Source organism: Homo sapiens, chromosome 9 (genome assembly GCF_000001405.40).
Source record: "Homo sapiens chromosome 9, GRCh38.p14 Primary Assembly".
In the NCBI taxonomy this organism is placed as follows: domain Eukaryota; kingdom Metazoa; phylum Chordata; class Mammalia; order Primates; family Hominidae; genus Homo; species Homo sapiens.
The window spans coordinates 7,613,345-7,740,059 of NC_000009.12; the positions used below are offsets into that span (position 1 = coordinate 7,613,345).

At 39.1% G+C, this 126,715-nt stretch overlaps 1 long non-coding RNA gene across 1 annotated transcript, besides 2 other annotated features; it reads left to right on the forward strand.

Annotated features, from left to right (window-relative positions):
* Positions 1 to 43,612: 43,612 nt before the first annotated feature.
* Positions 43,613 to 108,756, forward strand: LOC124902118 (uncharacterized). Its single transcript, XR_007061415.1, has 3 exons — positions 43,613 to 43,964; positions 44,171 to 44,416; positions 108,660 to 108,756. It is a non-coding gene; the product is annotated as an uncharacterized LOC124902118 (long non-coding RNA).
* Positions 52,312 to 52,965: an enhancer, noted in NCBI's record as "NANOG hESC enhancer chr9:7665656-7666309 (GRCh37/hg19 assembly coordinates)". NCBI's record gives its function as "activates a minimal SCP1, AML or CMV promoter by ChIP-STARR-seq in naive H9 embryonic stem cells {active_cell/tissue: H9 hESC(naive)}" and the evidence as "EXISTENCE:reporter gene assay evidence [ECO:0000049][PMID:30033119]".
* Positions 99,460 to 100,659: an enhancer, noted in NCBI's record as "BRD4-independent group 4 enhancer chr9:7712804-7714003 (GRCh37/hg19 assembly coordinates)". NCBI's record gives its function as "activates an origin of replication core promoter dependent on BRD2, P300/CBP, MED14 and CDK7 cofactors, and independent of BRD4, by STARR-seq in HCT116 cells {active_cell/tissue: HCT116}" and the evidence as "EXISTENCE:reporter gene assay evidence [ECO:0000049][PMID:35650434]".
* Positions 108,757 to 126,715: the final 17,959 nt, after the last annotated feature.

The window sequence follows — 126,715 nt, forward strand, 5'->3', positions numbered from 1 at the left end:
TGACTTCATATGCCCCTGGACAACAAATCCACTATTGTGACTGTATTTGCATTCATCTACTCTACCTTCCCCACTGGTAAAGTGAATCATATGCCTTGTAAGGTAAGCCCCTCTTTATGTATACTGGGTTCCATTTTCTTTTGCCTACTTAAAGACTTCACTCCTTCAATTTGAAATGATCCAAACACAAATAAATGACAAATGTGTGTGGTGACAGAGATTCTAATTACCCTGATTTGATCATTATACATTTTATGCATGTATCAAAATGTCACATGTACCCTATAAATATATACAACTATTATGTGTTAATAAAAAAGAATACATGGAAAAAGACTTTATTCCTTCACTTGTCCCTTGCTGTCTTTCTCTTGCATCATTGATTCTTGCCTCTATACTTAATCAACATCCGAAGATACTTTAATAGTTCCCATCTTTATAAACAAAACAAAATCTTCCTTGATCTAGAGCAACTCTCTACTACCACTGAATTTCTCTATGACGTTTTATAGAAAATTTCCCTGCAATAATTGTTCATTCTCCTGTCTCCAGTTTTTTTCCCTTTATACCAGTACCTTCAAGCTTTCATTACCAGCTTCACTCCATTCACCTAAAGGTCAACAATAATGTCCATGTTCTTAAATGTTATGATCAGCTCCAAAATCTCATTTTCTTTCGCCTTTAGTCTGCGTTTGGCAGAACCAATGACTCTTTCTTAAGGCATTTTCTGAATGTGTTGTCTGAGAAACCACACCCTCTTGGTTTTCCTGTTTTCTTACTGTTCTCTTAGCCTCCTCTGTTGGCTCCCCCTCCAACTGCACTCCGTATTTTATTCACCTTTGTATCACTATTTTGATGCCGGATTGTTCTATTGTTAACTTAGTTAAGTTAGTAGCCACATTTCTCTAGGACCCTCTTCCCACTATGGCTCCAGGTTAACGTTTTTCAAAAGAAGAACTTGTATGAGATTTGGGAGGTGGAACTAATGCAAAATTATTTCTTTCTGAAGAACTTCAGGACAAAATATGGTGATGAAAAGATAAAGAAGTGCCTGTCAGGTTCCAGCTTGTTTTTGTTTTCTTCCACTCCAAGTCCAGTTCTTTCTCCTGACTTCTGGTTTTGTTAACCAGCAGTAGTCCCAGGAATACTGATAGATGCACAGAAGTGGTAGCTACATAGATACAGCAACTGCTATGCTCTTTGCAAGCAATTTGTCACTGGGGGCCCCCACTTCAGTGATTGAATGAGCCTAGTTTCTAAGATTTCCTTGGAAGCTCTGACTTGTCCACCTATGCCAGTGCTTAAAAAAGACTGGTTATTGATGTCTTCAAATCTTCCGCTTCCTCCCCCAGGCCTTCCCTGCTCTGGCTTCTCCCACAATCATGTAAATTCTATTATTTCCTATAATAAATGCTTAGTGTATATCATTTTAAATTGAATAGTCACTGAAACAATTATGGTACCACTAGAAGTGGTTCTAGAAGAATACATCATTAAGGATAACAATATAACATTCAGACTCTGATCTGCCTAGATTTAAAAGCACTGATTAATCTGTTGTCAGTGGTAAATGGGAGACTGGTAGTCTATGTCAAGCAATAGTTATTTTCTCACTTATAAAATGCATAGCTGAAATAGACAACTGGACAACTGATAGAATCCCCATATTGTTCCCTGGTCTATGGAATGAGGCCATTTATGATAGGAAAGACCAAATGGAAACATGTAGAACTTCCTCATCCTCCCAAAAATTTGGTGTTAAGTAGTCAGAAGGTGATATGTAAATAGACCTCTCCAAAATCACTGAAGAGATAAATGCCATCATCTAGGACTTGAAAGAAGCAGGGTTGTTGATTCTTACCACATCCCTATACAGCTTGCCTCTTTTACTGTGTAGACAACAGGTGAATCTTTGTTATATACTCAATCAGGTGGTGGGGGACAGCATTTGTAGCCTATTACAGATATTGTTTCTCTACTGGATCTAGTCAACACATCCCCTGGCACCTGGTATGCAGCTGGAGACCTGGCAAATGTTTTTATATCTGTTAGTAAAGACACCAAAACAAATTTGCTTTCAGTTGGCAGCTGGAAGTACATTGCCCTTCTCAGGAATTTATTAACTATTCACCCCTTTATTATAACCTTTTCCTTGGGAACCTACCTGCTTGCCCATTCCAAAGGACTTAGGGTGATTCATCATGTTAGTAACATAGCACTAAACAGGAAGTAGACACTCCTTGGGACATATGTGTGCCAGAATTTAGGAAATGTTTCTCATAAAAATGCAGTAGCATGCTGATATGGTGAAGCTTTTAGGCTTCCAGTGGCTTGGGGCATCTCAAGATATTTGCAATGAAAGGGACTATATTAGTCAGGGTTCTCTGGAGCGACAGAACTAATAGGATGTATATATGAAGGGAATTTATTAGTATTGACTGGGCTGGACACGATGGCTCATGCCTGTAATCCCAGCACTTTGGGAGGCTTAGGTGGGCTGATCACCTGAGGTCAGGCGTTTGAGACCAGCCTGGCCAACATGGTGAAACCCCATCTCTACTAAAAATACAAAAATTAGCTGTGCATGAGGGTGGGTGCCTGTAATCCCAGCTACTTGGGGGGCTGAGGCAGGAGAATTGCTTGAACCCGGGAGGCGGAGGTTGCAGTGAGCTGAGATGGCGCCATTGCACTCCAGCCTGGGTAACAAGAGTGAAACTCCATCTCAAAATGACAACAACAACAACAAAAAGTATTGACTCATACAATCACATGCTGAAGTCCCATAATAGGCTGTCTGCAAGCTGAGGAACAAGGAAGCCAGTCTGAGTCCCAAAACCTCAAAAGTAGGGTAGCTGACAGTGCAGCCTTCAGTCTGTGGCCAAAGGCCCAAGAGCCCCTGGCAAACCACAGGTGCAATTCCAAGAGTTCAAAAGCTGAAGAACTTGGAGTGTGATGTTGGAGAGCAGGAAGCATCCAGCATGGGAGATAGATGAAGGCTCAGCAAGTCTCCTCATTCCACTTTCTTCTGCCCACTTTATTCTAGCCACGCTGGCAGCTGATTAGATTGTGCCCACCCAGATTGAGGGTGGGTCTCTCTCTCCCAGTACACTGGCTCAAATGTTAATCTCCTTTGGCAACACCCTCACAGACACACCCAGGAACAATACTTTGCACCCTTCAATCTAATCAACTTGACACTCAATATCAACCATCACAGGGGCCATGGACACTCAGCATGGTACCAGGGGTTGCAGTTATAACACAGAGTTTAATGGGTGGCAGTGGGGGATGGGAGTTTACAATCAGAGAAGTAGTAGAGTTTACATAATCTCCCAAATTCTCATTACTCTATCACAGAATGGACATCGATGACCTATATGTATCATGACCAAAAGTCCTACAGAGGCTTGCTTCATTCAGAAAGCTGGTTGTATAAAAAAAGCACTCCTATTCCCTTACCCAGTTATAAAGTTAGTGTAAAAGAAGGAGGAAGTGCTTGGTTTCCTGTAGTTAAAAAAATAAATAAAAATAAATAAATAAACTAAAACAGATCTCTGGGTCCAAGAACATGCTAGGCAAGATGCATATCAGAGACAAAGGTCTGCATACCAAAGGCTCAGGGAACAAATTTGCCTGTTAGCAGTGCTGAAATCAGCAAAAGGGCCTATCTTTTGCAGGCTGGCTCCGTGCAGCTAAGGCAGCTCTCTGCTAAGTTTTCAAAAGGGGAAGGAGATGAGCCCCCAAGACTATTCAGATTTGTCTCCCATCAATATTTCTTCCAAGGAAAAGCAAAAGTTCCAGAATCAGTTCCTCCCCCTGTTTTAAAGTAGTACACTTTGTTGTTTATTTTGCATAGGTAAAATGGCCAGGTTTATAGATCTGCGTGATATATGGGTAGTGGCTAATGGTTTGAATGGAGTCAGAAACTTGGAAGGAACACAATGCAAAAATTTGATGATGAGTCAAGAAGTGGTATATGAACAGACCTCTCCAAAATGGGCACAAAATGTAAAGATATTTGTGTGCTATATGACTGTTTCCCAAAGAGCACCCTCAGTTCCCTTTGAGGTGGATATTAATAATTAGGTAGATAAGATAACTCAGGCTGTGGGTGTTAGCCTCTTTCCCCAGCCATACCCGTACTTGTCTTATTATCAAGGTGGCTGTGGTGGGAGGAATGGAGGTTATACATGGGTCAGTAACATGGACCTCCACTTTGCTTACTTCTTGTAGGCAAAGACCAATTAGGCATTAGTCACTAATGAGTGTCCAGTCTGCCAGCAGCAGAGAACATTAAACCATCAATATGTCACCACTCCCAAGCGATCGGAGAAGGTTAATTAAATTATACTACTTTTATCATGGAATAAATAGCTCTTTGTTCTCAGTGGAAAAGACACATATTTTGGGTATGAATTTGTCTTTGAAGATTCTGTCAAAACTATTCATAGATTTCCAAAATGTCCTATTTAGTGTTTCAGTTAAACGTTCGGTGTTAGTGTTGTCCATGAAAGTTATTTAACATGGAATTTACTAGTCATATTATGATGCTCACCCTGAATAACTTGACCTGATAGGATAGTAGAATATTTTTCTGAAGACTACGTTATGGTACCAAATGTACAGAACTATTTTGCAGGGCTGGAGTAAAACACTTCACGATGCAGTATATGCTTTGAATCAGTGACCAATACATGGTCCTTTTTCTCTCACAGACAAGCTTTATAGGTCCAGGAACCAGGGGTAGAAATGGGAATAGTTGCTCTCTGTTAGCCCTGTAAACCAAAATAAATTCTAAGGCCCCTCAACTATCTGAATGTCCTTTCGGCCAAGGACATTCCAGAGTTAATGTAAAAAACTAGTTTAGGCCATGATGGAAGAGGGGATCAAACATGCCTCATTGTACCCCCCTCCCTTTTGGAATTCAAGAAAAGTTGACCAGCGTTTAACATCAAAATACACTTAAGTCTAATAAATATTCAGAGTCTATTCACTCTGAAGCCTGCTATATGGAGGCTTCATCTGTGTGATAAAATTTTGGTCTTTACAACTCCTTATTGTAACCCAGAAATTCCTTTCTATAGATAATAACTCCCTCAACCAGTTGCCAGTCAGAAAATTTTTAAATTTACCTATGCCCAGGAAGCCCCCTGCTTCAAGTTGTTCCACCCTTCCAGATGGAACCAATGTAAATCTTATGTGTATTGATTGACTTATTATGTGTCCCTAAAATGTATAAAAACAAGCTGCAGCCAGACCACCTTGGGCACATGTCGTCAGAACCCCCTGAATCTGTGTCACAAATGCATCCTTAATGTTGACAAAATCAACTTTCTAAATTGACGGAGACCTGTCTCAGATAGTTTTGGGTTTATACCCTTAATAATCCTCTGGCAAAGTTTGTCCCCACCACTTTTAACGTACAGTTCTTACATGACAAAATAAGACATATCATAGGACACAACAGTGATTCACTAAACTGGAAGTTGACACTATTAACTGGCCATTATGGGCTCTTCATGCCAATGAACCAACAGGCAAAGAAAAGGGTCATTTTTATAGAAGAGGATTAATCCTATCAAGGGAAAATTGGATTGTTCCTACACAAGGGTAGGAAGGTGTATGTCTGGAAAACAGGAGATTTTTTGAGTGTCTCTTAGTATTTTCCCATGTCTTGTGTTAAAGGTAATGTGAAATTGTAACAATCTAAATAGGCATGATCACTAATGCCACAGGCCTAAAAGGAATAAATATTTAGGTCATACTGCCTTTGGTACAGTAGGTAGATAGCCAGGCACCAGCAGGGCAGGAGAGGGTCCCCTCAGCCTCACCAGGAATGTCAGTTGACATCAGGTGATGGTCAGGCAGTTGTCACACTGCCCCTCTAAAATAATAATTGGTTGCAGCCAGGGCCAGGAAAAGACAGTTTGCCAATGGATAAAAATACCTGTAGCTGGTGATCAGCAGCTTCCCAATAAGATCTCAGGAACTAAGTGAGTGGCCTTGAGCATGCAAATTAAGAGGCAAAATGGTGGAGTTTAACTGGTATATGACCTTCCCGGGGCATTTCACTGGAAAAGGGAAAAATGCCTCAGATAAGCATGTGTACAACATCAGTAAACACACTGTGCATGCTCACCTCCCAAGTGCTAGCAGGCCACCGTACACACAGGCAGTCCACCCTAAGGGAAGAATGAAGGGAAAGGGGACTCTTGATGCTGGAAGTAGGCCAGCATACAAAAACTGAAGTCCAAGATCAAATGGGGCACTTGATCTCCAAGATGCCCACTTGGGCCTCTTCCAAGTATACTTTATTTTCTTTTCATTCCTGCTCTAAAGCTTTTTAATAAACTTCTTCTCCTGCTCTAAAACTTGCCTTGGTCTCTTCTGCCTTATGGCTCTCAAATTCTTTCTTCTGAGGAGGAAAGAATGGAGCTTGCTGCAGACCTGTGTGGATTTGCCACAGGTATGTCGGTGAAAAGAGTCAAACTCTGTAAAATATTTGAAGAAATTTATTCTGAGCCAAATATGAGTAACCATGGTCCATGACACAGCCATCAGGAGGTCCTGAGAACATGCACCCAAGGTGGTCAGGGCACAACTTGGTTTTTACATTTTAGGGAGACATGAGACATTAATCAAACACATTTAAGAAATACATTGGTTTGGTCCAGAAAGGTGGGAAAACTCAAAGTGGAGGTTTCCAGGCTGTGGGTAAATGTAAACATTTTCTGACTGACAATTGGTTGAGTTTATGTAAACACCTGGGATGATAGAAAGGAAATCTTCAGCTTAAGATAAAGATTGTGGAGACCAAGGTTCTTCTGAAGTTTTATAGTGGCTACCCTAAGAGACAATAGATGACAAATGCTAGACTTTTAATCTCTTTAGGACTGGAAGGGCCTGGAAGAAAAAGATCTAGCTATGTTAACAGAGTTTCTTTACAGATGCAAATTTTCCCCCACAGAGGACAGCTTTGCAGGGCCATTTCAAGATATGGCAAAGAAATATAATTTGGGGTAAATTTTTTTTTTGACATGGAATCTTGCTCTTGTCGCCCAGGCTGGAGTGCAATGGCACTTGGCTCACTGCAACCTCCACCTCCTGGGTTCAAGTGATCCTCCTGCCTCAGCCTCCCAAGTAGCTGGGATTACAGGCGCGTGCCACCACGCCCAGCTAATTTTTGTATTTTTAGTAGAGACGGGGTTTCACCATGTTGGCCAGGATGGTCTTGATCTCTTGACCTCATGATCTGCCTGCCTCAGCCTCCCAAAGTGCTGGGATTATAGGCATGAAGCACTGTGCCCGGCCGGGATAAAATATTTTGACTTTCTTCTTTATCACATAATGTTATGCCAGAGTCAAACTGGAAAGTAAGTCATGATATATATGGTTAAATTAAACCCATCTGATGAGAATTTATGGTTTGTAGGGCATGACTCTCCAGACCTTTCAGATAGGAATTTGGGCAAGATAAAAATATCAGAGCTTAGTTCTCAGGTAACACCATCAAATCAGTGTGATGTTTTGTGTTTTGACTCGACTGGGCCATGGAGTGAAAAGATGTTTGGCCAAACACTATTCTGGGTGTGTTCGTGAGGGTGTTTCTGGATGAGATTACCATTTGAATTGGTAGGCTGAGTGAAGTTGATTGCCTTTTCTAATGTCGGTGGGCATCATTCAATCAACTAAAGACCAGAATAGAACAAAAAGCCTATTTAAGAGGAAACTCCTGCCTGACTTCTTGAGCTGGACATTGGTCTTTTCCAGCCTTTAGACTTGGACTGAAACATTGGTTCTTCTTGGGTCTTGAGCATGTTATTGTTCAGCCTAGAACTTACAACATTTGCTCTCCTGGGTCTCCAGTGTGCCCACTGCAGATTGTAAATTTTGTCAGCCTCCATAATCATATGAACCAATTCTGTATAATAAATCTCTGTCACACTCTTTCTCTCCCCCTACACAAAGACACACATGAGTATACACGTATGTGTGTATGTGTTTGTGTATATTTATATATATAGAGAGAGTATCTATCTATCTATCTATCTATCTATCTATCTATCTATCTATCCGTTAGTTCTACTTTTTTGAAGAATACTCAGAGTAAGAAACCATGACCAGTTAAGGTGCTTGCTGAAGGAAAATATAATAACTAATTAAACATTATTCTTTTACTTCAGAGCATCCTAGGAGAGGAAAAGCCTAACTTCTCATGACTTTTCTTTGTTCCACATTGCCCACCAATAACATTCAAGGCTGCCTTCTTAGTTAATAAATTTATTTGTAAGGGACAGAATCCCACATGGAGAGGCCTAGGTGAAAAGGAATTTATTCCAGCAGTTTCCAATGGAAAACAATTATAAAAAGTATGGCTAGTCCTTGGGGGAACAGCAAAGCCACTTTGAATCATCTGTGCTTGGTTTGGGGTTAGATGGTTTCTTATCCTTTTTCATCTTCACACATCTGCTTTATCCTCTCTGCAACCAAGATTTTCTCCTTTTCTCAGGCTTTTCCATGATGCTATCACAGCTGACACAAAGGATTTCTTAGGATAAATGAACTTTTTGCTCATGCCTATGTGTCCCAAGTCCCAATTCTCAGAAAAGGGAATATTATTGGTTGGATCCATTAGCTGTGGTGTGGTTTGGGGTCACTTGATTCCCAGGACTTCCCAGTTTGGTGGTGTGAGTAGATCAGGGAATGTGAGTAGAAGTGAAATAGTGGTTATCTTTAACACCGTATTACTCTATTATGTTTTTTAAATCAATAATTGAATAGCTGGCCTGCCTCTCTATGGCCCAACGTTCAAGCTCTTCCTCCTTAGAGCACCTTCCAATATGGGCGTGTACCCAGCCTCATTTTCCCTTTATACCCTTAGTGGTCCCCCTCTTTTGGTGATGGGACTCCTTTACTCATCTACTTTGGGGGTTCATATTTAACAGAGCAGTTCCCTCATGGTGCTGTATTAAACATAGTCCTTGGCACAAGTGAGATGAGCCCAGTGCATGCAACAGAATAATGGTTGCAATGAGGAAATGGTGATGGTGGCACAGGTAGTGACAGACCAAGGCCAGCACTCAGAAGGTTAGCCAAGGAGCTACACCCCATCCCATCAAAGAAAGTTTTAGGGTACTGATGGGTGAGCACTTCAGAAAGAATGGCCCACTGATAGCAAAACTGAATGACCCTGATGCCATATTTATTATTATATAATTTTTATCCACAGATTCCAAGTGATTGTTTTTCTCTCCTAGGCTGCTCTTCCATATGTGTGTGTGTGTGAATATTCTTAATGTTAACAGCTGCTGAGTGTGTGTAGGCGGCATGCAGAGAAGGAGTCAGATGAGGCCAGCTTAGCTGGCAGTGCATCACCAGGGGGATTCTGATGAAGCCAGAGCCCTACTGTATGTCATATTGGAATCAAACCTCCTATTGCTGAAAATCACAGTGTCTCTGATCTCAGAGTTATCAGATAAGCTGCCAGAGAGTAACATCTTAGATATTCATTTAATAGGAGGCAGGGACGTTGATAGCACTGTCTTGCTTTGAAAATTTCTACAAGAAGGCAGAGCTGAACACATGAATGACAAAACTATGGTAGGAGCACCAGAGAGTTAGAAGCTAAAAGTATGGTGGAAACAAAGGATGAGAGGCTCTTTGAAGTGTATTCTCTTTTAAGAGCATTAAACAAACACCTGGCAGGACTGCAGACCCCTAATTATTTTCTGGCTCTGTGCTCACAAACAAGTACCATGTGAAAAGCAAAGCATCTTCAGCATGAGAAAACAGAAAAGAATGATTACAAGAAAGCACAGAAATATTCTAGAAATTATTCTGACTGCCACTTGCCCCAAGCACCAGGCACTGTGCTTGTTCTTGGGATACAAAGATGAATGATGTGAGGCCTGCCCTCCAGAAGCTATGACAATACTAATCATGACAGTATTCCATCCTTAGTCTCAACAGTTGTGGTTTCCCTCTTCACTCCCACTGCCATCCTCCCAGGCCTGTTTCCATCATCTCATACATGAGTCACTGAAAAATCTTCAGGGGTCACCTTTCCATCCTTTACATTGAATACTGTGCTACTGTTATCTCTTCCCATATTGGTCACGTTATTCTTCGGCTCAAGAACCACCACAGATCTTCCTACTACATACTGGATAAAATCTGAATACTTTAGCCTTGTGTTCAAGACCCTGCTTAATAGAGCGTTTCCCAACACATCCACATAAACAGCCTCACCTTCTTTCCATACCAACCTCCTGCTTCACTGAGGGGACTCTTTTATTGTCCTACCCGAATAATGCTGTTACCATTAAAAGTAGGACATTGACATCCATATCTTCAAATACTGAAGAATTTTTCTCTGGCCTTTCTTTGACTGAATTCCCTTTTTACTCTCCTATTCTCCTTGGCTTGTGAAATGTATGTTTGTAGTAATAAAGACACCTGAATGGCAGGATATTTAATTACTGGAATCAATGTTGGCCAATTTTAATATGACCTAAATGTGTTGATATGTTGTACAGGCAAACACTGTCTCAAAAACATATTGCTTCTATTTCTATGTGCACTTTCTAACTTCTATGCCTTTATATATAATATTACATTTGCTTAAAAATATTCCTGACATCTCTTTGGCCTATTCATCCCAATTCCACCAACTGACAATTGTATTCAGTCAATTGGCTAATATGTATTTGTAACCTGTGCCTACTTAGGTCACATTTGCCTAGAATTTGAAATTAGATCAAACTGACATTAAACATGTGTGTTTTCATGGTGTCTTGTATCACCAGTTAATGCAGGACTTTCAGGTCCGTAGACAACCCCCTTTTTTTCTTTCAAAGGGGCCTTGTCTTTGTTTGGACTGCTATAACAAAACGCTATCAACTAGATAGCTTATAAACAACAAAAATTAGGTTGGTGCAAATGTAATTGCAGTTTTCGACATTACTTTTAATGGCAAAAACCACAGTAACTTTTGCACCAACCTAACACTTCTGAACTGTGGTTCTAGAGCCTGGGAAGTCCAAGATCAAGGAGCAAGAAGATTCTGTGTCTGGTAAGAACCTGATTATGGCTTATGGATGGTACCTTCTCACTGTGTTCTCACATGGTGGAAGAGGCTAAGTAGTCCTCTAGGGTATCTTTTATAAGGGCTCTAAAATCCCATTCATGAGGGCTCTATCCTCATGACCTAATCACCTCCCAAAGGTTCTTATTTCCTATTACCATTGTATTTATGATTAGGTTTCAACATACGATTTTAAGGGGGACACAAACATTTAGGCCACAGAAGTTCTCACTAATGTTCTCAAAAACAACTTTTGTCAGTTATAATTCCCCTTTCCTGGTTCTGGACCCACTTTGCTAGATGCTGCCATTTCCTCCTGGCACTGCCCACCTCCCCTGAAAACTGCTGCTCTAAACAGGCATTGCTGCCTAAAGTTGGAACGTTGCTGCTTCCTTCAGGTTCTCCTGCTGACTCTGATCAGCATTGCCCTCCTTTTCTGGGCTCTACCCCCCTTGCCACTGTCGTTGCTCTGGAGATCTGGATGTGCCAGAGCCACAAGTTGTCTTTTGGCACAGACGTAGAAAATGCCTCAGTCACTTGCCATGTTGTTATCTTCTCTTAGGATAATACCAAAGCAATGTGGCTTTTATTCCAAAGTCTTTCTGGTTGAACTAATTGCATAAACTGCCAGCCAAGTCAACCATACCTCAGGAGTCTGGATGCAGGGTAAATTTGGGTAAATAATCACACCATAACATGAAACAAGTCCTGCCTGTCTTCTAAGGAAGTTCTCAAATTCTTCATGAGAACGGTATCTCAGTGGCCTGCTCCACCAGTTCACCCCCATTAACCAGAGAGATCACAGTGCTATTTGGGGAACATCATACGCTAAAACATGAACCAAGTCATACATTTATTTAATGGCTTCGATCACTGAGTAGCTATGTGACTTCAGTCACAGCACTTGATCTCCCTGGGTCTAAATTTGATCACTGAGATGACATCTAAAGTCTTTTTGAGTGCTAAAATTCTATGCTTTAAACATTTGGCTGGTTTTCACTTCTGGGTGTGATGGGTGTGATGGACTAAAACCCTATGAAATGATTGCTTCATGCAGAAAACACTTACACAACTTGGTCATAAAAAGTGCCTACATGAAGTCACTATGTGAAGAATGAACAGAAGCAGACAGACTTTCATAGGGAGTGTACACTGTCTTGGAGAAAGAGAGATGGAGTCCTATACAGTTGTCCCATCTCCATTGCATTTAGACTACAGCTAAGTGTCACATTTGTGAGGCACAAAACTAGTAGGATACAAGTGGGAAAATCCGCCATCTTTCAAGTGTGAAGTACAAGAAAAGCAAAGCTGTGGAGATGAATGCTGAGGAGAGTGGGAGCAGGAAAGAGACAGCGAAGTCATTCTTACATTCTATTTACTCGTGTCTTTGACCTTAAACTACACATGTATGGAATAGACTAAGAAGTTTAGCCAAAAACAAGAAAAATCTGAACTGAGACCAAGGCTGAAACTCTGAAGGTACTGAAGAGAGAACGGAAGCAGACAGGCCCTGGTGGAAATTGTAAACTGATGTAGGGGAGAGAAGGTAGAAACTGGACATGTAGGTTCCATCTCTGCAGCCCTTAGACCATGTCTAAATCCATTTCATGGTGGTGAGCACAACAGAGGCAAAAACATACATACAGTTGGACATGGTGGCTCATGCCTGTAATTCCAGCACTTTGGGAGGCTGAGGTGGGCGGATCACCTGGGGTTGGGAGTTCAAGGCCAGACTGGCCAACATAGTGAAACCCCATCTCTACTCAAAATACAAGAATGAGTCGGGTGTGGAGGCGCACGCCTGTAATCCCAGCTACTCAGGTGGCTGAGGCATGAGTATCACTTGAACCCAGGAGGCGGAAGTTGCAGTGAGCCGAGATCATGGCACTGCACTCTAGCCTGGGAAACAGAGTGAGAACCTCTCTGAAAAAGAGAGAAAACACAAACAAACATAGGATAACCTGCAACCTTGTGGCCTGGGAATGCTAAAAAGAGAAGCCAAGAAGCCACGAATGATTAAGAGATTTGGGGTATACCACAAAGCAAAGAGCCAGAGAAGGGATCCCCAAAGTCTGTTTACTCACATCTTTACTTGAACCTTCAACTACTTATGTGTAAAACAGATTCAAAGCAGCCCATCTGAAGACACTGAGCTAGCGGCAGGAGTTTTTTTTTTTTTTTTTTGTTTTCTATACCCCAGTGGTGCCTGAAACGCCAGTGAGACAGAACCGTTCACTCCCCTGGAAGGGGGTGCTGAGCCAGGGAACCAAGTGGTTTTGCTCAGCGGATTCTACCCCTGTGGAGCCCAGCAAGCTAAGATCCACTGGCTTGAAATTCTCGCTGCCAGCACAGCAGTCTGAAGTCTACCTGGGATGCTTGAGCTTGGTAGGGGGAGGGGCTTCTGCCATTACTGAGGCTTGAGTAGGTGGTTTTCCCCTCACAGTGTAAAAAAAGCTGCCAGGAAGTTCAAACTGGGAGGAGCCCACCGCAGCTCGGCAAAGCTGCTGTAGCCAGACTGCATCTCTAAATTCCTCCTCTCTGGGCAGGGCATCACTGAAAGAAAGGCAGCAGCCCCAGTCAGGAGCTTATAGATAAAACTGCCATCTCCCTGGGACAGAGCATCTGGGGGAAGGGGCAGCTGTGGGTGCAGCTTCAGTAGACTTAAATGTTCCTGCCTGCCAGCTCTGAAGAGAGCAGCAGAACTCCCAGCACAGTGCTTGAGCTCTGCTAAGGGTCAGACTGCCTCCTCAAGAGGGTCCCTAACCCACGTGCCTCCTGACTGGGAGACACCTCATACAGGAGAGCTCCGGCTGGCATCTGGCAGGTGCCCCTCTGGGACAAAGCTTCCAGAGGAAGAAACAGGCAGCAATCTTTGCCATTCTGCAGCCTCTGCTGGTGATACCCAGGCAAACAGAATCTGGAGTGGACCTCCAGCAAACACCAGCAGACCTGTAGCAGAGGGGCCTGACTGTTAGAAGGAAAACTAACAAACAGAAAGGAATAGCATCAACATCAACAAAAAGGACATCCACACGGGAACCCCATCTGAAGGTCACCAACATCAAAGACCAAAGGTAGATAAATCCAGGAAGATGAGGAAAAACCATCGCCTAAAGTTTGAAAATTCCAAAAACCAGAACTCCTCTTCTCCTCCAAAGGATCACAACCCCTCGTCAGCAAGGGAACAAAACTGGACAGAGAATGAGTTTGACAAATTGACAGAAGTAGGCTTCAGAAGGTGGGTAATAACAAACTCCTCCAAGCTAAAGGAACATGTTCTAACCCAATGTGAGGAAGCTAAGAACCTTGAAAAAAGGTTAGAGGAATTGCTAACTAGAATAACCAGTTTAGAGAAGAACATAAATGACCTGAGGGAGCTGAAAAACATAGCACAAGAACCTCATGAAGCATACACAAGTATCAATAGCCAAATCGATCAAGTGGAAGAAAGGATATCAGAGATTGAAGATCAACTTAATGAAATAAAGCATGAAGACAAGATTAGAGAAAAAAGAATGAAAAGGAACAAACAAAGCCTCCAAGAAATGTGGGACTATATGAATAGGCCAAACCTGAGTTTGATTGGTGAACCTGAAAAGGATGGGGAGAATGGAACCAAGTTGGAAAACACTCTTCAGGATATTATCCAGGAGAACATCCCCAACCTAGCAAGACAGGCCAACACTCAAATTCAGGAAATACAAAGAACACCATAAAGATACTCCTCTAGAAGAGCAACCCCAAGACACATAATTATCAGATTCACCAAAGCTGAAATGAAGGAAAAAATGTTAAGGGCAGCCAGAGAGAAAGGGCAGGTTACTCAGAAAGGAAAGCCCATCAGACTAACAGCAGGTCTCTGCAGAAACCCTACAAGCCAGAAGAGAGTGAGGGCCAATATTCAACATTCTTAAAGAGAAGAATTTTCAACCCAGAATTTCATATCCAGCCAAACTAAGCTTCATAAAGGAAGGAGAAATAAAATCCTTTACAGGCAAGCAAACACTGAGAGATTTTGTGACCACCAGGCCTGCCTTACAAGAGCTCCTGAAGGAAGCACTAAATATGGAAAGGAAAAACCGGTACCAGCCACTGCAAAAACATACCAAATTGTAAAAGCTATTGACACTATGAAGAAGCTGCATCAACTAACAGGCAGAATAACCAGCTAGCCTCATAATGGCAGGATCAAATTCACACATAAAAATATTAACCTTTAATGTAAACGGGCTAAATGCCACAATTAAAAGGCACACACTGGCAAATTAGAAGGAGTCAAGACTCATTGGTGTGCTGTATTCAGGAGACTGGTCTCATGTGCAAAGACACACATAGGCTTGAAATAAAGGAATGGAGGAAGATTCACCAAGCAAATGGAAAGCAAAAAAAAAAAAAAAAAAAAAAAAGCAGGGCTTGCAATCCTAGTCTCTGATAAAACAGACTGTAAACCAACAAAGATCAAAAAAGACAAAGAAGGACATTACATAATGGTAAAGGGATTAATGCAACAAGAAGAGCTAACAATCCTAAATATATATGCACCCAATACAGGAGCACCCAGATTCATAAAGCAAGTTCTTAGAGACCTACAAAGAGACTTAGACTCCCACACAATAATAATGGGAGACTTTAACACCCCATTGTCAATATTAGATCAACGAGACAAAAAATTAACAAAGATGTTCAGGACTTGAACTCAGCTCTGGACCAAGTGGACCGAATAGACATCTACAGAACTCTCCACCCCAAATAAACAGAATATATTCTTCTCAGTACCACATCGCACTTATTCTAAAATTGGCCACATAATTGGAAGTACAACACTCTTCAGCAAATGCCAAAAAACAAAAATCATAACAAATAGTTTCTCAGACCACAGTGCAATCAAGTTAGAACTCAGGATTAAGAAACTCACTCAAAAGCGCACAACTACATGGATACTGAACAGCCTGCTCTTGAATGACTACTGGGTAAATAATGAAATCAAGGCAGAAATAAATAAGTTATTTGAAACCAATGAGAACAAAGACACAACGTACCAGAATCTCTGGGACACAGCTAAAGCAGTGTTTAGAGAGAAATTTATAGCACTTAATGCCCACAAGAGAAACCTGGAAAGATCTAAAATCGACACCCTAACATCACAATTAAAAGGACTAGAGAAGCAAGAGTAAACAAATTCAAAAGCTATCAGAAGGCAAGAAATAACCAAGGTCAGGCAGAACTGAAGGAGATAGAGACACAAAAATCCTGTCAAAAAAAATCCATGAATCCGGGAGCTGGTTTTTTGAATAAATTAACAAAACAGACTGCTAGCCAGACTAATAAAGAAGAAAATGAGAGAAGAATCAAATAGACACAATAAAAAATGATAAAAGGGATATCAACACCGATCCCACAGAAATACAAACTACCATCACAGAATACTATAAACACCTCTGCGCAAATAACCAAGAAAATCTAGAAGAAATAGATAAATTCCTGGATACATACACCCTCCCAAAACTAAACCAGGAAGAAGTCGAAACCCTGAGTAGACCAATAACAGTTCTGAAATTGAGGCATTAATTAATAGCCTACCAACCCAAAAAAGCCCAGGATGAGATGGATTCACAGCCAAATCGTAACAGAGGTACAAAGAGGAGCTGGTACCATTCCTTCTGAAACAATTCCAAACAATAGAAAAAGAGGGACTCCTCCCTAACTCATTTTATGAGGCCAGCATCATCCTGATACCAAAACCTGGCAGAGATGCAACAACAACAAAATTATTTCAGGCCAATATCCCTGATGAACATCGATGCAAAAATCTTCAATAAAATACTGGCAAACCAAATCCAGTAGCTCATCCAAAAGCTTATCCACCAGGATCAAGTGGGCTTCTTCCCTGGGATGCAAGGCTGGTTCAACATACTCAAATCAATAAAGGTAATCCATCACATAAACAGAACCAATGACAAAAACCACATGATTATTTTAATAGATGCAGAAAAGGCCTTTGATAAAATTCAACATTTCTTTATGCTAAAAACTATCAATAAACTAGGTATTGATGGAATGTATCTCAAAATAATAAGAGCTATTTATGGCACACCCATAGCCAATATCATACTGAATGGGCAAAAGCTGAAAGACTTCCCTTTGAAAACGGGCATAAGACAAGGATGCCCTCTCTCGCCACTCTCACCACTCTCATCACTCTCATACTCCTATTCAACACAGTGTTGGAAATCCTGGCCAGGGCAATCAGACAAGAGAAATAAATACAGGGTATTCAAGTAGGAAGAGAGAAAGTCAAATTGTCTCTGTTTGGAGATGACATGATTGTATACCTAAAAAACCCCATTGTTTCAGCCCCCAAACTCCTTAAGTTGATAAATAACTTCAGCAAAGTCTCAAGATACAAATCTGTGTGGAGAAATCACAAGCATTCCTATACACCAATAATAGACAAGCAGAGAGCCAAATCATGAGTGAACTCCCATTCACAAGTGTTGCAGGGAGAATAAAACACCTAGGAATACAACTTACAAGTGACATGAAGGACCTCTTCAAGGAGAACTACAAACCAGTGCTCAAGGAAATAAGAGAGGGCACAAACAAATGGAAAAACATTCCATGCTCATTGTAGGAAGAATCAGTATCATGAAAATGGCCATACTGCCCAAAGTAATTTATAAATTCAATGCTATTTCCATTGAGCTACCATTGACTTTCTTCACAGAACTAGAAAAAAACTACTTTAAATTTCATATGGAACCAAAAAAGAGCCCTTATAGCCAATACAATCCTAAGCAAAAAGAACAAAGCTGGAGGCATCATGCTACCTGACTTCAAACTATATTACAATGCTACAGTAACCAAAACAACATGGTACTGGTACCAAAACAGATATATAGACCAATGAAACAGAACAGAGGTCTCAGAAATAACACCACACATCTACAACCATCTGATCTTTGACAAACCTCACAAAAACAAGCAATGGAGTAAAGAATTCCCTATTTAATAAATGGTCTTAGGAAAACTGGCTAGCCATATGCAGAAAACAGAAACTGGACCCCTTCCTTACACCTTATACAAAAATTAACTCAAGATGGATTAAATACTTAATTGTAAGACCTAAAATCATAGAAACCCTAGAAGAAAACCTAGGCAATATCATTCAGGACATAGACATGGGCAAAGACTTCATGACTAAAACACCAAAAGCAATGGCAACAAAAGCAAAAATTGACAAATGACGTCTGATTAAAGAGCTTCTGCACAGCAAAAGGAACTATCATCAGAGTGAACAGGCAACCTACAGAATGGAGAAAATTTTTACAGTCTATCCATCTGACAAAGGGCTAATATCCAGAATCTACAAGGAACTTAAACAACTTTACAAGAAAAAAAAAACCGTCAAAAAGTGGGTGAAGGATATAAACAGACACTTCTCAAAGGAAGACATTTATGCAGCCAATAAACATATAAAAAAAAAGCTCATTATCACTGGTCATTAGAGAAATGCAGATCAAAACCACAGTGAGATACCATCTCACGCCAGTTAGAATGGCAATCATTAAAAAGTCAGGGAACAACAGATGCTGGAGAGGATGTGGAGAAATAGTAATTCTTTTACATTGTTGGTGGGAGTACAAATTAGTTCAACCGTTGTGGAAGACAGTGTGGCAATTCCTCAAGGATCTAGAACCAGAAATACCATTTGACCCAGCAATCCCATTACTGGTTACATACCCAGAGGAATATAAATCATTCTACTATAAAGACACCTGTACATGTATGTTTATTGTGGTACTGTTCACAATAGCAAAGACTTGGAACCAACTCAAATGCCCATCAATGATGGATAAAGAAAATGTGGCACATATACACTATGGAATACTATACAGCCATAAACAGGATGACTTCGTGTCTTTTGTAGCGATATGGATGAATCTGGAAATCATTATTCTCAGCAAACTAACACAGGAACAGAAAACCAAACACTGCATGTTCTCACTCATAAGTGGGAGCCAAACAATGAGAACACATGGACATAGGGAGTGGAACATCACACGCCGGGGTCTGTTGGGGGATAGAGGGCTAGGGGAGGATAGCATTAGGAGAAATACCTAACGTAGATGTCGGGTTGATGGGTGCAGCAAACCACCGTGGTGTGTGTATACCTATGTAACAAACTTGCATCTTCTGCATATGTGTCCCAGAACTTAAAGTATAATAAGAAAAGAAAAGAAAAAGAAAGTAAATTGCTGAAAAAAAGATATACCATACAAACGTATGCATAGAAAAGATACAGTGGTTATATTAATATCACATAAAATATATTGCAAAATAAAATGTGCTAACTGAGAATAAATGGAACACTTTACAATGACAAAAATCATTTCAAAGGGGTATATAACAAATTCTTATACACCATTAATAAAGTTTCAAAAGAAAAGAAGCAAAACTTGATGGAATTAAAGGGGGAAACAGACTATTCTAAAATCACAGATGAAGAATTTAACACTACTCTTTCAGCAATTGATAGAATAACTAGAAAAAAATCAAAAAGATCTAAACACCTCGACTAACCTTTTTGATGTTTGATATTCATATAAGACTACACTCAACAATGGCAGAAGGTACATTTGTTTTCAGATGCACGAAGTACATTTACTAGGATAGACCATATAGTGAGCTTTAAACAAAAGTCTCAAATATAAAAATATTGAACTCATACATATTATGTTCTTTCATCATAGTAGAATTAAGCTAGAAATCAACATTGAGAGAGTAGAAAAATATAAATACCTGGAAATTAAACTGTACTCTTTTGAATAATTTTTGAGTCAAAAAATTACAGGAGGGGTTGAAAGTATTTTGAACTGACTTATAATGACAATCCAACAATAAAAGTTTGTGGGGTGCAGCTAATAGTACTAGAAAAATTCAGAACTTTAATGCTTGCAGTAGGAAAGAAAGGTCTTAAAACAATGGTCTAATCTTTTATCTAAGAATCTAGAAAAAGAAGCAAAAATTAAATCCAAAGAGCACAGAAGGGAAGTGTAGAAATCAATGAAATAAAAGTAGAAAAATATTAGATAATAGTCAATGAAACCAAAAGCTGATTCTTTGGGGGAAAAAATAATAAAATAGATACACTTTTAGCTGTACTGATCATGACAAAAATAAAAAAAATGCAGAAATTACAAATATCAAGATAAAAACAGAGGACATTCCTGCAGCTCCTTCAGACATTGGAAGCAGAATAATGAAATATTACCATGTTATGTTAATGCATTTGGCAATCTAGATAATATAAACAAATTATTTGAAAGGCACAAATAACCAAACTGACTCTAGAATAAATAAAAAAATTGAACAATCTATATCAACTAAATAAACTGATTTATAATTGAAAAGCCTCCCTCACATAAAACTCCTGAGTTAGATGGCTTCATTGGTGAATTATATTAAACATGTATGGAAAAAAGTCCCAATCTTATACAAATTGCTTTCAGGAAACAAAGGAAGAGGGAACGCTTCCCAACATAATTTGTAAGTATAGTATTACTCTTATTTCAAAACCAAATAAAGACATCACAAAAAAATAGACCTAAAACTAGTATCTCTCATAAACATAGAAGTATTTGCAAATAAAACCCAACAAGATATAAAAAGATAATATATCATGACCAAGTGGAGCTAATCTTGCAAGTTTGATAAAACATATGAAAATCAGTTATTATAATTTTACCATTCTAATAGAATGAAGGAGTGAAACTATATAATATTTCAATAGATGAAAAAAATTTTAAAAACTTGGACTAATTTTACACACTTTTGTAATACAAACTTTCAGCAAACTTGGAATAAAGGGAACATAGTCTGATTTATGACATCTGTGAAAAATCTACCACTAACATCACACTCACTGGTAAAAGCCTTAATGAGTTCTGTCAAAGATCAGGAAGATTACTTTTATTTAATACAGTAGTGGAAGTCTTAGCCAGCTCGGTGAAGTAAGTAAAAGAGATAAAAGGCATACCATTTGGAAAAGAGGAAATATAAGTGTTTTAATTTGCAGATGACATAATCATGCGTGTAGAAAGACATAGAGAATCCACAAAAAACTACTAACATAAAAATACTTAGGTATAAATTTTACAAATGATATGCAAGAATTGAATACTGAAACACTGTGAAGGGAAATTAGAGAGGACCTTAAAAATGGACACACACAGACACACACACACACACACGTATCTGTATATCCATGGATCATGTTCACAGACTGAAAGACTCAATATATTAAGATAGCAATCCTGCCCAAATTTACCAAGATATTTAATGCAATCCCAAGATACTTTTTTAAAACAAATAAATTGGGATACTGATTTAAAAGTTTATATGCAAAGATAAAGAACTAGAATAGCTTAGTTTTTTGAAAAAGAACAAAATTGGAGAACTTATACTATTGAATTTCAAAATTTTCTATAAAGCTAAAGTAATCAAAAACTGGTATTGGCATACAAATTGATATGTAGATCATGGAGCAATATAGAGTCTGAAAATAGATGCATACTTATATGGCAAATTGATTTTCAACAGATGTGCCAAGCTATTTTGAACACTTAAATTATTATATGTATTAAGCTAGAGTAGGTTAGAATGCAGTAACAAATGAACTGCCAACTTCAGTGGCTTAAACAAGAATTACATTTCTTGTCTGAGATGGGTATTTGGATTTGTAAGGTAGCTCTCCTCCACAGGAAAATTCAGGGACCCAGGCCAATGGTGGCTCTGAAATTTTCAACATACTGCTTCCAAGATCCCTCTGAACATTACTGTAGACTTCATATGAAAGGGGAAAGACCATGTATATGAGGGGCCAGATGTGTATGTTCTTTATAAGCCAGAGCTAGACCTCAGTTACATGGTTATACTCAGCTCCAGTGGAGGCTAGGATATGTAGTTAAGCTGTATGCCTAGGATGAATAAAAAGCATATTTTGGTGAAGAGCTAATAGTCTTTGGTACAGTATTGAAGAGTATGCAATATAAGTAAATGGACAGTGTAAATTGAAGAAATATATAAATGACAAATGAATAACAGCTATGTCAATAATTGCAACAGTCTTCATTGGACGTATGCCAATATAATTCTGGAGACATTGCTACCAAGGGAGATGATTACCAACCTAGTGAAGATGAGAATGATAGAATACAGTATTACCCAATGAACCTGCATCTAATGCAATATTCCTTTTATTTTCTTCCTAGGTCCTAATCCTAGAAGGTGTATGTCATATGCAATACACATAGGCAGCGTAACTGATTATGAAGATGTGATCATGGTATCTTGAAGGAAACTGTCAGGCTACAAGTTATATAGCCATCAGTTATGCAATTGACTCCTGAATAGATACTGTCTTTGATGACCTGTTTGTGGAGGGCCTAATATTACCATGTATCTGAATGTATCAAGTACTACTTCTAAAGCATGGTTAGTGCTAATTTCAGTTAGTGCTTGTGAATGAATAAATCAGACAGACATTGCTATTAGTACTCTTGTTATTTTTTTCCCAAATTCGCAAAGTGAGAAATTACTTTACATGAGGAGAACCTACTTTCTGTTTTACTACTTCTGTTTGTAAGAGGAAAAGAAATTAAGTTCTGAAAAATCCCAAAATATTATGAAAATACAAAGGCAAAATAAATCCTGGAGACCTGGTAATAATTAATGATGTCATGTATCTTCTGAGTGTGTGTGTGTGTGTGTGTGTGTGTGTGTGTGTGTGTGTGTGTATAGATGGCCAAGTGAGAAAAAACAGAGAAATTCCAGGTTATGTCAAGGGAGACATTAGATCATAAATTCTTATTGTTGCAAAATGATATCATCAATTCTTATTGAAAAATGAAAAATGGTAACAGAGCACCTTCTAATGCCTGATTTCTATTCAAATCTCAGGTGTAATACTTGGAAAAAAATCTTGAAGAGGCTGCAAAAATCTAAGAAAGCACTGCCTGAGTTGTCCTAGTTTACAGATGGCATGGTTGAGATAAAGCAGTCTCGTTTCTAAAATCTTCAAAGGGCCATGGATATAAAGAAGGTAATACAGGAGTCTGCTATGACTCACTTTCCTAATATGGGAAGTTCAAGAAAAAAAATTTTATCAAGCATCTATGTGTGTCAGAAAATGTGCTTGCAGCTTTGTGTGTATTTTTACTTAGTACCCTTCAAACCAACATGCAAATGAGAAATTACCTCTCATTTTAAAGCGCAAACATTAAGGCTCAGACAAGCCTAAATAATTTGATTGCTGGGATTCTATTTGCAGATTTGCCTGATTCCAAATCCCAGTTTATTCTATCAAAATCTCAATAGAATAAAAAACAGTTGGTTATTTGTATCTACTTTCCCATGGAATAGGGACAAGCCTTCCCTTTCTATGAGGCTAGCTCCAACTTAAATAGAAAGCTTTTCCACTCCTGCCTAGCCGTTCCTTAACTTTCCCTTTGTTCTTAACCATGGCTGCTTTCACACAGGCTTTGCCTCCACAGAAGTTGACAAGAGTTGGGTAGAAGCTGTTCTCTTTAGCTGTGACAGAAACTCTTCAGATGCCAGAGTCTCCACTCCTCCCTATTACTTTTTGCCATGGTTGCTGAGTGCTTATGGCTCTTAATCAGCCTGCTTCTACCATTGCTTCTCTCATAAAAGAGTTAAGAGAGCTCTGAGATATTTATTGTTCCCTTGTTCCTATCAGAAGTAGGAAATAAAATGCAGGCTGAGGGAGCCAACCATTCCACTGAGCTGGCCTCACTCATTTATGATATCTGCCTGCCCTGGAGGCATTTGAGTTTTGGATTCCTGGAATAGAGATATTCTGTGAGCCTTTCAAAGTGACAACTAGCTTTGTCTGATAAACTTATCTCTATTAATATGATGAGGCGGGGAATCCTCTCTGCCATGTTTTATCTGAGTGTCTTCTTTTTCTCTACATTTCGTGTTTGTTTTCTAAAGTAGTAGTCTCCAAATAGTGGATCAGCTAGACTGACTGCATCCAGACATCTGGAAAACTGGTTAAAAATTTAGATGGATTCCCTAAGCCCTGGCTATAGAGATTCTGATTCAGTAGGTCTAGGATAGGGTCTGGGAAAACGTTTCTTAAAAAACTTTCCAGGCAAATCCGATGGGCAGTCATGTTTCGGAAGAACAGACAAAGGAACAACTCTTCACGGAAGTGTACTTCAGGACAGGTAGAAGATGAGCGTGGAAGAACATTTAGGGGAGGCCAGGAGTCACAGTTGCCACAGGAATTCCATTTGCCCGAACTGCCAGACATGTGGAATGAACACTAATGATCAGTTCCATATGATAGAAATCATGGTTATTCTACCTTGCCATCCCACACACACTCTGGGCTAGTTAAGGCTCTGTTTCTACAAACTCTAAGAAAACACAGATTCTGGTGGCTTACAGAGAAATAACAGCTTCCAAAAGCACTCATCTTATAGACAGGGACTACTCTCTCTCTCTTTCTTTCTTTTCTTTTCTTTCTTTCTTTTTTTGAAACAGAGTCTCGCTCTGTTGTTCAGGCAATCTCAGCTCACTGCAACATTCGCCTCCCCGGTTCCAGTGATTCTCATACCTCAGCCTCCCGAGTAGCTAGGATTACAGGTGTGGGCCACTACACCCGGCTAATTTTTTGTATTTTTGTTATGTGGGCTAGGCTGGTCTCAAACTCCTGGCCTCAAGTGATCAGCCTGCCTTGGCTTCCCAAAGTGCTGGGATTACAGGAGTGAACCACTGGGCCTGGCCCTCTTTTTTTATAATTATTTTTCTTTTTTACTATATTTGCTTTAACAAACTACACATATAGAGACAGTAGATAGTAGATAAATTCATATTAATGCATAATTTCTGAAGATTTTGCTTTGTATTTTTCAACTGCAGTTGGCATTCATTTAGTACTGAATTTTAGATATGTATGATCTTGGTAGTGTTCTAGATTAGATACAGTAACTATAAATAAAGTTTAACTGAGACTATAATTAAGATATTTAGTTAATATTTAGAGTTAATTATATCCACTTAAGATTTTCACATTCCCCCAGTTAATATGTTATATATAGCTAAAAATACAAAACACTCATTTGAACTTGTACTTCACTGCCAGATCCAGCAGCAACAATAAAAAATAAATTATATGAGCTACCTGGGAAAGGGATTTGGCTGAGGTTGAGTTGAAAAGGTAAAGCTCTAGGTATTAATTTTCACCCTGAGTGAATACTTGACTGATGGTTGGCATGCAGGACATCTGTATGAGTAAAGCTTTTGAACAAAGAATTTCATTTGGTTAGGTTGAGATGGTCACGGTTTTGGTGTTGCCTCTTTTTTTTTTTTTTTTTTTTTTTTGAGCCAATGGTACCCAGGAGAAAAAAGCACAGTAGTTAAAAGGAATGGAGGTTTTAAGTCGTCACTTTCAAGTGTGGACTATTCCATTCTGATCCAAGGTGTACCTCTCTTTCATCTTGGGGTAAATCCCAGTGAATTGAAAAGAAAGACAGCCACATCAGATCTAGGCCAGGCTCCCTCAAGAAGCAGTCATTCAAAGCTCACTTTCAGGTCCAAGGTTGTGACTTTCCTGGCTTTTGCCCTGTAGTGTTGCCTTTCTGTGTCTTGCAAAATGGCTTACCACAGAGTACATTTATCACATAAGAGAGACAAATTGCAGAGCCAGGGAAGTGAATTTCATTAAGCTGAAAAGCTTTCTCTATATTATGACTTTGACTACTGGTTTACAGTAACTCATCCACCTAAAATAATTTGAGACTCAGAATTCACCCATGGAACGGCTTTACTTATTTCCTTATATACTCCCCCAACTCAATTTCTTACCCTACTTTCTGACACATTTTGAATCACCTCTGTCAACTGTATCACCAAATTTCTTAGCGAGTAGATATTTAAATAATTCTATTTTAGTAGCTCTCAGAATACACCTGAAGTGGATGATGAGGTAGAACCTCGTGGCCATACAGGGCACCAAATGCATGAGAAATGTGAGGAAAGTTGTCCCAGGGTCAAATCCTGGCCAGAGGTGAAAATGTGCTTAGCTTATACAAAGAATAGTACCAATTTATCATCCTTTGATGGGTGTCATGGGAATAAACATGAGTGAGTTTGTATTGTGCCGATGTGCATGGCCTCAGCCAGGAATGTTGTCCATTTGCAATAGGGATATTTACAGACTCATTCCAAGACACAGGAGTGTTGACAGAGAGCTCTGGGTGAAGTATAGTGTAAAAGACCATTGGGAAGTTTTCTGTCACCATAGTTAGGGGATTTCATCTACAACCCAAGAGTCCATTTCTTCAGATGAGTATAAGCAATGAATGTTGCTTATACCCTCTGGCCCATTTCATTCTTCTTTGCTGTTTTTGTTGCCTGTTCAGGTATGCTTCCCCAGACATATGTGAGTATTACATAGACATATGTCTTGATACCAACATCCATCTAGAAAGTTATACTTTGATAACTCTAAAACTTTATCCTTTGCCATTTAGACTTTGAATTTGAAGATTAAAAAGGCTTGTCTTGTCAAAATAGTGCGGTCTAAATGAGAAAGGGTGTTAAATAAGAATTTTCAGTCATTCTGACATTCATCATCATTCCAATGCTATAGTGGTAGTTGCAAAAGTACCAATTTTACACAAGAAAAGGGAATTCCTTGACTAACCTCTAAACAGAATCTTATTTTCTATCTAAAATTACATAGCCACAGTGTTACACTTAAAGCATCAAGGGCCTCCAAAATCAGTAATCATCCTAACTCCTCACTTTGCCCTTCACTTAATGTAAGTCTCTGTTTCTTCTCCTGCCATTACTTAAGTGCATTTCTATTCTCTTACTTTCCTTTTATTAATTCAGTCCACCAGGATTTTGGCATAGGGTCAGAGATAGATGTATAAACAATTCCATTCAATTCCATTACCCAACAAGCATTCCCCAAGTGACTATTTTGTGCCAACTTTTGTGCTAAGCACTCTAGTCAGTATAAAAGTGAAGAATCATGGCCCAGATTTTATTTTACTAAGGAGTCTCAAGAGATGCTTTAAACTCTTAGTCAGATGATCAACAACATTTACTGGGCATTTGTGGCTTATAGGACCTGGCTAGTTGCAGTTGTAAAGCATAGATTCCAAATACTTCTTCTAATTTCTTGGATACTCATAAGACCTTTTTTATTCCATCAAATGTTTGCAACCAAGTGATACAGACTGAGGGGATTGAGAGAAGCTAAATAAAAGCACCTGTTTCAGAATTTCATATGAATGCAGATATTTAAAATATGTAGCTTTACTCATTATAGGGACAACTCAGCCACGTAGCCATCATCAGCCATCAGCCCATTCTTTACATTCTTTTTGCATTGTTCTCCATACTAGTGACAATATGTTTGCATTTGTTTATCCAGGCTCACTGACCTGGCCATGAAAAGGGCCATTTTTTTTAAGATATCTTGGTGACAGAGAGGGCACTAAAATCAGAGTTGAATTTGAGGACTAGGCTCCACACATGCCATTCTCTTTTTGATCAAGCCAAACAGTCACTTGGGGCACAAACAAGATATCTAATTGTATGTCAAGATAGGATAATATAAAAGTATAATAGGATGATGAGAGATACTTACTCAGATTTTCTTATAGAATACTGAGGAGTGCAGAGATGACAGTAGAAGTGGGTAACCTGCAGGGAGCAAAGCTATTAAACTCCCCAAGCCTGAGTTAAAAAGAATGTCTGGTTCTTATCTGAGACTCCCACTCTTAATTCCTGTTGTGAGTGGAATTAAACTAGTTTGCTGGTCTTTGACAATGGGAGCAATAAGTAGGGGGCCATAGGAGTGTGAGAAAGGTATTCATGAAAAGGGGAAAGCATTCAACTGGTCTCCCTCCTTCAATCAAATGAAATTTGGGGTTCGTAAGCAAGATAAAATGTTCACAAAGTTTGTGGGTATTTGCGCCGAGAGGAGACTGCCAGTCATTCCTCCATTGGCTGGCCACCATGATATCACTCTTGCTGATGTGTCCTGATGCTATAGAGTGGGGAAGAAAACATCGCACAGAAACAGAATAGTGAAGTGACCAGGCAGAGTATCAAGGCTCACTTTCTTGAGTGTTTGGTTCCTGAAAATGATGGAAAGTGGATCTTACCGCATTCTAGGTTTCCCAATTGGAGCAATAGAGGGGAAAAGAGAAGGGCCACTGCAGCTTGGTGGGATCACTCTAGTATCGGGCAGAGAGGAAAGGAGAGTCATGTCAGTATCCGAAGTGAACTGGAAAGTGCAGAATATCTCAAGAGATTATTAATATTGTGGTTTGCTGCATGGGATTGAGTCCCTTGTCAAAGGCTCTTTTGAGGCCTCTGGGTGCCACCTTAGAAGGACATAACAGGCTAGATAAGCAGTGGCAACCAGCAGAAAGGGGAGAGCTACTTGTGCCTCTAAGCCATGGTGACTTAGGTATATTGGATTTCTATTGCTGCTGTGACAAATTACCACAAACTCTGTTTAGGGCAACACAAATTTATTCTCTTATAGTTTTAGAGGACAGAATTTCAAAATGAGTCTTAGGGGCCTAAAATAAAGGTATCAACAGGGTTGGCTTCTTCTGGAAGATCCAGGAGAGAACCCCTCCCTTATTGCTTTCCACACCTAGGGACTGGCCCATGGCTGCATGACTCCAACCTTTGACATTGTTGCATGGTGTTCTGCTGACCTTGTAGTTGCCTGTGTCTCTCTTATAAGAACCTTTATGATTATATCGGGCCCATCTGAATAATCCAGGGTAGTCTCCTCATCTCAATCCTTTACTTAATCACATCTGCAAAGTCCCTTTGGCCTTCTAAAGAAAAATGCACATATTTCAAATGTGGACATCATTGGGAGGCCAATATACAACCTTCTCTGTCAAGTGAGGGAGCACATTAGTGGCAAACAAAGAAGCCTCCCAGTCACTCTGCTCTCCATAACCCTCTCCCCTTTTCTCTTCTCTGCTCTAACAGGAGAAACAGAGGCAAAGTGTTGTAACAGTACTTTTTCTAGTTAAATTATCTGGAGCCGCTAGCCTACGGTAGGTGTTGAAAGGCACTGAATCAAATAAGAGAGTGAAATATTAATTGTTTTTTAATTTTAATTTTATTTTAGATTCATGAGACACATATACAGGTTTGTTACATGAGTATATTGCATGATGCTGAGGTTTTGGCTTCTGATTATCCTGTCGTCCATGTAGTGAACATAGTATTTGATAGTCAGCTTTTTGACCCCTGCCCTCCTCCCTCCCCTCTTTTGGAATCCCCAGTGTCTATTGTTTCCATCTTTGTGTCTGTGTGTACCCAATGTTTAGCTCCTACTTATAACTGAGAACATGTGGTATTTTGTTTTGTTTTTTCTAGGTTAATTTGCCTAGGATAATGGCCTTCAGCTGCATCCATGTTGCTGCAAAGGACGTGATGTTATTCTTTTCGTAACTGCATAGTATTCCATGGTGCCTATGTACCACATTTTCGTTATCCAGTGCACCATTGATGAGCACCTGGGTTGATCCCCTGTCTTTGCTGTTGTGAATAATTGCTGTGATAAACATATGAGTGCGGGTATCTTTTTGGAAGAATAATGTATTTTCCTTTGCAGACATACTGAGTAATGGGATAGTTGAGTTGAATGATAATTCTGTTTTTATTTATTTTTTTGGATGGAGACTTGCTCTGTCACCCAGACTGGAGTGCAGTGGTATGATCTTGGCTGACTGCAGCCTCTGCCTCCTGGGTTCAAGCAATTATCGTGCCTCAGCCTCCCAAGTAGCTGGGATTATAGGTGCATGCCACCATGCCCAGCTAGTTTTTGTATTTTTAGTAGAGACAAGGTTTCCCCATGTTGGCTAGGCTTGTCTTGAACTCCTGACCTCAGGTGATCTGCTCACTTTGGCCTCCCAAAGTTTGGGATTACAGGCGTGAGCCACGATGCCCAGCCTAATTCTGTTTTCAGTTATTTGAGGAATCTCCAAACTGCTTTCCACAGTGGTTGAACTAATTTGCATTCCCACCAACAATTTTTAAGCATTCTTTTTTCTCCATAACCTGTCCAACATCTGTTATTTTTTGACTTTTTATTACTAGCCATTCTGACTAATGTGAGATGGTATCTCATTGTGGTTTTGATTTGCATCTCTGTGATGATTAGTGATGTTGACTATTTGTTCATATGCTATTGGCTTCTTGTATTTCTTCTTTTGAGAGTGTTCATGTTCTTTGCCCATTTTTTAATGGAATTATTTGTTTTATTCTTGTTGACTTGTTTAAATTATTTATAGGCTCTGGATATTAGTCTTTTGTTGGATGCATAGTTTGCAAATATTTTATCCCACTCTGTAGGTTCTCTGTTTACTCTGTTCATAATTTATTTTGCTGTGCAGAAGCTCTTTTGTATAATTAGGTATCATTTGTCAATTTTTAGTTTTGTTGTAATTGCTTTTGAGGACTTTAGTCATAAATTCTTTGCATAGGCCAATGTCTAGTAGAATATTTCATAGGTTTTATTCTGGGATTCTAAGTCTTACCTTTAAACCTAATCCATCTTAAGTTTTGTATATGGTGAGAAGTAAGCGTCCAGTTTTATTCTTCTGCATTTGATTAGTCAGTTTTTCCAGCACCATTTATTGAATAGGGAGTTCTTTCCCTGTTGTTTATTTTTGTCTACTTTGTCAAGGATCAGATAGTTGTAGGTGTGAGTCTTTATTTGAGGGGTCTCTGTTCTGTTCTATTGTTCTATGTGTCTGTTTTGTACCAGTGCCATGCTGTTTTCATTACTACAGTCTTATAGCATAGTTTGAAGTCAGGTAATATTATGCCTCTCATTTTGTTATTTTGCTTAGGGTTGCCTTGGCTATTCAAGCTCTTTCATGGTTCCATATAAATATTAGAATAGGTTTTTCCTAATTCTGTGAAAAATAACATTGGTAATTTGATAGCAATAGTGCTGAATCTAGATTATTTTTGGCAGTATGGATATGATATTGATTCTTCTAATCCACGAGCATGGAATGCCTTTCCATTTGTGTCATCCATCATTTCTTTCAGCAATCTTTTGTAGTTCTTTTAGACATCTTTCACCCCTCTGGTTAGATTTATTCCTAGAGTTTTTTTTTTTTTTTTGTGGCTATTGTAAATAGGATTGTATTCTTGATTTGGTTCTCAGGTTGAATGTTATGAGTGTACAGAAATGCAGCTTATTTTTGTACATGATTTTGTATCCTGAGACTTTGCTGAAGTTGTTTATCACCTCCAGGAGTTACCTGGCAGAATATTTAGGGTTTTCAAAGTTTAGAATCAGTAAAGAGAGATATTTTGACTTCCTCTTTTTCTATTTGGATGACTTGTATTTCTTTCTCTTGCCTGATTGCAATGGCTAGGACTTCTAGTACTAGGTTGAATGGGAGTGGTAAGAGTGGACATCCTTGTCTTGTTCCATTTCTTAGGGGGAGTGCTTCCAACTTTTGCCTGTTCAGTATAATGTTGGCTGTGGATTTGTCATAGATGGCTTTTACTATTTTGAGGTATTGTCCCTCAATATCTAGTTTGTTGTAGTTTTTTATTATAAAGGGATATTAGATTTTATCAAACGCATTTTCTGCATCTATTGAGATAATTATATGGTTTTGTTTTTCATTCTGTTTATGTGGTGAATTGCACTTATTTATTTGCGTATGTTAAACCATCTTTCCATCTGATGACTAAAGCCTACTCAATAGTGGTGAATTGACTTTTTTATGGGCCACTGGTTTCTGTTTGCTAGTATTTTGTTGAGGATTTTGCACCTATATTAATCAGGGATATTGGCCTGTAGTTTTTGTTGTTGTTGTTGTTGTTGTTATGTGTTTTCCAGATTTTGGTATTAGGATGATACTAATTCATAGAATGAGTTAGGGAGGAATCGCTCCTCCTCTATTTTTTAGAATAATTTCAGTAAGATTGGTATCAGGTTTTCTTTGTATGTCTGATGTGGTGGTTAATACTGAGTGTCAACTTGACTGGATTGAAGGAGGCAAAGTATTGATCCTGGGTGTGTCTGTGAAGGTGTTGCCAAAGGAGATTAACATTTGAGTCAGTGGGCTGAGAAAGACAGACCCACCCTTAATCTGGGTGGGCACAATCTAATCAGCTGCCAGCACGGCCAGAATAAAAAGCAGGCAGAAGAATGTGAAAAGACCAGACTGGCTTAGCCTCACAGGCTACATCTTTCTCCTGTGCTGGATGCTCCCTGCCCTCAAACACTGGACTTCAAGTTCTTCAGCTTTGGGACTTGGACTGGCTTCCTTGCTCCTCAGCTTGCAGATGGCTTATTGTGGGACCTTGTGATCATGTGAGTTAATACTTGTTAATAAACTCCCATATACATATTATATATTTTATATACATATATATACATATATATGTATATAAAATATATATTTTCTATATACATATAATATATATGTATTATGTATATATGTACATTATGTATATATGTACATATGTATTATGTATATATGTACATATAATATATATTTAAAAATATATATATGTGTATATATATATATATATATATATATATATATAAAATATATAAACCCTATTAGTCCTGTCCCTCTAGAGAACCCTGACTAATACATTTGGTATAATTTGGCTGTGAATTCTTCTGATTCAGAGATTTGGTTGGTGACAGATTTTTAAAATTACTGATTCAATTTCATTACTCCTTATTGGTCTGTTCAGAATTTTTATTTCTTCTTGGTTCAGTCTTGGGAGGTTGTGTGTTTCCAGGAATTCATCCATTTCCTTTAGATTTTCTACTTTGTATGGATAAAAATTTTCACAGTAGTCTCTGAGGGATCTTTTGAATTTCTGTGGGATAGGCTGCAATGCCACCTTTGTCATTTCTGATTGTGCTTATTTGAATCTTTTCTCTTTTTTTCTGGTCTATTAATTTTGCTTATCCTTTCAAATAACCAACTTTTTGTCTTGTTTTTGGAGTCTCAATTTCATTTAGTCCTGCTCTGATTTTAGGTATTTCTTTTCTTCTGCTCACTTTGAGTTTAGTTTTTAACTTGTTTTTCTAGTTACCTTAGGTGTGAGATTAGGTTGTTATTTTGAGATTTTTCTATCTTCTCGATGTAGGCGTTGAGCACTATAAACTTTCCTCTTAGCACTGTTTTACCATATCCCAAAGCTTTTGGTATGTTTTGTCTCTATTTTTATTTGTTTCAAATAATTTTTTGATTTCTGCTTTAATTTCATTGTCTACACAAAAGTTATTTAGGAGCAAGTTGTTTAGTTTCCATGTATTTATGTGGTTTGGAGAATTCCTTGTGGTATTGCTTTTTATTTTTATTCCGCTGTAGTCCAAGGGTATGGTTGGTATGATTTTGATGTTTTTGAATTTATTGAGACTTGCTTTATGACTGAGCATGTGGTCAATCTTGAGGTATGTTCCAGGTGCAGATTAGAAGAATGTATATTCTGTGGTTGTTGGGTGGAATATTCTGTAGGTGTCTACATGGTCCAATTGGTCAAGTGTCAAGTTGAAGTCCAGTATTTTTGTTAGTTTTCTGCCTCAATGACCTGTATAAATGCTGTCCGTGGTGCCTTGAAGTCCCCCTCTATTATCGTGTGGCCAGATAAGTATTTTCTTAGGTCTAGGAGTAATTGTTTTATAAATCTGGGTCCTCCAATGTTGAGTGCATGTGTTTACAGTAGTTAAATCTTCTTGTTGAATGGAACCCTTTATCATTATTTAATGCCCTTCTTTGTCCTTTTTTTTTTTTTTAACTGTTGATTTAAAGTACTGTTGGTTTAAACTTATTTGTTTAAAGTCTATATTATCTGATACAGGAACAGTGACTTCTGCTCTTTTTTGTTTTCCATTTGCATGATAGGTCTTTTGCCATTTCTTTACTTTGAGCCTACTGATATCATTGCATGTGAGGTGAGTCTCTTGAAGACAGCAGAAGGATGGGTCTTATTTTTTTTTTTAATCAAATTTGCCACTCTGTATCTTTAAAGTGGAGCATTTTGGCCATTTACATTCAAGGCTGATATTGATATGTGAAGTTTTGTTCCTGTCATAGAGTTGTTGCCTATTGCTTTGTAGTTTGATTGTGCAGTTGCTTTATAGTGTTTGTGGGCTACGTGCTTGCATGTGTTTTTGTGGTAGCATTGTTCTCGTTTCCATATTTAGAACTCCCTTCAGCATCACTTGTAGGGCTGATCTGGTGTTGATGCATTCCCTTAGCAATTGCATCTCTGGGAAAGACTATATTTCTCCTTTGTTCATGCAGCTTATTTTGGAAAGGTATGAAATTCTTGGCTGGCATTTATTTCCCTTAGGAATGCTAAAAATGGGCCCCCAATCTCTCCTGACTTGTAAGGTTTCCACTGAGAAATCCACTGTTAGTCTAATGAGTTTTTATTTTTGCTAATATGATCCTTTTCTCTAGCTGACGTTAAGATTTTTTTCTTTCATGTTGACCTTGGACAGTCTGATGACTATGTGCTTTGCGGTTGGTTATCTTGTATAGTATCTTGCAGAAGTTCTCTAGATTTCTCGTATTTGCGTATTGATCTCTGTGGCGAGATTGGGGAAATTTTCCTGAATTATGTTCTCAAATCTGTTTTCCAAGTTGCTTACTTTCTCTTCTTTTCTCTCAGGAATGCCAATATGTCATAGATTTGGTCACTTTACATAATCTCATATTGAGAGTGAAATACTTATTGGACTGGATTGATTTGGTAACTGAAAGTGACTAAAAATATACAGGTCAGAAAGTTTATAGATCAAATTTATAGGTCAGCCCATTTAAGTTACCTGCTAACCAAAGGGAAAGGAAGTTTGTTTGAGTGAATTTAGTAGCAGTTACTGGAAAAATAAAATTTCCAGGGTTGACATCATTACAGATTCTACATACGGTAATATGGGAATATTATAAATTACTTTATGTGAATAAATTTGACAATTTAGATGAAATGGTCAAATTCCTTGAAAGACACAAACTATGGAAGCTCACTCAAGAGAAAAAGATAACCTGAATGATCCCCTGTATCTATTAAGGTAATTATATTCATAGCTAATCATCTCACAAATACAGGAGTAGATGGTTTTACCAGTGATTTCTACAAAACAGTTAAGGAAGAAGTAATCCCAATTTTTTTACAAACTTATCCAGCTTGTTCAATACTTCTCAACTCCTTTTCTGAGGCCAGCATTACCCATGTATCAAAACCTGACAAAGGCAATACAAAAAAGAAAGAAAGAAAGAGTCCAGCCTCATGAACACAGACACAAAAATTCTAAAAAATGTTAGTGCATGAAATCCAGAAATACATAAAAAGAGTAATATACTATGATCAATGGGAATTTATTCCACGATACAAGGTATGTTTAACACTTAAAAATTATTCAATGTGTTTCATATTTAAAAAAACTAAGAAAGAGGAAGCATGATTATCTCCATAGATATGCAAAAACAAGATTTAACAAAATCCAACATCCATTCCTAATACAAATTCTCCGCAAACTAGAAACAGGAATTTCCTCAACCTGATAATGGGCATTGTTATGGGTTGAGTTGTATCCTCTCAAAATTCATATTTTGAAGTCCTAACTCCCAATTTTTCAGAATGTGACTGTATTTGGAGATAGGCTTTTTGGTGAGGGATTTAAGTTAAAAGAAGGACATTAGTGTGGGTTCTAATCTAACATGACTGCTGTCCTTATAAGAAGAGAAAATTTGGACATATACCTGTAAAGAACAAAGGCATAGGGAAACGGAGGCTATCTGTAAACCAAAAAGAGAGACCTCAGAAGAAGCCAACCCTGTTTAAGCCTTCGTCTTGTATTTCTAGCTTCTAGAACTGTGAGAAAATAAATTTCTGTGGTTTAAGCCATGCAATCTGTGGTATTTTGTTATAGGAACACCAGCAAACTAAGTCAGTGATCTATAAAAACCCTAGAGCTAACAATTTTGAGACTCAACACTTTCCTTATAATATCAGGAATGAAATAAAATTGTCAATTCTTGCCATGTCTATTCAACATTGTACTGGATTTTCTAGCCACTACAATAAAGCAAGAAAAATAAAAAAGAGATACCCATATTTGCAAAGAAGAAGAAAACTATCTTTATTTCAAATAATATAATGAGATATATAGAAAACACGATGATCTACAGAAAACAATTGTAATCCATAAGTAAGTTTGGAAAATGCAGAATACAAGGTCAACACACGAAAATATATCGTATTAGCAATAAACAATTAGAAATTAAAATTATAAAATAATAACATTTGCAATAGCATTCTATTCAATACATAGAGATAAATATGGCAACAGATGTGCAAGATTTGTATAGTGAAAAACTATTAAAAAACTGAAATTTTAAAAGATCTAAATAAATGGAGATATATACTTTGTTTATATAAGACAATTCAAGATTGTTAATATGTCAATTTCTTCAAATTCATCCAGAGTCAATCCAATCACAATCAAAATCTTGTCCCTTTTTTTTTGAGAAATTGACAACTTGATTCTAAAATTCACAGGGAAGTGTGAAGACCTAGAATAGCCAAAGCAACTGAAAAAATGGAAAACAAAGTTGGAGGACTAATACTATGATTTCAAGACTCATTACAAAGCTACAATAATAAAAATAATAATTGTACTAGTATAAGAATAGACAAGTCAATGGAACAGAACAGCGAGTCCAGAAATAGAACCTTATATATATGGACATCTTATCTTTGAGAAGGGTACAAAAGCAATTCTATCAAGATTAAACATTTCAACAAATTGTGCTGGAATAACTGGATAGCCACATGCAAAAAAAAAAAATGGAGGAGGGGTGAAGAATCTTGATCCATTTCTTCATACCATATACAGAATTAACTCAAACTGGAACATCTTCCTAAATGTGAAACGTAAACATAAATGTAAACTTCTATGATAAAACATAGGAGGAAATCTTTGTGACTGTGGGTCAGGCAAAGATTTCTTATATTTAACACCAAAAGCACAATCCATTAAAAAGTGTTGGCAAAGATGTGGAGAAACATTGCTGGCAGGATTATAAAATAGTGCAACCACCTTGGAAAACAGATTGACAGTCTTTTGAAAAGTTAAATATACAACTACTATATGATCCTGCTATCCCATTCCTAGATAGTTACCCAACAGAAATGAACATGTGTATCCATACTATAATTGACATATGAATGTTTATATCAGCTTTATTTCTAGTAGACCCAAACTGGAAACAACCCAAATATTCATCACCAGTAAATATATATGCAATTTGTGGTGTCTAGATACAATGGGATACTACTCAGAAAGAGGAAAGAACTATTGATACTGACGATAAATGCAACAATATGAAGGAATCTAAGTAACTATGCTGAGTGAAAGAAACTAGACCAAAAAATACATATGGTATGTTTTCATTTACCTAAATCTCTAGGCTGGATGTGGTGACTCACACCTATAATCCCAGCACTTTGGAAGGCCAAGGCAGGTGGATCACCTGAGTTTAGGAGTTCAAGACCAGCCTTGTCAACATGGCAAAACCCCATCTCTACTAAAAATACAAAGAAATTAGCCAGGTGTGGTGGCATGCACTTGTAGTCCCAGCTACTCAGGTGACTGAGGCAGGAGAATCACTTGAACCCAGGAGGTGAGGTTGCAGTGAGTCGAGATTGCACCACTGCACTCCAGCCTCAGTGACAGAGTATCTCAAAAAACAAACAAAAACTTTAGAAAATACAGGAAACTTTTGAAAGAATTGGATATATTGACTATCTTTATGGCCTGAATGTTTGTGTCCCCTCAAAATTGATTTGTTGAAGCCCTCACTCTCAGTGCGATGGTGTTTGGAGGTGGGACCTTTGGGAGGTGATCAGGTTTAAATCAGGTCATCAGGATAGCATCCTCATGATGGAATTAGTGCCCATATAAGAAAAAGAAGACAGAGATTTCTCTCTCTTCTCACCTGCAAAGAGGTCATGTGAACACACAGTGAGATAGCAGCCATCTGCAAGCCAGCAGGAGATCCCTCACCAAGAACAAAATCTGCTGGCACCTTGAACTGGGACTGCCCAGACTCCAGAACTGTCAGAAATAAGTGTCTGTTGTTTAAACCACCTCGTCCATGGTATTTTGTGATAGCAGCACAAGCCGACTAAGAAAACTATCTTAACTGTGCTGATGCTTTCACAGGGTCCTAGATATGTAAAAACTTACCAAATATTATAATTTAAATATGTTCAGTTTATTGTAGTTCAATTAAACCTCAGTGACACGGTTAAAAAATAAAAATTTCCATGCTTCTGCTGCAGGGGCATTTGAATCTTCCAAAAACCTTACTGTGCGTTAGGCTACCACTAAAATACTTAGCAACTGCGGTTTGGCGGTTTGGAATGGGAAGCAGAATAGGCGCAGGAGACAAAGAAGAAGCCTTCAGTCTGGAAATATACTTGTCATACAGCTAGATTCACAAATTTATATTTTGATATGGCTATGATGATTGAGCCATTGCCACTTGGTCTCTTAAACTAAAAGCCAGTGGTTACGTAAGCATCTCTCTTAACGAAGAAGAGATAATGTGACTTTGAATCCCCAGCATACTCTTTAGGCCCTTGAAGCAGAGCTCAATTGAAAAGAATTTTAAACATCTGAAAATTATATTACAGGATCTGGGTAAGGCTGTGGCAGGAGGAATGAGCTTAGAGTAGAAAAGTGAGTCCAGTGACCTGCCTCAAGGCCATTTCTTAATTTCTGAACCCTCCTAAGGAAAAGGGTGGATTATTCTTATCTTAAAGACCTCCAGCTTCTTACAGTTTTTAACTTAGAGGGACACAACAAAGTAAATTGAAAGGGCCCTGGCCTGGGATTCCCATGTCTCTGAGCATCTTTGGAGAAGTTCCCTGACCTAAATTATTAGTTATTACATACATGAAAAGAGATTGCACTGAATGATCTCCCCTGTGGTTATCAGTTCTAAAGGTCAATGATTCCATGGTGGAATGAGTTAGGAGCTTGGAGGTATTATGATAGACCCATGCCTGATGCCTGAAAGCTTCATGAGCAAATGTTTACACATCTCCACTCTCCTGTACACTTGACCTCAGTTTCTGTAGAATGCTTGTGCTGCGTTATCTCCATTTCATTTACATTTTCAAATGCAAGCCAACTTTGCAAAGAACAATAATAATGGAGGCATTTTATATCCAGTGGATTTAATGAGCATTCTTCCCTTTAATCATTATAAGTTATAATAGGACAAAATTTAAATGATTCTCAGATTGGAGGAGTTGTTCATCTGTTGTGAGAGAGAACAGATTATTCCAGTCCCTTTTGAACAGCTGGTATTTTGTTCCTTATGTAAAATAAAGGACATTCCCAGTAGCATTACAGTACTGGACTGAGGATACACAAGTTGCAAGGATGAGGAGGTAAATCCATAGACTAGTTATTAGAGACAGAGTCTTGGTTTCCTTTCTTGGCCCACCTGAATAATGTTACACTCTGAGTGCTCAGACCAATTTCTTAGTTTTCCTGGGCCTAACAGGGTCAAGGAGAAGTTATAGCTCAGGAAGTTCCCAAGTGAGAATGATGAGTCAAATTCTTAAAAAGCATTTTTATTTTTTTCTAGTGGAATAGGTTATTTTATATGGGAGTGCATCAGAGGTGACTAGAATAGATTATCCATTTTTTGAGTGGAATGGGTTATTCATTCCCTACATACAAGGTATGTGTTGATGGAAAAAAAAGTCCACTCCTGCCCCTCCTGCTTTACACTTCCAGCTTAGCTACAGTGAAGTGGAGGCGGGATCCTTCCAGAGCTCGGCACTATAAATGGGCTGCTTGCCTGATATGAGAAATGTTTAATAATGCAGTGTCCTTGGGACTGCCTGCCCACCTGTCACAATGCCGGCCTTTCCCTCCGGATATTGTCAGGCTCAGTCTATTGTTCATGCACCAAACCTTCTGACACCTATTGTTATAAATGACCCTGCCTTTTGGAAGCTATTCATCATTTCCATAAATGGAACCGTTCTTCCTCTTACAGCACACATTTCCTTCCTGTTCTTACTTAGCAAGCAAGATGGACAGTTCCGAATAACTGCAGCTACGTAGTGTGGTAACAGTCCATTAAGAAACTCACCTTTCAAAATAAGATGAGACTTATTGAAAGACTTTAATTGCCATCAAGAATTTCACTTCTACACAGCCTGTCAAACACATGTATGACAGTATTAGCAGCACCAATAGCCACAGAGCATAAACAAATTCACATTCTAGTTCTCAACTTTTTCTGCATGGGGGAAGCTTATGTGGGGGATATGTGTGTGTTTGTGTGTGTACTTTTGGGTGGGAAGGACTGATTAACATGTAAATATCCATGCAAATCAGAGTAGTCCCTCTTGAGTATTTATCTACTTATAAAATTGTCCCAACTTGTTTGAAGTTGTAGTGTTCTCTGCAGTGTATGTATAGCTAAACAGTCTAGCAAATGGCCTGCTGACTTCAGAACCATTGTGTTGCACAATTCTAGTGGCATGTTTACATTACATTCTGTATGAATTGTGTTTCTTGCAATTGTGTGGTGGCTCTGCCCATCTTGATTCCTCTAGAAGATTTAATCCTCATTTTTCAAAGGCAGGGCTTCTTTGTCTTACTAGAAGTGCCTCCAATGTCTCTCTTGCTCACTAGGTTTTTAGTTACAACCGTGCTCTAGCAGTGATTAACTCTTTCCTAATGTCTACTCTTGTGTTTTGCTGTGTCCTAAAACAGGGTGTTGGTCCATTCACTCTGTTTCCTGTTAGCATCTATGTAGATGTTATATTTGAGCTGGGGTTTCACTCTTGTTGCCCAAACTGTAGCACAACGGCGCAAACTTGACTAACTGCAACCTCCGCCAGCAGCCCCCCGCCCCAGGTTTAAGTGATTCTCCTCCCTCAGCCTCCCGATAGCTGGGATTACAGGCGTGTGCCAACACATCAGGCTAATTTTTATATTTGTAGTAGAGATGGGGTTTCGTCACGTTGGCCAGGCTGGTCTCGAACTCCTAACCTCAGGTGATCCACGTGCCTTGGCCTCCCAAAGTGCTAGGATTACAGGCGTGAGCCATCCCGCCCGGCCCTCGGTTTTTTTTTTTCTGTAATGCTGGAGTGGAAAGGGAACTTTGTCATTACATCCCAGTTTTACCCGTTACTAACGATGAGATCAAGATTGGGGGCGACAGCAACTGGAAGGTTCCAGTTCATTCTCGTGAGCTCCAGCTTGTGTTTGTGCCTTCTGACTTATCCAGGCTGTCTCTTATTTAACATCCATCTTATTTTCCCCACTGTCTGGCCTGTGGACTTCAATTGTTAGCATCAGTCCTGAAGACAACAAACTTACTGGGACCACTTAACCCGCTCCCACGGCCGCATAAGTCCAATGTCTGTAACAAATCTTTTTATAAAAACACACCACATGCAGGCACACACACACACACACACACACACACGAGAGAGAGAATGAGAATCTTTTAGTGGTTTGGTTTCCCTGGTTGAACCTTAGCCGACATATATACAATATATAAAGTGCCAGGATTATGGAAGATAGTCAATAATGAATGGACAGATGAATGACAGAGACCTGCTTGTCTGAATGAGGATGGAGAAAGTGAGGAGGTACACAAGAACTTAAATTTCTTGAGCACCTACTATATGCCAGAAATTATGCTCTATGTTGAGGGTACAGTTGTGTAAAATCAGACTTGGTTCTTGTTTTCATGACAGTTGCAGTTTAGTGGCATTCTTTATCTTCATTGCTAGCTTTTCTGACTTCCTGCTGATGGCCATTTTAAGGCTACATGGCATATAGGTAATGTTGAAGTTACTAAAGAAAGCAAATGAAATACACACATTTTCTTCTTTTTCAACACCTCGCAATCATGACTGATCCACTTGCTGTAATACTCAGCAAATGTTTAATGGAGGAAGGAAGTTAGGGCAGGTGTGATTCTGACATCTAACAAAGGAGACAGAGCACCCACTCCTCTGGGATATGTTGCGAGCTTGTGAGGAGCAGGCTAACCATACTGACCAGGTTTTCTATTTCCCTGTTATTAATCCCTTCCACAAGGAACATTTTGACCAAGTAGGAAAGTCTAAATAGGGGTCTGGCTCTCTTTGCTGATATGGTCTTTAAGCAGAAAGGCCATCTCTCTGGCATAAGCTGGTTTGTGATCTTGGGCTCTTCAGAATTGTTATCTCTCTACGGTATGATATTGACTTAGAAAATTTTTATAATCTATTGTATATCTTTGATGTATAGGATTCCAGAATAAAAAAAAAATTGTCAGGAAGGATCTGGTAAGGTTACTGCTTACTAGGAGTTTTACTAAGAGTATATACCACAACCATGACATGGGCAGTAAATAATAAAGACAGGTGTCTGAAATCCTGGAGGTCATGTCCTTATCCTTCAGGTCATGAGGAACAGCCAGGTTGGTTGAAGACTCAGGTTGGTTTTGGAGAAGAACCAGGGCACACAATGGAAGCATGCTTATATAAGTAACTGATAAAAAAGAAGGGATGCTCACAAGATAAAAATCAGCTCTGTGCTCATTTGGTTTTCCTCATTCCAGGCACATAATTCTGATTCCTGCCAGAATAGTTACATAAAATCTATACTTATAACAATAACCCAATGATTTTATAGCTGAGGACTTTACAAAGCCGCCCAAAGATTTGTTGAGAATCACTGACCCCACATTTTGTAATACTGTGTATTAATTATAATAGATTCTAGCTTAATGCAGGCATCTTATCAAGATAATAGTCTATATTTTGGTCTAATCTTCTCTTTGAAATTAGATTCCATTGATACTCTTCTGGATTCCATTATTATCACACATTAATGAACCTCAGGATGCTTGATCCTTGTCTGCCTCCGTCTCTGTTTGTGTATCTTTCTTTCTCTCTCTCTCTCTCACACACACACACACACACACACACACACACACACACACACACACCCCTACCGTATACCTTATGTGAACTTTTGGAATTGTTCAGCTTACAGCTCCTGGTAGAAGTAGTTCTTTGACTGACTTGTGGAGTGTTACCCTACACATCTACAGCTTAGTATTTGGCACAGTTGCCAGGGGACTCTTTCACAGGTTTCTGAAGTTCTTCCTCTGTGTGTCTCCTTCCTCTCCAGTACTCTGACCCTCAAATTTGAGCCCTCTCATTCGTCACCAACTCTGATCTCCCTCCTCAACTCAGCAAGATGGTTGTACTGTGCTTGGCGTGTCCTTCCCTGATTCACGTGCTTCCAGGCAGAAAGCCAAGTTATTCACAGGGCTCCCTTTGTTTTCTTTCTCTAAAGGATCACGGTCCTAGACTGTAGGTTGTTTAATGTGTGAAAGCCATTGTTTTAAATATTTTCTTCCTTTTTTTGTTGTTTCTGGCTGGGTGGTAGGTCAGGTCTGGGACCTAGGGACTCAGTGCAGCAGAGAACGAAGCTCTGCCTCTCTTTTTGGACCAGGAATAACTACATGATGCTCCATGTTGTTGCCTTCTCAATCTGGGTGTTCTCCCTGGGTGTGCACACATCCTTCTCCAACAGGCTATGACAAAGGATGGGGGTAATTTAAACTCCCTTGGGGGAAAAGAATCACTTTCTAATTAAAGTCCAAATTGAAAACTGCTTTCCTACTTTGGGAAGAAATATCTATCTATGATACTTCTGACTTCCTGCAGATAAATATCATTAGACAACCTCCTCTTTCCTGGCTGTGGCAGCTCAGAATGTGTGAGTGTTCATTTTTTTAACATTTCTTGCCCAATATTATGGAAGTTGCATATCTTTTCATGTGTACTCTTTTAGAATATAGTGATCAATGCAGAAATGTTGACGTTCTAGCTAATGGAATGTGTCTCTAGAAGGCCTCTCTGTCTTGCTCTAGGGAAGACTGGAGAAATAACACTAATGACTAACATTTGTGTTTCACTTCACAGATTACAAAGACTTTCACATCATTATTTCATTGAATCTTCACAATTACTTCGAGAAATACGCAAGGCAAATATACTGTATTTTTCAAATTCACAAGAAAGGAACTAACTGAAAAACTTCAAACTTTTGGTTCAAACGATTGGCTGGGCACGGTGGCTCACGCCTGTAATCCCAGCACTTTGGGAGGCCGAGACGGGCAGATCACGAGGTCAGGAGATCGAGACCATCCACAATTTTACAACTTTATTGTAAGTCCCTTTGGTACGATTTATCATGAGTATAACTCAAATAAGTGCTTAATATATGATTTCCAACTTAATGCAATATAATAGAAATTCAACTTTGAGATTTCTACAATTTTAATTTTTAGAGGAATTGCCCAGGTTAATTCAAAAGTGTGTTGCAAATGTGCTCTATTTTTTTTGTATTCTGTTATCTTGCCTGTGGGGAGCTAGGCTTTCCAGATCTTGAGGGCATAAATCAAGCGCCACCAGGTGGCAGCTTAAACAAATTGCCAGTATAGCCTCTGGTTGGAAATAACCTCCATCACGTGAAGTTTACAAGCCTGGCTGGGTTCGGGCGCGGCGGCTCACGCCTATAATCCCAGCACTTTGGGAGGCTGAGGCGGGTGGATCACGAGGTCAAGAGATCAAGATCATCCTGGCCAACATGGTGAAACCCCGTCTCTACTAAAAATACAAAAATTAGCCGGGCGTGGCGTGCGTGCCTGTAGTCCCAGCTACTCGGGAGGCTGAGGCAGGAGAATTGCTTGAACCGGGGAGGTGGAGGCTGCAGTGAGCTGAGATCGTGCCACTGCACTCTGGCCTGGGCGACAGAGCGAGACTCCATCTCAAAAAAAAAAAAAAAAAAAAAAAAAAGTCTGTTATTGCCAGGTGATCAGAATGGCCAACATTACCCTAAATGTAGAACAAATAAGGAAGAAGGTGAGTTTTGCAGAAGACTCTGGGTAGAATAATGTAGTAGATACTGTTGGAGTACCTACCCAATTCTCACACCTTTTCTTTTTGAATGATTCCCCAAAGTCCTAATTTAGGATAGTGGTTCTTTAGAACTTGGAAAAGATATTTAATCATGATGTGGATGTTTCCAGAAGCTAAAAAAAAAAAAAAAAAGAAAAAGAAAATTTAATCCATTAATCATTTACTGGGTACCTACTATGTACCAAGCTCTATGCAACCACATGGAGATACAAGATGAAGAAGCAGCTTTTAGGTGACACAGCTAAGTTAATACATAGCAGGTTTCAGCAGAGAATGAGAAGAAACTTCACTCTGTGATCCTGTTGCTGAGTGAGCTTTTGCTACTTAGAGGTAGCTGAGCTTTGCACAAAGGAAACCACCTTAGAGTTTCCTAAGAAGGCTATAATCCTTGGAGTCTATGGATAGGGACAATGAGTCTTCTTGTCAATTCCATGTATGCGAAAGGGGAGCTTAGAGTGCCCTAGGTGGGCCAGGCTAAAATGAGATGTCTTAATGAACAATGTATCCTTGCTGATGGGAGATAAATAGGCCAATAGCTGAGGATATAGATCCTCCTATATGAATGGAGGATCCTGATTTAATAATATAATAACAATAACATTAATGTTAACTGCCAATTATGGTACACCTAATATAAGCCAAATACTGTGTCAGATACACCACAAACACACAAGATAGCTATTACTACCCAGTTTTACAAACAATAACATTGAGGCTCTAGGAAGTCATATTACCTTCCTGAGGTCACAGACCTAGTGAATGTGAGAGTTGAATTTGGTTCTATACCTATGTGACCAAAAGTCTCTACATGAACCGTAGCTGGTAATATTAAATAATATTGAGTGACTGTGGGTCTACTCAATGATGTTTTCGCTGATGCTGAATGTGTTACACTTAGTGATTTCTCTCTCCCTTTTTTAAAACTAAAAATGTCTCCTGATGCACTCATATCAGCATGCTGAGGAGTGGGCAGTTGGTATAAGCTTGTAGGCTTTCTAGTCTAGAGATTGCTCCCCCCTTCTGACTGAGGCACTTTTGCCAAAAACATAGGCAATCCCAATAAAGCGAGGTGGGCTATTTGTCTCAAGAGCATTGATACAGAAGACAAGTGAATAAATGTTAGTTTTCAGTGAAAAGGAGTAAAAGTAAAAGGTGAGGAGTAAGAGAGGGTAGTAAGAGAAAAAAAAATGGTTATTAGGCTATTTATATCTCCTCTGCAGCCTTCCCTCTGCTATCTGGCTGGGCCTGGTCCTGAATAAGTAGCTGAAGGCACTGGTTGGTATCTTGCCTTGCTCAGTATATACGTTGAATGGGCAGGGGAAAATGATTATTTCCCATTGCACTGTTATTAGAAATTGAAGTCCCCATATAACAGAAGCAATTTTTTGGTTCTGTTAAGCTGTGGTTTGCTACCTCGTGAAAAATAATGGTTGTGCAAAATATATATGCTGAGTATGACAATTTCAAGCTTTAAATCTTCAAAGAAAATTCACATCATTTTCCATTTAAAGAGATATGACCATGTTTGGGTATGTGTGTAATTAGAAAATTAGGTAATGGGAGATTATGGCAACCAAATTTGCTAGTATCTTTATTCTATCTGGGGCGATATGTGCTCATGCATGCGTATGCACAGGCACATACACATTCAGCTCAGGACAATGAAAGGAGGTTGGCTCATTTTGCTTTACAGAAAGTTCAGATAAAAAAATTTATTAGACCCTTATCACTCTTACCTGTCTGCAGCTCTCTCTCTCAGACCTTGCCTTATTCATTTATGGCTTAACAATGATGCATCTGAAGGCACCAAGCCTCAGGGACTTGGGGAAGTACAGCACCAGTTCATGTTTTGTAATTCAAGTTAAGGTTACTATTTGTCCATAGGCTGATTTTATTTTGGCCTTGGGCCTCTAGACCTGTGCTCATTTTTGTGGCAATAAGAGCAATTCCCTTCAAGCAGAATCTAACCTGAAGGGATCTCATTCGTGCAAAAGTCTAAGTTGGTACAGGAAAGGTGGCCTGAGGAACAGACAGCAAAGAAAGGAATTGATGTCCACCTGGCCTGAGGGCGAATCACGTCTGAATTATTTCTTAATTCTTACCCATTTTATAGCAAACATTAAACATTAGGGGATATAGCAATGAGTTACACATGCTCCTCACCTTCAAGGAGGTGAGGATCTAATAAAGGAGATGGGCTTGTAAAAGAACAATTTAAGTTCCATAAGATGATTACCGTAATGGGGGAATAGGTAAAAATACATACAGCATATGGAGAAGAGGCCATTCACTCACCCTCTTTTTCTAAAATCTCAGACATTAATATTTATGAGTGTTTCCTCCCTCTGACCATTCATAGTTAACCAAGTCCTGTCATTTCTAATTTTTTACTGTCTCACAAACCTGCTTAATCATCTCCATTTCCACAATAAAATCTGACTTGAGGAAGCCCCATTCCTGCCTGGATAACTGCAGCAGGCTTCTTCTAGGTCTCCCTGCTTTTCATTGCCTCCTTCACATCCTTCTCCATATTTAATCCTTCAGTGTTTCTTCAGTGACTTCAGGAAGATATCCAAGGAAGTCCTGGCTGGTATCATGTTCCTTGGTTCCCTTCATTAATTCCTCCAATGTTTATTGAATACCTACTACGTGTCAGTGCACTCTGTAGTGCTAGCAAAGCTTATGGCATTTGGCCGAGATAGTCCCCAAATAAAATTCACGTTATTTTATCTATCGATAAGCTCAAAACCTTCTCTAACTATTCCATATATTTGTTGGAGAATAAAATTAACCTGTGAGAATGCCTTAAAAACACAGAAGTACACAGGTAGGCCTTGCCATGGCATATCCCAGGATGTTGGAGAAGTGTTATTTCTCAAGTACAGGAAAGGAGAATCTAATACATTTAAAAATAATTTTTGTTTTTGATAGTTGCTCTTTGGGCAGCTTAGTGTAGTCATTAAGAACATCTCAATTTAGTACTTAGCCTGTTAGGGTTGCCACAACAAAATACCATAAACTGGGTAGCTTTTCACTAACAGGCATTTATTTTTCATAGTTCTTGAGGCTGGAAGTTCAAGATGAAGGTGCTGGCAGATTCAATGTCTGGTGAGGGCCCCATTTCTGGTTCATAGATGGGGTCTTCTTGCTATGTCATCATATAGTGCAAGGGGCAAGGAGGTTTTCTGGGGCCTCTTTTATCAGAACACTAGTCCCATTCACGAGGCCTTTGCTACTATGACCTGATTACCTCCCAAAGGCCCCACCTCCTAATACTATCACCTTGACGATTAAGTTTTGACATAGTAATTTTGGGGGAGGACACAAACATTCCGACCACAGTAGTACTGGACCTGCCACTTGGGATTAACTCTGTAACCTTGGGCAAGTTCCTTAACCTCATTAAGGCTGAATTAGGGGATCTGTAAAAAGGGGATGATAAGAATATCCACAGTTGTTGTGAGGATAAAATTGAAGACAAAGGGAAAGCATTTATCTCAGTACCTGTCATGAAATAGATGCTTAATAAATGGCCGCTATTGTTACTTTCCTTTCTGAAACACACGTGTTTCATGGGGCCAGTACACAGTCAAGAGTGAGAAAGCAGTTTCAGTAAGTGCATGAACTTACTATGCTTGTTTACACCTGGAGAACTTTGGTCCATTTATCTCTCTTTTCTCTCCCATATTCCCAAACTCTAAAATCCCTTATTTCTGTGCAAAATATGTTAAGAACAAGAATCTGAAGTGGAGGGAAGTCATCTTAGAGAGAAAAAAAGTTTGTCTGTGAAAGTCAATTCCACACAAAGCAAATCTGGCCAGTGCAGGGTCATTAGCTGAGCAATTCTCAGGCAGGCCTGGTCCAGGTGTGGGTGGACAAAAATGATCCTGCTGTGTGAACGAACAGAACAAAGGTTCACAGCTTGTAAAGGGGGAGCCCCTGTCTCATGGAGGGCGCATGAAAAATGCTGACTTCTTAGAGAAAATACGCTATTTGGTTTGCAATATATATGTATATATGTATATATTTACCCCTCTTGGGTCTTATCAAAAAGACCATATTTTTAAAAGATTTAGCTTTTTTCCAATCCAAATTGGGGCTGCGTCTAAGTTAATGGTGCCTAGGGACAGATGTACAGCTGATCGCATTCCGAAAAGTGCTCTCCAGAGACGCCCTTCAGAAACTCCGGCCTGACGACAGAGCAAGAGACAGATCTCCTGAGATCGTTCAAGCAAAAGGAAACATATTTTATTTACAACATTACTAATAAATCTTTCCTACTGCACTTTAGGTTTCCTCTCTTTAAGTAGGCTTTATGATATCTCATAAGGGAGAGTTGGCGTCACTGGAAATGCCTGTCTAGGAGCTGCACCTTGGGAAATGAACTGCCTAAATGAACCCAAAGGATTCTCAACCCAATAACACCTGCCTCAGCTTTTCTGTCTCCATCAACCTTTCTCATTTCTACACCTACATAAAGAAGCATGTTGCCCAGCTAATGCAGAGCAAATACCCTGTGGATATATTCGTTTCCTTCCTTTTTCTTCTTACTCCCTTCTTTCTTCATCCGTCTTTCTTGGTTGTTTTCTTCTTTCTCAGTTTTTTTCTTTTCTAGCTCTTTTCTCACATCCATTTCTTCTCAACAAGCTTTACTTTTGCAAACTGCATTTACCCTTTCTTTTCTTCCCTACCTTTCTTTCTCACCCCCTTTTCAGGCATTCACTGAAGGAAGAAGATTTGTCCTTTAAGTGTTCAACAGGATGGCTGTCATTCTCCAGGCTGTATCTGTGCAGCATCAGAGAATGTTGGGTCTTCGTGTGTTTTTCTTACTTTATCTTTAAAAATCATTGGTCATAGGTTTAGGGAAATTCTGATAATAATTATACCTTGATTTTGTTTGTTTGTTTTCCTACTGTTCACCAAGCCTTTCTCCTTTCTTTATCTCATTTAGTCTTTACATACTGTCGGCCTTCCAGAGACAATGTTCAATATTTGTAGATTACAGCAACCTTCCAAATCTGGGGTCACTAATATTACCCAGATATGGAACCTGAAAAACAGAAGATGATTTTGCATTTCATTTCCACAAACATTTACTGACTGGCTTCTCTGTACCAGGTACCATGTACCCAAAGACAAAGAAGCTGCAGTTTTGTCTTCTAGGAACCTCTAGTCTACTGCACACAAGTTCAATGCAAAGAGCTAAGTGTTAAGCTACTGACAGAAACAAAGGGACACTGTAAAACAGAGGAAACATTGATTTTTTAAAATGTATTTTGGTGGGAAATGGATATTATGGAGAATAAAAGATGACAGAGGAGCTGGACTTTAAAGAGCGGGATTGGGCGTAGTGACTCACGCCTGTAATCTCAGCACTCTGAGAGGTCAAGGAGAGTGGATTGCTTGAGTCCAGGAGTTCAATACCAGCCTAGGCAATATGGTGAAACCCCATCTCTACAAAAAATACAAAAATTAACTGAGCGTGGTGGCATATGCCTGTAGTTCCAGCTATTCGGAAGGCTGAGGCAGGTGTTACTTGAGTCCGGGTGGTTGAGGCTGCAGTGAGCTGTGATTGTCCCACTGCACTCCAGCTGGGGCAATGCATGACACCCTGTCTCAGAAAAAAAAAAAAAAGAAGGAAGAAAGAAAGAGCAGGATTTCTGTACATTGTGACTGGAAGGGCACTTAAGCAAAGAGAACAGCCTGAACAAAGAAATGAATCATATAACAAGTGTTTATTTATGCCATAAATTAGTAGACTAGTCTGAGATGGGTGAATAAGTATTGGTAGGACAATAGTAAAAAATAAGACCAAATTATTGCTGCATCCATGATTGTGAAGGTTTTGTGCTATAGGATTAAGACTTTGCTTATACAAATAATACATTATGGAGAATTCTGGTGAAACCCTTACGGGGGGATTTGAGTCATAACTCACCCCATATTATAACAATCTTCCTTCTTATGATGGTAGAGGATATTATTCCATTTTGACTATTTTTTCTTGGAATCTGCCAAACTGTTTTTTTATCATGTAAGATATCTGTATTTTTGTCCCAAAGAGAATAATAACATCTGAAAATTCTCTTCTCTTCTGGGATTTTGGACCCTGCTAAAGGACCAATAAGACTTAACTCCAGGGACTAGTTCTGAACGTAAAACTCCGTTAGTTGATATTTGATATATACTATGTCCAAGCCTGCAAGTGTCTAGGACAACACAGACACAAAGTTTTTCACATTCAGGCAAAAGAGGCAAAAAGTAATTTGTAATATATCTAATTATAATTTAGGCATTGCATTTAGTAGGAGATAAAAGGGTGTGGGTAAATCTGTTTACTGGTTTCTATTTCTTGATATCCTGACATTATCACGCCATTATGATTAAAATAATCAAAATGTGGGTCTAGCCCAAAGGGCAGAATCTTTCCAGTTTGGGCCAGATTCCCAAATTAATTCTTGGCCATTGAAATAGAGGGAGGCTTAGAGAAGAAATTGGCTGCAACCGAAAGGACCTATTAAGATGTAATGGCTGCATTCAAGTAATGGGAAGAAGGAGAAGTATAGTAATAGAAGGGATTCCAGATATATTTCAAGAGGTCAAATTGATAAATAAGGAAGTGGAAAGAGGATTCAGGGAGGATTCACAGGGTTGTAGATTTTAAGAATTAGTTCATACTGTGATTAGATAGGATAGCAAACTCAGAAGGGAGAGAAAGTGACAGCTGAAGGAAAAGATCCTAAATTTGTTTTTGGACATGTTGGGAATGAAGTGTCCAGAGCACAGCCCAGCAGAGACATTGAGCATACAATTGGAAATTTATATTTGAAGCTCAGTAGAGAGGTTCAGCATGGAGAAATGAAATGAAATAATAACACACAGGGAATTAGGATTCTTGAATCAGATCCTGAGTCTATCTAAGTGAAATTGGGAAGGTTGACAATTTACCTCTCTGGACCTCAGTGTCTTCGTCTGAAATATCCAAATTCCTTTCTGAAAACCCCATTGAGCAGTGTAAACAATGCTGGCAGGTGAAACCCTTTCCTGGCTTTTGCATCCTGTCTCCTGATTTGTGTGATGGGCTCAAGGAAGAGTAAGGTTGAGAAACAATTGCAGTTTGTAGGCTAACTTTTTTGTGATAGCTCTAGTGGCTCTTACTGTTTAGAAAACTGTTTATCATCTTGGAAAATTACTTCAATCTTCAGTTTCAAACACTCTTGTGTATTTCAAGGAAAAAATAACTGCACCAAAAATCAAAAACAGCATCATCAACAAACAACTTATCCTAAAAAGTGCAGTTCATATTTGAAAATGTTGGCAGTTCCTTTGTTTCAACGTAAGTATGTGAAGATTGTGAGGTTACTAAAGTGCTTGATCCAGTGGAGTTCTAAAAAACAAATAAAAGACCCAAAGAATTCCTTTGTTAGCACTTGGCCTTAGTGACTGTCAATCTCTAGCTCCCCAAGGAGAACTTTATCTTCCATGAGAACAAACCCATGCAGTTGCTTGTTGTGGATTAGGTGTGTGATTAATGCCCCTGCTCTCCAATCTCAGCTGCTAAGGAGATCAGATGGGTCCAAATCAGACCTCACTTGATGCTGGGCGTTAAGTGATGTTGCGAAAACCTCATGAATCGTCAGGAATGCAGCCTCTGCCACTCATCAGTGAAAGGAGCAGGGAATTGGTAAAATGGTGGGAGAAGTTTTATAGAATTATATACAGCTAGAGAAGCAGATCCTAGAAGGGCTATTTAAAAATTGTACATGATAAGAAACATCATAAGGAGGGGAAATGCAATTTAAAAGCATAACTTGCATCTAAGGAAAGTGGATCTTGTCCATCCTTTTACTGCTAAAGGAGTAATCTGTGTACCCTGAAAGATTTGAGATTATAAAGGTAGTTCAGAATTAGGAGTTTGCCAGTGAATCAATAATTCTCAATCCTGATACATTATTATCAGCTAGAGTGCTTTATAAGCTTGAGGAAGCAAGCTCAGATCCTATCCAGAAATTCTGATTTAATATGCCTGGAGTGGGGCTGGAGCAGTTTTACTCAGGCAACTATAACCTTGGTGTTCCTCCTTTATTTGAAATAAGGCCTTTCTGGGGTGCTTGTTAAGAATATGGATTCCAGCGTTTTATACACCAAGCTTAATTTAGTAAAAGGAATATACACAGCTATGTGTTGAAGTGCATGATGGTTAGTTTTATGTGTCAACTTGGCTAGGCCATAGTACCCAAGTATTTGGCCAAATACTAGTTTGGATATTGCAGTAAAGGTATTTTTTAGATGAGGTTAACAACAGTAGACTTTGAGTAAAGCAGATTGTCCTTTATAATGTGGACTAACCTCACCCAATCAGTTGAAGGCCTTAAGAGAAGAAAGACTGACCTCCCCCAAGAAAGAGGGAAATCTGCCAGCCTGCCGGCCTACCTTATGGATTTTGGACTTGCCAGCCTCCACAGTTGTGTGAGCCAATTTCTTTTTTCTTTTTTTTTTTTTTTTTATTATACTTTAAGTTTTAGGGTACATGTGCACATTGTGCAGGTTAGTTACATATGTATACATGTGCCATGCTGGTGCGCTGCACCCACTAACTCGTCATCTAGCATTAGGTATATCTCCCAATGCTATCCCTCCCCCCTCCCCCCACCCCACCACCGTCCCCAGAGTGTGATATTCCCCTTCCTGTGTCCATGTGATCTCATCGTTCAATTTCCACCTATGAGTGAGAATATGCGGTGTTTGTTTTTTTGTTCTTGCGATAGTTTACTGAGAATGATGGTTTCCAGTTTCATCCATGTCCCTACAAAGGACATGAACTCATCATTTTTTATGGCTGCATAGTATTCCATGTTGTATATGTGCCACATTTTCTTAATCCAGTCTATCATTGTTGGACATTTGGGTTGGTTCCAAGTCTTTGCTATTGTGAATAATGCCACAATAAACATACGTGTACATGTGTCTTTATAGCAGCATGATTTATAGTCCTTTGGGTATATACCCAGTAATGGGATGGCTGGGTCAAATGGTATTTCTAGTTCTAGATCCCTGAGGAATCGCCACACTGACTTCCACAATGGTTGAACTAGTTTACAGTCCCACCAACAGTGTAAAAGTGTTCCTATTTCTCCACATCCTCTCCAGTACCTGTTGTTTCCTGACTTTTTAATGATTGCCATTCTAACTGGTGTGAGATGATATCTCATAGTGGTTTTGATTTGCATTTCTCTGATGGCCAGTGATGATGAGCATTACAGGAGCTGAAATTGTGGCAATAATCAATAGTTTACCAACCAAAAAGAGTCCAGGACCAGATGGATTCACAGCCGAATTCTACCAGAGGTACAAGGAGGAACTGGTACCATTCCTTCTGAAACTATTCCAATCAATAGAAAAAGAGGGAATCCTCCCTAACTCATTTTATGAGGCCAGCATCATTCTGATACCAAAGCCGGGCAGAGACACAACCAAAAAAGAGAATTTTAGACCAATATCCTTGATGAACATTGATGCAAAAATCCTCAATAAAATACTGGCAAACCGAATCCAGCAGCACATCAAAAAGCTTATCCACCATGATCAAGTGGGCTTCATCCCTGGGATGCAAGGCTGGTTCAATATACACAAATCAATAAATGTAATCCAGCATATAAACAGAGCCAAAGACAAAAACCACATGATTATCTCAATAGATGCAGAAAAAGCCTTTGACAAAATTCAACAACCCTTCATGCTAAAAACTCTCAATAAATTAGGTATTGATGGGACGTACTTCAAAATAATAAGAGCTATCTATGACAAACCCACAGCCAATATCATACTGAATGGGCAAAAACTGGAAGCATTCCCTTTGAAAACTGGCACAAGACAGGGATGCCCTCTCTCACCGCTCCTATTCAACATAGTGTTGGAAGTTCTGGCCAGGGCAATCAGGCAGGAGAAGGAAATAAAGGGTATTCAATTGGGAAAAGAGGAAGTCAAATTGTCCCTGTTTGCAGACGACATGATTGTTTATCTAGAAAACCCCATCGTCTCAGCCCAAAATCTCCTTAAGCTGATGAGCCAATTTCTTAAAATAAATTCCTTAGAAAGAGAGATTTATTTTAAGGAACTGGCTCACCCAATTGGCACACACACACACACACACACACACACACAATTAATTATATATGTACATCCTGTGGGTTCTGTTTCTCTGAGAACTCTGACTACTACAGAGTAATATACCCACCTTAGTGATCCACACCCTGTCAATAAAATTTTGCTCCACAGAATAAAATAATTTAGTTGAATCATAAAGTCAAAGCTATGGGTGACTATGGTTACTACTCCCCAAGCCCAGAAAATGTAGATTAATCCTAGGGAGAGCATACTTACCACAAAACATGAAATGGGAGTTCAAGCTAATGCTACATAGATTTTAAAGGGATGGGTAATAATAGCTAACATCTAATTACACCAGAAACTACCATCATCTTTAACTTTTTCCTTAATCCTAGCTTCCTTTTTCTTTTTATGCATAAGCCCATCTTCTGAAATTAGACTTAGTAACAAGTTCATGTAATTAAAGGTCCAAGTTATCAGGATTTGCACTAATGCTGCATTCAACATGTATAGAAGATATGTGAATAAAATCTATATAGATACAGATACAGGTATAAGTATAGATATATATTCATCTAGAACTATATGAAGAGCTGTGCGGGTTACTTGAGAGTCATTCTTTGGAATGATCTCTCGCTGTTATTATTTTATTCTCTTGCTAACAAATATCACATTTTTAAAACCTGTCACGTCATGGGTGTTCTTTTTCATTCACACAGCACATTTTCACTGAGTGCATCCTCAAGTCTGATGCATGGCTTGGCTACGGGGAGGGGTGATGTTACTCTTGCCTGGGAGGAAACCAGGGAATGAATGGAAAAGAGAGTTGACATCAAACAAATATTTGCAGTAATATGTGGTAATACGTATAAAAACTGGGAAAATGCCATGGGAGGCAAAGAAAGGAGTGAACAGGGAAGATATTACAGAAGAGATGACTTTGTACACTGGGTTTTAAAATATGAGGAGTAGTTTTCCAGTTGAAGGAAAGGGAAGGAATGACAGAGACAGAGGTGGTGACATCAGCAGTCAAAGGACATTTATGAATTTAAAAGAATAAGACTGGACAGATTCTGGATGTGGATCTGAGGAAAAAGAGTTCAGAGTGACTTCTATAGAGACATATATCTTTTGATATTGATTTTAAATACAGGTAACTTTATGGAGTTAGGTTGGTAGAGATGGCATCTATTTCCTTAAATAAGGAGGGAATAATTATAAATTCCCTCCTTAAATAAGGAGGGAATAAATTTTGCTATTGTAATATTCCTTTCAGTTCCACAATCCTATGCCTCTATAGGAAGATAAATCTAATGAACAAAATTAAAGACTTGAGATAGCCTAGAAGAAATACATGAAAAGAGATCATTTGTTTTCTTGGCATTAACATTAAATATTCCTTAAAGAAAAGGAAATTCTGGAAAAAAGGAAAAAGTTGTATCAGTGGTTCCAGTTAAACTAGGAGGAATGAACACAAGCATTTATCAACGCTTCCTCCTGAAAGTCTTTCAAAATGACTATAATTGAATATAAAATAAAAACTGCAGTGACAAATGGAGCAGCAGAGGGGATGATAGCAGAAGAGGGATGTCAGCAAAGTTTTGAGGATGGTAGGCGGATGAGTCCACGGGAACTGACGGAATGGAGTAGAGAACACAGAAGCTGAGGCCTGAAAAATGTAAAGTGAATGAGAAGAAAGCCAGTCTGTGCCCCCAGAAGTCTGGAAGTGCCTACAAAGTAGAGTTGTCAGGAATTTCTGAAGGCTGGAGTCGGACTGGAAACAGGGTTGGTTAAAAGTTGTGTAAGGAGCTGTTAGAACCCCTATCCACTTCTCTGTTTGTGAGAATGGGGCTCTTTACTTCCCTAACTAGACAAAAGTTAGTTAACCTCTGACCTGGGGAACCCTAACCACAGCTGTGGACAAGGGTGAGCCACTAGGCAGAAAAACAAAGGAGCATGTAAGAATGACACACCACCAGCCTTCCTGCTTTTCCCCTTCAGTTTCCGGAATGCTGGCATCCAAGCTGATTGCCCATCTCTCTCCTTCCTTCATTACCCTTTGATTCATATGCCCAGGCAGAATATTAGAGAATTTCTCACTGGAGAAACCAGTGGTCCAAGGAAAAAGATGTCAAGATATTGAAAACAGTGCAAGTCTCCTGAAGTCTGCTCACCACCACGGCCTCCTTCAGAGAAACCGACCAGAAACTTGCTAAGATTGTCAGCGCCTCGGTGTTAAACATGAACAGGAATACAGAATTGCCAGGCCATTTTTTTTTTGAGACAGAGTCTTGCTCTGTTGCCCAGGTTAGAGTGCAGTGGCATGATCTCGGCTCACTGCAACCTCTCCCTCCGGGGTTCAAGCGATTCTCCTGCCTCAGCCTCCTGAGTAGCTGGGATTACAGGTGTGTGCCACCATGCTCGGCTAATTTTTTTGTATTTTTAGTAGAGACAGGGTTTCACCATGTTGGTCAGGCTGTTCTCGAACTCCTGACCTTGTGATCTGCCCGCCTCGGCCTCCCAAAGTACTGGGATTACAGGCATGAGCCACCAGGCCTGGCTGAATTGCCAGGCTTTTTAAGAGAACATCTAACGTGAACAACAACATAGGTCAAAAAACATATGTATAAAACAAAAAAGATACAATGTAGCTATATAATATATAATAAAACAACAAAAAAAATAGAATACAGAGAAAATGAAGAGAAAAGGGGGAAAAGCACTCTAAAAACTATAATATACTTGGAAAGATGAGGATGCTTCAATAAGTAAAAAAAAATATTGAAAATGAAAATTCAAAAAATATTCACACATAGTGAATTGGATCATGAAGAAATAAAAGTTACCAGCAATATAAAGCTAACTTTGGCAAAGAGATAGAATTCTTGAGGGAACTGTTAAAGACATTGATGAGATCCAATGTCTTTCTAATAAATGGCCCAGAAAATGTGAGAGAAGATAGAGGGGAAGAAATAGAAGAACATTTTTCTAGGCTGAGGGGACTCTTAAGTTTTAAAATAAAATTGACTCACTTAGAAGGACTATTAAGGAGTGAGATTTTGTATCTTTATATTTTTCTTTTTAAAACTTCACAAACAAAACATGCTTCTGACAAAACAGAAAAGTGGCCTACACAGAAAGGGTGGTGAGTAAACTAGAAGATGAAATAATGTATACGCATTCTGAGGACACGGAGTTTGAAGCTGGTATTCAGTATTCTTCAAAAACAAGAACCAAAATTAAAGCATCAGTCATATTCAGAAAAATACATGATTCCTATGTGTCCTTTATTAAGTATTCAAGGTGGTGTTTATTAAAATAAGACATGGGATAAATGGGTAAGCAAACCATAGTATATACATACAATAGACTATTATGCAATCTTAAAAAGGAAGGAAATTCTGATACGTGCTGCAACATGAATGGACCTTGAAGACATGCAGCGTGAAATAAGCCAGGCAAAAAAAGGACAAATATTGCATGATTCCACTTACACAAGCTACCTAGCACAGTCAAATTCATAAAGACAGAAAGCAGAATGGTGGTTGCCAGGGCCTGCAGGGAGGGGGATTGGGGAGTTACTGTCTAATGGGTGTGAAGTTTCAGTTTGGGGAGATTAAAATGTTCAGCAGCAGGATGGTGGTGATGATGGTAAACAATGTGAATGTACTTAATATCACTGCACTGTGAAAACAATTAAAAGTGGTTAAAATGGTAAATTTAATTTTATATGTTATTTCACCACAATGATAGAAAGAATAAAAAAGAAGAAAAGAAAAAAGAGCAAATGAACGAACTTATGAAAGGAAAATACGTGTTGTACGGAAAAAATAATGAGTAAAAATGCTAGCAAAACTGATAGTTAATATAACTGCTAGTTTTTAGGTGGTGGAACTTAATGCTCTTCTTTAAAAAATTTTTTTAATAAAGGAGAAATAATTTTTTAAGTTTTATTTTTATTTAAATTTTTTTTAGGCCGGGCGCGGTGGATCATGCCTGCAATCTTAGCGCTTTGGGAGGCGGAGGCAGGTGGATCACTTGAGATCAGGAGCTTGAGACCAGTCTGGAAAACATTGTGATACCCAGCCTCTACTAAAAATACAAAAAATTAGCCAGGTGTGGTGGTGCATGCCTGTAATCCCAGCTACTTGGAAGGCTGAGGCAGGAGAATTGCTTGAATCTAGGAGGTGGTGGTTGCAGTGAGATCACGCCACTGCACTCCAGTCTGGGCAACAGAGAGAGAATCCATCTAAAAAAATAAAGTAAAATAAAATATTTTAAGAGAAGTCTGTTAGGCTATATCAACATGGATTCAGCAGACAGTCTCAGCTGCCTGAAAGTATGATGTGAAGAAGCAGATGATGGAAGTGCCCCAGGGTTCATCATGAGAATAACAGAAGATCAAGAGAGTGGAAGATTCTTGAAAATTGGTGAGACCATGTTGATATGGCCTATTAATGGTTCGGTTTTCATAGGGTTTCATGAAAAGCTAAAAGACATGGTCTAATTTTAGTGTCTGATGTGCTGACTTGGAGGAACTATTGTATGAAAATGGAGCTAAGGGCAGATCCATTGGGAGGGCAGAGTAGAATAAAGATACAAAAGGTTGGGATCAGAGAGGGGCATTTTCTACTTTCAGACCCTGGCATAGAGCAATTCTGTTTGATAATGGGGTCCCAAGTTTAGAGACATTGGAGTTGAGAAAATCAAGAAGCCATAAAAAGATGATGGTAGAAAGGATCACCAATCTTGTCTGCAATGTTCCAGTAGGAATGAGTAGAGATGTGGAGGTAAGGAAGACTGCTGATTCAGAACCCCACATTTGAGAAGGAGGTGGCCGCATGCCAGAAGATGGAGGAGCATGGCACCAGAGGGGAAAGAAAAGAAGAGTGGAAAGCAAGGGCCATATCAAAGGCAGCCTCCATTCATCTACTTTTGTGGAAAGTGATGACACTAGTGTGGTTTCAATGCCACAATTAATTTGATAGTATTTGTAATCATAAATGCATATTTCAAAACATATGCATAGTGTACTCGTGTTAGGTTGAGTCACGTGAAATGCCAATATCATATGGTAATCATAATGGAATTTTCAAGGCTTCCTCAATTTCTCCACCATTAGAGAAAAAAAGGTTTTAGGCATCTTTTACATATTTCCAGTATGTCGATTTAGATGTGATATGCTGAAATTTTTTGTTCTAGTGCAATATGGGAAACATTTATTTCATGTATGGCTAGTAGTATGCACAGCAAGTGGGTTGTAAACAGCCAGGATTTTTGTCTTGTTTTAGTTCTATATCCCAGCTACTCAAAAGTGTTTTTGGAGAATTCTGAGAATAGGCTCTTCAAGTGTTTTGTTTCTAGACCCAATTGGAAATATAAAGAAAGCAGCCTAATGAGAAATACTTCAACTTTTGATTGAGTTCACTCTCTGTATATCAGATTCAAGTAATATTTATTAAGTACTTGAGCATTTTCTATTTATCAGCCCATGTGCTAGCTTTTTTCAAATACACAATTTCTTTAATCTAACAACAACTCTTTTTGTAGTCTTACACTAGGGTTTAAGTACAATTTCCTCATTTTACAAATGAGGAAAAAGGTTCAGAGAAGATGAGTGACTTTAGTCACATTATGGAACAGATAAAGAGTGGATCCAGGAATTAAACTCAGGTCTCTACTTTAAGTCTTGTATTCTTTCTGCTATTCCATGATCCTTATGTCTACATTTCTAAAGCAAAGTGAAAAATTACATCTAGGGTAAGATAAAAGCCCTTGGAAGAGAGAGACAGAATAGATGTTTGTTATTTAATTAGGTTATCATAGATAACATTGCTCTCTGCTATCATGTAGAAATTAAACTATCTCTATGCATCATATTATACATGTCAAAGTTTTGAACTAGAGGACCCTGTCATTAAGAGACGTGGTAAAGAAAATTGTCTCAGTATCTTGGACTATAGGAATAGAGTAGTTTAAGGGAATGGCATAGACGTAGAAGAAATAGGAAAGCATGATGCAGGGAGCACATTGTATGACCTCTGTGACCTGTAAGTTTGGGAACACAAAAAATGTGTGTGTGTGTGGTTTATGTGTGTTTCCTATGAATTTTAACGTGTAATTTGATACTACCTACAAAATTTGAGTTTATGTAGAATGCATAAAATACATTATGGTCATCTTACTGAAGTATTATTTAGTTTATAAAAGTACCATCACAGTTTAAATATTATGTGGCTTATCTCTGAATTTTAGAAACACATCTGTTCTGGAAAGCAGCATGGACTTGTTCCTTTAGTGATGTGAAGCTACAGGTCTATATAAGCTTCTGGAGAGTGTAGATCTTTCTTATCTATCTTTATACTGAGATTCTTTATATTTTGTGGATCATGATTCCTTTGAGAATTTGGTGAAAGCTAGATATATGCATAAATGCAAAGAATCTTGCTTTCCATGCGAGGAATTTGTGAACTTATAGGCACCAAGCCATGGACCCTCTGGGTTAGGAACCACTTGGCACCAACCCTGTTGCTTAGTAAATTTCATAGATATTTCTTTATGCTTCTCAACCTATGAGAATGAGATGTAAGAGTGTCAAGTGGAGATGAACCCATCACTCCACAGCTCAACTCCCCCTCCTCCTAATTTACTATGACTCTAATCCCATCCAAACCTCTCCTTCTGACTGAAGGTAAGGGGAGGGATTATAATCTTTGTGAAAAAATTGTCAGTCCTTTTAATGAAACCATTTTGAAACAGCTACTCTGGTTTGGAAATTTTTGAATTAGAGACAAGTAATAAAACTTCAAGTTTAAAAATATATCTCCAAGTAATATGAAGGGAGCATTTTCATTCTGTCTTGAACCTCATCGCATCATTAAGCTCCATTTGCAGAGAATGGATAAGATAGGGCGAAGTTTAGATGTGAGTTTGGGATTAAAAAAAATTAGAGCAAGTAGGCCAGGTGCAGTGGCTCATGCCTATAATACCAGCACTTCGGGAAGCTGAGGGAGGAGGATCACTTGAGCTCAGGAGTTCGAGACCAGCCTGGGCAACATGACAAAACCCTGTCTTTACAAAAAGTAAAAAAATTAGCCCTGTGCAGTGGTGTGCACCTGTAGTCCCAGCAACTGGGGAGGCTGAGATGGGAGGATCGCTGGAGCCTGGGAGGTAAAGGCTGCAGTGAGCAGAGATAGTGTCACTACACTCCAGCCTGGGCAACAGAGTGAGACACTCACTATCTCAAAAAAAATTAGGGGAAGTCTTTATGCACATTAACTATGATAAAACCCCCTTCTTTTATATTTTGATATGGCTGTGTGTCACAGCTCAAGTTAGCTGCAAGAGGAGTGATGGTAGAGAAAGCCAATGTATTAGATGCTGCCAACAATGTTTCTGGCGTCAGAGGCTCACAGAGTGATCCCTTGCAAAGTTTGCTTTCAGGCTCAGGACTTGAACTGACACCATGAATAAACTTAACTTGTAAATACAAACTCTGAGGCCATTTTCAGTTTATGCTACATTAGCTCAAATTAAGGGACAGGCTTTTGTGTAGTAGTACATCAATTGTTATAGCAGACATTACTATTTTTCACTCATATACCATTTCCCTCTCCTTGTGGGCACAGGAGAGGATTGCATTTTCGACTCCCTTGAAGTTAGTTGAGACCGTTTGATTTTGTTTAGCTAATGAAATTTAAGTGAAAAGAAAACTAACACACATGATGCCCTACCTCCCTTCCCTTATGCCTCATTGACCTATGAAATTTCAGGTAATGAAACTCCATCATCTTTGGTATCCAAGTGAGGATGACATGGAGAAGAAGCCACTGCCAACCTGCAGTGGATACACAGCAGAAGCAAGAAAAAATACCTGGGTTGTTATATGCCGCTGACATCTAGAGTTATTTGTTACAGCAGCATAACCTAGCCTGTTATGCTTGCTATTGGTATACAGTAAACTTAATGTAACTTTTATTTAAACAATACAAATAATGAGTTGATGAGTAGGTGGGACAGCATAAAAGGGGGAGCTAGTAGTGCCTTACCTTTAATAGCTTACTTTTAATGTTCCTCCCTAGAAACATCTCAGCCAGTTGTTCTGGCATTCTTGGCTATTCTACAAAGCAAATATGTGTGTGCAAACATATCCACAGAATGATGCCTTGGAGAATTCACAATAGCTAGACTGGCCCAGTGGCCCAGACAAATAAACACCATTTGCTTCCTTTTCTCTCTCATTTTCTCTGGGAGCTGGAAAGTACTCGAGTTTTTCAGCTTCCTCCATTGGGACAGTGGTGACAATGATCCTGTTGTTCTCCGGAGGCTCCATGTCATGGTTAAGTCACTTGAAACTATTTACTAATCTGTACAGGTCCTGTTGGGTTGTGAAGTCCCAAAGCCACTTCCTTGTGCATTATCTTCTACCTCCCTCATTTTTTTCCATGAACAGAAGAGCCTCTGTGGACGCTATAAAGTGTATCCGTTACAGACTTGGCTGCAATGGGAAAGAAGCTGGGGAAAGTACTTTTCCCGTTAGCAGACATGAATCTAACAAATCTTAATAAATGACAGCAATAGGTGATGAAGAGCTGATTCTTCGATTCCAACACTTGACCAGTACTGCCTTCTAATTTGACAGATGATATAGAGGTAGGGAGGCAAATGTTGTCATGAGAAGAACTTAGAATTTGGAATAAAATATCTTGTCTGAAAAGCAGTCGCTACTGCTTAACAGCTTTAAATACCTGTTTAAGGTTTCTCACCAGCACCAGTAGGTGCAGAGTCACCTGCCTTCCGTGGCAACTCTGGAGATACGTTTTGCAAATGGACTCTCATCCAATTCTTGTTTCATTTTCTTTCTTTTCTACTTAGTTGGAAAACATTATGGTAATTTAGGAGTCCTGACTTCTCCAGTCCTCAGGCGTCTCATTTTCCTTTAATGCCCAACTAGTCTTAGTCTGAGCCTCCGTTCTTCCATAATTCAGTAAGTCCAGTCTTCCCTGATTCCACTCTTCAGGCTTTTCTAGCAATCCTTGAGGAATGTGTATGTATTTCACACTGCATCCTGGCTGTGCTTTTCACCTTAGCCAGCTGTCTGGACCAGATTGCTGTCCTGATTTCCTATAAGTCCCTCTCACTGTCATAGACCCATCTCCTCCAAGCTCTGGCACTTCATCCCTATAATGCCTTTCTCTAAATGTTGGCCCAGGGCTATTCCTTTATGCCCTCAGCAAGCAAAGACCAGGTTCTGGCAAGATCATCTTGAAGGCTTAAGGACAGGAGGAAAAGATTTCAATGTGGTGGTAGGTGGGGTGGTGGGGTGAGGAAGGGCTCACATGCCCATTATGTTCTCATAATTCCCAGACTAAATCCTCTCCATGGGCAAGACTTTCCAAATTGTCTTTGCAGAAGCACCACCTGGGAATTGTGTCATAAAAACTGATTTGTCTATTAAACACAGACCTAGTGAATTAGAATTTATGAAGATGGGGGCCCAGAATGTATATTTTATTAAGCTTCCTATGAAGCACTTACAGGTTCTCTATTGAAACCTGGAAAAGAGTGTTTGGAAACATGTGCCCTAGAGACATGTTGCAGGGACCAGCTTACATCCAACCAAAAATAGTGATTTAGTGGTATCTTCCTTATCTACAGTCTGAGCCTCAACTTTTCTGGGACCAGACTAAAGAAACAAATGAAGTGAAAAATAACACTAGCAGCATCAACAACTCTTTGTAATCCCCAAGTTGGAGCAAACATTGTTATTTGCTTACCCAATATTCATCTCCTCTCTTCTTTGCTCATGGAACCCTATTTGGTTGAGCAAAGGTGTGGCTATTTTCTGTTGATAAATTAGGGTTGGTTCAAGTTAACGTTGACCACCTTGTTTCATCTTTGTCAGCCTCCCTTGTAGTTAGGGGTGGCTGTATGACTCAATTATGGGAAATAAGGTGGAAAGGGAAACTTCTATGGGAGGTGGGGAGGTCTCTGGGAAAACATTTGTCTTTCCACCTTGAATGTAGATATGATAATTGGATCTGTGACAATCATCTTCTGACCATGAAGGAAAGGAAAAGAAAATTAAAGAAACATGTCAGATCACTAGACCAAAGTCAGCAGCTGCCAACCTTCAGTCTTCTTCTGACCAGAGAGAAATGAACCCCTATTTTAAGCCCCTGTAGCTGTTGTTTTGTGTGGAAACTAAAAGCATTTCCAATCTCAGACTATCCTTATAAGGATAATGTCATTTCAATGTTAACAACAATGATGACGGCCTTTTATATTACATGACCTATTAGCTCCTTATTATTGCAAAATATTTCCATTTTAGAGGAGAATCTTGGCTTTATCAAAAAATCACTCTTTTTTTCAAGTTGATAAAAAGGTTTGTCCTTAAGTTTGCTCTGAAAGTGATTTGTCCTCTGCCTCTGCTATCAACTTTGACAGAAGACTTTTCTCTTTACTATTTCTTCTTCCTCCACATACGTACTCCCATCTACAGTTTCAGAAATTGCTGAAATATGTCTCAGGCTGAGTATCTTTTATACAAATATGTAACATGTAAAAATTTTCACTGGCATTTTCCAATCTCCTAAGAAATGTTCCCATATCTATACATATATCCATCATCTTTTCCTCCTTTCCATATTGTAAAGCTAAGAGATCCTACAGACATATGGGGAAGTGGTCTACTTTAGGCCCATACCATCAGCACATGCAGTAGGACCCACTGGCATTTTAAAAACAAGTCTGTTTAGGCAGAGTTTAAGGCAGCAACAACACATATTGAATTACTCTAAAGAAGAGTAATTCAAGGTCCAATCCAGAGAACATAATTTCCGCAAGGCACTCCTGAAAGAAAAAAAAAGTTTCTAGGACAAATAATGAGCAGCATCATTATGTGTCTCACTTTTAGAGATTTTTGCAATTCTTCATGTGTTGTTGGTGACCACAGGTCCTTTGGACCATGTTGCTCTTTTGCCTAGAACTCTCCTCCCCTTTCCTCCTTAACATAAACAGATTCTTCAATTGTCAGTGCCGTTATGTCATCCTGATCTTGACTAGATCAAAATCTCTTATTGTGTATACTTCATAGCACCATAGAGGTACTTGTGTACCCCTTCAAAACAGTATTACAATGAAAATTGTGCTTATTTATATAATTATATGTGTCTACTTTTCCCTCTAGATTGTTATAAACTCTATGAAGCCAAGGACCATGCCTGTTTTTCTCCAGCCGAGTAGCTTTAGTATCTGAGGCATGGTAGGCACTTAATAAATAGCTATCTCACGCCTGTAATCCCAGCACTTTGGGAGGCCGAGGCGGGTGGATCATGAGGTCAGGAGATCGAGACCATCCTGGCTAACAAGGTGAAACCCCGTCTCTACTAAAAATACAAAAAATTAGCCGGGCGCGGTGGCGGGCGCCTGTAGTCCCAGCTACTCGGGAGGCTGAGGCAGGAGAAGGGCGTGAACCCGGGAAGCGGAGCTTGCAGTGAGCCGAGATTGCGCCACTGCAGTCCGCAGTCCGGCCTGGGCGACAGAGCGAGACTCCGTCTCAAAAAAAAAATAAAAAATAAAAAAATAAAAAAATAAAAAAAAAATAAATAAATAGCTATCAATGGAATGAATGACCACAGGAGACATATGTACATGTTAGTGGCTCAGGAATATCTTGCAGTAAAGAAATATGATTAATTTCACTTCTCTACATTTTCCACATTTGTCTGAACCACAGAACTATTCTTTTTTCGTGTAACTTCCATTAATATCCTGCAAAATAAGGTTCTGAAAATATATTAATAAACTCTTTTCTAAAGCAAATTGGCCATGCATGTTTCCAAGTCTGAAGGAGGCTAAAAATTTATCTAGTTTAAACCATTTATTTGACAGAAAAGGAAAACAAGCCATAGTAATTAAGTGTCCTTTCTAAGAACACATGTATTAGGGTTTTACAGAGAGGCAGACCAGAAGGATGTATGGAAGGAGATTTACTAGGGAGAATTGACTCATAGGATCACAGAGGTGGGGAAGTCTTACGATAGGCCATATGCAAGCTGGAGCTTTCTCTGACTTTCAGAAAAGCCAGTGGCATGGCTAGTCTATAAGCCTTAAAACCCAGGAAGCCCATGATGCAGCCCCTAGTCCAAGGCTGAAGGCCCAAGATCCTCCAGAAGGCCACTGCCACAAGTTCCAGATTCCCAAAGCCAAAGAACCTGGGGTGTGATGTCTAAGGGCAGGAGAAGGAAAAGAGCCCCACTGCAGAAGAGAGAGAGGGAGAGAGAGTCCTCCTTCTACCCGTTTTTCCCAGCTGGGCCCCCAGCCCATTGAATGACAACTGCAGGCATTGAGCGCCAGTCTTCCTCCCTCAGTGCGCTGACCCCCAGTTGATCTCCTCTGAGACTCCCTCAAAGACACACCCAGAAACAATATGTCACCAGCCATCTAGGCATCCCTCAATTCAGTCAAGTCGATTCTTAAAACTTATCTTCACAACACATAACTGGTTATTGGCAGAAAAAAGACTAAGAATTAGCTCTTCTGATGCCTGCTCCAGTGATCTCTTCATGTCCTGTATTACTTTTCTAAACCCAGAATTAGGTGAAATTCACTTGTAAAACAGAGTAGAAAAAGGAATGACAGGTTGTTAGAAATTTCATTTAGAGCTGTTCTCGTTCATCTTCCATTTCATTAAGGCGTTTATTTGTTACTTACTCATGTAACATTTATTTAGACTTAGTCATTTAACATTAATGACTATAAATTAAAATCCAAAGCACTTGACACAGAATTTAATCCTTAGAGAAGATATTCCTCAACACTAAGGAATATCAGCTCCCACTTTTCAATATACTCTTCTTCTTTCATTTCTTCTAATCTTACCAGCAATGAGAAGGCTCAAAGAAGACTCTGTACTTTCTTTTCTTTCCTCACACTGCCCCCCCACCAATGTTTTTGCAGCAGTTCTTTATGGAGATTTTTTTAGATTAAATTTGCAGGTCCTCAATGAGTTCCTGACAACCTGACAAAATGAGTCAAGTTACTGAGTTGTCCATCAGTGGCACGCTGGTTCTCCAGCAGAGGCCGACTTTGCCGCCTCATTAGCCTGACTCAGATTTGGCAAGGGATTTTAAGTTCACCCACACTCTAGTGATTTATTTCGGAGATCTGGGCTAAAAAATTTGTTTCTCAGACACTTGTTTCTTTTTTGCTTGTTTAAAAATTTTGTTTTAACTTTAAATTTTTTTTTTAGAAATGGGGTCTTTCTATGTTGCCATGGTTGGTCTTGAATTCCTGGACTCAAGTGATCCTCCTGACTCAGCCTCCCAAGTAGCTGAGACTACGGGCATGGGCCACCACACCTGGCTCACAGGCACTTCTTTTGCAGAAAATTTAAAAGGCCGCAAATGTATCTTTATTACGTTTTATTTTTTATAGTGAGTATTCCTTATAAAAGATAGTATGATACAGCAAGATAAATGAGGAAACAGATAAGAAATGCTGATACAAAATAGTAGGAAGTAAAAAAGGGTCAAAGAATAAATGATAGGAAGTTAATGAAAAACCTCTTACCCCAAATCATAGAGAACATTTGCAGTGACATACAGTTTCTCTTACAATGGGGTCGTCTTCTCCGTTGCATCTAAGAGTCTACCGGTATATGACTGTCAGAGCTATTCTTTGGCCATATTTTAGAGTCTTTTGCCCTATCTTAGTGTTCCTTTGCCAGCACTAGGATTTGTTCACCTCTCCATCCTCCACTGTCTCCCTCCTCCCAACCCCCTTCATTCCCATGCATTGGGAAGCAGGATTAAGGAACTGTGGAAAGATATCACTCCAGTTTAGGAATCCAAGTGTTACTTGAAAAATCATGATCCTTCAACTTCTTCTTTAGATTATAACTTAACTTACAAAAACCCATTGGAATAATAGAACTATTAAAAGCCATTGCCTTGATAAAGTCAGATGTAATCTCCACAGAAATCAATCCAGCTTCGCCAATATATGAAGTCACTGCTATGTGCTAAATGGCAGTGAGAGAAACACACACAAGCAAATCAGAGCAATCAGGACGAAGCCTCGGGAGTTTACAATCTAAGGTGAAAAAGAGAAATGTGAACTAGTATTGAGTGGCATCTTCTATATGATGGACCCTAAGCCAAGTGAGCATTTCCTTTAAACTGCCCAGTAACTTTTAGTACAGTGTTTAATTCCTAGGACAGTGCCTAGCGGAGTATAAACACTTGTAAATATTTTCCAAATGGAGGCATGAATGTATACTTATATAAGGAACCTAATACTCCGAGGAGTAGTATGATTGTTTGTAGTTAAGTAGTACTTACTATATAAACAATAATGGCTTGCCAATTATTGGGCTTTTTAAATGCCTGCACCTGTTAATACAGAAGTTCGCCCAACACAGCAGTCTGGTGTCTGGACTTTGGTGCTAAGCAGACGTGGGCTTACATTTCTGCCCTACCAGAGTTACAAACATGGAACCACAGGACCAAGTGTCTTCAAGTCACTAAACTTCAATTTCGGCATATATAAAATGTAGACGAGAGTACCTCTATTTCAGGGAGTTTATGAGGATTAAATAAAGTAATATGTAAAGTGCTTGGCATAGTGCCTGGCACAGAGCAGTACCTAAATGAACAGATTAAAAGTGGAACCCAGCTCTTGTGGAATGAGTAATGGTTCCCCAAAGATGCCTATATCCTAATCTCTAGAACTTGTGAATAGATTACTTTACAGGACAAAAGGGACTTTTCCTGTGTGATTAAGTTAAGGCTCTTCAAATAGGGAGACTATCCTGTATTATCTGAGTGGGCTTGAGGTAATGACATGGCTCTGGCTCTTTATAAGAGAGAGGGAGGCGGGTCTGAGTCAGAGGAGAGGTGAAAACAGAAGCCAAGGTCAAAGTGACATCGCCACGAGAAAAGGAACTGGGCAGCCTCTGGAAGGTGGGAAAAGCAAGGAGCAAATTTTTTCCTAGAGCATCCAGAGGGAACAAAACTCTGCTGACACCTTGATTTTGGCCCAGTGAGACTCGTTTTGGACTTCTGACCTTAGAATTGTAAGATAATAAATGTCATTACTTTAAGCCAGTAAGTCTGTGGCGATTTGTTACCGTAGCCCTAGGAAACTAGTACACCAGGTGCACATGCTCTTTCCTTGACACCTTGCTGCCTTCTGCAAATTCAGAATTCACTAAGAAAGAAATCTGGTGGTCGGCAGCCTGGTGCTGTTTTTCTTTTGAATCCCTATTCTGTTTCTCCTGCTGTTTGTTTCTCCTCTGGCTGCTTCTCCTTTCATGGCCAGAGGCCCTAGCAGGTCTGTGTGCTCCGTCTGATTGTCCCTTCTATGGCTGCTACTTTGGGAATTACGTGGAAAGAGACAGCAAAGGGATAAGAAAGAAGAAAAAAAAAAACATTGACAGAAGCAAGGAGAATTTTGATGAAAGGCAGATCCTCTGTATTTGTGGTTAATGTCTTTCTACGTTAGAAAATATATACCTCCCTTGAAAGAGTTGTGTTTTTCTCCACCCTTTTCCAAACATACCTCTCCACACCTTTCCCATCTCTCACTCAGACACAAACACAGAGCAATCTGGAGACCCTGGAAGGCTCATCTAATAGAGGCCTAACTTCTAACTCCCATAAAGGTTTTTCTGTTATGTTTTTGATAAAACGCCTCCTCAAAGAAAAAAGTTACTGTAATGAATATGAGAGGAAAGCTCCAGTCTTTAAAGATATTCATTCACTTATTTACTTATTAACTCAAGAAATATATTTTGGGAACTTCACATGTGCCAAACACTCTCATGAAGAATATAACGGTGAATGAACAGCTCAGAGGAAGTTCCTTCCCTCATTTGCTTAAACTCTAATGAAAGACAGACCAGCACAAGTGATACACGTTAAACGTGTATTAAAAGAACTGAAAATTATGCTATATGTTCCTAAGGAAATGAACCCAGGGCTGAGATACCTCATAGAGTGTGCAGGAAGTGAGGAGAGGGAGAGGGCTTCTTTAGGAAAGTTAAGGAAAGGTCTCAGACAGGTAAGCTGAGACTGTCTTAGAGAATGAGTAGGAGAAGCCTTGTAAAAATAAAGATATTACAGAAAGTATTCCTGGCAGAGTGTAGCATGTGCAAAGGCCCTAAGGCAGATACAAGTTTAGAATTTCCAGGAATTGAAAGAAGATTGTACAGTTAGAACAGAGGGAGTAATAGCATGTTTTAAGATGGGTTTGGAGCCATAGCAGTTTAGGTCATGGGGGGTCTTTTAGGCAATGGTAGAGAATTTTATTAATTTTGCATGCAGTAAAAAGCAATTAGATATTTTAAACAGGCAATGACAAAAACTGATGCATGTTTGAACAGATCATGCCTGTTTTTTTTTTTTTTTTTTTTTTTGAGACGGAGTTTCGCTCTTGTTGCCCAGGCTGGAGTGCAATGGCACGATCTTGGCTCACCGCAACCTCCGCCTCCCAGGTTCAAGCAGTTCTCCTGTCTCAGCCTCCCGAGTAGCTGGGATTACAGGCATGCACCACCACACCCGGCTAATTTTGTATTTTTTTAGTAGAGACAGGGTTTCTCCATGTTGAGGCTAGTCTCGAACTTCTGACCTCAGGTGATCTGCCCGTTTCGGCCTTCCAAGCCTGTGGTTTTTTTTTTTTTTTTTTTTTTTTTTTTTTTTTTTTTTTTAGAATAGATTTGAGAGGGACATGACTGGAAATGGGAAGACTAGTTTGCAGGCTGTTGCAGTATTGCAGACGAGAGCTGATGGAGGCTTGGACGGAGGTGATAGAAGTGAAATGTATTTCAAAATATAGTAGAATTAATTTGCAAATAGATTTGATATGGGGTCTCCTGGTGTGAGTACCAGGGTGGATGGAGTGACATTCTAAATGAGATGGGGAAGATAAAGTTGTAGAGGTGATAATTTTTACAAAGAGATTGGGAATTTTGTGTATTGAAGGTTCAGACATCTGGGAGTTATCCAAGGAGAGCTGTCAAATTGGAAGCCGGATGTGTATATAAGCCTGGAATTCAAGGGACAAGCCTAGACCAGAGAGATAAACGTGGAAATCATTAGCACACTTATGGTACTTAAAGCCAAATTATTTGTGATACACCTGCAGGATATGTGTAGAGCTGGAAGACAACCCAAGATGAAGTTCCCTGGAGAATTGTCACATTGAGATGTCAGGTAGAGGGGGATCAGTAGTCATGAGAACAGAGAAAGAATGGTCCACGAGGGTGGAAGACACCAGGTATGTGAGGAAGGAGGCAGTCCAGAGAGCAGGGTGCTGGAGCAGGAGAGAGATGGCAACTATGCTAGACGATACTGAAGGATTGAGTGTGACAAAGACAGAGAAGTGTCTCTTGGACTGGCCAATGTGGCAATCATTGATAACCTTGATAAGACAGAGGTACATCTAGGTTGCACAGTAGATTGCAACGGGTAAAGGAGTGAATATAACATGAGGGAGTGCAGACAGCATTTGTATGTAAACAACTTTTCTAAGAAATTTGATTAAGATGGGGGGAGATAAATGGGGCAGAAGCTGGCAGGGGCTATATAGTCAATGGAGATATTGTGTGTGTGTGTGTGCATGTGTGCGCACACATGCGCATGTGTGTAAGATGGAAAATCCTAAAACATGTTTGTATGCTGAAGAAAATAAATAAGCAGATGGAAAGACATTGATGATGCAGAAGAGAGAGTAGGTGACTGAAAGAGCAAAGTTCTTGAAAAGATCAGAAAGAATGTGAACTTGACCTTCATGATTAGGGACAGTAAGCAGGCGGGGGGAAGACAGGTGTCATTGATAGGAAGATGATGTTCCTACTCGATGGTTGCTATTCTTCAATTAATTTTAAAAAAATTATCAACTGGGTATGAGGGTAAAATAGGGTTAGTGGGGGGTTTGAGGAAAGAGGAGAAGAAAGGAAATTTGTTTCAGGGAAACTGCTGTGAGACTGTCAAAGAATCATAGCATTTTCAAGGAGCATTGACTGAAAATTTCAAGTGTGAGAATGAATTTAGAGTGAGCGTGGTTTTACTTCAGGAATGTGATTTTTCTTCAGTAGTGGTCAGGAGGTTTAGTGGGATGTAGGAACAGAGAAGGAGAATGACATAGGTCGTCCCAAGTTTCAGCCTTGCCAGGAGCGTAAAATGCAGAGACATAAGGGAAAGGTTGTTAAAAGTTTTTGCCAGGCAGTGATTGAAGAGAAAAACTGAGGAATGTGAGCTGAGCAAGGGGGACACATGGTAGTGATCCAGATGGGTTGCCAGTGTCCTGAAGATCTTGATGGGCTGAGAGATGGTTTCACTGGGCAGTACCTGAATAAAGGGTGGTAGTTGGAGAGAAGGAAGTTTGAGATTTTAGAAATGGGGCAGTTTGGGGAGAAAACAGGCATGGAAAGGACGTGAGTGGTTAAATAACAGTGAAAGGAAAGATTGTTATGGATGAAGAGTTCAAAGTGGCCAGGATGTTGAATGATGTATTTTTGAAAATGTTGAAGTTATCAGGACACATGAAGAAGTTGGGGTTGAGACTCCTACAAGCTAGGAGCAGATTCTTCGGTCGACTAGGAGGAGTGATGAGAAAATTGACAGACAATGGCAAGAGGAGAGCTTGTAAGTGGTATCTGGATGGTATATATGTCACAAAGGAATAGGAGGATATGTGCCTGTGTGCGTACATATATATGTGCATGTGCATGTATACATATATATGTGCATGTGTGTGTGTGTGTGTACATATATATGCATGAGATGTGTGGATACAGAATTGGTGAAATAGTCTGGAAATTGTGATAGAGAACAAGCAAGAATTTTATACTACCTCTAATCAGGGCAATTTTTATAGCAACATATACAGAGTGAAAGAGAGTCACACCAACGAATATTGACCGTGCACATACAGATACTCTTCAGTGGCTGACCTATCTGACTCCCTCTGTGTAAAGTACCCACAAGATTCTCAGAACCTGGTGCCATTGAACATTTGAATTAGATAACTAACATCCCTTTAGCTGACTCTATGCTTACCAAGCAAGGTACTTATTATAATTTGACTTCCTAGGGAATTGTCAACAAGGAGAAGATGCACAGGGCAGGGTCTTGCAAGTGTTGTTCCAGAAGACATTAGCATTCTACCAGTAAAATGTCTCTTGTGAGTATGTCTATGTAGGCTGACATAGTCAACTCAAGAAGGCAGAGAAGCTCTGATCTACAGAACTTCAGTCTGAAATGTGACAACTTTATCATCTTTGCATATGGTTATCCTGGAAAAATCTTTGCCCTACTCAGCACCTTTCTTTTAAACTTCAGTAGGGATTATATTATTTACTGGCATTAAAGAGGCAAGTTAGACTCATTCACTCAGGCCAACAATAGACTGTGTGCATTCTACCTTTTACACAAGAGGCATGGAGAATGATCAGTTATGATCATCAACAGTCTTATTGAGACATTATTTTATGCCCCTAAATACTTTCACCCTTTATCTTATAATGGCGAAACTTCTGCTGTTCAGTTCTTATAGAAATAAAATGAGTAAGCAAATAACATGGAGAAAGAGGGCAGATCTGTATTAGTTTGGGATTAAGCGAACTTCAGGCTCGTGTCAGAGTTCTCAGCAACATTTCACTTCACAGTCTAAAAAATTACCTAGTAATGGCTGCATAATTACTGTAAAAATAGAGAAGGGATGAAAAAATTGGCAGGGTATAAGAATATTGTTCTTAAGGCTGTAAAAATCCTTGTACAACCCAAGGACTGGCCATCATCCTTTCACTCCCATCATTCAGAAGCTTTTGGTCCCTAAATATTCAAGGAAATGTCATCTTCCAGTATTTTAAACAGAGTACATAGTGACCATTCAGAAGAAGAAACTATAGATTTCTGTCTCAGATTGGATTCTTTTGATATTCCCTCCCATGACTTCTCTTAATAAGTCATTATGATAATCACATTTTAAAATACTTCTTCATATAATTTCCTGTCAAAAGGATAGAAAAAATTAACTGTGAGTCCTAGACCAAAAAAGAAAGCCACAGTATAAATCTATTATAGCAGCTGTGAGTCTGTGTGTGTGCCAGGGCAGAGGATAGTGGGGAGATAAATATTTTTGTTTTTGTAGTGTTCCCTTGCAAAATGGAGCTCAGAAGAGCCATCAGATTACAAAAACAAAACATATGCATTTATTCCAAGAATGCTTATTGAGCATGTAATGGAGTAGGACACTGTACTGATGTTGGGTATACAACAATACAGATAACCGACTTTGGAAAACTCTACCCTCTTAGAAAATCACATTCTGGTGAATGGCTCTGCTCTCAACCTCACTACACCAATGAGTGTGTATCCTGGAAGTTTCCCATACAGTGCTGTGAAACTCATGGGAATTAAAGGTTTTCTTTTTCTTCGGTTAAACACAAACTGGCTGTGTACTTTGTCTTTCTAGTTGAAAGACTTAAATGAAATAAGTGACTTTCAGGTTTACAGGTTAATAAAACTTGTGACCAACAAGCAGAAGGGGGTGATGGTATTATTTACTGTAGAAAAAGAAGCGCATCTGGAGAGTAATGTGATTAGATCTATCATGGTAGCATGCAAGTAAATAGAAAGCAGCCATCAAATATGATTGAATCCTTTTCTCCGTAGTGATAACATTCTCTTCTGTTTTATTGAATCTTCCATTTCATTTTCTGAGAAAACAAGTCTTTTCTCTCTCTCTTGAACTTACGAATTCTCAAACACACATAAGCATTGTCTCTCTGTCCCTATTTCTCTGTCTCTGTCTCTTACACACACACACACACACACACACACACACACACACACGCTTTCTGTTCCAGGCTAGCTACTTCAGTGATTCATCTCAAAGCTGCTGTCTGGAAACAAAGCCCACTGTTTCTTGTTCTCATCAATCAACTTAAGCTTCTCTTTGAAGATAACTCAGAAAGTTCAGTGGAGTCATTTTCCTGGTTGCTGAAAATTCCATTACTGCATTTTAACAGCAGGATTCTCAAGCTGATAGCTTTGCTCCTGCAGTAACATGGGGACTGACTTCTTTTTTCCCTTACTCACATGGTGAGGGTAACACATTAGGAAATAAGGGAGGATATTGCTTCCACACTGTCTCCTTGGCACCATTTATAGATTCCGCATCAACACACAAGATTCTCTATGATAATGAAGAAGGTAATTTGTCTATAATTAGAAGTTAATAACAAATCTATAAAAAATGTTAGGATTTTGACAGACTTTTCTTTAAGTGACATTTCTATGCATAATTAATTGCTGATCTTGAATTGTGTCACTGGAAAAGTATTCTTCTGATCTCTAGTAATTTCTCACCCAGAAACACTTAAAAAAATTAATACTACATCTCTAGGTGTTCCCAGTGCAGCTGAGCTGTGCTGTAGTGGAAGAAAAGACAAACCATACAGGACACAGTTAATGCAGTTACTAGCAAATTACCACAGTGTAACTGATGCACCACTGGGATCTACTTTGTGAGTGACAGGACATACTCACTCATCCTTCTTCCAAAGGCATTTCCACCCCAATTCCTTAAAAAAGTCAGTGAACTGGAAACAGCTCAGATTTCACTGCAAAAATGGGAATTGTGATAGGTAACACACAAGATTAACAAGGAGAAAAAACAGGAAGCAGGACAGATCCTTTTTTACTAAGTATATTCATGTAAATAAATAATGTCTTATATATGCCTGCAAGACTGTACTAAGGCTTGATACATGGCAATTCAATAGAATTTTAATAGAAAAGAATGTAAGGATTGCTATGGAATTACACTGGTATTATATTCACTAATATCAAACGCATTAGTTATGGTTAATACTATTACCATTACTGGCTAAATAGGGGTGCTCACACCTCCAATAATCTGCTGAGCAGGTTTCATAGAGACTTTCTATCAAGTAAGAATAAAAAGTGAAATGCTTCCTGAGGCTCCGACTAGAGAGAAAGATAATGGTGTCAGGGATTGTGCATTAAAGCTTGCAGCAATGTTCATTTCCTGCATTATGTTCCAGCTAGAATAACACAGCCATAGGCAAGTATGTCAGATGATTTTATTCCACAGCCTGAGCAAATGATGAAGAAGGGTCATCTATATAGTTAGATCGTGGTTGTCATCCCCTGATTCAGACATAGCTCCGTCCATCCATAGGCTGCCTGCCTCTCCCTGCTATCAGTGGGAGGCCATTTGGATTCTGTATTGTGGTTCTCATGGCGTTAAACATGAGGATCCAGGAAAGGTCCACCACCTACCTCTGAGCTGATGCTTCAGAGCTGTACCTTAGTGCTGGTGCTAATGTTCTGTAGTCCTACCACTGTACCTACAGTCCTTCATTGTCCCCAGGGAAAGGACAAGCTGTTTTTCTGATGGTTACATGTCCCAAGAACCTGAGATTTCTTGCATCATATGATGATGTTATTTACTCACCTTAAGTATTGGCGGAGCATTTTTAATCTAAAATTCTGAAATCCAAAATGCTCCAAAATCTAAAACTTTTTGAGCACTGACAGTGCCACAAATGGAAAATTCCACACCTAACCTCATGTGATGGATTGCAGTCGAAACACAATCAAAGCTGTTTCATGCACAAAATTATGAAGAATATTATATAAAATTATCTCCTGTTTTTGTGCATGAGGTATATATGAAACATAAATGAATTTTATGTTTAGATTTGGGTCCCATCTCCAAGATATTTAATTACACATACACAAATATTCCAAAATCCAAAGAATCCAAAATCTGAAACACTTCTGTTCCCAAACATTTCTGGTAAGGGATACTCAACTCGTATAAAGAAGCTGAGGCTTGGAAACGTTTAGTAACATGTAATAGCAAGTAGATGGCAAAGCTGAGAGTCAAATTCAGGCTGATCTAAATATTCACACCTTAGCCACCATGTAGTATTTCCTCCTATATTCCTGAAACTGTTGCCTAGACCGCTGATTCTCATGTCTGACTGTACATCAGAAACCCCAAGAAGCTTATTAAAAATAGAGATTCCTGAACATTCTTCCCTCAGATATTTTGCTTTAGTAAATCTGGAGTAAAGTACTGGAATCTGATCTATTTTTAAGTGGCTCCAGGTGATTCTGATGGATATCCAAGATCATGAACTGCCAATCTTGATCAGTGCAATAAGCAGGAAACTCAAATTGGTTTGCTTATGTTTCTTTCAACAAATATTTGTTGAATTTTTACTATACACTAGGTGATATGGTTTGGCTCTGTGTCCTCACCCAAATCTTATCTCAAATTGTAATCCCCACGTGTGAGGGGAGAAGCCTGGTGGGAAGTGATTGGATCATGGGGGCAGCTGTCCCCCTTGCTGTTCTCATGATGGAGTTCTCATAAGATCTGATGGTTTAAAAGTGTGGCACTTCCCCTTTCATTCTCTCTCTCTCCTGCTGCCATATAAGACATGCGTTGCTTCCCCTTCCCCTTCTGCCATGCCTATAAGTTTCCTGAGGCTTCCCCAGCCAGGCAGGACTGTGAGTCAATGAAACCTCTTTTCTTCACAAATTACTCAATCTCAGGTAGTTCTTTATAGCAGTGTGAAAACAGACTAACACAGAAAATTGGTACTGAGAGAAGTGGGGCATTGCTATAAAGATACCTGAAAATGTGGAAGTGACTTTGGAATTGGGTAACAGGCAGTGGCTGGAGGAGTTTGGAAGGTCCAGAAGAAGACAGAAAGATATGGGAAAGTTTGGAACCTCCTAGAGATTTGTTGAATGGTTTTGACCAAAATGCTGATAGTGATATGGACAATGAAGTCCAGGCTTAGGTGGTCTCAGATGGAGATGAGGAACTTATTGGGAACTGGAGCAAAGGCCACTCTTGCTATGCTTTAGCAAAGAGACTCGTGGCATTTTGCCCCTGCCCTAGAGATCTGTGAAACTTTGAAGATAAGAGATGATTTAGGGTATCTGGCAGAAGAAATTTCTGAACAGCAAAGCATTCAAGATGTGACCTGGCTTTTTCTAAAAGTGTACACTTATATGCATGAAGAAAGAGATGGTCTGAAAGTGGAACTTACATTTAGAAGGGAAGCAGAGCATAAAAGTTTAGAAAATTTGTAGCCTGATCATGCAGTAGAAAAGAAAAATCCATTTTCTGGGGAGAAATTCAAGCCAGCAGCAGAAATTTGCAGAAGTAAGGAGGAGCTAAATGTTAATTGTCAAGACAATGGGGAAAATGTCTCCAGGGTACGTCAGAGATCTTCAAGGCAACCTCTCCCATCACAGGCCCAGAGGCCTAGGAGAAAAAAGTGGTTTTGTTGGCCAGGCCCAGGGCCCTGCTGCTCTGTGCAGCCTCAGGACATGGTACCCTGAGTCCCAGCTGTTCTAGCTCTAGCCATGGCTAAAAGGGGCCAAGGTACAGCTTGGGCTGTGGCTTCACAGAGGGTGAAAGTCCCAAGGCAAGAGTTGAGGTTTGGGAACCTCTGCCTAGATTTCAGAGGATGTATGGAAATGCCTGAATGTCCAGGCAGACATCAACTGCAGGGGCAGAGCCCTCATGGAGAACCTCTGCTAGGGCAGTGCAGAAGGGAAATGTGGGGTTGGAGCTCCCAAACAGAATTCCTACTGGGGCATTGCCTTGTGGAGCTGTGAAAGGAGGGCCACCATCCTCCACATCCCAGAATGGTAGATCTACTGACAGCTTGCACCAGGCACCTGGAAAAGCAATAGGTACTCAATGCCAGCTTGTGAAAGCAGCTGCAGGGGCTGTTCCCTGCCAAACCATGGGGGTGGAGCAGCCCAAGGCCTTGGGAGCCCACCCCTTGCATCAGTGTGGCCTGTATGTAAGACATGGAGTCAAAGGAGATTTTGGGACTTTAAGATTTAATGGCTACCCTGCTGGGTTTTTTTATTTGCATGGGGCCTGTAGCTTCTTTGTTTTGGCCAATTTCTTCCATTTGGAATCAGTGCATTTATCCAATGCCTGTACCCCTATTGTATCTTAGAAGTCACTAACTTGTTTTTAATTTTATAGGCTGATAGGTGGAAGAGACTTGCTTTGTCTCAGATGATACTTTGGACTTGGACTTTTGAGTTACTGCTGAAATGAGTTAAGACTTTGCAGAACTGCTGGGAAGGGATGATTGTGTTTTGCAATGTGAGAAGAACATGAGATTTGGGAGGGGTCAGCGGTGGAATGATATGGTGTGGCTCTGTGTCCCCATCTAAATATCTCAAATTTTAATCCCCATGTGTCAGGGGAGGGCCTGTTGGGAAGTGATTAGATCATGGAGAAGACCTTCTGCCTTGCTGTTCTTGTCTTAGAGTTCTTATAAGATCTGATGGTTTAAAAGTGTGGCAGTTCCCCCTTCACTTGTTTTCTCTCCTGCCACCATGTAAGACATGCCTTGCTTCACCTTCAGCTTCCACCATGATTATAAGTTTCCTGAGGCCTTCCTAGTCATGTGGAACTGTGAGTCAATTAACCCACTTTTCTTCATAAATAACCCAGTTTCAGTTAGTTCCTTATAGCAGTGTGAAAATGGTCTAATATACCAGGTATAGTTCTGGGTGCTTGAGTTACAGCTGGAAATAAATACAATTCCTGCTCTTGTGAAACTTATATTCTAGTTGGAGCAGTCAGACAGTGAAAAAACTGGTGATACATGCTATGCAGAAAAAGAAAACATGGGGAATAGAGAAGGATGAGGCAGTGTGTATGGAATTTCAGGTGGGATGGTTAGTGAAGTCTTCTTGATAATGTCACATCTGAGCAAAAGCCTGGATAAAGTGAGAGAGTAACTCACAGAGTACCTGAGCAGGTGTCCAGAGAGAACCTTAAGGGCAACAATCCTGAGGTGGGAGCACACTTGTTATCTATAGGTGATATTAACAATGTGGCCATAATCAGGTGAGCAAGACTGGAGGAAAAATGATGAGAAATTAATCTGGAGAGGAGAAAGAATGTCCTCTCTGATTGAAGAAGTCAGCAGATTCATAGACAAATTCCAAAGAGGTTGCTATAAAAACCCCTTCTGGAAGTGAAACAAGGATGTTCTATTTTTTTTCCTCCAGCTGTTGTGGTGATTATAAGATGACAATGCAGTCTGCCCTTTTTCTGCAAGTAGGCATCCTGAAATGTGGAATTCCAGAGCCCACAGGCTCATCTATGCCTGTTTGGGCTGCAAGAGTGAATTAGTTCAGCAGCACTGACAAAGGACCACCCCCTGGAATTATAGATAATGTTTATTGCCCAAGTAAAGATTCCAAGGGTGCCTAAAATACCATTTGAAATACCATTTGATTCTAGGTAGTGCTGAGAATCTTTGAGGGTTCTACACAGCAGTGAAAGAACATCAACAGAGCAGTTCACAAATAGATCCTGGGGGATGCTCCTTCTTCCTTGGGGCAAGCTCTATAGCTGCATACACCCAGTCAGCATCTTCTGTCAGCTAGGACCCACCGAGTGCAAGTTCAACGCTTCCACATGGCATCTCCTTGGGGGGTACCCATAGTGTGCTTGATGCTTTAAATTTCTACTCAAATTCTTTCAGACACCTTGGGGACTTTATTCACCACATATTACTAGAAGGATTTTGTAAAGTGTGCTTCCTCAAAACATTACAGGTTGAGACCAAAAATAAACAGATTATTTTAGTCCATGCTTACTCAAGGCTGTGGTAGGTACAAAGGCAGCTTCTCAGAGGTACTCTCAGAATTTAAGGGAAGGCTCAGGAAAAGTCAGCCTTTAAGAGTGGGATAGCATGCATGAGAGTGCATGTTTTACTCACAGAAGGGCCTCACCCTCACACGGTTTCTATCTATTTTGCTGAGAAGATTCTACAGATTAGGATGGCTAACACCTTGTCCTGGGACTAAGTTGGAATTCCAGAAGGAATTTACCTAAGTACTAACATTACTGTCTGCATACTTGAAGAGGCAATGCTATGGTGGCTACAGGGTGGTAGAATTCATGAAAGCTGGAAAAAGGGAAGAGGACAGGAAGAATAAGTCTCTGTGTATCCAGTCCTGTCCAGAGAAAAGGAATCTAGCTAACTAGCATGAGTGCTCACTTATTCTTTACCTATCTAGAATAGAAATTAGTATGTCCAGCCTTCAGGTCTTGAAAAGACTTTAAAATCATCCCACTCCCTCGACTCTTGCTCTCAGCCAAGCATGCAACAACTTCACAGAAGTGGGTTATCACTGAGAATACACTGAGCAGTTAACCTTGATATTTCAGATTTTTTGAGGATTTTTTTATTTTTAATTTGTGCGTGTACATAATAGGTGTATATATTTATGGGGCACATGAGATACTTTGATATAGGCATGAAATGGAATAATCGCATCATGGTAAATGGGGTATATCCATCTTCTCAGGCATTCATCCTTTGTATTACAAACAATCCAGTTATACTCTTTTAGTTATTTAAAAATGTACACTGAAATTATAGTTGACTGTAGTCACCGTGTTGTGTAATCAAATACTAGATCTTATTCATTCTTTCTATTTTTTTTGTACCCATTAGCTATCCCCGCTTCCCACCCACTCCCCCTCTGCCTTCCCAGCCTCTGGTAGCCATCCTTTTGTGTGCTCTCTCCATCAGCTCAATTGCTTTGATTTTTAGCTTCCAGAAATAAGTGAGAAAATGCAAAGTTGTCTTTCTGTGCCTGTGTTATTTCACTTAACATAATGGCCTCCAGTTCCATCCATGTTGCTGCAGACGGCATGATCTCTTTCTTTGTTATGGCTGAAAGTACTCCGTTGTATAGATGTACCACACTTTCTTCATCCATTCATCTGTTGTCAAACACTTAGGTTGCTTCCAAATCTTGGCTATTGTGAATAGTGCTGAAATAAACATGGGAGTGTGGATATCTCTTCAATATACAAATTTCCTTTCTTTTGGGTATATACCTAGCAGAGGGATTTCTGGATTGTATGGTAGCTCTACTTTTCATTTTTTAAAGCTTCAAACTGTTATCCATAGTGGTTGTATTAATTTACATTCTGATCAACAGTGTACAAGGATTCTCTTTACTCCATGTTCTCGCCAGTTTTTTTTTGTTTGTTTTTTTTGATACGGAGTTTCGCTCTTGTTGCCCAGGCTGGGGTGCAATGGTGCAATCTCAACTCACTGCAACCTCTGCCTCCCAGGTTCAAGCAGTTCTTCTACCTCAGCCTCCCAAGTAGCTGGGATTACAGGCATGCGCCACCACACCCAGCTAATTTTGTATTTTTAGTAGAGATGCGGTTTCACCATGTTGGTTGGGCTGGCTGGTCTTAAATTCCTGACTTCGGGTGATCTACCCGCCTTGGCCTCCCAAAGTGCTGGGATTACAGGCATGAGCCACTGTAAGCAGCCTCTCTCCAGTGTTTGTTACTGCCTGTCTTTTGAATAAAAGCCACTTTAACTGGGGTGAGAAGATATCTCATTGTAGTTTTGATTTGCATTTCTCTGATGATCAATGATGTTGAGCAAATTTTCATTTGCCTGTTTGCCATTTGTATGTCTTCTTTTGAGAAATATCTATTGAAATCTTTTGCCCATTTTTTTTCTTACATACTCTCCCATCCAATCTTTTGCTCATTTTAAAATAAGATTATTAGATTTTTTTTCTTACAGAGTTGTTTGAGCTTCTTATATTTTGTGCCTATTAATCCTTTGGCAGATGAGTAGTTTGTAAATACTTTCTCTCATTCTGTGTGTTGTCTCCTCACTTTGTTGATTGCCTCCTTTGCTGTGCAGAAGGTTTTAAACATGATGTAATCTCATTTTTGCATTTTTGCTTTCAATGCCTGTTCTTGTACAGTATTACTTAAGAAACTTTTGCCTAAATCAGTGTCTCAGAGAGTTCCCCCAATATTTTCTTGTAGTGGTTTCATAGGTTGAGGTGTTAGGTTTAAGTCTTTAATCGATTTTGATTTGATTTTTGTATGTGGTGAGAGATAGGCATCAAGTTTCATTTTTCTGCATATGGATATCCAGTTTTCCCAGCACCATTTATCAAAGAGACTCTTTTCCTCAAGGTATGTTCTTCACACCTTTGTTGAAAATGAGTTCGCTGTAGGTGTATGGATTTGTTTCTGGGTTCTCGATTCTGTTCCATTATTCTATGTGTGTTTTTATGCCAGTACTATGCTGTTTTGGTTATTATAGCTCTGTAGTATAAATTGAAGAAATGTAATGTGATTCCTCCAGTTTTGTTCATTTTTCCAATGATAGCTTTGGTTATTCCAGGTCTTTTATGGTTCCATATAAATTTGAGGATTGTGTTTTCTGTTTCTGTGAAGAACTATGTTGGTATTTTGATAGGTATTGCATTGAGCCTGTAGATTGCTTTGGGCAGTGTGGGCATTTTAAAAACATTGATTCTTCCAATCCATGAATATGGAATATCTTTCCATTTTGTGGTGTCCTTTTCAATGTCTTTCATCAGTGCTCTGTAGTTTTCATTGTAGAGATCTTTCACTTCTTTGGTTAATTCCTAGGTATTTACTTTCATTTGTGGCTATTGTAAATGGGATTACTTTTTAAATTTCTTTTTCAGATTCTTCTCTGTTGGCATGTAGAAATTTTACTTATTTTTGTATGTTGATTTTGTGTACTGCAACTTTACTGAATTTGTTTATCACTTCTAATAGTTTCTCTGGATTTCATTTTCTCTAGATTTTCCAATTTATTGGCATACAGTAGCTCATAGTAGCAACTAATGATTCTTTGAATTTCTGCAGTATTAATTGTGGTGTCTCATTTTCATCTCTGATATTATTTATTTAGATATTCTTTCTTATTTAGTCTGAGTAAAGATTTGCCAATTTTTTTATCTTTTCAAAAAATCAAATTTTTATTTCATTATTATTTTCTATTATTTTCTTCATTTCAATTTCATTTATTTCTGCTCTGATATTTATTATTTGTTTTCCTCTACTAATTTTGGATTTGGTTTGCTATTGCTTTTACAGTTCTTTAAGACACATCATTAGATTATTTATTTGAAGTTTTTCTTCTTTGACGTGGGCATATATGGCTATATATTTCCCTTTTAGTACTGCTTTCGCTATATTCCATAGGTTTTGGTATGTTATGTTTCCATTATCTTTTGTTTCAAGAAATTTTTAAATTTTCTTCTTAATTTCTTCATTGACCCACAATTATTCAGGAGCATATTGTTTAATTTTCATGTGTTGTATAGTTTCCAAAATTCCTCTTGTTATGGATTTCTAGTTTTATACCATTGTGGTCAGAAAAGATGTTTAATTTATTTCAATTTTTGTGAATGTTTTAAGACTTGGTTTGTGACTTAACATATGGCCTATCCTTGAGATGATCCATGTGCTGAGGAGAAAAGTGTGCATGCTGTAGTTGTTGGATAAAATGTTCTGTAAATATCTATCAGGTTCATTTGTTCTATAGGGCAGATTAAGTCCAAATATTTCTTTGTTGATTTTCTGTCTGGAAGATTTGTCCAGTGCTGAAAGTGGGATGTTGTAGTCTTCAGCTGTTATTGTATTGTCTCTCTCCTTAGCTCTAATAATATTTGTTTTGTATATCTGGATACTCCACTGCTGGGTGCACATATATTTACAATTGTTATATCCTCCTGCTAAATTGACTAATTTATCATTATATAATTAGGCTTTTTGTCCGTTTTTACAGTTTTTGTCTTGAAATCTATTTTGTTTGATATAAGTATAGCTACCCCTGCTCTTTTATGGTTTCCATTAGCTTGGCATACTTTTTCTATCCCTTTGTTTTCCTCTGTGTGTGTCTTTATAGGTGAAGTGTGTTTCTTAGAGGCAACAGATCATTGGGTACTTTTTTTTTTAACCAATTCAGCCACTCTATCTTTTGATTAGAGAGTTTAGTCCATTTACACTCATTGTTATTATTGATAAGTCAGGACTTACTCCGGCCATTTTGTTATTTGTTTTCTGGTTGTTTTGTTGTCTTCTCTTCCTTCTTTCCTTCCTTTCTGTCTTCCATTTAGTGAAAATAATTTTTTCTGGTGGTATAATTTAATTTCTTGGTTTGTGTGTGTGTGTATTCACTGAATGTTTTTCAAGCTGAGGTTACCATGAGGCTTGCAGATACTATTATATAACCCATTATTTTAAGCTGATGACAACTTAACACTTGTTTGTTTGCATAAACAAAGAAGCAAAAATAAAATTAATAAAAATTCTATACTTTAACTTCATCCCCCCTTTAACTTTTTGTTGTTTCTCTTTATGACTTATTGTACTATCTATGTTGTGAAAAGTTGTTGTTATTTTTGATTGGTTCATAACATAATCTTTCTACTTAAGAATAGTGGCCGGGTGCAGTGGCTCACACCTGTAATCCCACCACTTTGGGAGGCTGAGGCAGGTGGATCACAAGGTCAGGAGTTCGAGACCAGCCTGGGCAAGATGATGAAACCCTGTCTCTACTAAAAAAAAATACAAAAATTAGCCGGGTGCGGTGGCAGGTGCCTGTAATCCCAGCTACTCAGCAGGGTGAGGCAGGAGAATCACTTGAACCCGGGAGGTGGAGGTTGCATTGAGCTGAGATCATGCCGCTGCACTTTAGTCTGGGCGACAGAGCACGACTCCGTCTCAAAAAAAAAAAAAAAAAAAAAAAGAGTAGTTTACACACCACAGTTACAATGTTATAATATTCTATGTGCTATTATCAGTGAGTTTTGTACCTTCAGCTAATTTTTTATTGCTCATTAATGTCCTTTTCTTTCAGATTGAAGAACTCCCTTCACACTTATTGTAGAACAGATCTAGCGTTGATGAAATCCCTCAGCTTTTGTTTGTCTGAGAAGGTCTTTCTTTCTCCTTCATGCTTGAAGGATATATTCACTGGATATACTATTCTAGGGTAAAAGATTTTCCTTCAGCACTTTAAATAGATCATGCCACTCTCTCCTGCCCTGTAAGGTTTCCACTGAAAAGTCTGCCACAAGATGTATTGAAGCAGCATTTTATGTTGTTTCTTTTCCCTTGCTCCTTTTAGGATCCTTTCTTTATCCTTGACCTTGGGGAGTTTGATTATTAAAACACTTCAGGTAGTCTTCTTTGGGTTAAATCTGCTTGGTGTTCTATAACCTTCTTGTATTTGGATATTGATCTCTCTCTCTAGGTTTGGGAAGTTCTCTTATATTATTGCTTTAAATAAATATTATATCCCTGTCTCTTTATCTACTTCCTCTTTAGCTCAATAACTCTTAGATTTGCCCTTTTGAGGCTAGTTTCTAGATCTTGTAGGCTTGCTTCATTGTTTTTTATTCTTTATTCCTTTGTCTCCTCTGACTGTGTATTTTCAAATAGCCCTTCTTCAAGCTCACAAATTCTTTCTTCTGCTTGACCAGTTCTGCTATTAAGAGAATCCAATGCATTCTTCATTGCCTATTGCATTTTTCAACAGTAGAATTTTTGTTTGATTTTTTTTTCGTTTTTCTTTTTTTTTTTTTTTTTTTTGAGATGGAGTCTCGCTGTGTCACCCAGGCTTGAGTGCAGTGGTGCCATCTTGGCTCACTGCAAGCTCCGCCTCCCGGGTTCATGCCATTCTCCTGCCTCAGCCTCCTGAGTAGCTGGGACTCCAGGCACCCGCCACCATGCCTGGCTAACTTTTTTTGGTATTTTTAGTAGAGACGGGGTTTCACTGTGTTAGCCAGGATAGCCTCGATCTCCTGACCTTGTGATCCACCCACCTCGGCCCCCCAAAGTGCTGGGATTACAGGCGTGAACCACCAAGCCCAGCCTTGATTATTTTTAATTATTTCAATCTCTTGGTTTAATTTATTTAACAGAATTCTGAATTCCTTATCGATGTTATTTTGTATTTCTTTGAGTTTCCTCAAAATAACTATTTTGAATTATCTGTCTGAAAGCACATATTTGTTTCTTTAGGATTGGTTCCCGGTGCCTCATTTAGTTAATTTGTTGAGGTCATGTTTTCTTGGACGGTCTCAATGTTTGTCAGTGTTTGTCAATGTTTGGCCTTGAAGAGTTAGGCATTTATTGTAGTCTTTGCAATTTGGGCTTATTACCTTCTCAGGAATGCTTTCCAGGTATTAGAAGGGACTTCAGTCCCAAGACCAATAGCACTGTGGCTCTTGGAGACTCATAGAGGTACTACCTTGGTAGTCTTGGACAAGATCTGGAACAACTCTCTGGATTACCAGGCAGAGACTCTTGTTTTTTTCCCTTACTTTCTCCCTGCAAAATGGAGTCATTCTCTCTATGTTGAGCTGCCTGGAACTGGGGGTGAAGGGACATGAGCACCGCTGTGGCCACTACCATTGGAACTATGCTGGCTCATACCCGAAGCCAGTACAGCACTGGGTCTTGCTGAAGGCCCGAGGTAACTAATACCTGGCTATCACCTATGTTCCCTCAAGGCCCTAGGTCTCTATAATCAGCAGGTGACAAAGCCAGCCAGGTTTTATCCCTCCTTTCAGGGCAGTGTGTTGGGTCCAGAAATGCTGTCCGAGAGCCAGGGATTGGAGTAAAAAGCTGTAGAAATGTACCTGATGTTCTCTTCTACTGAATCTAAGCTGACACTCAAACCACAAGGCAAAAGTTCTTCCTGCTCTTCCATCTCTTTTCTACAGGCGCAGAGGAGCCTCTCCCAGTTGCCAACACTACCACCAGCCCATGAAGGATTCTGCCAGGCCACCACCAATGTTCACTTAAATTCCAAAGGCTCTTCAGTCAACTTGTGGTGAATGCTGTCAGGACTGGGACTCACTCTTCAGGGGAGTTGGCTCCCCTCCAATCCAGGACAGGTTCAGAAATACTGTCTAAGGGCCCAGACCTGGACTTGAGAAACCCAAGAGTTTGCTTGGTGCTTTACCCTCTGTGGCTGAGCTGGTACCTCAGGTGCAAGAAAAAGTCCCCTTTACTTTCCCTCTGCTTTTCTCAAACAGAAGGTATCTTTCACCATAGCCACCATAGCTGGGAATGTGCTGCATCACACCTGAAGCCAGCATGTCTCAGAGCCCAAGGCCCACAGTGTACTACCTGGATGTTGCTATTGGTTATTTAGGACCCAAGAGTTCTTTAGGCAGCAGGTGACATATCCTGCCAGGACTGAGTCCTTCCCTTCAAGGCAGTGGGTTCTCTTTTGGCTGAGGGTATGTCTAGAAATGTCCTTGAGCTAAGGCCTATAATGGGGGCTTCACAACTCTGCCTGGTGCCCTATTCTACCATGTCTGAGCTGGTCTCCAAGATGCAAGGCAAGGTCCTCTTTACTCTTTGCTCTCCTCTCCTCAAGCAGAAGGAAGGGGTCACTTTCATTGCTCTGGACTCCACTGACTGGGACTGGGGAGGGATGGTGCAAGTACTTCCTTTGCCACTGCATCTGGTATCTCATTAGGTCACGTGCCCCCACCCAAGTCCACCAGCTCTAAGCCCAGACCAGTACTAGGACTTGCCTAAGAATTGCAGTCCTTGTGTCCTAGACCACCTGTCAAGTTTACCTAGAACCTCTGATCACTTTGGCCAGCAGGGAAATTCGAGTTCCACCAGCTGGGATGGGCAATTCCCCTCTGGCTAGATCTGATTCAAATGCTTCTTCTGTGCAAAGGCACTGGCTGAGCCCAGCATGGCTTTGCTCTCCTCTGTGACAGGGTAGTGCTGCGTTCAATGTAATGTCCCTCAGTGACTGTATTCTCCCTCCTGGAAGTGCACAGACCCTCCATCCTACATTGCTGCTGCTTGGGGGTGGAGGAGGAGAGGTAGTGTCAATGATTCAAGACTGTCTCTCCTAGCCTCTTCAGTGCTTCTTTCAGTGATATAAAGTTGAAGCCAGGTACTATGATTGCTTGCCTGATTTTTGGTTCTTGTGAAAGGGCTTTGTTGTGTGTAGTAGTTAAATTTTGTAGTAGTTAAAATTTGGTGTTACTGCTGGGGGAAAGATAGCATATGCTTCTATTAAGCCATCTTGCTCTGCCCTCCTGAGAGGTTTTTTGTTTTGTTTTGTTTTTAAACTGTTAATTTCTTGTTGTGAATTAGTCACTCTGATTAACATGAATTGATCTCAAAAGTCTTGGACTGATAAAATTGAGCTGCTGTACCCCAAGGGGGTGATGCTGTTAGAGGGCAGCTGGTCTGTCTCTTTAATACCTTTCTTCCAAACTTAACCTGGGTAAATAGGTATGACCTACCCCAAGGAAATTTTAGACTCAATTAGAGAGAGAGAGAGAGAGAGAGAGAGAGAGAGAGAGAGAGAATGAATGAATGGGTTCATAATCATAACCTGAAGAAAAAGTCAACCTCACATTAGAAACTGAAGGGACTACTGATATGGTCAGGGCTAAAACAAGTGATTCCTTGATTGCCAATAACTATTATCCAAAGCATAATAAGCACAACACATATTTATAAGGATGGATATACTTTTGCAATATTTATGTCTCGATGTAATTAAAAATCAGAGATCCTTTATTGGAAGAGACCTCAGGAGAGCATCTGGTCTAGTTCCAGCCCTGAAGCAGGTAAGGGTAGAGCTGTGTATTAGTCCATTTTCATGCTGCTGATGAAGACATACTCGAGAATGGGTAGTTTATAAAGAAAAAGAGGTTTAATGGACTCACAGTTCCACGTGGCTGGGAGGCCTTACAATCATGACAGAAGGTGAAAAGCATGTCTTACATGGCAGCAGGCAAGAAAGAATGAGAAACAAGCGAAAGGGATTTCCCCTTATAAAACCGTAAGATCTTGTGAGACTTATTCACTACCACTAGGACAGTATGGGGGAAACCATCCCCATGATTCAGTTATCTCCCACCAGCTCCCTCCCACAACACGTGAGGATTATGGGAGCTACAATTCAAGATGAGATTTGGGTGGGGGAGACAGCCAAGTCACATCAAGCTGAAATAGTTCTTAGGATTATCTGGTTTAATATCATGGTTTTATCAGTGAGGAAACCAAGATCCTCAGCTGGCAAACGAATTGTCCATTTCAGTACAATTAGCTAATGGCAAAATTGGTGTTAGAATCTAGTTCTCTGGTGATCTGGTTAAGTATCCTTTCCATTACTGCTACCTTATTGTTGCTATCATATCACTCACTTTTACTGATAAGCCCAGTGAGTAAATAGACTCACCCAGAGAGCTATATGCTGCTTTATTACTCTCAGTAATGTAATCTGAAAGTCAGCTATAGTGCACAGTTTATACACTGAACAAAAAAGATTAATAAAGACTCATGAGATAAAGAAAATGACCATTTTTATTTTTATCTTTAGTTCAATCTTTCTATTTTGCAGTTGATTTTTTTATTTTTTTCCCTCTAATAAGCTCACTTGCCAGTCCTATCTTTTGGACAAGTTGTTCCTGCCATCTCTGTTTTTATAAGTTCTCTCAAATGTTTATTACCCTTTAGTACAGAATTATTTGTCCCCGGATTCTTTTGGTTATGTATCTAAGCACTTGGGTTATTTTAATAATGACTTTCCTCTCAGTAAGTCTGTTTGGATTTATGTTAGCTACAGCTCTTTCCCAATTAAACTAAGTCACCCCAAGGTTTCTAAGACCATAAGATCAAACTTATTGATGACTTCAATTCTTAGAAGTCAATCTTGTCTTATTGCATACAGAGCCTTAGCTCAGTAACAAGGTCTTATTACAAAGGGAAAGCACGAAGTGTTCATTATAATGGATATCATTGTGATAGGTTATTATTATCCACTGAGAGAACTGCAAGTGAAGAAGTTTGCTTGGAGTTCTGCCATCGCTCCTCTGCCTTAGATAAGCAACTGATTTACTAGGAATCAAAATATCCAGTACATGGAAGATACAGTGAGTTGCCCCACAAGAAACTGAAAATAAGAATGTGCCTTGAGAGTTCAATAATAAAGTCAACACAATGAATAAGGACAAAGATGTTGGACATCACTTTGAAGATGTGGGGTGATTTCCAGGATGGAGAAAGTATTCTTATTGATAGTGTTAACACATCTGAATAATGAATGAGTAAAAGCAAAGTGGCTTGTTTAACCATAAATGTGCAGGGAAGGGAGTGCTCAAAGACAGCAGTGCCTAGGAAGAAGGGCAGGGGTGCCTCAGGGAGTAAATGTCAAGTATAAGAGACAATATCCTGAGACCTTCAATAATCCCCAAATATCATAGAATTCAACCAATTTTTTCATCTGTAATAGAGATTAAAAATATCAACTTCATAAAGCTGTTGTAAAGTTTAAATTAAATCCTGTATTAAAATGAGAACAAGACCACATGATCTGAATAATGGGATAATGGGTATAAACCAATTTCCTCATCTGTAAAACAGATTTAAAGTGTCAACTTCATTAGCTGTTGTAAAGTTTAAATAAGCTCTTGTATTAAAGTATTAAAGTGAGAAACCACATAGTTTGAATAATGGGATACTGAGTGTACGTTCACTCTTCATGTCAGCACTTTTCCATAAGTCAGTTGCAAACCTATGTTACAGTTTTTGAAATTTAAAGTACACTTTTACTCATACTTACTTAATATTTATCTTGAAAACAACTCACTTTTTTTTACTAAAATAGAGTTAGATGGAAGTAAAGTAATATTGTTACTATAGGTATGCCTATGTCACTTTGATAAATAGAATGTAACTAGAAAATTAAATATCATAGAAACTTTTATCTCCAGTTCACCTGGAGGCCATTTCCATTCTGGTGGAGTGAAAGATTCTAGAATCTTCCTTGCTACCCAAGGCATGGCATTTGGATCAGATCAGTATCATCTGGAAGCTTGTTAGAAATACAGACCCTCAGCCCACCCCACATCTGCTGAATCAGAATGTGCATTTTAACAAAACCCTCAGGTAATTTGTAAGCTTTGTTCCAAAAATTCTCCTTTCCTGCTCCTAGGGCCTACCCCTTTCCACATTAACCCCTTCAAATGTAACCCTCAACTTCTTCCCTCCTTTATCCTTAATACATATTTTGCTTTCAATCCTTTTGCTTTATATAAGCTGAAATGTTGTATTTATAATTTAAATGCAGGGGTGATTTAAATCTTAAATTGGGTCACTTATGTACACATGGATTTTTATCTTTTACAAGCATTCTGCATACCATTAGTGGTGCACATACTACATTTGGAAAAACTGCCTTGCTTCTGTGTTTGTGTTCACCATGTCTCCAGTCATTTATAGGTCCTTGGGGTCAGTCATAAATAGTCAAGACCAGAACTATTAAGTCTATAAGTACCAAGGAGTATTTGTCATATTCCCATTGGCTTGGCTATTCCTATGCCAGAAAAGAGCTTCCAAAGCTTTTTTCAGTTGATGAGCTCTTCTTGCATTTGCTCCTCTATTATGATTCTTTGCTCCAAAGGAATCCCTACTAGTAATTTGGTGGAAAATAATGTACCAGTCATGCTACCTGCATGGCCAGAATATATAAATTCCTATAACTTAATAAAATTGACATCCAGGTCTACACAGTAATCACTGGGAACTAGTTAATATTCATATGGGAGCTTAGATATATTAAAGATTTGTTGCCAAATGACATTTTTGAGCCTACAATGCAGGTTTTACTGTGGACTATAGTAAATGAACCAGGAAAATTCTGTCTGCTAAAAACCTGCTCTAGAAAGATTGGCAGCCAATGACTCCTGGTGCCACCCTTACCCCAAATGTGCTTTTCTTACAAATGTAAACACCAAATTGAGTTGGTTCCAATATATGCCTACTGAAAATAATAAATAATTCATCATCTCAGTCTCACACAGAAATATTAACTTTCTTAAATTTTCAGTGCTTAGCCAACCCTAAGGTGCTCTGAGGCTTCAACTCACCATGGGGCTATCTAAAAATCTTATACCAGCTCATCTCAATTTTGGCCACTTAAAGTCATAGGCCTTCATTAATTCCTGACTCCTAAGCAAGCTTCCTTTATTGAGTGATAAATTCTGGGGGCTGGCAGATATTAGAAATCCATCTGGGCTGCTCCTGTGATAGACAGATACTAAATAATGTAAATTAGGGTAGAAAAAGACTTTGAGGTCAAGAATGAAAGAATCAGAGAACTTGAGAACCAGAAAGGACTCTAGAGATCAGCCAACCTAACCCCTTGGAAAGCTGAGCTACAGAGAGATGAGAATATTGGCTAAGGTCACAGACCTGGTAATTAAGTAGCAGTGGTGGAAAGTATAATCGGGCCTGATGAGAGTGCTTTTACTACAGTGCATTCTTCATCACAGAAGTGCTTTGGACTGATTGCTATTAAATAAAGCAGGGTGGTTAGAGAAACAAAGCAGGAAAGAGAAAAAGAGGATAAAATTTCTGAAGTTGGTTTTCCCTGAAAAAATCTTCAGAGATTGCCCTCACTTTGATAGATAATGTATTCCTCCAGCAATACTCAAGCCGCGCTTTTCCTTTCTCAGCTGCATGGGGTTAAGCTGAAGGCTTTCAGACTTTTCTACGATAACCATGGAAGTATTTTCTAATTACCATTCTGCATTCCTTTTCCATTTATCAGATGGTTTCACCATGCATTGTCTGCTTGACACTTGCTGATTTCATCATCAGCATTAACCTTATTGCCATCTACCTTTTACCATGTCTGACTGCACCATCGCACTGTTTTTTATGGTTCTATTGACAGTCCTCAGGTGCTTATGTTTCCCACCCCATGACATCCCTGTGCCAGTCCCTGGTAGGGTGTTACCAGGGGCTTGGAAGAGAGAAGAGCACACAAATGAGAAAAAAAAAATCCCTGTAGGTTTTACAGGAAAATTGGAATTTTCTCTAAGATTTTTGTGTTGTATAGGAATAAAGAGTTCATTCCTTCTGCTCATTTTTTTAACATGATGTAAAATTTTTTAACACCTAAAACTCACCTTTGCAAGGTTTAGATGTATAGATGTTAAAAACCAAAACCCGGTTTCCACTGGGCGCAGACTATTCTAAATTCATTTCCATTTAAGGGATTAAAAAGGCAAAAAGAAAACATTAAGTGCTCTAGAGGAATTTAAATCTTCCTCCTTCTCAGAGGATTTAATGCTCAGAGTTCTGTTTCTAAATGTTACAGTCTTCAGTATAGTTCAGGAAATCCAGGACCTATTATGTTTAGCTTTTCCAACCTCAAATGACTCCCATTAGGGCTCTGTGGTCTGAAAGAAGGAGATGAAGCCAACCCTCAGAATGGGTTCTATTCTAAAAAACTCTTGATTTATACTCCATCAACTTAAAATAGATGATTTAATTGTTTTTTTAAATGACAGACACATTTTTGGGTTTAGGGGAGAAAGATGTAATCACTATGTTATCTCCCATAAAGACTCATCAAAACCCCAGTGGTTAATGTTGCCCAATATATTAATGGGAGAGCCACATCTGGAATATTGGACTCCATGTCATTCTGATCATGGGTCCTCAAGAAAGATCTAATGGCACTGGAAACAGTTATGAGACATGGCAAGGAAAAATGCCTAAGGAGAAGAAAAATCAAGAAAAAGAGGGCAGACTAAAAAGAAAATAAAAACAAATTAATATACTTGCCTCAAGATGGGTAAGTGTATTTATGTCTAAAACATGATGTGTGCAGAGCACAAATACAGATTTGAAAAAATGTCTTATGTGTCTGCTTGGCATAAGGCTGCATGTTGAGTGATGTGAAGACAATAGAGATGAGTAAGACAAGATTCATATCACAGGGTTATTTGAATGTTAGCATTTTATGTTTAGAAATATAACTTAAATATCAGTGATGCAAGTAGAACACAGCACATGTCTAAGAGATATGAAGGTAAAACATCAGAGTATTTCAGAGGAAGACTAGTGTCCATTGGAAGGACCATGGAAGGCATAATGGCTAAAGTTGTATCTCAAAGTGTGGGTACAACTGGAGAAGCACATATTAGAGACAAGGATGTACGATATAGTGGAGCTACAGAAAACCAAAGATACAGCATCAGTATATTAGTTGAGATAAAGTTTGCAGGGATAACAGATAAATCCCCAAATCTCAGTGATTTAACAGAATAGAAGTTTAATTCTTGTTCCCATAAAGTCCAAAATGGAAATTTTTGTTTAGTTCTGACTATCTGACAAGCGGTGATTGAAGGACCATCTTTTGGCTTCCTCATCTTTAATACCTCCAAGGTCACTGTGCTCACCTACATTAAGCTGGTAAAAGGAGAAAGAGTATGGAAAAAACAGTTTAGGAAATTTCTGTGGCCCAGGCCTGGAAGGTGTACAAATCACTTCTGCTTATATTCTATTAACCAAAACTTAAGCACATGTCCACACCCAAGTGCAAGAGATGCTGGAAAATGTAGTCTAGTGAGAAGAGAAATGTGTGTACCCAGGAAGAAGAGAAAATGGGCTTGATGAATGAATATCCAGCCTGTCTCTTCAACATGTAGGGAGGTCTATATGGAGAAGTAATTCAATTTAATTGAAATAGAGGATGGGAGATGAGGAATCATTTGAGATACAACTGAAGAAGTGAGTTGAGAACAGTTTTATTTTTGATTGATTGATTATTTAATTCATTTATTTAACAAAGTTTATTTAGCCTCTGCTGCATGCCAAATACTATCCTAGGTGTTGAGGATTCAATACGGAATATGTTTAGTGGAAAAGACAGGTATGAGAGCAAGTATTGTAGGCACTATAATAGAGGTATGTGCCAAATGCCATAAAACGCAAAGGAGAGGCAGTAACTCTGATGGGAGAGCTCAGGACTGCCATTGAATCAGAATGACGGTCTTTATATGAGGAGGGTAGATATTAGGGATATGAAGGAAACATCATAGGCAAACACACAGGTACATGGAAAGACATCATGAAGCCACAAAGTTATAGGGAATATGAAAATTTTCACAGAATCCTACTTTATCAGAAACTGGGCCAAACCTATGAACCTAAAATTGTAAATTCAGGACAAAAAGCAAACAACAACAACAACAACAAGAAATGCTACATTTTGCAGTGAATCATAAACCGACAAAACTTTTTTTAATTTAGTGTTTTACTAATAGTACAAGCTAGTGATAGTTACATTTACCACTGGGTTAAAGAGATCAAGGTTGAGAAATTCATATGTCATTCAGAAAAGTAGGAAGGTTTTAGGGGCATATTTCTTGTTCTTTGCAATTAGTGGTTTGCTCAGAATATATTGTTTGAGATTGCTGTCAAAGACAGGGGCTTTGAAGTCAGATAGATTTGGGTTTTAATCATAAATGCAGCCTTTGTTAGTTGTATAGCCTTGGGCATTTTTCCTCTTGGTTTTCCTTGCCTGTAAAATTGGGACATGGATATTATACATTCCAGTTTATCAATTAGTCTTTGTTGACTATAGTTTAGGGGATTAAAGATAATTTAATAGCTCATGGTTCTAAGAGCTGACAATTTGGAGTTGAGTTCAGTGAGATAGTTTTTCTGCTGGCTTCACTTGAACTGATGGATGTGGCTGCATGCAGCTAAGGGTTAACTGGGGACTAGTTGGTCTACAATGGCCATATGTCTTGTGATTTGTGCTGGCTGTTTGTTGGTACTGGTTGTTTGTTAAGGTCATGGGGATGAATATACCACATGTCTCCAATGGGCTAGTTTGGGCTTATTCATATAGCACCAATCTCAACATTCCCAGGAGCATCAACATAGGACATCCCCCAGTGGTCAAGTTTATTACAAGCCTTTGCCTGTATCATGTTATTGTTCTACTAGCCAACACAAGGCACGTTGTCCCATTGGCCAAGCCCAGAGTCAGTGTGAGAGTTGACTACCCAAGGGTGTAGTTACGGAGAGACAAAACCAAATTGGGACTGCAACAATCTACCATATCCAATCGTAGAATTGTGTAGATCAAATAACATAATGTACATAATGATATGTTTATCAAATTTACTGCCATGAAGTAAACATTCAATAAAACAGAAGTGATGAAGATGATGCACGGATCACTGTGAATGTGGCATACCTAATTTTCATTTATAGTTGAAATCAGTATCTCATTGGGGATAGGAGGTCTGGAGGCTAGTCTAGCTTTGTGGTTATGTAATCTTTAGTAGGCAACTGGGGCCAGAGAGACTACGGGTTGTTTAGGCACAACAATGCACAAATGGAAAACACTTTTTGCTAACTGCCTGTCTTTGTTCACACAATTCTAGAAGCTGGATAGTTGAAGATGAATGTGCCAGGAGATTTGGTGACTTATGAAGGCTCATTTCATATATGGTGCCTTTTTACTGTGTCCACACATGGCAGAAAGAAAAGGCAAACATGCACCTTCTGGTCTCTTTCATAAGGGCACTAATCCCATGCATGAGGGATTTCCTCTCATGACCTAATCACTTCTGAAGGTCCCCAACTCTTAATATGATTGCATTAGATATTAGGTTTCAACCTATAAATTTTGGGGAAACACAAACATTCAGACCATAGCACTGCTGCTCCACTAAAACTCTTCTAACCACTGCTTCTGTCTTCCTATCACATCCCACCCTTCTATCCTGTTGATCAATGTCCTTCCCTTGTCCAACCCACCACAGCCACCTTTTTCTACCTACCGTTACAATCACTGCACACATGACTTACCATAGGACTGTTTAGACCATGTCAGATTGCCTAGGTACTTTTTCTTTCGGAATCTGTAACTAGATTTGTTAAAATGCTTATAGATGCATGTAATTAAATAACCAACTGACACAGATTAAACTCTGAGGAATTATTACCTAATTTAATAGCTCTGGGAGAAGTAGTCCCTGAGTTGATTGACTAATGCAGAGGTTCAATAAATGATGTCAGGACTCAGAGATGGCTTATCTGAGATTTTCTTTAGCTTCCCTCAGTGTTATTGAAGATGGCAGCTGCATTTCCAAGCACCCTGCTCTCACAAGACAACATCTAAGGGCAAGAGAGAAAATGCATTTCCTACTTTCCTCTGCTAGCTCTCATTCACTTTATTTATCAGGGAAGTACACTTCTCTCAGAACCTCCTGATATATTTCTCATTGACCAGAATGTAGTCACATGATAACCTCCAAACCAATCAGAGGCAAAAGAGAATAATATTACCTTTATCATAGTTGTAGCAGATTTTTCATGATTTATGTCCTAGAATTAGGAAGGTGCCTATATTTCCTGGGTATACTGTTGCAGAATACATTGTTACAGGCTAATTATTTTTTAAAGGTTTAATCATGACTGTTATGCAGATATAAAATGAATATGTATAAAAGATTTTGTTTAATTCATTAATTAAAGAGGGAACCACAAAAAAAGTTACAACCAGTTCCAAAAAAAAAAAAAAAAAAAAAAAAATCCAGAGAATGCGAAAGTAGTCCAAGATGGCCGAATAGGAACAGCTCCAGTTTGCAGCTTCCAGCGTGATCGACACAGAAGACAGGTGATTCCTGCATTTCCAACTGAGGTACCTGGTTCATCTCATTGGGACTGGTTGGACAGTGGGTGCAGTCCATGGAGGGTGAGCTGAAGCAGGGTGGGGCATCGCCTCACATGGGAAGTGCAAGGGGTCGAGGGATTTCCCTTTCTTAGCCAACAGAAGCCATGACAGACTTACCTGGGAAAGTGGGACACTCCTGCCCAAATACCGCGCTTTTCCCAAGGTCTTAGCAACTGGCAGACAAGGAGATTCTCTACTGTGCCTGACTTGGCAGGTCCCACACCCATGGAGCCTTGCTCACTGCTAGCGCAGCAGTCTGAGATCAAACTGCGAGGCGACAGCCTGGCTGGGGGAGGGGCGTCCACCATTGCTGTGGCTTGAGTAGGTAAACAAAGTGGCTGGGAAGCTCAAACTGGGTGGAGACCACTGCAGCTCAACAAGGCCCACTGCCTCTAGACTCCACCTCTGTGGGCAGGGCATAGCTGAACAAAAGGCAGCAGACAACTTCTGCAGACTTAAACATCCCTATCTGACAGATCTGAAAAGAGCAGTGGTTCTCCCAGCAAGGCATTTGAGCCCTGAGAATGGACATACTGCTTCCTCAAGTGGGTCCCTGACCCCCGTGTAGCCTAACTGGGAGACACCTCCCAGTAGGGGCCAACAGACACCTCATATAGGCGGTTCCCCCTCTGAGACGAAGCTTCCAGAGGAAGGATCAGGCAGCAGTATTTGCTGTTCTGCAGCCTCTGCTGGTGATACCCAGGAAAAAGGGTCTGGAGTGGACCTCCAGAAAACTCTAACAGACCTGCAACTGAGGAACCTGAATGTTAGAAGGAAAACTAACAAACAGAATGGAATAGCATCAACATCAACAAAAAGGTCATCTACACCAAAACCCCATCTGTAGGTCACCAACATCAAAGACCAAAGGTAGATAAAACCACAAAGATGGGGAGAAACCAGAGCAGAAAAGCTGAAAATTCTAAAAACCAGAGGGCTTCTTCTCCTCCAAAGGCTCGCAGCTCCTCACCAGCAACAGAACAAAGCTGGGTGGAGAATGACTTTGATGAGTTGAAAGAAGCAGGCTTCAGAAGATCGGTAATAACAAAACTTCTCCAAGCTAAAGGAGCATGCTCTAGACCATCGCAAGGAAGCTAAAAACCTTGAAAAAAGATTAGGCGAATGGCTAACTAGAATAAACTGGGTAGAGAAGACCTTAAATGACCCGAGGGAGCTGAAAACCATGGCACGAGAACTTCGTGATGCATGCACAAGCTTCAATAGCTGATTCAATCAAGTGGAAGAAAGGGTATCAGTGATTGAAGATCAAATTAATGAAATAAAGCAAGAAGACAAGGTTAGAGATAAAAAGAGAAAAGAAATGAACAAAGCCTCCAAGAAATATGGAAAAAGTCTAAATCTGTGTTTGATTGGTGTACCTGAAAGTGATGGGGAGAATAGAACCAAGTTGGGAAACACTCTTCAGGATATTATCCAGGAGAACTTCCCCAACCTAGCAAGGCAGGCCAACATTCAAATTCAGGAAATACAGAGAACACCACAAAGATACTCCTCGAGAAGAGCAACCCAAAGACACATAATTGTCAGATTCACCAAGGTTGAAATGAAGGGAAAAGTGTTAAGGGCAGCCAGAGAGAAAGATCAGGTTACCCACAAAGGGAAGCCCATCATACTAACAATGGATCCCTCAGCAGAAACCCTACAAGCCAGAAGAGAGTGGGGGCCAATATTCAACATTCTTAAAGGAAAGAATTTTCAACCCAGAATTTCATATCTAGCCAAACTAAGCTTCATAAGTGAAGGAGAAATAAAATCCTTTACAGACAAGCAAATGCTGAGAGATTTTTTTACCACTAGGCCTGCCTTACAAGAGTAACTGAAGGAAACACTAAACATGGAAAGGAACAACTGGTACCAGTCACTGCAAAAACATGCCAAATTGTAAAGAACATCGATGCTAGGAAGCAACTGCATCAATTAACAGGCAAATAACCAGCAAACATCATAATGACAGGATCAAATTAACACACAACAATATTAACCTTAAATGTAAATGGACTAAATGCCCCAATTAAAAGACACAGACTGGCAAATTGAATAAACAGTCAAGACCCATCAGTGTGCTGTATTCAGGAGACCCATCTCACCTGCAAAGACACACATAGGCTCAAAATAAAGGGATGGAGGAAGATCTACCAAGCAAATGGAAAGCAAAAAAAAAGCAGAGACCAATCTTGGTCTCTGATAAACCAGACTTTAAACCAACAAAGATCAAAAGAGACAAAGAAGGCTATTACATAATGGAAAAGGGATCAATTCAACAAGAAGAGCTAACTATCCTAAATATATATGCACCCAATACAGGAGCACCCAGTTTCATAAAGCAAGTCCTGAGAGACCCACAAAGAGACTTAGACTCCCACACAATAATAATGGGAGACTTTAACACCCCACTGTCAATATTAGACAGATTAACGAGACAGAAGGTTAACAAGGATATCCAGGACTTGAACTTAGCTCTGCACTAAGCAGACCGAATAGACATCTACAGAACTCTCCACCTCAACTCAAGAGAATATACATTCTTCTGAGCATTACATCACACTTATTCTAAAATTAATCACATAAATGGAAGTAAAGCACTCCTCAGTAAATATAAAAGAACAGAAATCACAACAAACTGTCTCTCAGACCACAGTGCAATAAATTACAACTCAGCATTAAGAAACTCACTCAAAACTGCACAACTACATGGAAACAGAACAACTTGCTCCTGAATGACTACTGGGTAAATAATGAAATGAAGGCAGAAATAAAGATGTTCTTTGAAACCAATGAGAACAAAGACACAACATACCAGAATCTCTGGGACACATTAAAGCAGTGTGGAGAGGGAAATTTATAGCACGAAATGCCCACAAGAGAAAGCAGGAAAGATCTGAAATCGACACCCTAACATCACAATTAAAAGAACTAGAGAATCAAGAGCAAACAAATTCAAAAGCTAGCAGAAGGCAAGAAATAACTAAGAACAGAGCAGAACTGAGAGATAGAGACACAAAAAACCTTTCAAAAAATCAATGAATCCAGGAGCTGGTTTTTTGAAAAGATCAACAAAATTGATAGAGTGCTAGCAAGAATAATAAAAAAGAAGTGAGAGAAGAATCAAATAGACGCAACAAAAAATGATAAAGGGGATTACACCACCGATCCCACAGAAATACAAACTACCATCAGAGAATACTATAAACACCTCTATACAAATAAACTATAAAATCTAGAAGAAATGGATAAATTCCTGGACACATACACCCCCCGAGACTAAACCAGGAAGAAGTCGAACCCCTGAATAGACCAATAACAGGTTCTGAAATTGAGGCAGTAATTAATAGCCCACCAACCAAAAAACATCCAGGACCAGACGGATTCACAGCCGAATTCTATCAGAGGTACAAAGAGGAGCTGGTACCATTCCTTCTAAAACTATTCTAATCAATAGAAAAAGGGAGAATTTTCCCTAAGTCATTTTATGATGCCAGCATCATCCTGATACCAAAGCCGGGCAGAGACACAACAACAAAAAAAAGAGAATTTTAGACCAATATCCCTGATGAACATTGATGCGAAAATCCTCAATAAAATACTGGCAAACCGAATCCAGCAGCACATCAAAAAGCTTATCCACCAAGATCAAGTCAGCTTCATCCCTGGGATGCAAGGCTGGTTCAACATATGCAAACCAATAAACGTAATGCATCACATAAACAGAACCAGCAACAAAAACCACATGATTATCTCAATAGATGCAGAAAAGGCCTTTGACAAAATTCATGCTAAAAGCTCTCAATCAACAAGGTGTCGATGGAACATATCTCAAACTAATAAGAGCTATTTATGACAAACTCACAGCCAATATCATACTGAAGGGGTAAAAACTGGAAGCATTCCCTTTGAAAACCAGCACGAGGCAGGGACGCCCTCTCTCACCACTCCTATTCAACATAGTATTGGAAGTTCTGGCCAGGGCAATCAGGCAAGAGAAAGAAATAATGGGTATTCAATTAGGAAAAGAGGAAGTCAAATTGTCTCTGTTTGCAGATGACATGATTATATATTTAGAAAACCCCATCTTCTCAGCCCAAAATCTCCTTAAGCTGATAAGCAACTTTAGCAAAGTCTCAGGATACAAAATCAATGTGCAAAAATCACAAGCATTCCTATACACCAAGAACAGACAGACAGCCAAATCATGAGTGAGCTCCCATTCACAGTTACTACAAAAGAATAAAATACCTAGGAATCCAACTTGTGAAGGATATGAAGGACCACTTCAAGGAGAACTAAAAACCACTGCTCAAGGAAATAAAAGAGGACACAAACAAATGGAAGAATATTCCATGCTCAAGGATAGGAAGAATCAATATCGTGAAAATGGTCATACTGCCCAAAGTAATTTATAGATTCAATGCCATCCCCATCAAGCTACCAATGACTTTCTTCACAGAATTGGAAAAGACTACTTTAAAGTCATATGGTACCAAAAAAGAGCCCGCATTGCCAAGAGAATCCTAAGGAAAAAGAACAAAGCTGGAGGCATCACGCTACCTGATTTCAAACTATACCACAAGGCTACACTAACCAAAACAGCATGGTACTGGTACCAAGACAGCATGGTACTGGTACCAAAACAGAGATATAGACCAATGGAACAGAACAGAGGCCTCAGAAATAACACCACACATCTACAACCATCTGATCTTTGACAAACCTGACAAAAACAAGAAATGGGGAAAGGATTCCTTATTTAATAAATTGCATTGGGACAACTGGCTAGCCGTATGTAGAAAGCTGAAACTGGACCCCTTCCTTATACCTCATACAAAAATTAATTCAAGATGGATTAAAGACTTAAATGTTAGACCTAAAACCATAAAAACTCTAGAAGAAAACCTAGGCAATGCCATTCAGGACATAGGCATGGGCAAGGACTTCATGACTAAAACACCAAAAGCAGTGGCAACAAAAGCCAAAATAGACAAATGGGATCTAATTAAACTAAAGAGCTTCTGCATGGCAAAAGAAACTACCATCAGAGTGAACGGGCAACCTACAGAATGGGAGAAAATTTTTGCAATCTACCCATCTGACAAAAAGCTAATATCCAAAATCACCAAATACTCAAATTTGCAAGAATAAAACAACCCCATCAAAAGTGGGCAAAGGATATGAACAGACACTTCTCAAAAGAAGACATCTATGCAGCCAACAGACACATGAAAAAATGCTCATCATCACTGGTCATCAGAAAAATGGAAATCAAAACCACAGTGAGGTACCATCTCACACCAGTTAGAATGGAGATCATTAAAAAGTCAGGAAACAACAGATGCTGGAGAGGATGTGGAGAAATAGGAACACTTTTATACTGTTGATGGGAGTGTAAATTAGTTCATCCATTGTGGAAGACAGTGTGGCAATTCCTCAAGGATCTAGAACTAGAATTACTATTTGACCCAGCAATCCCATTACTGGGTATATACCCAAAGGATTATAAATCATGCTACCATAAAGACACATGCACACATATGTTTATTACTGCACTATTCACAATAGCAAAGACTTGGAACCAACCCAAATGTCCATCAATGATAGACTGGATTAAGAAAATGTGGCACATATACTCCATGGAATACTATGCACCCATTAAAAAGAATGAGTTCATGTCCTTTGCAGGGACATGGATGAAGCTAGAAACCATCATTCTCAGCAAACTGTCACAAGGACAGAAAGCTAAACACTGCATGTTCTCACCCATAGGTGGGAACTGAACAATGAGATCCCTTGGACACAGGGTGGGGAATATCATACACCGGGGCCTGTTGGGGGATAGCATTAGGAGAAATACCTAATGTAAATGATGAGTTGATGGGGGCAGCAAACCAACGTGGCACATGCATACCTATGTATCAAACCTGTACATTGTACCCATTTACCCTAGCACTTAAAGTATAATAAAAAAAATTAAAAAATATATATATTTTTAAATAATCGAAAGAACAAACAAACAAATACAGAAGATGATTGCTTGGGCCAGGCACCGTGGCTCATGCCTGTAATCCCAGCATTTTGGGAGGCTGAGGTGGGTGGGTACCTTGAGGTCAGGAGTTCGAGACCAGCCTGGCCAACATGGTGAAACCCCATCGCTACTAAAAATACAAAAATTACCCGGGCATGGTGGGCGCACACCTGCAATCCCAGCTATTTGGGAGGCTGAGGCGGGATAATTGCTTGAACCCAGGAGGTGGAGGTAGCAGTGAGCCGAGATCACAGCACTGCACTCCAGCCTGGGCAACAGAGTGAAAAATGAAAAAAAAAAGATGATTGCTGAAATGAATTTATTTAATCAATGTAAAGTTAGCTTCTTTTTACTGTGGGGAAAGAAAGTCAATTGAACCTCAATTGAATATAATTTATGTGTATATTTATAAACAAGAAATATTTGTCTTTCACCAGTTTTCTACAAATTAATGTCTGTCTCGGCAGGATTGTAAAATAGCTCAAAGATGATGAAAGGCACAAATAACACAAAGTAGATAGGTGGAAGAGTAAGCTCCAAACAACACTTAGTTTTCAATAGAAAGTCCCTCATAGTCTTTTGATCCACTTAAAATTCTTTCAATTTATCCTTACAACACAAACCAAATCAGATTTTCTTAACAAGAAATAGAGGGGAAATGTCTGCAGTACAGACAACCCAGAGTGTCTGCCACAAACACATTGCTAGAAATTAAGAGAGAAATAAACATATCCTAATTTGCAGTGAGATTTAACACCTCCTTAGACAGATCACATTGGCTACAAATGATAACCAAGCAATATTGGTTGAGGCAGAGAAAGCCTGGCGATTGGCCCTGAGTTTAAGCCTGAGTTTGCAGCACGTGGGGCAGCCACTTGCTATCTCTACCCCTGAGGACTTGACTGAATTGCAGGATAGGAATTTTAGCCAGAGGTACTTCTGCCATGAGGGGCAAGACCATGGGTGATTCCCTTTTGGAAGCTGCAGGATTTAATTTTTCTCATGTATATGACCATTCTGTGTTCTAATTCCCACGCCCATCCTTGGCTCTTTGTGCACTTAGTATAAATTGAATTCCAAGGAAATTATACCAGGGATCACATACTATTCATTTCAGTCTGTTGACAGGCAATTTTTCTGTAGTACCCTGCTGCGGGATTTGATAGTGAGTTGGGGTGGTGTGAAAATGTGATATCTGATATTCTTACAGCATTTGTCCCCAATCTGGTGTTTATGGGCTGTTTTCTTCCTATGTCTTATACAGTTTGGGATACTATATTTTTGTACCTTAATTAGTTTCAAAATTAATAAACTACGTTTTTTTTTCCTTTAAAGTTCTAAGCCACACACTGTACTTGCCAGCACTGCTTGTGGCACTGCAAGCCTGTCATATGAGAGGAATCTAGTCAGGTTTTTGCTAAGCACTACATTTCACGCACACACTTCTGATTTTTGTCTGTGAGTAAATTGCTCCTTGAGAAAAAATTGCTCACATTTTAGAGTAATAAAAATTCTTTTGCATTGTTACATTGTAACTATATACACGCCCATTGACCATTTCCAAGATGAGGTGCAGTCCTACCTTTGAAGCACTGCTTTTTCTGGGCCAGCGGCTCTAAACCTCCAGTGTGCATTATAATCTCACAGGAGGCTCATTAAAACACAGATGGCTGGGCCCCACCACCAGTTTCTGTTGTAAAAGTCTGGATGGGACCAACAGTTGGCATTTCTGACAAGTTCCTAGGTGCTGCTGATGTTGCTGGTTTGGGGTCCAGAATTTGAGAACCACTGCTCTGGACCATGCACCTTCAGGTCTGAAAAGATTGTCTCTGTCCAGAAGACAGCCACAGATCTACGTATCAGAGAAAAAAGAACCAATTGGATTATCACTAGGGAGTATTTTCAGGCCTTCCAAAGAAAGCCTATTTGTCATCCCTCCATTATTTCACTCAATGCAAATATTGATATGAATAGTCCAAAATGGCAGATCACTGAAAATCATCATATTGGAATCACTCTAGGGCTTCCAGCTAATTGCTGATGCATCATATGGACAGGAGAAAGTATCTGAGCTGAAGACATGCAGACCCATAAACCTATTACTGTTATTAGTGGCAGGTTGCTTTGAGCCCTAATCTTCCATGGATCTGATTCTATTCAGAGGTTCAAATGGTGTCTCAGGCCCATCTGCTGATGTGGACCTCTAGAGTAAAAGGGCCTACCAAGAAGAAGGGACCATACCTACCTCCAAGGCCATGGCTACAGTTTTGTCAACCATGATGTCAAAGGATGAAAAGAAGAGCCAAGTAACATTTCAAGGGATTCAAAACTGCATGACTGGGATAGGATTAATCTGATTAACAGGGTGTTAACCTTGTCTCTTGACAGAGCTGCTGTGGGCTTACTAATGATCTCCAGCTGCCAGACCCTGTTTTACATGCTCTCACACCTGTGCCCTCAGCATTATTTCAGCACCAAAGTTCCTCAATTGAAGGATAAATGCTGTCTCCACCTTTGCAGTGGAAACGTTGGGGGCTTTCCTAGGAAGTGTTCCATCTGTGTAACTAGGAAACCTGCCTCCGCTTAACCTTAGACATCTGAAAGGGTCACAGAAGAAAGGCAGAATACTGTAGGTTTCACCACAGAGTATTAGAGGCCCATGCCAAGTTTATGGCAAGCAGACAGGAGAGCAGAGACCATTTGAAGTGGAAGCTATTGCCTCCTGTTGTGGTCAGTTGCATATGTGTGTATATCTGTCTCTTTTCCAAGGCTGAGCTCTTAAGCTCAGTCTTCCAACTTTGCCTTATTGAGTTTATCTATAATGATATTTTGTCTTCATATTGACTTATAAAATAATAAGCCCATAGATTCATAATAATCTGTTTCTTTTTGCCCTTCTCCCTCCTTTCTAGGTCTTTGTAGACAGGACCTGGAACAGAAGAGGTGCTTTACAAAGGTCTTCTGAGTGGATAAATAAATGGATGGCTGAATGCTGTTTTGAGCATTAAGGTAAATATAAGAGCTATTCTCTTGGTTTGCCTGTCTTTCTCAGAAAACTCCCTAGAATCAATAAAGTTGTTAATAAAAAGTAAATGAATGACTTATATGAAAACGGAAAGTTGCATGAAGGCTCGGAAACGCCATTGCCTCAATAAAGAGCCATTGAATGGATGGAAAAATAACTTCAGTGAAGTTTCAGTGAAAACAGAATTATTTTGTAGCTGACAAAACTAATGTCAATTTCTGAGTCCTGATAAATTTTCATTGCATCCCCAAAGTAACTATGCAATAAAAAAATAAGTACACAGCTTCTCCTGATCTTGATTTTTATGAGTTATACATGTTTATTTCTTTGTTTAATAATAATAATAATAGCTAACCTTGATTGAGCACTAAAACCCAGACCCTGTTCAAGCTTTTTAAAAATTTAATACTCAACATCAATCTGAGATGTTACAACAATTAACCTCAGAAATAATGAAGAATTTACTGAAGGGCATCTAGTTGATGATGGCTGGAGGCAGGATTTTTTTTTTTTTTTTTTTTACTGTTATTTTAAGTTCAGGAGTACACGTGCAGGATGTGCAAACTTGTTACATAGGTAAATGTGTGTCATGGGGGTTGGTTGTACAGATTATTTCATCGCCCGTGTATTAAGCCTAGTATCCATTAGTTATTTTTCCTAGTTCCCTCCCTCCTCCCACCCTTTATCCTCCAATAGACCTCAGTGTGTGTTATTCCCCTCTATGTGTCTGTGTGTTCTCATTATTTAGCTCCCACTTATAAGTGAGAACATGAAGTATTTCATTTTCTGTTTCTGTGTTAGTTTGCTAAGGGTAATAGCCTCTATCTCCATCCATGTCCCTGCAAAGGACATAATCTCATTTTTATGGCTGCATAGTATTCCATGGTGTATATGTACTACCATATTTTCTTTATCCAGTCTATCACAGTTGGGCATTTAGGTTGATTCCATGTCTTTGCTATTGTGAATAGTGCAGCAATGAACATATGTGTGCATGTGTCTTTATAATGGAATGATTTATATTCCTTTGGGTATATACCCAGTAATGGCATTGCTGGGTTAAATGGTAGTTCTCTAGGTCTTTGAGGAATTGCCACACTGTCTTCCACAATGGTTGAACTAATTTACACTCCCCCCAACAGCATAAAAGTATTCCTTTTACTCTACAACCTTGACAGCATCTGTTTTTTTTTTTTTTTTTTGACTTTTTAGTAGTAGCCATTCTGACTGGTGTGAGATGGTATCTCATTGTGGTTTTGATTTGCATTTCTCTAATGATCAGTGATATTGAGCTTTTTCTCATGTGATTGTTGGCTGCATGTGTGTCTTCTTTTGAGAAGTGTCTGTTGATATCCTTTGCCCACGTTTTAATGGGGTTTGATTTTTTTCTTTTAATTTTTTTTTTAAGTTCTGGAGGCAGGATTTGTGCCCCAGTGTCATGCTCCATGTTACCACATTATACCAGAGGCATTGATGGTGCGGAGCCTTTGGGGAAACATCTTGAGGTGGGCTGAATAATGGCCCCCTAAGGATGTATGTTCTAATCCCCGCAGCCTCTGAATGTATTACCTTACATGGTAAAGGGGATTTAGGAGTCGTGATTAATTTAAGGCTTTTGAGGTAGGTAGATTATCCTAGATTATGGGGAGGGGCCTCATGTACTCACAAGGGTCCTTATAAGAGTGGGGCAGGAGGGTCAGAGTAATGAGAGTAAGAGAAGGCCATGTGATAACAAGTAGGGGGTCAGAGTGATGTGGAACTATGAGCTGAGACATTCAGGCAGCCTCTGAAAGCTGAAAAAAGACAAGGAAGAAATGCTGTCCCAGCTGGCCCATTTTGGACTTCTAACCTCCAGGGCCATAAGATAATAAATTTGTGTTGTTTTAAGCTGCTACATGGTGATTTATTACAAGTATTTATTTTGGGTAACATGTTACAGCAGTCATAGGAAACAAATTCACAGCTGATGTAACCTGGTGATGTTCACACTCTGCCCTTGGTATGAAGATGCTAGCACAAGGTCCCAAATCTACTGCTTCAAATGCTTCACAGACCTTACTCTGGAGAGAAATACCCTGTTGATTTTGAGGCTTCCCAAATTTGCCTGCTGCTTTATTTATCAGTACATAAATACATGCCATTTCAGAAAGTAGATGCCATTCCCCAGCACATTCACAGCAATCAAAATAGCAAACAGACTGAAAATTGCCATAATAGCACTTATTCTTGTCCTCACTTTGACTTATAAAATAACATGCTCAGATTTGTAAAAATCTCTGCTTTTCTTTGCTTCCTCCCTTCTTTCTGGATCTTTCTTTTTCCTCTTCACTAAGAAATTAAGCCCCTTAGCAGGTTTATTCAGTGACAATACTGTGAACATCATTTTTTTGTTTACCATAGAGCATGATTTTTTCCCTTTTAATTATTGTGATACATGTGTTTGGTTAGAAACAAATATAACTTTGAAAGTGGCAAACATAAACATGAGGAATACAGCTATAAATTAATTTTTCCTCTAATTTAGGGGTAAAATGGTTGGACCCTATTTGAGTATATCACAATTATACAGTAGAGAAAATAGGATTGGTTTAAGCTTAAAAAGAAGAAAATTAATATATCTGGACATTATTATACATCTACTGTTTTATGTATGCTATCATGTTACTTCTCACAAACTGGAAATACTAGGTTTTATGCCCATGTTTTGGATGATGAAACTCAGAAAGTAAAATAACTTGTACAAGACCTCACAGTGCCAAAAAGAAAAGCCACATATTCACAGATGCCTCGATTACTGAAAACCCCATCAAGAGCTGGTTTCTGTCCTATGCCACCTCCAAGATAAAGAGTCTTTTCCTCACTGACCATCACCGGGTAATTTTCTGAGCGCTCCCTGACACTTGGGAGCAGGTGGGGCCTTTAGAACCATGGATCCTTCTTCTTCTGCTTCTTCTATTCACGCCATTTTCCTCCTAGTTGGAAGTTATATGTCTGCCTTCCCCATCACTCTGCCATTTCAATATTTTCTCTTGTCCTTTAAGTTGTGGAAGGTGGCCTTGCCCATGGACTCAAACTCCTGCCTTCATTCTGTGACCTTGTGGACATGTCATGTTTGGTAGAGTTAAACATTTTGTGGAGAAGGCCTTTGTGGTATTACCAGGGCAGACCTTGGCCATCCACATTATGGTACACCCAAAAATATGGTGGTCTCTCATCCGTCGGTGAAGTCAGATTGTTCCCCTTGGTATTCCTTGATATTCACTTGAAACATTGGTGCCCATTACAAATATATATGGTAAGGATGATACTTTTATAATGCCACCAGATTTTGGTGCATACAAAAAGGCAGAGTATAAATTTGTTTAAGCAAGTATTGGGGGAGAGAAGAAGAGAAATAGTGAGATGAGGAGCAGGCATAACAGGGGGTTTTAGTAGGAAAAAGAAAAGCTTCATGATTTCATGTTTAGCAAAGTTAGTTAAGACTAAGTACACTTGGAAGTGCAGCAAATACACAGTTCCACTGACAAGCATGGGGTTATATTTTCCACTGCCCTATGCCTGTATAGACCTCAATATTGCCTAAAACCAAAATGCAGTCCTGAAGACAGGAGAAAGAACACATGGCAGACAAGTCAAGTAGGCTCTTGCCTGACCCATGGACCACTTTATCCAGGCTCTCTTGAACTCATCTCACTGGGTTTAGCCAGTGAAAGGCACCAGTGGGAGGACAGAGAAGTTGAGGCATTTATTTCCCGCTCCCTTCCTGTTCCATGCTGTGGTTTTGGTGATGTTTCTATTCTTCAGTTAATATAGATATTAGTCCCACCCCCACAGATCTATCTCTCACTGGGCTTCAGTAACACTGTTTCTTTCCTTTTTCCCTTCACGTATAGAAAAAGTAATGACTTTCCATGATTGCTAATCTCTGGGTGCCTCAGCTTCCCTTGTTGGTCACCTTAACTTGCTGACTGTTAATGCAAATAGCCCTCCATTAAAATTTCTTTAGCTGAAGCTCTATAATTCTGCTTCTTGCTGATACCCTGACTGAAGCACAAGTAATTCTTTTTCTCAAAAAACTACCCAGAATCTTCTGAAGAGTTTCCCAGCAACCACGATTGTTTCATTTTTCGGTTTTGTCCCAGCTTTAGAGCTAGTGATGTTTTTATACATTTTTCCTTAACCAATCTTGTTTGCTTATTTTCCTTAGTTTCTTTTTTGCTCATTTTTTGTTGTAAATGAAAAAATAACTTCACCTGTTCCACAGGAAAAACATAAGGCAAAATAGAACTTTGTTAAAAATGACATGATTTTGTTCCCCTGGAGGGTTAAATCAGTGACACCCCTGGAAATTATCTGTGCCTATTCATAGCCCTGTTGTATACAACTCTCTTGCCGTAGGGCAAAATTTCTGTGACAGGACTTTTCCTTGCCATATAACATCAGGGTCACAGTGGAGTTCCACTGTGCTTGTTTTAGATCCTACAATGTCATTTTTATGGCTTCGCAATACCCATGTCCCTAAATGTCCCAGACATCTTTAGAGAGTTTAACATAGCCATCAGCAATAAAGTGTTGTAAAGACTTGGACTCTTACCTCAACCAGGCAAAAGCTTGATTAGAAAGATCTTGTGCTAGCTCTGAAGGTCCGTATTTATGGCACTATATTATTTATAAATAATGTGAGAATTATGATAGCAATAAAAGCTAGCATTCCAAAGAATGGGCATATTAGTGATGGCTAAATTATGGTGACATTGAGATCATAGGTCACATCTGAAGTTTCACTGCAAACCAGTGGAAAATTACCACCAACTTGACTGCAAAGCTACAGGAAAATCTTGAAAGACATAAAGAGCAGTGGGAAATTCCTAAGCACAGGAGAAACGAGGAGGACTAGGCTGATCCAAGGAGCAGGGAACATCTTATCTACAGACTTGAATAAGTCGGAGGCCTTTCTTAAACCCAACTGGCAACTTTTCTGCCTCTTTCTTCTCTGAAGCTGAGTAAAGTTCTGCTCTAGTCAGAATTCCAGAATCTCAAATAAAAATATACAATGGAAGAAACGCCTGGAAGAGAATGAGATTGGATACCCTATGTTAAATCCTGCCAAAAGAGAAATACTGGGTTAAATTGGACCACAGCCCATAAACTCCTTCTCCTCTCTTGTACAAGATCAGACAGCCCTATGATGCCCTGTTCATACCATGGCATGGCCAAGGCTCAGACAGGTTTATAGGACTGATACAGGAAATTCTCTCTATTCTTGAAGGAACGCTTTAGAAGCACAGAATTATTAGAACACTCTCAGGCACTATCCTTGTGAAGATGTGGTCCACTTAATTGCAGGAGAACACAGTCTAATTACAGACCTATCAGTTTTTAAAGAAACACTCACTTGGAAAGATTCTATTTTACATAATGCCTCTACTTCACTCTTTCTTTGATTTACATGCCTCAAAACCCGGGATCAGTTTTCACTAAAAAAAGAAACAAAACAAAACAAAAAAACACACAAAAAAAACTGTATAAGCGGGTGCTTATTACTCTAGGAATCATACCAGTTTTAAAAGTTCAATGAAACTTTAAACTGATTCTGACATTTCCGAGATGAAAAAGAGCTCAGAAAGTGATTTTTATAACCAGTCTCCTAATTTTACTGTTTCTGGCCATGGGCAAGAAATTGATTTAGTTAAGAAACATCATTCTTGTGGCATCTGTAATCTAAGAACCACCAGGAGGGTCTCACTCTGCTGGAAGATCTCCTGCCCAAAGAGCATCAGAGACGCAAGTGAACATCTGAGAAGCAAAATGAAGTAAAATAAACCTCCAGTCCTTTGATAGACAGTTCATCTCTTTATTTTATTTCCCCTATGTTTTGGCTTTCTGAATAGTTATCCTCTTTTCTTGGGGTTCATTACACAGGGTGTAAAATTTTTGTAAATATTTTTTCTTCTCTAAGAAAAATCCTTTCTTCTAACAGGTCTGTTAAAGTTCTTAAGCAACTTTCAAACTACTAATTATGTAGAGATTGTACTGAGGAGGAGGTAGACTCAAGTCAAGGATGAGTACCGTGTAATCTAGAGAGCATAAATAATAATCTACTTTGTGCAGAATAGTTTGCAAAATGAGCAACCATTTCTTGGCTATGTGTGCCTGGGGAAAGAATAAGAAACCAAATGTTTGTTTTGATTCATTCATCTCTGTTGAGAGTTGTCATATATATTCTTCTAATCTTTTCATTATGGAAATAAAGTAATCTTCAATATTATATGTCTTCCTCTCTTGACTTTCTGCATTCTTAGGGGCAGAGTCAGGCTGCTCCACCTTGGACTTTGCAGGACAGCATGGTGGAGAAGCAGAAGCAAAGCTTCTAGACTTGGTTGGCTGAAAGAAAGTCATACCCTTTATTTCTATAATCTATATTCTAATATTATTTGTAGGTTGTTCTACACAGTTTTGCACTACGGAAATACAGAAAGCTCTGGTTTTTCAGGTTCAGGATGTAAGGTTTCATTGTTTGATTATTCACTGTGTACCTTCTTGTGGTTTCAAGTTAATTCACTCTTAAATTAATAGTAGATTGGAAAGTACTAAGGAAAGGTATTTAAAAATTCGCATTTAATTGAGACTTTTCCCCCAGTGGAATATGAAGAACTCCAAGGCTCTGCAAAGAGGAAGCTGGCATCTATCTTAAGTACAGACCAAATTTTTATGGATCTGCTGGTCTTAATAAATCTAAATAGTCTATCCCATCTCGCTCAAATAGGAGGGGTATAACAAATGCTGTATTACTATTCTATGGTGACATTTAATTTATCACAAACATATAGATTGTTTCCTCAACCACTTCATATGTTTATTAGCCACATGGGCCATATCTGTGAATATTTTTGTCTCCACTCCAGTGTGTGCACATATGCTTACATAGACAGAACTCACACAAACTGCTGAAGCCAAATTATAGTTCATTTTATTAATTCAAGAAATGCATCATCAGTCAAGATAGGCTAGGATATGCTGCAGCAACAAATGATAGCAGCTTAGAATAACAAAGGCATATTTCTTTCTCTTGCTGCATGCCCATTTTGGAGGTCATCTGGAACTCCCCTTCATTTGATCTTCACCCTGAATTCAGGTTAATGGAGCAGTCTCAATAAGAAATACTGCTTGTATTATGGCAGAGGAAAATGAGAGATACTGAACCATGTGTAGGATTTTAAAGCTTCTGCTTTGAAGGAACATGCAGCATTTTTTGTCACATTTCATTGGTCAGAGAAAGTCATACGGCAACTCTAGAGTTTAACAGGGTAGGGTTGTATAATCCTCCTGCAGAGAGGGGCACTGAAATAAAAGAAAATACTAAGTAAACTCTAATATAATCTTTCACAAGAGACAAAGAATTGGAAGGGAGATGTACTGGGCAAGTACTAAGGCTGTATATAGCCTCCTAACCTGAGGCCAGGGGCATAGCAGCCATTATTCACTACTTTCCTGTCTCTCCTAACCTTGAGTGTGATTAAATTAATTGGTTAAGGAAAGCTGGGATGTATTTCATGTGATTAATGCCTTGGAAAACAATTGCAGTAGATTGCATTGATTCATTTCATTTTACATACTTGAAATTAGAGGCTTATGAAGTCTACATGCAAATTTATGCAAAGTGGGATGCAAATTCATATTGTGAACCATGAGTCCTGGCATTCCCCCCTCCCTTTAGAAAAAGAACTGCACCACTGAATATGCATGTGCACATATGGTGCTGCTCGTTTCAAATAGCAACTCAAAGCTGGCAGCCAAATAAATCCCAGTGACATCGACTGAGCAACAAACAAAAGTTTAAACTCATTTACAAACAAAAATTTAGCACTAAAGCATCAATATTTTCAGGGTCACCGTCTTCATTCTAGACTTGAGTTAACACAAGTGCACTGTCCCCCGGACTCCAAGCTCTGTTATGGACAAGGCTGAGGTACACTGTTGAACAAAGGAGGTACTGGCAGAACCCACCCTGGAATTTCATTCTCTTTATTACTTGCTCCTGGTGATCACTTGGCTGACTAGATCAAATAAATCTTCATTGTCACGAGCCAATGCCCATGTGTGCTGACATATTTCTCCCTCATTTGTACCCATCAGTGGGGGATTCTGGTTCCAAGATTCAGATGTAGAGTGATTATTAGGATGGTCTCAAATACAGGAACAAATTTTGCACCTGAATGCTTGCAAGTCAGGCATAGGGAAAAAATTAACCACTTGTAGGAATACCAATTAGAAGCAATAATATCTTGATTGGCCTGCAGGTACTCAGATGATTCACTGAGCTCATTTTGCTCTTATGAGACCCCAATTTTGCACTGATACTAAATGCATGTAAAATATTTTTGGTGAATGTTTATAAACAGATATGGAGTGCAGTCTCATGAGAGTTTTTCTAAGTTGATGCTAATTAATTTAGCATTTAGTCATTTATTCATTTATTAAATATTTTTTGATTACCCTCAAAGTACTGAGTAGACATCTGGGGGTACAAAGATGAATGAAATGTATCCCTTACCCTTCAGGAGAACCAAACCACAGAGTAAACCAAAGTTTTTCTCACTGTCTCCTGATGACTCTTACAAGTAAGTGCTTATGAATCACATTGAGGGAATACACCAGGTGGAAAGAGGAAGCAATGAGATAGTCTGTTGCGATGGTTGTAGAACAACCCTTCATTACTGCAACTGCTTTGATAAAAATCTACTCAGGAAACTATTTTTCGGCCATGGCTTAAGTTTCAAATAACAGTACAACAAAATTTTAGTACAACAAATATGTTTCAAATGTCCCCTGGAGTTTGCCTTAATGGCACTTCATGAATTTTTAAAAATATGCCTAGTGGTTTGTGTAGATTTTACTTATAAAACTTTCCTGGAGCAAAGGGAAAAGGAAATATAGATACCTCGTTGGAGCCGTAAAACGGCCAGAGGGTTAAAGGACCTGTATCTATTTCTACCTTTGGACTGTCACCTTCAGACAATCAAAATTGGCATGTCAGTGACAATATGCCAGGGATCCCCACAGATATCAAGGCAGGAAAGTCAAGTCGCCATAGAAGCTAGAAGGCAGTCTAATGAAAGCAACAATCCAATCATCAAAAGATGGCCATTATTCAGGAAAACGGTAATAATAATGGCCATAATTCAAGAAAACAGTAATAATAAATACAACAAGGTCATATTTACCAAATATTAAAGTATTCAGTAAGTACTGGAATAAGAGTGTTTAACCATTGCATCAACTCAACTCATTATACCCATTTTATAGATAAGGACACTGAGATTCAGGCAGGTATATAAAGGAGCCAGACTGGCATTCAGTTTGACTCCAGAGCCGCCTCCTTTCCCCAGGTGTTAAATCTCTGCCTGAAGAGAGTCTCTGTCCTTCAGCTAAGACCCAGGGTGGCTGTCAGAGTGGGAAGGTCTGCATCAGTTTGACCTCAGAGAACAAACCGCTTGTAGAAGGCTGTTCATGTCAGGCATGTTCAATGAGCACAGCTGATCCAACTCAAGGGCCTAAGAAGCCTCTTCCTCTTTTATTCCTTTGACTAGAAAAAACCTTGGAAGCAGTGGAATGAAAGGGATCCCTTATGACTCCCAACATGTTAGCATTTTTCAAGTTTGTGGATACTACATAAAGTGGGTTGAATTGTTCAAGTCCTAACTTTGGTACCTGTGAATATGACCTTATTTGGAAATAGAGATTTGCTGATATAATTAATTAGGGTGTGGTCATAGTGGATTAGGGTGGGGCCTAAATTCAATGGTGTCTTTATAGGAGAGAGGAAAAGGAAATTGGATACAGGGACACTGATTCGAAGGGAAGAAGGCCATGTGGAGATGGAGTCAGAAAATGGAGTGATGCAAGCTCCAACTAAGGAATGCCAAGGACTGCTGACAACACCCAGCTGGGAGAGAGCAGACCCTTCTCCAGAATGCTTGGAGGGAACATGGCTCTGCTGACACTTAGATTAGGAACTGCTACCCTCAGAACTGTAAAAGAATACATTTCTGATGTTTTAAGACAGAACTTTTGCCCACTACTCACTAGCCACTTGGTGATCCTTTCTTATGGCAGCCTGGAAGATTAAAACACCACATGTCTTGTCTCTCACTTTTACAACTGTTTTTTTTGTCTTGCTTTGTTTTGTTTTTGTTTTTGTTTGTTTTAGTGTGGCTACCACCCTAACTCAGGCCTTTGTCTCCATCATTAGAATTCTTGTAGTGGGCTTTTCTCTGGTCTGGTTATTGTTAGATTAAGTTTAGCCTAAAGCTGCCTCCTTACATAAAGGATTCAGCCTCACATAGAATAGTGAACTGTAACGTAATAATAAATGGATGTGTAAACAGACTATAACCTACTCTTGTACCAATCACAGATTTCTGGCTAATCACAGCCAGCCAGCTGTTTAAACCATGTTTGAATAAGGCAAACACCAAGCTCTAGCCAATACAGTTGTTTCTGGGCCTCACTTTCCTCCTCCTGTCCCTAAACATGATCTGACCATGCGGCAGCTCTGGAGTCATCTTGAACTTCTTCTGGATCCTGGGGCAGCCTGATTCATGAATTGTTCTTTGCTCGATTAATCTCTGTTAAATTTAATTTGTCTAAAAGTTTTTCTTTTAACATTATCAAAGGATTCTTCCCTTTTGCAGGGCCTCTGTGATGGTTAATTTTAGGTGTCCACTTGACTGGATTTGGATTAAGGAATATCCAGACAGCTGGTAAGGCATAATTTCTGGGTGTGTCTGTGAGGATGTTTCCAGAAGAAACTGGTGTTTGAATCAGTGAAATGAGTAAGAAAGACCTTTCTTCACCCAATATAGGCCGGCATCACTATTAGGCTGAGGGCCTGGATAAAGCAAGAAGACAGAGGAAAGGTGAATTTGCTCTCTCTTCTGGACCTGAGACCTCCATCTTCTCTTGCCCTGGGATGTCAGCACTCCAGGTTCTCCAGCTTTCAGACTCTAGGACTTGCACCAGCAGCCTCCCAGTTTTTTATGCTTTTGGCCTCTGACTAAGAGTTCCATCATCAGCTCCCTTGGTTCTCAGGCCTTCAGACTTGGACTCAGCCATGCTACCAGCTTCCTTGATTCTCCAGCTTGCAGATGGAAATAGTGGGATTTCTTAGCCTCTATAATTGTATGAATCTATTTCTCTAGTAAATCCTCTCTCATCTGTCTATATATACAGTTGTCCCTCGGTATCCATGGGGGTTGGTTTCAGGACCTCCAGTGGACACCAAAATCCATGGGTGCTCTAGTACCTTATAGAAAATGGTGTAGAATTTGCATATAACCTATGTACATGGTCCTGTATACTTTAAATTATCTCTACCTTATTTATAATACCTAATACAATGTAAATGTCATATAAATAGTTGCTATAATGTATTGTTTATGGAATAATGGCAAGAAAAAAGTAGTTCAATACAGGCACAACCATCCTTTTGTTTAAAAATTTTTTTGATTCATAGCTGGTTGATCCATGGATGCAGGACTTAAGGACATAGAGGGCCAGCTGTGTATATCCTATTGGCTGTGTTTCTCTGGAGAACCCTGACTAATACAGCATCTTTCCCTTCAGAATCAGAACCATTTTCCAAAATCCCAGGTCCAGTTATGCTATATTTTCACGGTTTGAAGTTTTCAATACTCCCCAACATACAACACCCACAGCCTGGAATTCTATATCACTCATTGGATAGCTCTGACTTCTAACATCAGAAGAGTTGATGATGTAACTCTCAGTCTGAGGCCAAAGACGTAAGAAACTTCTCACCATTATTGCCTCTCACTTCTCTAGAAGGCTTGCCATGATGAGCCCACAGTAAATATTTGTAATTACTGTTATCCCATCATCTTAATTCAAATAACATTTAGAACAACAAAATTCGAGTACAACAAAATTTGAGTACAACAAATGTGTTTCAAATGCACAAGGCCATTCAACATTCTTTACCTATGAGCTCATTCTTTCCTCCTCATTGTTTTTGCATCTTTCCATACTCCAATCCTGCTATTCTCTCCTGGTCTTTTCCCTCTGAAGTCCATAGTTCTCCTTCTTCATGCTTCACAAATGCCATCTTTTCACAGTCTTCCCCAGTTGCACTAACTTAGCAATTCCTTTCCACTCTCTAAACTCCCATAATTTTTTCCTCTATTAATATTAATTAACATTTACTGAACTCTTCCATGTATCAGTCACTGTGCTGAGTGTAATTTGCATAGATTATCACATTTCATCCTCACAGCAATCCTACTTGTTAATTTGACAGAAATGAGCTTTAGAACTAGAATGTATCTTGCTGAAGTTTCACAGATATGAAATGGTGAAGTTTGGCTTAAAATCACAGTTCCATGTTCCTCACCACTCTACAATGCCACCTCTGTGTTAGTCTCTGTGCTCTTGAATTATAGTGATGTCCTGGCTCTTCTTATTGTCTCATATTTTCTACTGGATTTTGAGCTCCTTTTGGGTGGGTTCTGCATCTAACTAAACTTTGTTTCCTTTGCAGGTTTTAGTGTAGTGAGAAAGACTCTGGATTAGGAGGTGGAAGACATGAGTTTTAGGCTTGACTTGGCCATGAAGCAATGATGTGGTTTTTGTCAATCAGATTATTTCTGTAGATATCTCTGTGGGCCATTCTGACTCTAAGGTTTAACAATGATCATAGCTTAGAGTTTGGGCTGTATTAGGAGAGCAACATGCATTGGTTTCCCTGAAATTAATTAGCAGCAGGTCAAGCAGTGGCTGAGACCTTGAGACAAATTAGAAGGCCAGAGCCCTTGGATAAAATGCATATTTGACCAGTTCTTTTGTCCAGAAACACTACTTAATCCTTAAGCCAAACATTATCATGAAAGATTCCCTTAAAACAGCGACAGATTATGTGCTAAAGGCAAGTCTGCTTATTTCTTTCTATTGTCACTTTAAATCAGATGGATCTTCTATTTTTAACAAGTCTTATTTTATTAAAATAAACTCCCAACACATGATGTAAGGCATAAGATTTAGCAGTAGATTTTAAGGCCATTTTTAAGGCAGCTAGAGCAATATCAAGATGTTTGAAGACTGTAATTAAAATAAGACATTAAAAACAAAATGATTTCACAGCTTTTCAACCATCAAAACATTTGGTGTCCCTTTCTTTGCTAGGCTCCAAATAGCCATGTGATCATCAGTCTGTGTTTTACATGCAGTTTTACAGCTAAGTACATCATTATTTGGATTCCACAGATTATATGGTAATCAAGGATTTACTGTAAACCCAATTTAATTTCTACAGAATTACTGACTTTAAGGTTGCAAAACAATATTGTTTACAAGGCAGTATAATAGCACTCAGAATGAATACTGATTAAATAAAGAAAGGAATGCGGAGCTTTCAGGGTTAAGCCTAAATAGCTATAGTGATCGATATGGTAATCAAGCTCCTTTAAGTGAGTATCTGTTGAACACCTACACTGCATTCAACAAACAATACAATGAGGTTATCAACAAGAACCAAAGACCATTTCAGTGTAAAATTCAAGGATAATCCTTATAATGAGCAACCACATTCATTTCTTTGCGTAGTGTAACTTTATCCTACATTTGGGATTTCAATTTTTAGTTAATTACCACAGTGTTGAATACTTGGATCAGTTAGCGTTTGAAGTATCTCCTCAAAATCTAAACGTTGCACATTTAATCTATTACACGCTAAACTTGTTCTTGCCATCCTTTTTCTTTCAATCCATTAAAAATGATTTCGATGCACATGTGGAAATATAATTAACAAATAGATACTTCCAAATTCAAAAAAACTTCGAAATATATTGGATTGTAGGAAAAATATATCTAAAATTTAGTGGTGCTTCTTGGTCACGATCTCTGATGATTAAATGTTAATTGCAGCACAAAGATGAAAATTAGCCTAATATATGTGTCATGCTGTGCAAGTCTTGGTTAAGTGTAGGGTAGGGAATACATAGGGAGGACACATGCAAATCCTCCCTGCCAAATAAAATAATAGCAGACTTTAAGAATACCAGATTCTAACCTAAGGAAAATAGAAAGGTGGCAGTCTAAAAAAGAAGGGAGAGGGAGCATATTCCATATTTTTTGAATCTACTTTATGATAGAAATTATATTTGAAAGCATTAACAACTAGAAAATTTAAGACTTTTTAAATTTAATAAGGATTGTGCATGCTAGAAAGAGGTTACAAAGTAGTCACAAATGGAAAAGAGAGGAATTAATTACAGGCATACCATGCAGATATTGTAGGTTCTGTTCCAGACTACTGCGATAAAGCAAATATCACAATAAAGCAAGTCATACAAATTTTCTGGTTTCCCAATGCATATAAAAGTTATGTTTCCACTACAGTCTATTAAGTGTGCAATAGCATTATGTCTAAAAAAATCTATGTACATAATTTAAAAATACTTTTTTGCTAAAAAGTACTAACAATCATCTGAGCCTTTACCATGTCATAATCTTTTCGCTGGTGGAGTGTCTTACCTTAATGTTGATGGCTGCTGATTGATCAGGATGGTGGTTGCCAAAGGTTAGGGGAGATGTGGCAATTTCTTAAAATAAGACAGCAATGAAGTTAGCTGCATTAATTGACTCATACTTTCATGAAAGACTCCTCTGTGGCATGTGATGCTGTTTGATAGCATTTTAGCCACAGTAGAATTTCTTTCAAAATTGGAGTCAATCTTCTCAAATCCTGCCACTGCTTTATCAACTAAGTTGGCATACAATTCTAAATCCTGTGTTGCCGTTTCAACAATGTTCATAGCATCTTCTCCAGGAATAGATTCTATCTCAAGAAACCATTTTCTTTGCACATCCATAAGAAGCAAGTCTTAATCTGTTAGGTTTTATGAGAATACAGCAATTCAATTGCATCTTCAGGCTTTACTTTTAATTCTAGATCTCTTGCTATTTCCACCAAATCTATGGTGACTTCCTCTACTGAAGTCTTGAACCCCTCAAAATCATCCATGAATGCTGGAATCAGCTTCTTCCAAACTCCTGTTAATGTTGATATTTTGACCTCCTCCCATAAATCACAAATGTTTTTAATGGCATCTAGAATGGTGAATATTTTCCAGAAAGTTGTCAGTTTACTTTGTCCAGCACAGATTCATCAGGGGAATCACTGTCTATGAGAGCTACAGCCTTATGAAATGTATTTCTTTCTTTTTTTTGAGATGGAGTCTCCCTTTGTCGCCCAGGCTGGAGTGCAGTGGCACGATCTCAGCTCACTGCAGCCTCTGCCTCCTGGGTTCAAGCTATTCTCCTGCCTCAGCCTCCTGAGTAGCTAAGATTACAGGCATGCACCACCATTCCCAGCTAATTTTTGTATTTTTAGTAGAGACAGAGTTTCACCATGTTGGTCAGAATGGTCTGGAACTTCTGACCTCGTGATCCACCTGCCTCAGCCTCCCAAAGTGCTAGGATTACAGGCGTTAGCCACCACGCCCAGCCATGAAATGTATTTCTTAAACGATAAAACTTGAAAGTCAACATTTCTCCTCAAGCCATGTGCTGCAGAATAGATGTTGTGTTGGCAGGCATGAAATTAATCATTAATTGTACATGTCCATCAGAGGTCTTGAGTAACCAGGTAAATTGTCAATGAGCAATAATATTTTGAAAGGAATCTTTTTTTTCTACATAGTAGGTCTCAACAGTGGGATTAAAATATTTGGTAAAATCATGCTGTAAACAGAAGTGCTGTCATCCAAGCTTTGTTGTTCCATTTATAGAGCACTGGCAGAGCCGATTTCACATAATTCTCAAGGGTCTGAAGATTTTCAGAATGGGAAATTAGCACTGGCTTTAACTTAAGAGTCAGCAGTTACATTAACCCCTAACAAGAGAGTCAGCCTATCCTTCGAAGTTCTGAAGCCAGGCATTTTCTATTTTTTAAATATGAAAAGCTTAGATGGCATCTTCTTCCAATAGAAGGCTGATTTGTCTATACCGAAAATCTGTTGTTTAGTGTAGCCACCTTCATCAGTTAGCTAGAGCTTCTAGATAACTTGCTGCAACTTCGACATCAGTACTTGATGCTTTGCCTTGTACTTTTATGCTACGGAGATGGCTTCTTTCCTAAACCAATCTCTGCTAGCTTCCAACTTTTCTTCTGCAGCTTCCAAACCTCTCTCAGCTTTTAGGAATTAAATAGAGTTAGGACCTTGCCCTGGATTAGGCTTTGGCTTAGGGGAATGTTATGGCTGGTTTGATCTTCCATCCCGACCACTAAAAACTTTCTCCATATCAGCAATAAGGTTATTTTGCTTTCTTATTATTCATGTGTTCACTGGAGTAACACTTTTAATCTCTTTCAAGAAGTTTTCTTGTTTTTTTCATTCATAACTTGGCTGTTTGGCACAAGTTTAGCTGAAAACCTTCGACATGCCTTTTCTCACTACACTTAATAATTTCTTGCTTTTGACTTAAAGCAAAAGATTTGCAACTCTTCCTTTCACTTGAACACTTAGGCACCACTGTAAGTTATTAATTGGCCTAATTTTAATATTATTGTGTCTCAGGGAATAGAGAGGGTATGGTTCAAGGCCCCCAAAACAACTACAACAGTAACATCAAAGACTGCTTACCACAGATCACCATAACAAATATAATAATAATAAAACATTTGAAATATTGTGAGAATTACCAAAATGTGATACAAAGACACAAAGAGGACAAGTGTTCTTGGAAAAATGGTGCCAATAAACTTGTATGCGGGGTTGCCACAACCCTTCGATTTATAAAAAATGTAATATCTGGGAAGTACAATAAAGGGACGTGCCATAAAATAAGGCATGCCTGTACATCTCATTTGGAAACAAGTACACTCTAAAATCCTTTTAGTTTCCAGACTAAAATATTCCTGGAAATCAATGTCAACCATCTAATTACATTCCAGATAGTTAATTCTAAGACAAAAGTTCCTTGGGTACACGCATTCTATTTATTTTATTTTTTTCACTAATTTATTCAACCAATATTTAATGAGCTACTACTACTTGCCAAGTTTCGTGTTAGATGCTAGGGATATAAGATTCAAAAGACGGATGTGATGCCCTACTCCACATTCTTGTAGTATTCAGCCTCATAGAGAAGACAAATACCTAACAAATTATGTCCAAAAGCATGATAAATATTGTTTTAAGTCATAATTCTTTCAGGTATAAGAGACAAACCCCCCACCCCTAAAACCCTCTATTTGGCTAAATTAAAAATGGAATGATTAGTTTACAGTTCAAAATGGTCCAATGCACTCGTCATGACTATAAACAGGTTCACAGGAACTCTTCTGATTCATCTTATTGTTTTTCTCTTTCTTCTGTAATGGTTCCATACTCAGGCATACTTTCTCCTTATGGTGACAAAATGGCAGCCAGCAGCTCCAACAATGGCTTTTAAGTTTTTAGTATCTTTATGGAAAGAAAATATCTCTTCTTCAGCAAAATTGCACAGAAGTTCTGAGCCTGATTTGTATTGTTTAGCTTACCTCAGGCCACGGCCCCATGCCCACCCTGCAGCTAGGGTATGACCATCTCCTATGAAATCACAGTAAGGGGGAAGAGAAGGACTAATTGTGTTTTTAAGAGATAGGCTCACTGCAGTGTCAAACTTCAGCAATTGATCCTCTAGCCTCAGCCTGCCAAGTAGCTGGGACCGCAGGTACATGCCACTTGGCTCAGATCACACAAGTAATGGAAAATACAGGGCCCTTCCCCCATACACACAAGGAAGCATCTTTTCAGTGATGGTTATATTAAAGTCATCTTAAAAGATATTTTTGAGCATCTTGTACAGTCAGAGTATTATTTTGAGATACCAAAGAAATATGAGCCAAGGAGATTGGGGTCTATTTTAAACACAAAATATGGTCAA